The sequence below is a fragment of the Talpa europaea genome (assembly GCF_964194135.1).
Source record: "Talpa europaea genome assembly, chromosome: 6".
NCBI lineage: Eukaryota > Metazoa > Chordata > Mammalia > Eulipotyphla > Talpidae > Talpa > Talpa europaea.
Window position 1 is genome coordinate 27,942,175 of NC_140072.1, and position 144,179 is coordinate 28,086,353.

Here is a 144,179-nt window from a genome sequence, read left to right on the forward strand (position 1 = left end):
CGTGAATTTCGCAATCCAGGGAGGTGGGGCCTGATGGTAATCTTGACAGATGTGTGAAGTGTGAGCTTCTCCCGCGCGGCTCAGCTCCGGGTCCTGTGCCATTTTGTATGCGAATCGTCTCAAGAAACTTGGGCGCGGGGAGAAAGCTATTTCAACACACCCGGCTGTGGTGTTAGACGCCTGGCGCAGAGATAGAGGAGAGGCGGCCTGAAAGAGACCAGGGGGAGATGTTGCATAATCAGACTCCGAGTCAGTCCCAAGCGCGGCTGCTTTCAGAACCACGGCGGGGTTGCGGGTGAAACGCCTAGGAGGCACCTGCGGGTGCTGTGCCCTGAGCGGGTATCTGCCTTCTGTGAGGTGCCTTGAGTTTTGTACCCCTGACTGACAAGGTAAACAGCTTGTCCCTCTCCATCCAGAGCCCCATGAGGGGTTGTCCAATTCCTGTTGGACTAATTGTTTTAAGACGTTTGCTTTTTGTGCCTAATTCTGCTGACTGCAGGCTCCTTTTGGCACCAAGGGTGGCCAAAATATGTGAAGCAATGCATGGAAAGTTGGTGTGTCCTGTAAGTGATTGTCTTTAGCTTCTGTAAAGTGCCTCACAAGTGCAGTGAGATGCCTGCCAAGAGAGATCTCAGGTGAGGATTTTGTGCACCAGTTCTTTAAAAAAAATTGTTACTTCCGATTCAGAGAACACTTTTCCAAATTCAAGATGTACTGAGCATTTGCCATGTTCCTTCTAATAGCAGCCCTTCCAGAAATGGGTCAGGATTATTTTGTTCCAAAATGTTCATGTGTGGATGGATATGTTAATGTTTAATAATAAAGACTTTCCTTTCTAAACCTGGTTGGCTGCCTTGATAGGGGGTGCCTGCGTGCACTCATTCGTGGTAGGGGATATGTGAAGTGCACCAGATATGGTCTGAAACCCGCTCCACACACTTTTTTTGTACCTCTCTCTGGCGTGAAGTATGTCTCAATAACCAAAGTTCCTGATTTTGTGAAGCACTGGAAAGTGTCAGGATGATTCACCTCCTGATAAAACAATTTCTGACTTCATTCTCTTGGGGACATCTGAAAGTTTTTAGGAGCATGGCAATTGGAGAGTGGTTCAGGCAAATGGAAAAGTAGTAGGAATTATCAGGATGACTCACCTGATAAAACAATCCTGTGTCCCTCCTCTAGGAGAGAAATGAGTCTGAAAGTCCTTAAGTGCATGGAGATTGGACAGTGGATCAGGTAAATAGAAATGAAGTTCTTGGAAAATTAGGGATCAAGGTCCAGCCCCTGAGCCAGATCAGGTTAGCGTACCTTTCACATAGGCTTGCACTGCTTAGTGTGGGGCCTGTGGTGCCAGAGGAGTTAATGACATGTGGACACGAGTTTTCAAACTATCTCCTCTTCTCTGCCAGCTGGACTGAATTGTTCCTCTGCTAAAAATAAAAAGTCCATCTTTTCCAGTTCTTGGAAAAATAGTGCTGGACAGCTTTTCCTCAACTTAAGTATAGTTCCTCCATGTATTCCTTCAACATTTGACACCTGATTCCAAGAACACAGGGACGATCTACAACTGATGTAACATAGTATAGTTCAGGTACTTAACATTCAACTCATACTGTTTTCATGAGTTCAAAAGACTGCTGTGGATACTACAGGTGTTTTCGATGTCACTGATGGCAAGTTTAGAATTATTTTATAAGGGAGAGTAGAAATCCTCTCTCTTTCTGGATGAGAAAACCAAGGCCCTGAAAAGTTAAGTGCCTTCTACCAGTCACAAGTGCTGATAGGAATCGGAACCCAGATTCATTACGACTAGCCTTGAAATACCTCTAGACAGAGAGGACAATTTCCAAATGATTAGTGCGCCACCCCCAAACCACTGAACCTTGTATAACGGAGATTTGCCTTTCTAGACAATTATAAAAGACTCCAGGCTACAGCTTGAGTGATTGTTGGCTTTTTGCAAAAAAAAAAAAAGGAAGCAGAGTTGGGCTGGTTCCGGTATCTGAAAACTCTGGCAAGTATGAATTCATTGTTGTACTGTTCTCCCTTTATTTCACTTAGAAAAAAATTCACTTGTATGTGGACCTCATTAAATAAAACCAGCGCAAGGACTGTTCCCTGGTAGAGTAGAGTGCTTTGTGGATAATTCCCTGTCAGCCCCCATGCAGCAGTTATTAGATTGATTCCTGTCCTAAATAAGTTGGCTTTCTCACTCGGAGTGAAAACCATAAAACTAAATCTGTTTAATTCACTTAGATGATCAGTTACTCTCCCCTTACTATATGCATGCAGGATAATCCTCAACTTTCTAGGAATGTATTCTATAAAATGTTACAAATATTAGAAACCAATTGGATAATACTTAGTGTTCCAGAATATTAGCCCAATGTATTTGAAAATATTTGCTATCATTAATTATTTCAAGATTTAGGTTTTTTTTTTCATTTCTCAGGGAATCCATTTGGTAGTATTTACTTTTTATATTTTCCCAGTTCTGTTCCACATACTGTCATGAGTTTTTATTGTTGTTATTTTTAAGTCTAATGAGTCTTCCCTTTTTCTTTTATCATTGACACTTACTGATAGTTCATAATAAGTAGGATTTTTGCCAATATTGTAAAAATCAGCAGTGTTTGCTCTCAGGGTCCCTAATATCCTTTACCCCCACACTCCTCAGTATCATGCTGTCATTCTCATGATGAAAACCAGCTCTGCGGTTTGCATCATGGTATAAAGCAACAAGACAACAGTGTATATAGAACACCGACTCCTATTCTGGATAAAATGCTGAAGAGGAATTCAAGACATAAGGGATTTGGTCCTCCTCGTCTTCAAGTTGTTTAGTTTGACTGGAAGTAGGAAGGACACACAAGGAAGCTTAACTAAAGATATAAGCAGCTAGCAGCTTCCATGCAACCTTTTTGTTAGGATTAAATCTTTTGAAGTTAAAAACCTAGTAGCATTTCAGGAAGCAATTACACACACAGCACACACAATTATTTAAAAGTATTGTGTGCATTTTGGATGGGAGATATTTTCCCTGGAATCACACAGAGTTACTGTTGCCATCAGCATGAAGACTGACTCTGAGCGAAGGTCAAATGGGGGTTAGGCTGGGCTTCAGGAGAGCAAGGACAAATGGAGGGTTCAAGAATATTCCCTGTCATGTACTTAGAACATAACAGACCCCCAACATTGGATGTTTACTGTTCTTACACACTTGGCTTTGGGTGAAGACACACAAAGGCATCTAATAGGGCTGCAGGAGCAATAAGAGTATATATAGGTCCTGATCACACTGAGGACAGCAGTGAAGACAGCTGTGACCTCGGGAAGGCCTGAAAGGCACAGAACTTCTTCCCCTGGGCTTTGTGAGTGGCCTTTCTGGGGTGACCTTTGAAGCTCTAAATTGGGTGCAAGGTACTATGTGTATAAGCACTCTCTTTCCTGAGGGAAGTCTCTGCAACTCTCAATAGCTTTTCAAAGTTTCTGTGATCTGGAAAAAGAATAGGTGCTCTTAGATGTCTGATTGGGGGACTGCCTCACATTTCTGCATCTGTCTGTTCAGGTCCTAGGCACTTCTCCCATGTCAGTGCCAGTGTCTCTTCCTGCCTTGCAGATGGGGGAGAAAGTTAGTATGTGCATCTAGTAAATGTTCTGTGGTTGACTTATCTGTACCTGTGCCCAGCTGCCCTGTCTGTGTACCCACATGTCTGCCCTGAGTAATGGAAGGAAGGGGAGCTGAGAGCCTGGCACAGGGATCTTCATTGTGTTCATACTTCGAAAAACAGCCATGCAAATGGATGACCACATTTTCCACTGGAGGTCCTTTCATGTACTAGGAAGTTGTGTGTCCTGAGTAGAAATCACACATGCAGTAGAACTAAACAAAAACCCTGAGTACTTCGTCGTTTATGTCAGCACTGTCCTCAGAACTTTATGTTGATTAACTCTTAATCCTCATAAAAACTCTGTGATCTAAACCCTGTTATTAAACAAGCTTTGCTGATGGGAGAGCTGAAATGTGGAAAGGTTAACTGCCAAAGGTCAAATAGGCAGTAAGGGTGGAGCTGGGATTGGAACAGGGCAAAGTGTCTCCAGAGTCCGTCCTCTAAGCAGTGGCCCATACCGCCTTCCCTTACCCAAGACGTAAAGTATTTAATACCATGCCTGACTTGTGGTAAGTGCTCTATAAATGATAACTGCTTTTGTTACTATATTTATAATTATTATAATTACTTTTTTGTGACTCATCGCTGGTATTGAATCTCACACTCAGACAGGGCTTGAAGATCTGAAGGGTGGACTTGGAAGTCCTGGAAATCCTTATTTTTCGGGCTTTTCTCAACTCTAACAGGAGGCAGTTCTCTACTGCCCCCCAAAGTTCAAAGCTTTCTACCTCCCACCCTTAATTGGTGGCAAGACTTCAATAATTACTTTAGCCTTCAGACTCCATTGTGCAGAAGTAGCTGTTAGAAGCCCTTCCTCTGTGGCTTCTGAGAACCATCTCCAAATCAAGATGCACAAGACTTCCTCTGGCCCTTTTGATGTTTTGAAATTGCAAGCACAGGAAGGAAAGAATGGATGGGAGAATAAAGAATAGCTGTGATCGCTGCAGTAATAACATGTTGCATTTTTATAGAGCCCTTTCTCTGGTAAGCCCCAAACTTTCACAGCCGTCATGCCACTGGCCTCTGCACTGTGGGTCTAGAACGGCTTCTTGAATTTCTTTGGTGCTCTAATCCATAATACACGGGCACATGTAGCAGAGAAAGAAACAAGCCGTGCTCACAACTACTGCCTGTTTGCTATCGACACATGAGCACCTGCCCCTCACAGCGTCTGCAACTCGCAAGGGGAGGTTGGGTGTAGTTCATTGTCTGATCTCACTGTTAAAAGCCGCAGGACTGATCTGGAAGCGTGAGGTCAAGTCCAGTGGCAGAGCCCTGGGAGCTCTCTGGCATCAAGGACACAGGTGCAGAATGAACAGGAATGTCATCTACTTCTAAGTGACCTTTTTTTTTTTTCTGATTTCTCAAAAAATATAAGTTTACTTGACTGCCTTTGATCGTTTCCAGGGGCCACTTGTACATCAACAAAACTCCTGGAGCATGAATACCAAAAACTTCATGAGTTCCCAGGATGCACATTTTTTTTCTCTTACTTGAAAAAATTCTTCAGCTTTGAAATAACTTTTTTCAGTATCAGTCTTTTAGTAACTTCTATGCAAGATAACGATACTGGGAAACAATTCCTTTTCTCTCTTGGAAAGGTCGTTCAGAAAGGGTGGCTTGTCAGTAAGGAAAATGACCCTATTTAAAAGATGCTTGTATTTGCCATGCTCCCATCTGACATTTTCCCAATTGTACAAAGTCATGCAAGTAGATAATTAGAACTCTCTTCTGTTTCTCTGGTGACTTCTTGCATCCCCTTTTGGAACACTCACCCCCTGCCCAGATTTAAAAAAAAAAAAAATCAAACCTGAAAGGCTAGTGCTGGCATCATAGCAGAAGAGAGATTTTAGGGAGTAAGGCTGGGACATAAAACAGCATACACTGACTCCACAGTGCTGCCCTCGCAGTTGTGATTCTGGGGGCTAACCCCTGCAGCTGTGTTGACAGCCCACAAATGCTGGGGTACAGCCACTATTACACTCCTTTTAGAAATTGTCAGCTCTGTAACAACTTGAGTTGATGTTTCTGGTCTCATTTTCTGTGGGAGTTGCTCTGCTCACGACTGATGTCTACAGGGTGTCACTAATTTGCTATGTCCCCCTTAAGTGGACATCTGAGCTCACCTTGAGTTCAAAAGCATTTTCTAAACCTTTTAAAGCACATCAATTAAAGTATATGATTATTTTTTTGGTAATCACTTAAATGACTGTGCTGTGTCTCTTACTCTTGATGTTGGATTTGTATTAGCAAATACATGTATTTTACTCTTGGTAAAATTTTTCACTTTTTTAAAAGTTGTCACCACTTTGTAAAAGATTTGTCCTGACTTCCACTGGGCAGGGGATGGGGAAGGAAGGGCAAGACACTCTTTTAATTTTATATTTAGGGGCTCCAACTGTTGAAGGAAACAAACAACACTATCTACAATGAAATAGAACAGGACTCAGGGGTCTGTGGGGACACCAGGTCCCTAGGTATCCCCTCAGGATACCTTTCAAGGTAATGAGCCCAGAGCACAAAGGGGGTGACTCAAACTCCAATACCTACTATTCTTATTACTAATGAGTAATTACAGCAAATATTTACAGGCCTCCTTCCTACCTTTATGACTTCCTGTTGCTGAAGCACTTTGGAGTATTGAGAAAGATTGTCCTGGAAAAATACGTCATACACAGTTGCAGGAAAGAGTGGCTTTAAGCACACACACACACAAAATCCATTGCTTGACTCGGTATGAATTCCATTTGGAAAGAACGGAAAATTATGCTTGTGAGAAACTGTTCAAGCTCCATTCTTTGGAGCTTAGAAATAAAGAAAAAAATCAAGTCTAGAGTATATGGGGAAATGGGATACATGCTGTTTTATAGGGTGTTCTAGAACTAAAAGAACTGTGCAAGTTAGTAAAATTTTAGTTAAATCACATTGTTAGGGGGAAAAGGATGTCCCAAAGCAAATTCCACATAGGCTTTGTGGACTCCACCCCCACCCCAGGCCAAAGCCAAAGACACTGGGAACTCCAAATCCCATCACCACCAAAGGGAAGATGGCTGGGACCTGAGGGTGGGGTTAAGCAGCCAGGTGGATACAAAAGGCAGACACGTGGGCTTTGGGGGCTCTCGGCCAGCTGGCAGCGTCCGGCCAGCTCTGAGAGTGACTTTGGGTTTCCAGGTCGTCAGATCGGGTAGGACGCATTAAAGACTTTATTTCCCTATTTTCTCCCTGAGTTGTATATTTTCCTTATTTCTTTTTCTCTTGTAAATAAACCTTTTATTAACCCTTTTGCATGTCTGTAGTAAAGTATTCATAAGTCCCTTTAAAGCGCGCGGGTGAGGACCCACAGCCAGGAACCCGTTTAATATTGGGGTTGCTCTGTAACAACAGGACATTTGATGGACACTTTTGAATGAACATGACATCTAGAATATTTTTCTAAATGGAAACAATCGTGCTTAATGGACTAAATCAGGGCCTATAAAATAAACCAAATGGGAGATTCAGGGAATCAAAGTTCACTTTAGAACTATAAAGATTCCCAAATGAATCCTGATAATATTTATTTCCTATGTATTTGGCTTAAAGAGCACTCCAGTGAAATTGCTTTCTTTGGTGTCTACAAGCCATTATTCCCTTGTATTTCTCTCCTGTGCTCCCCAGAGTTCTGGGGTGCTATTTTAGAATGGCAGCTTTCACTCCACCTCTGCTGAGGTTGATGAAGCTAATTTTGGTGCCCGGGGTGAAGGGAGAGAGAAGCCATCTGCAGAGCCAAAAGGGCTCACTGGTGCCTGGGTCTGGAGCAGTGTGGTGTTACTGGACACACCACATTTCACCTTTAGAACCTTTATTTGTGTGCTTGCACAACAAATGTTTACCCAGATATTAAGATAAGAAAAGTATGAAGGTCACATTTTGCTGGTGACAAGGGAGCTTCTATAAATGTAACCATATCACCATGCAGCAGGAATTTGTCTTTTATTCTATACCAGGGACTTGGGGAATTAATGGAGGGTGGGGCATGGGAGCCAGAGGCCTCTCTCTTTTCTCACTTCCTTGAGTAAGTCTGCTTGTCTGGCTCAGCTGTTGTGCCCCTCCTGTCTGGTGAGACTCTTTGAGATGATCAAGAAGTCAGGAAGAAGCCCTCCCCCCCCCCCCCTTGAGTCTGTTGGCATTTTAGGGGAATTAGTGCCCATGCATCTCCTCCTATCTCAGGGCTGGGAAGCAGCCTGCCTGCTAATGTAGCTTTCCTAGACTCTTAGCAGAGGTTTACATGGTGCTGATATTACCTTATTTTCAGCCTGTTTCAGGCAGGTTTGTCATGTCCTCAGAATGTCTTCAGGGTGGGAAAGGAGTTTCTTTTGTGGATTTGAGAATGTTTCTTCTAAAGATCACCAAGGATTAACTCGACACACTCAGAGCCTGAATGAAGACTTGGATCATTGACCTCATTTTCTTTCCCAGGGCAGTCTACATGGCAGTGGGAATTCCTCTCACTAAGGATGAGGAACCCTCCTCCAGCCATCTCACGCCATTCACCATCACCCAGCATGAGCTCCCAATACACAAACTGTAAGGGTAGGAATGGACACAGGGCAGGTTTTCTGATCCCATGCAGACCGGGTAAAGGAGGAGTCAGAGTCCTCAGTGGCTTTTGCAGGTCTTTTATTGGGATTTACCATGTACATGGCAGGTAGGGGGACCGGGGGGCAGGGAGGCTGGCAGGCCTCCCAGCCCCCAGCAAGTCTTCACTCTATCTGGGCTCTCTGGCCTTCTCTGCTTCTCTCTCTGCTTCTACTCATTCTTGGCTTCTTCTGGCATCCCCGTGACGCCACCCTGAAAAGCCCAGTCTCTCAGCCCAGGTGTACCCCCTTCAGGTGCCCGCCATCAGGCATGCATTCAGGACCACAGGGTTCCCTCATTTATCCTGATGGCGGGAGGCAGAAAAGCCTGATACCTTTTCCTTACCCTACACAAACCTCCCTTCTCCCTCCTCCACAAAAGCTTACATATCCCACATCACAGGACTCCTTCCTGCCCCTGTCCCCAACAGAGTCCCACCACCTTAGATGGCCTCCTCTCTTTCTGCTCAAATGTCTCCCACCTTCTAGAGGAGCCCAGGCTTCCCAACTCCTAAAGAACCTCTGCAGTAATTCTCAAACAGCACCTCCCTTTCCCACTCCTTTCAAGCAATTCCTTGTGTTTGCCAAAAGAGCCCACTGGATTGTATTCCTTGTTATGCAATGAAACCTGTTTTCTTTCCAACAACATTGCATATTGCCCCAGGGCAAGGGTGTTGATTTATCTTTTGTGCACTATAATGCCTGGCCTGTTGGGGTCCCTAAAATCATACTTAGTTAAAAAAAAAAAATCATAGAATTGCTTTGTTGCTGTTCCTTAAATCCCTTGGAAAGCCAAGAGATCCTTGGCCAGAGATCCTTTTGGGTTTGGCATTTCTCATGTATTTTTTCATGAAAATTTTCATGTAGATTTGAGTCCTTTACTCAGTTTCCTTAAAAAAGGAAAAGGAAAAATTAGGGGATCACAGGCAGGTTTGATTGATAATGTGATTTTACATCAAATGCAAACATCAGGCTAGTATTACGTTAATGTTCCACTTAACAATGTCCTAAATCAGGCAAGGCAAGGGCTAGCAAAAGAGTTAATCTCAAAGTTGAAAAAGCCAGGTGGAAAGTGTGTGCAAGGGATTATCAGCTCTCAGCTCTGAAATCATCTTCCCTGGGGGAACCTTCCATTAATAGCACATTGGGCACCTCTGCGTCGATATGGTCTTCAGACTGTGTTTTATTATTTGTATGGTGTTTTTGCAACTTGACTTTTGAGTGTCTGCGTATGTATCTGTCTCTGATCACCACCCTGATCTCTGTATTGAGCCCAAGAACGAGGAACCTGTCCTCTTTTTCTGTTCTTGCTCCCCACAGCACTGGAAACACGCTCATGTGGGTACCTAGTAATTGTTTGTTGACCCAGTGATTCTATTAGGAACTTGGGGAGTTTAGTGCAGAGTTAGTGGCACTGGCAGAAATGTTTGTTCCCATCAGCTTTTCATCCTCATTGTTTCATCCACCATGCATGGAGTGAGGTTTGTGGAAAATATCATCACTTTCAGTAAACCTTCCTAGGTTATCTACCAAAATCTCAGTGAGGCTACAAAGAGAAAATTAGATGGGCCCCTCTACTCAGTGGGTCTGTGATCTAGTGGAGGATCAAGGAATTCTTAAAACAATTAGCTTAAAACAATACGGAGTGACTATATTAATGGGTGTCTTAGCCCCATCTTTAAAATAGGACTCTCTTGTCAGGAAGTCAAAAGTAGCTCAGATAAAACATTGAGCAAACAGTGGAAGATTGATAGTAATTGTGAGTGAATGAAGGTCAATAGATCTTGTGTGTTGTGAGCAGCTATAAAGGGAGGTAATCAGTAGATTAGAGGGATACTTAATGAAGAAGCATTAAGAACAGGTCTTGGAGATTAGGTAGAATTTGGATAGGCTGAGGGGTTTGGCACATTCCAGTTGTAGGGAGGAGCTCCAGTCAGTGAGGAGGAGAAATAAACAGGATGTATAGGCCAGGGTTGGTGAGCCCCTCCTTCCAGAGTTGAACCTGGAGGTCTGTTGATGGGTGGGAGATAAGAACCTAGTTTGGGCTGGTGTTGAGAAGTTTTGGGACAGTTCCTCCCTGAGTTGTCTTATGATGTAATCATTGGGCTGCCTGGGAACCACAGGGCAGTGCATACCTCTCTTGGGAATTGGTGGGATAGGAAGGGCACCTCCATTATCTTCCACCCAGAACCCTGGCTCAAATATGAGCACCAAGGGGCTGGTTAGAGGAAGCCATGGTTGTCCTCCATTATGATGACTTTAAAGGCTGTAGATGACAAATGTCCCCACATACAGCCCTAAGGAAATCAGTCATCTGCAAATATGCTCAAATTGCTCTGGGTCACACACACACACACTCACACGCCTCCTACTGTGCAGAGTAAGACCTTTTACTGTATTCTAAAATAGCTTTAAAATAACTTACTTCAGGCTTGGGGGAGGCTACAGGGACCCTCATTCCTAAATTCTTATTTTAATGGTAAAATCTTTGTCTCCTTGATAATTTGATAAGGACTTTCCTTCTATCCCTTCTTCTCCTTTTTCATTCCAGATTCTAGGAGTTTTAATCTCATCATTGTGGAAATGCAGGGCAGTCCCATCAACACTCTAGAAACCACCTCATGGGAGTCAGACCACCCCCTTGTTGGTCTTTCAACCACTGGTAATCGCTCTCTGTATGTGGAGCACCACTGGCCCACCCAGCCATTCATGGGCCTTGTCCTTTCCTGTTCAGGGACTACAGTGTTCCCTAAAGCCAGAGCACTGACATTCTAGGCAAGATGCTGCCAAAAGACCAAAAAAAAAAAAAAAAGGGAACCATTTTTCTGGAGTCACCTGAGGAGGGCAGCTGGGACCTTCCCCTCCCGCAGCAGGTGTAACCTTCCCCCTAGAGGTATTTAGAAGCACTTAAGGTCATGGCTGGACACTGTGAGCAGGGCCTTGGCCAGAGATCCTGAGTCACTGGAGTCAGCCCCACACCAGGGACCAGCAAAAGCCAAGCAAGTGACTTTGGCTTGTCCTATCCAATGGTACTTCGAGGGAGACTGGAGCTCCTGAAAGCTCTGGGCTTGGAATTTAATCTCATGGTGACAACTGTGTGTCTCATCTATTCCTTTTGCATCCCCTCGGTAGCAAGTAAGTGGTTGTAGAACTGGGAGATTGCTGGTCAGCCCAAGCAGGATCGGTTTGTTCAGCAGTCATTAAACGCCTACTCTATGAGGCTACTGGACATTGGGCCTGAGCCCAGGGGGGCACCCTCTGAGGCCAGGTGGGGCACCCTCTGAGGCCAGGTGGAGGGAGCCTTCCTCTCATGGGCCAGCAGGTGGCAGACCTTCTGCGCCCCTGCAACCCAGGCTGACATATGGGGCTGTGGGGGAACTTGGACTATTCCTGGGAATCTGCCTCAAAGATAACCCAAGAAACCTCATAGACTAGAAAGTGGTGTTTACTCAAATCTAGCAAGAACTAGAAAGTTGAGTCTAGCATCTACCTTCCACAGCTCCACGTAGGCCTCAGGAAGGATACGTGTCCTCCCCAAGCTATTCTGTGAATGGATCTTGAGGTCTGGAGCCTGTGATCTTGCCATGTCTATTCCCTTGTGTTTTTTTTTTTTTTCCCCTTTTCCTTTCCAGTGTAAAAGTTCCTTTTGAAAAATTCTATCTTTGGGCCTCCGCGGTTGTGCAGTGGTTTGAGCACGGTGCTGTGAAGCTGTCCGCAGCCTCTGCAGCATGGGTTCGATTCCCAGCCGGCCAGGGAGAAACCCTCATGGCACGGCAGACCTCTCCTGCCTCGCCCGCTGCTCCCCTCAGCAGTGTCTTTGGTCTGTCTGCCTGTTCTGCTCCCCACTCTGGCTCTGGTGAATTCTTTCAGCCTCCCACGCCCCTGACTATACCCCAGTTCTTGTATAAATAAATAAATCTTAAAAAAAAAGAAAAATTCCATCTTTGCCTCTGCTGAGCTCCTAGCAAACTGCTCCCCACCTAGGTTAGTGGGGTGCTGAGACCTGGGAGCACTTAGTAGTGGGATAGTGACTACAGCTATTAGCTTGCTTCAGACCTTGGGAGATCCTGATGCCAGAGGACCCAGGTAGAAAGGAGTCTGAGCTGACTTGTACACAGATTCCATCTTTCCTCATTGATTTGAGAACATTTAAAATCATGTTCCATCTTGAGTTTAGTATAAACTGCATGATCTGGGCCACCTGTAGCTTCTTGCAGGGATCCAAATATTACAAAGGTAAAGATGGCAGCCGAATTCTCCTTGGGTTTGATGTTCTGGGCTAAGGCAGAGTACATGTTTATTCTGGAAAAGGACAAACTTTTACCCACTTGAATTCCTTTGCCTCCAAAATTAGTGTCGGGATGACCTCCAGAATTCCACATTTCTCAGCCTTTGTCTTGCCAGAACAGGTTGCAAATACTGTCAGGGGCCCTCTACTTCTTTTGTGTGACTGGCAAAGCCTTCCTCCATGTGAAGTTCAGAGGGGCTCTCAGGTCTTCAGGAGTCTGAAGACTTTCTAGGTCCTTTGCTGACTGTGACCTAGAATGGGTCATTGAATCTTTCTGTATGTGTCCTATTTCTAAATATGGGGTAGACATCATAACTTTTTTTGAAGACTAATATGAGGGTGACATAAATGAGAGTTTTAATAAAAGCACGCATTTTTAAAGCATATCACACTTAATCATTTTTGCAGCCATTATCTCAATAGAAAGTATAAAGTGCAGACCTTTAAGGCATCTTTATTAACAAGTATAGCAATATAATTATTCATCATTACCAGTTGAAGTGATTTAACTGCAGCTGGAAGACTTTCAGGAGAATATAAAAGGAGACACTTGCTTGCAGGCTTTTAAATCCCCTTCCCCACTGCCCCAGCTGTGCTTGTCAAGGTTATGGACTCTTGCCAATGGTGACTTCAGGGTATGAGTTATACTTTTCCCATTCTTTGAGATGTTAGAAAATCTGGTAACACCAAGGCATCAAGGTGTTCACTTTTGCCTGCTCTGTTCTCCTTTCTTGTGTAGAGAAGAGAAGGGTCCATGCCAGTCGCCATCCTGTCATGTTTTGAATTTGCATTTAATTTAGCACCCCAAATTTCTAGACCTAAATGGCTATATCTGCACCACATCTGCCAGGCCCCATTTGCTTGGTGTGTTATGAGCAAGACCTAATTGTGAGCTCCAGAAGGGCTTAAGTAAGTGAGACAAGGTCTTTGAAAAGTCAGACAATTTATTGGGAAGTCCAGAAACCAGGGGCATACTGACGCCGAGAGGCTACCATGGCCTCCTGAGAAGAGGCTTTAGGTGTCAGGGGCCTGGCTCTGCCACACACTGACCATGAGACTTGGCGAGTCACTCCACCCTGGCCTCAGATCCGTCGCCCACAGCATCCCTGACACCTCTTGTGCTTGACCTTGCCCTTCCCTCAGCCCCACCCGAAACTAGCCAGCTAACTTGGGCCTCAGAGCTCAGCTTAAATATCACCACCTCAGGAAAGCTTTTCCCAACCTCCCTCAGTTAATGTCCATCCCCCCACCCTGTTCTCCTGTTTTGGTTTGTTTTTTTTAACACCTCTTCCTACATGCTGTAATTTATTTGTCTGTTTATTATCTGTAGCCCCCTCTAGTCATACCTTCCTCAAGGGCAGGGACTGTGTTGATTTACATACCAAGATATCCTTAGTGTTTAGGGCAGTGCCAGGCCCTAAAATGTTCCTTTAAATATTTGTTAAGGGAAATATTTAATGCAGGGTGGCTGGGTCTTTGTCTTCAACCCTGCATTATAATTCATATATTTGTTCAGTATTTAATTTATGTAGATTATAGTAGTTGTCATTCTCCTCACATAGATGAAACAATTAAGACACAAAATGTGATCTCAAAGCCAGAGACTTGGAGGGCACATTAACAGACCCCGGCCCCAGCCTCTGTCTACTGACCAGCGTTCTCTCTGGGTACCTTATTTTTATGTTCTGGTGATGTTATTGTTTGTCTTATTTGGCAATGTTTACACCGGAGGAGTAGGGTCCATTGTGTGTTGGGTCTGGAAATACACAGCAAAGTCCCAGGAGAATGCCGCTGTCGGTCCTGACCACAATTAGCAATTGTCAGGCCAGGGGCAGTGATTGGGTGGGTGTCATTCCCTACGTGGCTGATTCTGTGTGTTGAAACACCACTGCTCCACCTGACAGAGGCAACGGGGAGGAGGGGGTCCCGAGGACTACAGCCCCACTTCTGCCTGGTCCAGTCTAACACATCACTCACGTTGAGGCCCTTTTTCTCAGGAAATGTATACTCTATTTGTGTCTAATTGAATCCCCGTGATGTGGAGGAAAGTTTTTCCATCTTTAAAATAGGCCACTAGGTGGGAACCAGGCAATACAGACTCAAAATCCCTTCTGAGATTTCAATGCCATTGTTAAATGAAGTCTAGGTGGAGCCTGGTCCTGATTCCTGTTTCCAGGTGCTTCTGTAGGGAGGTAAGATGGACAATTAAAGGTGATCAGTGGATATTTAGAGGAAATCCCTCCAATTACCCTCTAATTTATACACCTCTCCCCAAAGATCAACTTCTCTGAAAATGGAGAGGGACAGACTTGGGCATGGCCTGATGCCAGAGAGAAGGGCCTGGATCCACTTCTACCTCAGCAATGGGACCAACCTTAATTAAGAAGGATGTGGGTTGAAGTGTGTGGCCCAGTGGTTTCTAGAAAAACCAACTGTTGTGTTATCAGGAGGGTCAGTCTCACCTCCTAATACCAAGGAAGGAGGAGGTGGGCTGCTGGGGTGAATGAAATCACTCTTAACAAGGAGACCTCCTCCCAGTGTGGGTACCATTACACTACATCTCATTTGGGACACTTGCTAAGCCTCAGTTTCCACATCCGTCAGATGGCTGCTGTAACTGCTGCCCTGCCAATCGAATTGGGGCTTGGAAATGCTAAACTGCAAAAAAGGGGGTGGTTATTACTGTGGTTCATATATGTACCTGTATGTATTCTTATATATGTATGTAAATGAACATATCTGGGATTTTCAGGGTTAATAGGATTTTCACCTTAATGGGATTTTCACGTTAATGATAACGTGAAGTGATTGATAACAATTCCTGTGTCCTTCAAGCACAAACTTCAGGGAGGACTAAGATAGAAAGTTGGTGGCTTTGAGAGGTACAGGCTTGAAAATTACTGAATGGAGTCATGTTTATTGGGGGCGGTGCACTGTGGGGCAAAGGTGAGTCATGGTGCCTGAGTGTTGGGGAGTCACCTTGAACTTGGGCCAAAAAGGTAGAAAAATTGGGACTTGAGTTTATCTGCCTTACATCAGGTACATCAAGTTCTGGATGGCCGCCCACTGGCCAGAGACCTGAAGTGGACGGTTCTCCCTTGCTGCCCTGGGAAGGCTTTCCCTGGCCTCGGCCCCGCTGAGCAAAGTCCGCTTGTTCACTGGAGTTCACACAGACTCCTTGCCAGGCCTGCCCAGAATCCTGTCTCCTCTGACTTCCTGTGCTCTTGCATAATATTTCCTTGCTTCTTGAATGGCTGCCCCCAGCGTGGGGGCAGCTCTCTGACGCTGCTGGACAGAGTGCAGGATGTGGAGGGAGGACAGAGATGTGCGATCGTCAGTTGGGGTGCTCTGGGTCTTGAGGTCAAGGGCAGGAGGGGCAGGGTTCCCCAGATTGCTTGGCTGGAGATTTTAGCATAAGGGTAGTTATGCGCACAGACCCACATACCACACACCCCTGTGCACATAAGATTTCTAAAGTGGCTAAGTTGTTTCCTTCTGATTATAAATATTATACATATTCCCTTGGAAGGCATTGAGATAAAAATAAAAATCACCCAAATTCCACCCTCTTGAGATAACCACTGTTAACACTTTGGTGAACATACTTTCTTCTATAGAATAAATATTGCTATGTAATTAATGAATATATTATACACTGTTGCAAAACATGCGTTTTCTGTATAGCAATATATCAGAATTATCTCTTGCAATCATGGACCATGGATTTAATGTAGCTGTATTAAGTTTCGCTCATAGATGTGTCACAGTGCAACCCCTATTCCTGGCATGTCCAAGCTCAGAAAACAAGCTATAACCAGCCCAAACATTATTCTTAAACCTGAAAAGCAGCATCTCTCCTATATTCCTAACCTATGTTAGCTCTACTGTCCCAGAAATAACTACAAATTAAAAGGTTTTTTGCCAGTGTAGGCCTTTCTCTGGGCTTAAAATAATTCACTTGGTTATAGAGAAGAGGCTGTGACACTAAGGCTCTTAAGACTGGGCTGGGTCACACTTTGGGTAAGATAATGTCCCCATGTGGCCCTACTGTTCGCCTTGAGCAGGGAACTACTAGCTGGCAGAACAAGTTTTTCTTCAAAGATTACAAATAAGCTGCATTTCAAATTTTAATTGGTTACTGCCTTCCTGAAATTTTGTGACATGATCCATATCTTTCAAAAGGTGCTCTCTTCTTTACACAACAGTGTTTTCATGATATTGAAAACAAACACATATAAAGTATTGCTCAGATTTGTTAGTTAGAAGATTAAAATAATTTTTTAGCAGAAGTAGATGTTGTTAATACAGTGTTTCTATCTCATCCCTGAAAGCTGTACATTTGTGAGGAACGTCAGTAGCTTTTTGTCTTCCACTGCTGACGGTAGTTGAGAGTGGCATAGATTTACAGTAAGCTTCAACATAAAGATGACTCCTATTCATTTGTGTGCCAGGTGTCTACAGCATTTGCTTGTTTTCTTTGAATCATTTTAAAACTGGATTGAATATGTCTTTGATTTAATCATGAGTTTTAGTATGAGACTGGGGATAATTGCTCGCTTTGCGGTTGAAAATTGCTTGTTAGGTTTACTTTTGAGTCAAGACAAATTGTTTCCTAGAACTCTCTATTTCAGACTTTATTTTTTCTAAATCAAAAAGTATGATAATACTAGGCAGGTTAAGCATATTTATTTAAAAGCTCTCTGGGGTCCTTTAAAACAAAAATTTGCAACAGAATTTGGCACCAATAAAGATCCAAGTATTTTACCCCATTTTATTTATAGTTGCTTTCCAAAGCAAATGGTCTCTTATAACAACTTGTATAATTCTAGTCTCTCTTTCAATTTATTTGCCTACGACGTCTTTTTCTAGAATTAACTGGCCAGACTGTTCTTTGACTGTCCTGCAGAATTAGGATGGTGATAAGAGTTAGAGGCGACAATACAATCTTTACCTGCTTTGCAAAGTTGTTGGTTTGTGGAAATTGAACAGGTTGACTTTCTATTTGCTCCCTTTCTTGCTTGTTACCTGATTTTTGGTGGGGTCCTTGCCATGTGTGCACATTTGGGAAGTAAAAAGGGAGGGACAACAAGATTGAATTGGTCTTCCGAATTATGAAACAGGACTTTGTAAAATTGATAGTTCCGTACAATGAACATGGAACAGCTGTTGGCATGGCAACCCCTACGTGGAAAAGCGCACGCTGCTTACAGATGACTTTTGCAGTGCTCAGTGTTAATCTGATAAATGGCTTTTTTAATAGTAGTTTGTGGGCTAATGGAAAGGTCGAAGCAAGCCTTCATTAATGGGAAGAAGGACGGGATTTTGCAGCCACTGAATACACACAGGAGAGCCACAGCCAAATCTATTTCTGAGTTCTCTCTTTTTCACATCAGATTTGCTTGGACGTGGCAAGCCAAAGTAAATTGGGAATCTGTTTGTCTTGAAAGGGTGTAGGTACTATTATTTTAGATTTCAAGCATGGAGAGATTTTGCAGTCCTTTTTATTCAAGACGTTTACTTTGTGAGAAAGTTTGGGAGTCCATAGAGGGCCTGCATTTAGGTGTCTTTTCCTTTGGTGGTCTTGATGAGGTGAAGACAGTTCCCTTTTTTTATTGTGGTAAAATATATAACATAACATTTACCATTTTAATCATTTGAAGTTACAACTCAGTGGCATTAAGTACATTCACATTATTGTGCAGCCACTTCCAACTGACACCTCTATCCAAGAACTTTTTCATCATCTCGAATTGAAAAGACTGTCCATTAAACAGCAACCCCCCAAGTCCCTGGTGCCCACTTTTCTACTTTCTCTGTGAATCTGCCTGAGGTACTCATGTAAGTGGAAGTGTGAATCATTGCCCCTTCATGTCTGCTTTCTTTCACTTAGCATAATATTTTCAAGTTGCATCAATGTGTAACCTGTGTCAGAATTCAGTTACTTTTCAATGATGAATAATATTTCATTGTGTGTAGAGACCACCTTTTGTTTATCCATTCTTCTGCCGGTGAACTTCAAGGTTGTATCCACCTTGTCTATTACGCTGTAATGAACATGGGAATACAAATATCTGTTTTGAGTTCCTACTTTCAATTCTTTTGTGTATATACCTAGAAGAGGAATTGCTGGATCATATCATAATTTTTTGTTTAAATATTTTTGAGACAACTCCATACTGTCTTCCACAGCAGCTGCACCATTTTATACTCACCGACAATGCAATAGGGTTGCATTTCTCTACATCGTCACTGCCACTTTATTTTCTGTTTTATTTATTTATTATTTTGGTTTCTGTTTTTGATAAAGGTCTTCCTAATGGGTGGGAAGTAGCAATTTATTGTGCTTCTAATTTGCATTCCTTCATGATTAGTAGTTTGTCTTTGTATGCATGCTGCCACGCACAGATATCCTGTGTGGCAATGGAAATCTCGGTGTCGGTGTTTGTACCTATCAGGCCGATGAGCTTGTCAGTGTGATGACATTGGTTGGGAATGGAAGGTAGAATGGAGGGAGACACCATGTGATTATTTCATATAAGTCAGGCACCTTAGGAGAACTGTTTTGTACTGTGGAGCAAGTGATGCCATTTTAAAACAGAGGCCCTTGGTACTTAATTAACAGCACCTCTTTGGATGAGATTTAACTAACGCAAGCCTGCTGTGGTCTGAGCTTTCCCTGTATAATCCTTCCCACTTTAGCATGATGTGGAGGTATAAGTGTCCCCCTTCCCTGGAACATCATTGTTGTCATCGGCTACAGAAGCCTGAGCCCATTCTCTTTCCTCTCCTGGCAGAGAAACCCCCTAGACATCTTGCCAAGGATCTGCTCAGGCCTTTGAACCACTCCACTGTCTAATTTCTCCACCTGAAACAATGTACACACCCCTTCTCTTTCCCACCCCCAAGGTTCTTGTGGTGGCCACTTTTTCTTTTTTTTTACATTTTTACAAGCAAGGGAAAGAACTTAGAATTTATTGAGCACCCACAGTAAGCCCAGTAGCAGAAGAAAAGCATGACTTCTGTCTTCAGAGTAAGTACTCTAGGACTTACACTTGTGGCTTTTTACAATAGGGACTCCAGACCTTATCCTGCATCAGAACCACCCAGAAGGCTTATCAAAACTCAAATTGCTGGGCCTCACCTCCAGAGTTGCTTACTCTGCTGTTCTGGTATGGAACCTGAGGATTCTCCGGGTGATATTGATGCTGCTGATCCAAGACCTGCTTTGACAACCACTGATTGACATCAGCTCTGTGAAGTAGATGTCACAAGCTAGCATGTGTCACTTTATTTCACTTTGCAGATATTGCATTTTTTACAATTAGGTATATACCTAGAAGAGGAATTTCTGGATCATACATATAGTAATTCTTTGTCTATTTTTTTATTTGAGGCACCTCCATACTATCTTCCATAGCAGCTGCACCATTTTATACTCACCAGCACTGCACTAGGCCTGCATTTCTCCACATCCTCACTGCTACTTTTTGTCTGATTGATTGATTGATTGATTTCTGTTTTTGGTGATGACAGCCATAGAAGATGTGTGTTAGAGGTGGGGAAAAATAACCCTGAGAACAGACTAATCCAAGGTTGTCTCTGGACATACCAGGATGTAGTTACAGGGAGCATTTATGTTTATCACCTTGAAGGGCTTCCTAGGTTTTGCCTTGTGGATTATTTTTATGGAAAGCTCAATGTTCCCTGCACATACCTAACACCTATATTTTTATATGGGCATGCTTGTAGTGATGCTGTTTTGTTGTTAAAAAGACCTGTGTAGCCTAACTGGCAAAAGGCGGATGCAAAGCTCATTGAACTTGTCTGGAGAAAAGAAAGCTTTCCAAGATGCTGCTTGAGTCATGGGGACTGAATATTTCATGCAGACACAGTTGGCCATTCAAAACCATTGATTGTGAGCGGGCAAGGCAAATGAAATAGATCAATACGGACAAGTTATTTCATGGTTATACACATGACCCTAGGGCCTCTGAAGAAAATAGGATTACTTTACGATGTCCCCTGTTCTGCTGACTGGTTATATGCTTTGAGAACCAGTGTGGGAATAAGCTTGAAGGTGTTGTGCGCAACATCTTGGGATCACAAGAAAAGGAATGATATCGCCTCTTTGGCTATGATGATGCCCCGTGGTGGGCAGGACTGAGTCTGGTTAGGATGAAAATTGGGCAACTTCTGGATGCCAGGGTTTTTCCACCGTGAGTTTTAAAGTCATGTATTAAAAGCAGTTATGTAAGTGGGAAACTGTACCTTATAAAAGACTTATGAAAACTGGAGAGGCAGAGTCCTGGCCTGTTTGGTTAAATGTCAAATGAAGGGAATTCCAAAACCAGTTAATGTTTCTTCTGTGTACTACAAACGGATTTGTCTGGAGCTTGTTGTAGACGGCCAGAGTGTTATCTCTGTGCAGACATCAGCTGCAGTGCTGATTGGCAAGTTCCCCACTGACAGAGAGGTTGTTTCATATTTAGGTATGTTCTGTAGCTTAATGTTGAGAGAGAATAAAAGGAGTTGAGCTTGTACTTAGAGTGGACTGGACCTTCCAGCCTGTCCCTAAGGAGAAGCTCCCAGGAAGAGCTCATTTCCCTAATAGACACACAGAGAAGACTCTTGGACTTGTCTGACCCATTGTTCTCCAGTGATCAGTTCTGAATATTCCTGGTCAGAATCTTAAAAATTATTATTGTGTATTAGAACATTAATAACCTTTGAAATTTTCGGGTAGTATAGGGTTGGGGGTATTTTGCCCATCCATTGAAAATGAGGAAAGAGTATAAAGAAAAATCGCTGATGTGGGTGTTTCCTTGGGGCTGAAGGACTGGGAAGCCACAGAGGGTCTGTTTCCTTCATGGTGAAAGTCCTAATAGTCTCAGTGTAAGAATGTCCTATAAGCAAGTGCAGGCTGACAGGATTCATTGTGGCGGTGACCACCGTGTGGGTAGTTCGGAGCAGTGGATAGTAACTTTAGGGTAGCCCGCTAGCCTTTCTACTGCTCAGTGGGGGGATTCTAGCCCGTGGGCCAATGGTATCAGGCAGGAGTTGGAGGAGGAATTCCAGAACCAGTTTCTGTCTTCTTGCTACTGGTTACAGCAAAACACCATTGGAAGTGCACCTTCAATATCAGTGTGATTCGTTTACATCTATCAGTGACTGCTACATGGACGAAAAATTGGTAAAAAAAAAAAAAAACCCAGAACTTGAAGTTATGTTTCAGAATTCATCTTTGCTTTATGATTTTAAAATAAGGGTGCAAAATATAGAAAAGGGCTAAATATGAGATTAGTGAAAATCCCTTATCTCTAACCCATTTAAATCTGAGCTATAGTGATTACTTTCTGCAAAGAAAACTGTGATTATGTGTCCTGGCTAGTTATCATAAGAGGCAACCTGGAATAGCATGGATACTATTTTGAGTATTTGAGAAAATAGTGCCATTCAGCATAAAATGGGAAGTATTCTGCACTGTTGGAATTGGGGTGGTTCCTTCCAGGAGATAGCCCAGTTTCCTCACCGGGAGCTTTGGGGAATCCTCGCCTCCAGTAGACTTTGCTGACTCTCCCCCAAACCAGGGGATCAACATAAGTTCCTGGAAGAAGCTGGAGAAGTGGGGAATCTGCCTTTCTTTTTTTTCCTCTTTAATTTCTAATTCCAGTTGCCTAACATTAAGGAAAATGTGGCTTCTTGACTTGGTAAATTTGAGTGCCAGGCTGAAGCCTTCTGTTGAGAGTGAAAGAATAAGGGAATAAAATCCATGAATAGGCTGCAGAAAGGAGGGGCTGGGTTACCTGCCTATGGGATGAATCTCCTATGTGATTTCATGGTTGTGCAAGAGTTGGGCAACATTTGGCCAACGAGAAGAGGCCTTGGCAAACGCATTTGCACTCCTAATAGATTCCTATCTCCTCCATGGGGAAAGCAAGCATTAAAAGTTCTGCACAGCATTTTGGGAAGAAGGAACCAACGGCCTTATCTAGTCCTAGCATGCTGTATTTCGTTTTTCTTGGTGTTTTATTCAAGATCTGCCCAGTGCCTTTCCTATGGTGGGTATGAGACCCTGGAAGATTAAAGGAAAAAGACATCTTTGTTCCTACACATAAGAGCTACTGTTTAGTTGAGGCTGGGGGAAGACAAGCATACAGGTGACCACAGTCAAGGCAGGTGATGTTGAATACCATGAGAGGAAAATGGTGGAAGTGGTTACAAGGATTTCAAAGAGGAGAAACCAGATACAGTGATGGTAAGCGTGTAGGCTATCAGTCTCCAGATAGCCTGCATTCAAGTTCTAGTCTGTGCCTTATTAGCTGTGTCATCTTGGATAAGTTACATAAACACTCTGTACCTATTTTCTCAACTGCAAAATGGCAGTCATTATAGTACCTAGGTCAGAGAATCTTTCTTAATGCTCATAAAGTTCAATTTTAGCTCCAAGATCAGAGAGGAAGAACTATGCTACCCTTGAATTAGTGACCATTGATCTTCAGGCCTCAGTTTCACCACATCTTTACATTAACAGGGTTGAGCTAGATAAAGGATAACATTTATGCTAAAATGTTATAATTCTGGGATTATTTAAGAACTCCCAGCTGTGTGCCCAGTATGTGCTGGACATGTTAGATAATGTGTGATCTCTGCTCTCAAGGAGCTACAATATAAGGAGAGGGCATTGATGTTTAGAAGAATATTAGAGAACACCAGAAACTTGGTGGTATGGCTAGTAAGAAAATACAAGTAGAGCATGAACATGGGCTAGGGCAGATGGTAGAATTGATAGCAGTCATAAAACCAAACTATATAACCACAGGACTGCAGATAGGCACTCAGACTTATTCATCAAATCCAAGAATTCTAAAGCTGTGAACATGACATTAGTATTTAAGGTAAACTTGAATTGCAGAAAAATGACACTGTTTAGAATGTAGGTGGGAAGGTCTTTAAAACTCCTTGCCCAAAGCAAAAGTATGGACTGAAGCTATATAAAGAGGCACTCATTGGTTTTCCATATATTCTTGGATGATCATTCCAATAAACAGTATCTGGCACAAAGCAGCAAAAAAGCTCAGAGCTCAGTACTAGCCCTATCTCTAGTGGGCAGCACATAGAGACGGTGCTATGAAGCCCTCTAGCTACAATTTGGTTAGAGCCTAGTATTTTTTCCCCCTCACGTTTTATTGATTTAGCAGTCATTTACATAGGTAATTTGGCAACTACTACTTCACACCTCTGTAATTATTGTCTCACATCTACTGAGCTCTCCTTATGGAAAATGAGTTCTGATCCCTAAAGCTTCCCCACCCCCCAGGGCTACAGGTCCTTATCTCCCAGCAGCCTTTGAACTTATATTTTGAGAAAGCTTCATAACACCCTCAAATTTCTCCTGCATCTTATCTATCCCATGTTTCCTCAAAGGAGATATGCAGGTCGGGCCACGCATGGCCCTGGCCTATACCAGTGACTACTTGGCAGAGATTGCTACGTGCCCTGAGTGGTGTAGACAGTAGGTGAGGTCTCCCTGCCCAAGGCATTGGGGGCTCATCCTGGAAGGATGAGTGGCCTTGAAGATGAATAGAAGCCAGGTGAGCAGATAACATGAGTGGAGACATCAAGTACTTCCATTATCCCCTACCAATGCCCCTAAAATACTCCTCACAAACACAGCAAATGGCTGGTATCAGGCCAGGTAGAGCTGGCACTGCACCCAGCAGGAAGGAAATGAGATGGAAATGACAGATGAGGTGCAAGCATGTACTCCCTCCCCTCAACCAGTCGCTGAAAATTCCCGTTCCTCACCCAAGCAGTCAGCGATGGCCTGGCTTGATAGGTCAGTTTGTGACATCCGGGTTAATGATGAGCAGACCACAAACCTCACAGAGCACTCTGCTGAATTTCCTTCATTGCAAAGGACCCAGAAATCCTGGTAATACATGAGACCCATCTCATTTATACAGCACGTGCTATAAAGGCATTCAGACTTACCATACTTGCCAACGAAGCATACCTTCACACAAACACCCACAAAGTAGGGAGGACAGATGGGGTCACAGAGGTTCAGGAGGGTGAAAAGTGTGGTGACTGTGATAACTCTATCGAGAAAATCTGAAATGCAAAGTGTCCGGAAGTCCAGTCTGCTTTCCAGGCCAAGGTTCTAAGCACCTTTCATCTTTTCCACATTTTACCCTCATCTCATGCCCCCTCCTTTCCTTTCATAAAAAAGTTATTGGAATCAGATTTTGCAACCTCCAAATGTACGAAATAAACATTATTCCTAATGAGACTCTGGGAAAATGCTCACCTTTGAACTTGGCCAAGGATTATGGAGAAAAGAAAAAGTCTTAAGAACTTGATAGAATGTTAGAGCTTCCTGGATTTTTAAAGTCCAGTTGCATATTACATTTCTTTTCCTTAATAAGGGTAGTTCCAGAAATCCTTCCTGGGTGATTAGACCATGTCCAAAAACGAGGCCTATCGTTGGTTACTGACACGGGTTTGGGGATAGTCTTCCTAATGCTATAGAACAACAGTGCAGAGAGCATCATTTCGAGAGTGCTCCTTCTGTCCTAGGAGAAGCAAGTAGGCTATCCTAGTTTGAGGTAAAGGGAGACCTGGGAAATAACAGGAAGATGCTGAAGGGAAGCTGGCAGCTGAAAGTTAAGAGGATGGTGGAGACCTCTAAGACCACCTTTGGTTCTGCAGGCCTTGCCTGTTCATTGACCTTTGCTCACCTCTATTCAAAATAATAATAATAATAATAATATTTCTACTTACAAAAAATTTTCTACAGATAAAACACCACTGGCTGGCTGTGAAGCCTCTGCCTGTTCCTTGTAGAATATTATATGCATTCTAATGCCTGTCCCCTCACAGTCAACAAGTTCAGCTATAGGCATCAAGATGAATCAATTAAAGAATGACTTAAGTCCAACCAAGAATGTGTAACTGCTGAACATACTCTGATTGAGGTCCCAGAACATTTGTGCTGCCCGATGTTTGTTGTAACGCGCAGAAGAATCAGCAATATTCTGTTTTCCTTTTCTTGCCACTGTTCTGCTAAGTTTCCATCTTGATGCTATTCACAACAGAGTCAGACAATCTCTGTGCTCCCCCACCCTTGTGATGGCACCAGGCACTCCCCTCCCCCCAGAAACCACAGATAGAAGGCTTTCCAGAGCCCAGCGATGTGACTGACTGCTTCTGAACTGTTACCACTTCATCCCTGCACACAAGCTAGGCGCACTAGGGTGTATTGTACACAGCCCTGAATTGAAACTGCCCCATACACAGCCTCTCTCCTGTCCCATATTGGTTTCCTGCAGCTTATCTTTTAAGATAAGGCATCCTGTAAAAAGCAGGTTCCTCGGTGGCCTTGGGGTTCCACTTGGGTTCCCTGGAATTGGCAACTTAACTGTGACCTCAGAATCTTGGCTCTGGCAAGGCAAGATCTTTGCACTAAAACAGGCTCAGTGCCCATGGAGATAATCACCTCTTGTAATATCCACACAATCATCTCATTGTCAAAGCACAAGAAATGCAAAACTAGAAGAAAGGCCACAGCAGGGTTCCCCATGGCTCAGCTAACCCGGGATTCTGCTTCTGGCTGAGGGCACCTTGGGACACCTCAGGCGGGACAGTCCGAGCATTGGTTCTGGGGGTTAGCTCCAGTTGGGGGAGGCCTGTGATTCTTCATCAGGCCTCACCGTACTCCATCTTCTGAGACCCCATTCACCACCACTTTGCCCAAGCTATGTCCTAAACTCTCTGAGAAAATACTCTAAAGACCCTTTCTCCTCGGCTTGGGTTCTGGCATCCTCTGTGCTCCCAGAACACTCATTAGCACCGTCTTCTGCAGCAGTAGCTTCAACTGCGCCCAGTGCCTAATGTGTGTTAGGCCCTGTTCTGAGCATGCTATATGTGTGTGCCAGCTATTCCTCATGAGCGCTCCAGGAGGCAGAGACTTTGGGAGCAACTGTTTTTCAAGACACAAGTTTAGAAAAACTTAAGTCACTTGCCTGGGTCTCAGAGGGAGTGCCTGAGCCCCCGAACCCAGCTAGTCCCTCTGGCACCATGCCCTGATCTGCTTCCCTCACTAGATTGTCAGCTTTTCGAGGGCAGTAATTGTCTTTCCTCTGTCTCCTCAGAGCCTGGCACAGGCTAAACACCCAGTAAATGCTGAATTTCCAGAAGGAAAAGCTCACCAAACATAAATACTACATGGGAATTAATTCAAAAAGGCCACACTTCTTGCAAAAAAAGCTGAAATGGAAAAGGGTTGCTTGCTCTTACTGAACTCTGGTTGCTTCAAAACGTTCTTCTAGGGACCATAGAGGTGGGGTATGGCAGACTGTTCTAGGGGTAAGCCCACAAATGGGTTTGTCAAAGTCTGGAGGGCAATCAGAAGGGCCTCCGATGAACCCGAAGCTACAAGTGGCATTTTAAAAATCATTAAGAGAAACCGTTAAGCAGGAAAACAGAAAAGAGCACATCTTAGCTGATTCTGAAGAAACGAACCTTTTCCTTGTTCACACTCCAGACACAACTGAAAGACAACTCTTGAGAGCCACTGGCGTTACACAGTCACCCTCCCGCTCAGGCCTCCCCACACGCGGACTAATATTCTAAATCGTTTAATCAAACACAGGGCAGGCTCTGAGGCTTCAGGGACTTTGGGGCTGTTTTTACCCTGAGCTTAAAGTCTTTCTCTGCTGCTGACTCACATGTTAATTATTGCTTTCTTCAAAGTAGAATTAACATTGCCACTGCACTCGCCTGCCCTCGCGTTATACAACTGTTTTATCTCCCCAAGTAGAACTGAGCGTGCCCAATGCCACTGTGTAACCAGCAGTCCCTTCTGGAGCAGTTGGGGCTCACTGGGAACACAGAAACCCGCCTTTGTTTTAAAGCCTCTGGGGAAAGGCTGATCGCCCAGGAAGCAGGGGGTTAACTGCCCTGTCTTTTGACCAAAATCTCTTAAAAAGAGCAGCCAAAGAGTTTCAGTTCCCTGTCACCTGTCAGCGTTAATGGGCAGAACTGGTGTTTCACAGAAGAAATATCAACTTGTTTGCTTTTGGACTGCTGGGCTGGATAATGAAGTAAAAATGACATTACCGCTAATAAAAGTGATTTGCAGAAATCACTGATAGAATCTCAGTAGCAGAGATTTGCCATTAGCAGGTTAGCCAGATAAAGGAGCAGCTGGATTGTATTAACCCCTTCCTGGTCCGGTTGGTGTGTTTTAGGGATGGGGATTGAGGTTTCTGGGAACTGGACTTTTAGACGCTGAAGTCTGGGCTAATGGAGAGTGTTATTCTTGAGCCTTACCGGCTGACTTTTAGGATTGTCATTGGAGTTTCCTGTGTTTCTATTTTTGCCGCTTAGGATTTTTTGTTTAGCAGCTTTTTTTTTTTTTTTTTGGCTTGGCCAGTTTTCTCACCTCCATGTTACATCACTGCAGAGGTGGAAGCCTGTCCAAGCCCTGGCATCCTCCCTGCCAGAAATCTGACTCTAAGAAGGTTCACATGTGCTGTGAGGGCTTGGGGCCATAGGGGGTGTTGGCAGAGAGGGTTCTGTTGTGTCTGAGGGGGAGAAGGGGGGAGTGGGGCAAGGGGCTGTCTCTGTCCGGGCTTGCTCGCCGGTGTCAGTGCAAGCGGACAGGCGTGTGGCTCTCTGAGGCCCCTGTGATGCAGACGCAGGCAGTAACTGTATGAAAACATCCATAGGACATGGGGATCTGTTTCCCGGGACAGCGAGGAGTCACTGGATATTAGGGAACCTGGAGATGATGCAGCCACATTCACTCCTCTTGTTACCCCAGTGTCTGCTGGCAAAGCACAGAAGCATTGTAGCTCTCCGATGCTAATCCTATAGCTGGGGGATGGCAGCAGCTTTAGCCTTCACTCCGGCTGCCTATACCTTACTGGCAAAGCCAGAGGAAGCTCTTACAGTTGGGGGTGATGTTCAGTGCCATATTCTGTGAGATGCAGAAATTTTGCCTCTGCTCTAGTTATAGATTAGAAATAAGAAGATAATAAAATAAAGAAAGGGTGCTCCCATGCAGTTAAGGCGTGGTGTTCAGTGTGGGGGGAGCTCAGTGTGGTCTGGGTGGAGTGCTAGGCCTATGTTGGCTGAAAGTTTAGTGTCTGGAGGGTAGGAAAGGCTCCCATTTCGGGTGGATAAGAAGTAACTGGGTGGCAGAGAGGGGTGCTGAGTTGTGGGTTGGCAGTGCAGAATGCAGTCTGGCTGGAGCACAGAGGGTGCTGCAGGCTTGTGGGAACTAAGATTGGGAAGCAAGGTTGGGGCCAGGAGTTATAGAGTTTGGACAGTAAGGAGCCGTACCCGTCTTCCCATAGAGAGTAGCGTGCTGAAATGGCTGGAGGGACAGGGGAATGTAATTGGGATTACATTCTTCTTGATCAGTGGTAAAGTCAGTGAGAGGCGAGGGGAAACAGCTAGAAGATGGGGACACATGTCTTTGAAGATAAACAGACACTGCCGGAGTCAGAGGAGTCCTGTGTCCTGGGTGAAGTTTGCTTTTCGTCCCATGGGCAGCATTTACGAGTTTCTGGGCAGCAAGAATGCCTCGCCGAGGTCTCTGTGGGCTGAGCCCAGGCTCCAGCCTGTGGTGGCCCACGGGTCCCTGCCATATTTAGAGCTCCTAACAAGGGGACTGGTTTCCCTGGCTTCGCTGCCAAGAGTGTTCTCAAACTGCTATCACAGCGGAAGAGAGGTCCAGGCGGGGTTCCTGCATTGCCCGCTGCCTGACACCTCAACCATAGGTGGGGTGGACAGTTATCTGATCATCTGAGTCGACTAACAGGTCCTTTGGTTCTTGGAAGCCCTCCTCGGTGCTTGTAATGCTTACAATTTGTACCACTTTGTTAAACGAATGCATCCCTCTCATCCCTCTGGCCCTCTTGAGTGCTTCGCCACACCCTGCTTCTCCCTCAAATCCCACCTCAATACCGAGCTATCTTTTCCAGCCTTGCAGAATTTCTCCTCTCAAGGAAAGACCTTCGGGACTTGATTCTTCACTTCTCTGCAAGCTCCTGAGGTCAGGAGTAGTTGTCCTGTGCTTCATTCTACTGTTCACAGCCTCTGCACAGAGACGCACTCAGTGGGGAGATTGAGCCATTGCTGGAGCACAAAACATAACCCTAGTTTCCAATTGCTCAGTAGTATCACTTGAGAGCATGGCAGTCACTTAAGGGAACACTTTCTGGCATTCCCCAAAGCTTTTGATGACTTGTCTGCAAAGGAATGGAGTAGGGCTTCTTACATATGCATGGACATCTCACTTCTTGGAGTCTGCTGGAGCAGAATTTCGAGAAAGCAGGGCTTGTGCTGGGGCTGCGAATCCAGTCCACAGCTCTGGACATGTGACTGTGTGAACAGGCTGGGAATGGGGCGCTCGAAAGGATACCAAGGAGAGAAAGGGACTTTGAGACTTTCTATGGCCTCCTTCTCTTTCCCATCATCTTTCCTTTTTCTTTGCTTTCTTTTTCTTAAATGGGGTGGGGGGTAGAAAGAGGTTATGGAATAGGGGAGGAGAGTGAGGGATCCTGTACTTTTTTTCCCCCTACCCCTCCTCTTACTGTTTTGAAATATTTTCAATACCAGGCACCAGAAGTTCCGGCGTCAAATTGGGATTAGTAAGGCAGATCAGAGGGTATTGCACTCTTAACAGGTGACCCAACATCCCTCCTTATTTAAAGAATAAACCAAGATTATTTTCTTTGAAATAAAGGTATCTCAAATAAAGAAGCGAGAACTGATCTTTTTTTAAAAAAAAAAATCATAGCCCCTATTTGAAAAGAGTTCTCCATGACAACTGTCTATGCCAGTTTTGGTTTTTCAAATGTTTTCCCCCAGAATGTCTGACGACACTGCCAGGGGAGTTTCTGTCCCTTCTTCTTGAATATACCCAGCACCGGCCCCTGAGGCAGCCCGGTTCTGCTTTCTCCTGACACAGTGCTTATTTCTGGCATTGTGCATATTTCCTCTAATGGTGTTACCTTTCCCCAACTTCTGGTTGCCTTTTGAGAAACAATTGTTTTGGCAACTCCATGCAAATCAGGGGGTTAACTTTAATGCCGTGAAGAGGGTGCCGCCTCTGCAGCACCCCAGCCCCCACTGGAGTGCAAACGAAGAGGTCCTCTCTCCTCGCTCATGAAAGAGCTTGCTTTCACAAGGCTCTGTACTGGCCATTCATCCTTTCTGCCTGCAAGGCTTGAGGGGATATCTAGAGGTGACGCTGGGGGCTGCACCTCAGGGATGGCATCTTAATGACTTGACTTGGCGGGTGTTAAAACAGCCCCATTCAGAGCGAGTTCACTCCCTGTGCAGTTGGCTCGCTCAGCCTCTGTCCATAGATGTTCTCTTGTTCACACTGCATGAGGAAATGGAGATTTCCAAGTGGGAAGCAGCCTTCCCAACACATTAACTCTTCACGAAGGGAAGAGAAGCTGTAGAGAAGGAAATAAAATCTAAGCTGGCCCAGCTGCGGCTCCCAGGAGGTGGAGGCCAAGGCAGCTGTGATCACTTTTTCTTTCCTCCCTGAGAAGGCGAGGAGTAAAGGGTGCACTTGAATTGTCCTGACCAACAATTAGCAAATATTTACCCAGTTTGCGTGCCCTGGGCCAGGGTGCCATGAAGGATGCACAGACATAGATGTGTCTGTGCCACTTCTTCTCCCCCCCCCCCCCGCCAAGGCACCAGGGTACTTACAGTCCAGTTATAACAGCAGGACATTTGCTTAGAAAAGCCAGCAAGACAGGGAGGCCTTTAATGAAAGCCAGTGAGTAATGTGGGCAGGAAGCGCCTTGGAGAAGGGAGCGAGGTGACCTGGGAGGCGTCTGGGGGAAGTGGGACTTGAGCTGGCCCAAAGGGATGGAGTTTTAAGGGAAAAAAAGGGGGTGGGATGATAAAGGTGGTAAAGACAAGGAGGAGGAGAGGGCCGCCAACGCAGGGCTTAGGAAACTAAATAAAAGCATAGGGTTCTTCCTGGCAGAGGAACCATGACTTGTTAGACCTTTGGATGAGGATGGGTCAGGTGGCACCCACTGTCCAGATGTTGGCATCTCCGTCGTGCCTTTGGTCTCAAGAGCTCCTCTGTCCCTGGGTCTCTTTCTAACTCAAAGTGTGGTTACAGACCAGGAGAATCAGCTTCATCTGGGAGGCTGAAATTCCAGCTCAGACCTACTGAGTCAGAAACTGCATTGTAACAAGATCCTGGGATGGCCTGGCCTGTGTGACTCCACATAGCACCAGATCAGACCCCAGATTTGATTCAAAGAGTTAGGAGAGAGAGTCTCTATATATATCCCCGTCCCTGGCCCTCCCCGCAATGGCTCTACCCTGATGGAAACCCTTTATTCTAATTATGAATTGGATTAGATTGTTGTGAAAGACCTAGAACAGTGAGCGACTGAGGAATTCATAAGACAAAAATCATTTTCAGTGGTTTGTATCTAATGCCTACAATTTGTACCACTTTGTACTGTTTATGCTTTAGAGGATACCAGAGGAACAGGTGAGGGGATCCTTCCTTTAGAGACCACGCCATCTACATAGGGAGATAGAAGCTCCAGAAGTGAGACAGTGGACTCTCTGGCCATGGATGCACGAGGGCGTCCTGGGGAGATGGGCTCATGGGAGCTCCTGAGAGAAGAGAGCAGTTTCTACAGGCCACGTCAGTGGGAGCATTGTGCTTGCACTCCCCGAAAGACGTGGGCAAGGGGAAGACCAGGGTGGGGTCTTAGAGCCCCAGGTGGTAAGCTCAGATCAAGATGCTTGCTTCATGCTGGGGAATCCCTTTTATATATCCCGGGTCCTTTTTCTTTATCTCTGTGCTGTGCAATTCTGTGCGCTTGTTCTTAGCTGAAGGCGGTGTTGTAGGAACAGGATGACTGCACACACAGGCTGGCTTGAGCCAAACCACAGGTTTGCTGCTAGAAGATTGTGGGATCCCGAGGAAGAGGCTGCTGATGGCTAGAAGCCCTGAGGAAAAACCCTACATCAGGTCTGGTAGAAGCTTGGCTGTGGGGAAATACTCACACACCCAGAGACATGCCACCAAGGAAAGCTCTGGTGAGAGTAAAACACTTAACCTGTGGCATTATAGACTCTGCTTGCAGAGTAAGAGTTTTTTGTTTTTCTTTTTTTTTCAATTTTTTCTTATTCTTTTTCTTTTTAAAAGCAGACATTCCAAGCAGAGACAAAATATCAAAATATCCCATTGGACCTTGTTGTCAGCTAAGGGGTTGACCTAGGGCAAGAGGGGGATCAGGACGTCCTTTTGCTGCTTCCCAGATCAAGAGCTCTTCAAATTAAATATCCTCAGAGGACTTGACTCCTGACACACCCAGCTCAGCTAAACTTTTGGAATCTGCAAGAGGGACCTGCTGATAGATACTTTCGTGGTAGGTCTAGTGTGACTCCTCCTTTGGGTGCCCCAGGCATGTCACTGACATTCTAGGGTCTTTTTCCTGGGGTGTAAAGTAGGAATGATAGCAGGCTGATTGTAACAGATGGTCTCAGGATGAAACAAAGGCAGGCAGTATGATGAGAGTTCTCTGTCAACCGGCAAGTTCTTTCCTGGCTGTGTAGCCGCAGCCATCTCTCCACAGACGGTGGTGAATTCCTTCCTTAGCTGGAGTCTGCAGTGTAGGGCCAGGCAAAAGCAGGCATGAGGGCCACAGAGGGTCTCTTTTTTCCCCTATTTATAAAAGCATTGACGTTCACATTTCTATTTTATATTTTAGGCTATAGTATTATCTATACAAGTATATGCCTTAAAATCTTATTCATAAAAAAATTATATTTAAGTAGGAAACCTCCAGAGCATTTCAGAGAACACAAAAGTTTCAAGGGTCTTTATGAAATGGTTAAGGAGCCTTTGCCCTGGAGAGGGTGACTGGATGGTGGCCGACCAGCAGTGTCAGGAGCACAGGACCGGGGCAGGGCCACATGCGGGAGGTGGGCCCAACAAATTCCCCCTGAGGCTGCTTGCTCGCCACCCTTGACTTTGTGCTGATCCGCTGAGTCTTCTCTGATGGGTAAGGGGCAGAGTGCATGAAAATTATGCTTTATTTTTACATTGGGGGATGAGGTCCTCCTGACCACAAGGGTGGCCATCTTGACAACTGTAGTCTCCAGCTTCACACATCTGGTCATCTCTTTTCCAGTGCGTTAGCCTGGGCATAGCGTGACGGAGAGAAGCGGTCTGGGAGAGGCAGTGCCCAGGCAGGGAAAGCAGGCGAGACGGTGCCTGCGCACATCCTGATGCATCACCCTTATCTCCCGAAAGCTTGTTTTAAAAAGGAAATGACCTGAAACATACCAGGTTACGAGATGGTGACACATCTTGGAGGCGCCTTTCTAACCGTGTGGCGTGGCGCGTCCTGGTTGGCAGTAGGTTCTCTGTTGCTGTGCCCTGGGGAAGTCAGATCTCAAGCATTTTATTCAGCTCCACACATTCCTGTTACCTTTCTGAACTTCAGTTTTCCTCATCTTTAAAATGGGAATGATGGGGCCTCCCCGGTGGCACAGCGGTTGAGCGCTGGGCTGCGAAGCTGCCTGCAGCCTCTGCAGCGCCGGTTCGATCCCTGGCTGCCGGGCAAGGGTTCCACATGGTGCATAGACCTCTCCTGCCGCCCGCTGCTCCCCTCAGCAGTGTACTTCGGTCCTTCTGCCTGCTCTGCTCCCTGCTCTGGCTCTGGTGAATTCTCTCACCCTCCCATGCTTTTGACTATACCCAGTGCTTGTATAAATAAATAAATCTTGAAAAAAAAAAAAAGGGAATGATGGCACCTGCTTTTTCTATTAACGTTTCACCAGGGGAGAGTTATAGCTTACAGATGTCTAAAGTGCTTTGTAGATGCCATGAATCGTACAAATGTAAAGTGGTGTAAGTCACCAGTATGTTGCACAGAGAGCCCTGCTCAGCTGTGGGCTTGGAGAAGCTCAGCACAGGGACCGTTCATCACCATTGCTCCTGTGCCTACATGGCTTTTCCCAGCCGGGCTGGGGACTACACACGTCCTCAGTTTACGTAAGGAACTGAGTTATCTGGAGCCCCAGATGGGCTGTACCTCTGGGGCTGCTCAGTAATTGGATCTGCTGCTCTGTCCTGCTGCCTAGAGCAGAGAAAGCCACCAGATAAGCATCTCCAGTGCGCCCCAAGCAGCATGGACCATTAGAGGGGGCCCTGTCAAGTGGGCCCCAGACATGGCTGTCAGGTCTGAATGCAGTCCAGGACCTCTGCTTCAGGGGCACAAGCTATTCCAGCAAGTCATGGAGCTGGGGCCATGGAGAAGAGCAGATTGGGAGGTTCAGGTTGGGATACTTTCCAGGATCCTTTCTTCAGGGAAGGGGCAAGTGAAAGCATCTACTGCTGAGTGAGACACTCCAGCCCTCACATACCTCCTTCTTTATATTCCCTCTTAGGGGACATCTGACACACCAGTCTGCGGTGTCAGCCTGGCCTCGGGTTGCTCTGGTCTCTCATGGCAGAGACGGCGCCCTCAACACAGTTGTGCATCCTGAAGTGTACTGGTACCCTTCCCCTTCTCAGGCCCAGCTGATCAACTCAGGATTTGCTAATTTCACCTCTTCTAGTTTTTACTGACCCAACGTTAAAGGTTTTTCCTCTCTAAATGATTGATTCCCCTACAAACCACCACAGACTTTGGGCAGATGTCAGAGGGACCTGGGAAGTTGACCACCAGCACTCTGCCCTCTTCCAGACATTTTCGCCAGTCTTTGGGAATCACTTTGAGAGCCAAATATCATTCTTTTGAATATCTTCATTGTGGCAAGGCTTTATCTTTGAGGGCATATTCTTTGAAACAATCAAGATTCATCCACAGCCAAGTCTGGTGACTAAAGGGGGTGGGTAAACAGGATAATATTGTTTGTGGGTTAAAATGAAGTGTTTTCTATGATGTATTCTGCCTGATTTTCTTGTGTGGCTCTGAAATTAATTATAAAAAACATCCAAAATACTTAGACTAATGGCTTTTCACCAGAATAAAGTTTGTGCTGCCTTCCAGGGCGGTCAGTTTGAGAGGTGCCAGCCTTTTATATGGTATCTATTTAAATTCCTGTCTCATTATATCCATCTCCCCCTTTCTGTCAGCCCCAGCACCTGGTAGTATAACTGACAGTCACATGAAATCCTAGATAAAAACAAGTTGGTTTATGGTGGTGACTCTGGACTTGTTGGCCTTAATGCTCACGGACTCAGTGCATGGTGGAGGGAAGGTGTGTGGTCAGGTTTAACAAGTGGATCTGGGCTTCTGCCCTCCAAAGACATGTGCTCACAGGCTCACAAACTGTGGTTGAATAAGCCTTCCAGGTGATTGTGCAGTGGCCCACGTTGAGAACCACGGCTCTGCAGAAACCAGACCAATACCACTACATAATTTAAGTGAGGATCATAGACAATTGTTTATGAAATTCACCTGGCCCTGGTGCTCAAATAGCAGCTTCCTTTTCCTTCCACCAACAAAACAAAACAACTCTTTTTTTTTATTATTTCAAAGCTGTTTTCCAATGGTGATTTCCAGTCCTGGTTGTGCATAAAACTCATTAAGGAAACTTTAAGCCCCAAAGCTCAGGCTGCACCCCAGACTTATGAAATCAGAATCTCTGGGGGTAGTGGTAGATCCAGCAATCAATATTTTAAGACCTCTTCAATGAGCATCCAAGATTGAGAGGCATGTGCTTTGGTTCTGCTTTAACACAATGCATGAAGCAGTCACCCCAGATGTGGAAGCCAGGCACTCATTCCTATGTGGGTCCTGAAGCCAGTGTGCCCTAACAGCCAGCAGCCCTGCAACCTCACTGAGGGGTCACCGGAGCCCTTCCAGTTGCATTTGACCTTCATTTCCTCCACTCAGAACTTTCTACAAAATGGCAGCAGCTTAGATTTTCTCCACCAACCCATAGACTGATCCAAGCCATCTTATCGGCTTCATTTGGTCTCTCACTCCGACCTGGTGAAATCCATTGTGCCATCTAACTTTATAGGGTAACAAGAATATTGTTTTGATACCACAATGAGCCACAGGCATTAATTTTGAGAGTCCCAATCACCCTAAAGATCAGGAACCATCAAGGACTAAGTAACCAACCCCAGTAGTGCAGCTGGAGACATTTAGAGACCCCACACCAGCTGTGTCTGCCTGGAAGTCAGAAACCACACTTGTCTTGACCAAGAGCAGATAATGGCCTGATTACAGTTCTCTAAGCCAGGTTTGGAACAACAACCCAAGTTAAGGAGACATTTTTAAGATCATGAAGCTCTAAACAAAGGTTTTTCCTGGTTGGGTTATAACATCCACCTTCTGATGCTTTAGGACAGCCCACACTTTTCTTTTAGCTTTTGACTGGCTGCCTGGTCCATAAGTAAGGTAAATGGTTCAGAATTTGAGTTCCAACTTGGGGAGAATATATATAAATTTGTGTTTTTCCAAATGTCAAAAAAATTACAGAATATGCTTGCTCCCTGCCTGTGGCAGGGTTGGGCCTGCAGCTTTATGGGGTTCTATAGGGGTCACTGTGTGGGAGTCAAACCCCCAGTCCTGCAACAAGGAGCTCATCCTGCCAGGGCCTGCAGCACCGATTCCCCTTCTTCTTACTGGCACCCCATTTGAACTCAGATACTGGCTCTTAATCTAACTCCTAAGATTCCAGGTCCTTTCCCAAGGTGAGTGGGTACTCACTTAAGGACAGAGTCTCCCCCAGCCCTCTGCCCCTGAATTTTTATGTCACATTGTATCTTTTCCAAATCTTCTCCCTCCCTTTACTGTGAACAAACATCCATTTGGTGCAGAGGCACTGACACAGCTCTATGTGTGTTGGAAGTGCTAGCAATAGTTTCCTTGCTGCCAGGGACCTTTGATCTTGGACCCAGAAGAAGTAGGTTTGAGATGATTTCTTTTAGCGAGTTACTTCATCTCTGTAAAACTCCACACCTTCATCTATTAAATGGGAATATAACATTTGTATCTTTCAGAGTCATTGTGAGAAACAAATGAGATCACATTTGTGAAAAGGTGCTTTCTGAACCCCTCAAGCCCTGAAAGATACTGCTTGTGTCCTAGGATCACATCCTGGACATCCCCCTGGCCTGAGTAGCCGCCTCAGATTTGTTGAAAGCTTCTCAGAGGTCTTCCTCCACTTATACTGGGTTACATGCTGAAAAACCCATCCCAAATTGAAAATGTATTCAATTCATCTAACCTCTCAAATTCAGCTTAGTCCAGCCTACGTTAAATGTGCTCAGCACACTCACTTTAGGTTGCAGTGTAGACATGATGAGATGGGAAAACACAAAACAGCATCTAAAAACTGCTGGCAACACAGTCCTCTGTGGGTATCAGTTGTTTACCCTCTGACCGTGTGGCTGACTGTGGCTTGTAGCTGCTGCCCAGGGCAAGCAAGAGTGTCCTGTGTATGTAGCTAGCCTGGGAAAAGACTGACATCCAAAGAACTTCTGCTGAATGCGTATCACCTTCTTACCACAGGAAAAAGTTGGGGGAAAAAAATCATCATGTCAGGGACCATCTGTCTTTCTGTGGTTAATGGAGGCATTTCAAGCCGTTGGCTCTCTCCCTAGGCTGCCTACTGCTTGAGAGCTACAAATGTGCACCCTGTCCATGCTGCATTCCCTCAGGGTCCTGCACCGAGCTCAGTAAACACTTCTGGGGCACTGTGAGGCCACAGTTAACCAAGGTCAGGTCTATGTTGTGTGCTCCATTCGCCACACATGGTGCAGGCCACCCTGTGGCTTCACAAGAGCCACCAAGAAAGGTAGGAGCAGGAACTTTGTAGAAAAAGTAATTTGGAGTAAGAAAAAAATTTCTGAGCTTATATGGAAATTTTAGGATAAAATGTCTTTTTGTGGGCAACCAGAACATGGAAGAACATGGCCAGAACATGCCAGAACCTGGGACTCCCATAATTGTCATTTTAAAAAAATCTGTTCTATTGCAGTTAATTCTAGGACCCACCTACGGAGAGAAAATAAAGCTCAGAGTTTTAAGAAATGAAACTGTGTATTTCAGGAGGTTTGGCAATAGGGCACAAAGAAAAAGATCAATCTTACCGGCAAATACCACCTCCAGCCTAAGACAGTGTTGGTTCAGTGACAAAGAACAGCTGTAATGGCCAAAGTCTGAATGTGACTAATGTGTGATTAGCCAGATAATGGGGTCATTATGATCTGCTCTGATGGTTTTCACTTGTGGAGAACTTTCTAGGACTTTCAACCCTCCTACACTGTCTCATTTGATCCTGACGGAGACATGAGATTTCTCCCATTTTACAGATGAGAGTATCACGGTACAGTGAATGTATATTCTTGTCCAAAATCAGAGAGCTGTGTATTCTCACAGCTGTTCTCATACCTTCCAACCCTGCATTCTCTTTGCGAAGAGGCCCACCCTGTTACAAACTGAGCAAGCGTGGAGAGTACTTACATCGACTGTGCTAGCGGAGGGGCCCTACCTTCTGACTTCATGTTAATTATTCTTGTTCTTCAGGGTTGCTAATTAAATGATGTCAGTGTTACAGATTTTTGTCTGTTCTTCTAAGAATCAACATTAGACAGATCTCTCTGGGGTTTGTCAAGGTTAGTGAGATAATGTAATTAAAGGTAGGCTAGTCCCAGAGCAACTGTAAAAGCAGGGGAGCAGAGATGGAACTCGCGAGTTTTAAACCAAGAAGTTAGAAGATTCTTAATCTTTCTTTTCCTAAATGTTAAGATATTGCTTTACTTCTTTATTTCTTGCTACAGTTAAATGGCAAAGTCTAGGAAGAAATGGGTTCTGGCCCTCACTCTGCCACTGCTTAGTTGGATTGCCCTAGCTAGTAACTTAACCTGATTGGGCCTCGGTTTCCAGATCTGTGAAATGGGGGCAGTGGCCATGCCTATCTTTCCCACCTCACGTGCAGGTTGCAAGGATGGAACTAGAAAGGGAGCACCCATGCTTCTCAGTATGTTTCCTCACTGTACATATGCCAAGGGCTTATGCTAACATCTGCTTTGTGACCTTGGACAAGTTACATATTATGCCTGAGCCTCAGTTTCCACATGTGTAAACTATACTCATGATACCTACCATTTCGTGTGTTAGAATTATAACGGGGTCATGTATACGAGGTTCTCAGTGCCAGCTACAAAACTAGGTTCTATTTGGGCCTCCCCTGGTGGTGCAGGCAGTTGAGCGCCGCACTGTGAAGCTGTCCGCAGCCTCTGCAGCGCGGGGTTCCATCCCGGCTGGCCGGCGAGAATCCCACATGGAGAAGCAGACCTCTCCTGTCTCGCCCCCTGCTCCCCTCAGCAGTGTATTTCGTCAGTCTGCCTGTTCTGTTCCCCACTCTGTCTGGTGAATCCTCTCACCTTCCCACGCATCTGGCCTCTACCCTGCTTCTTATATAAATAAATAAATAAATCTTTTTTTTTTACATTAAAAAAAAAAAAACCAAAAGGTTCTATTTGTGTGGTTGAGGGAATACAGTAGGACCCCCAAATCTTAAATACTATCGCCAGATAGAGCAGCAGCTCCCAACTGCCTTTCCCACCTTCCTCTCCACCTCACCTGCTCTTCCACTATAACGAAGGAAAAGTGGGAAAGACAAGGGAAAGTGTGCATGCAGACATTGTCGTCCATGTTATAGTCTGTGCTGGAGATCCCTGCCACCCCAGATGGCTTCTCTGGATGCCCCTGATGAGTGGGGTAGTTGTTGATCGTTTTGTTGGGGAGCACAGCGGTTGGTACCAGAGAATGGAATTGGCTGTCCTCCTGGCCCTCATCACGTGCAGACATGGTGTGTGCAGTCGTAGTATTTTTCCTCCTTCCCAACCTCCTTTCCTGTGCCAGGGGGCTTGCAAACCTTGAACAGCCGCTTTTGTCTACCATCAGAGGTTAGGATTAAAATACGTGATACAAAGTGGTACCAAGCGTCTGGTGCAAAAGCAAAAAATCAGGTTCTGAGAGGGTGACAATGGTAGGATGCAGGGAGGGATGACAGGTCTGAAGTTGGAAGTCATGTGATGGAGAAAGGAATCATAAAAGGGAAATAGAACAAGAAAATAACTTTCCCCATCTCAGAGTCCCTGAAGAGTCTTTCTGACATCAATAGCTATTGTACAATCCAGCCTGTGCTCTGAATATCTGATAGCTAATCTTTCCAAGGAGTTGGAGGTTTTGTTTTTTAAAGTGAAGCAAGTTGTAAAGTCAAAATACTGCCTTCTACCCCAAATCTTGAGGGGTTTGAAAGACATGTTGACATTCCATGAATCCAAAAATACTGATTTTTCTGTCCAGATAATGGGTTGCAAAGCCAAACGGAAGGAGAAGTGGCTGCTGGTTTTAGAACCTCTAAAGGTAGAATAAAGCGTGAGCTGGAACTGGTTGGAGGAGGCCTTGAGAGCCAGGAAATGCATTGGACACTTTTTCAACAATAAAAAATAAGCAGGTTTATTAAATAAACAATATATGTTATTTATAGAAACTTAAGAAAATACAGATAAGCACTAAAAAAGAAAATTCCCTGTAATCTTACTGACTTGAAACTGCTAACATTTTTGAGCGTGGAGAGCACAGTCGCTGATGGCTAAGAGCCTGGATTCTGGGGCCACCTGCCTGGTGCAAAGCCCCTTTCCTTTTACCTGCTGAGGCTCGCATGAATTACTTAGCCTTTGTGGACCCTTGTTCTGTAAACTAGGGACAATAATAATAATGCCTATCCCCAGGATAGTTGTGGGTATCAAAGTAGCTCACATAATAGTGCGTAAAACACTGCCTGGGATGTAGTAAGCACTGTGTCCGTGGTAGCTGTGACAGTATTTTACTGTATTTCTAGACTTTTGCCTTCATAGTACGTGAGAAGTAGTATGTATGATATGTACATTTCTGTGAAAATGAGGATTATACTGTAATTTTTTAAAACTTTCATATTCTCAACATCTTTTTCTGGGCCAGTGTGTTGTTACTACTCTTAGCTACCCGTAGATCACTTCCCCTTGGGACAGGCCTGGTGCTAAAGATTTTGTATAAATGATCATAATACATGTTCACAATAACTATTTGGGGTAAATACTGTTACCATTTTATAGATGAGAGAACAGAGGCTAAACAGAGGCTAAACAGAGGCTAAACTTAAATAATGTTAAATGTACAAAGCTTGCAAATGGAGAAATTAGAGTGTCAATTTAGGCTTTTAAATTTACCATGAGTTTTTTTAAGGAGATCTAGGATCGCTTTAGGACTTCTGACAAGGCAGGCTTAGTATGTACCATCCTTCCTTCTGTCTATGCTGGTAGAATTTGGGAAAAAAACAGATTGTGCTCACTCCTTTCTAACCCGTGCTGGGTACACAACTTGGAGCACCAGACTGATGGGTGTCTGTCTGGCCGTTCTTGAGCTATAATGGCATTTTCAATTTTTTTTTAATTAATTAATTTATTTTTTTGCACAACAGTTATTTTATTTTATTTTTACAATTTGAAAAACTTTAATAGTTATTATTTGAAATGTGAAATTTCTAAGAAAACATTAATTTGGTGGGATTTTTTTTTAAATAAATTTTATTTTTGTATTCCCCATATGGCATTTTCAATTTTTATTGTGGAAATCACTCTCTGAAATGAAATGGTGTCTGAGGTCCGGTACTGGGCTTAATTTTTTCTGAGTGCATTTTATCCAAAAAGAGAAACTTGAAATCACTTTTCACCTGCTCTCCAGAGCCTTTGACACAGCCATCTGGTCCACGGCTCTCTAGTCCTTCACTCTCCATCCCTCGACATTCACCCCTGCCCCACCTCCCCCAGGACAGAGGCCAATGTATTATCAGTTGATTAGCTTAATCAGCATGTCTTTGCTCAAACCCCACTCACTGTTCCAAACACCAAGGGACTGCGAGAGGAGGCAGGTAGTTCAGAACACGTAAACACACGGGAAAGCCGAACTGTCCATAGGAGGCAGCCTGTGCCGGCCCCAAACTGGTGCCAGCCTGATGGTGTTCAGTGGGAAAGCTGGACTTGTACCTTGGGCAGGGGACCCTAGGGAAGTCTTGGCCAGGGATGTCATAGGATGACAGTGACATTTTAGGAAGTAACCCCTCCCCTTCTCTCTTAATGTAGGAGTAGCTCGGAGAGGAGGAAGGAGAAGTCCCGAGATGCTGCAAGGTGCCGGCGGAGCAAGGAGACGGAGGTCTTCTATGAGCTGGCTCACGAGCTGCCCCTGCCTCACAGCGTGAGCTCCCACCTGGACAAGGCCTCCATCATGCGCCTGGCCATCAGCTTCCTGCGTACACACAAGCTCCTATCCTCAGGTGAGGCCGGTGCGGCAGCCCTACCAGCATGTCCCTGCACACAGGAGGTGCCGTGCAGAGCTGGGAGGCCTTCCCACCAGGATCTCCCGCGCTGCAAAACTTGTCCCTCCACCCCACAACATGTCATCACTGTGCCTTATTCCTCTGTGCTGAGCATCTCCCTCGTCTCTTCCCTTCCCTCCCTCCCTCCCTTCTTTATTTCTAGTTGTTATTTGGACACCCCGTCAGGTGTGGCCACTGTGATGCATCCACCACCAGTTTGTCCACAGTCCAGCACCACAGTCCGTTGTGCCTTCTCCCCTCATTGTTCTTCCCCTCCCCCGCCCCCTCTTCCCTCTGGATGCTTCCGTTTTGAAGTCAGCTTTCAAGGGTTAGTTTGTAAGCTTGTCTTTATCTGACTCTTAGTTTAGTTACTTTATAGTCCACATATTAGAGACGCCATCCGGTATTTATCTTTCTCCTTCTGACTTATTTTAGTTAGTATTATTCCTTCCAGCTCTATCCATGTTGCCACAAATGGCCTGAGTTTATCTCCTCTGATCCGGAGTAGCCGTCTGTCTTGTATATGTACCATATCTTCTTGATCCACTCCTCTGTTTTGGGGCATTGAAGTTGTTTCCATATTTTGGCTATTGTAAATAGCCCCAGCAATGACCTTTTCAGTGAATACAGCCAACAGTGAAATGCAAGGACAGGAACCAGGAAGCATGTGGCCCCTGGAAGCTGAGGAGGACAGAGAGGGCCAGGGGGACCAAGGGCAGCTTTGGCTGGCTTCCTGGTTGCCTTGCCATCCGGCCGTGAGACCCATATCCCACACAGAGCGGAATCCTTATGAAGCATCTTAATGTGTGCCTTCAGCTGCCTTCTCTAGGAGGGCGGAGGTGTGCCCATAGGAGCTGGTGTGCCTGAAAGATTATTCAGTGTCTTTGCTCATTGGCCTCCCCATCAGTAAAAAGGAGTTAAAAGTAATTTTTGCAAAGGGTGTCTGAAAATTCACCAAGAAGCTGTCTGCAAGCACCTGGCCCAGCTGCACCCATTTGCACTGGGCAGTCCTGGACTGACCGCAGCCTCCCCACAGAACCAACTAATTCTCACTCTCCCTGTTATCTCTGCAAGTTTCAAGTTCGCAAACCATTTTTTTTCTCAGCATTCATATTCTTCAAAAAACCATTTCCTGTTAGTCTTGACCTGAAAGATGTGGCCTGAGGAGTTTTCCAGTGTCAGATGTTATGTGGCTGTCTCATCTAGTCTGGCAGCTTTCTTGGAAAACTGGCAGTGGGTGGTGCCCCTCCTCACCTGCTTGTGTCATTGCAGGTGCACGGTGTCCAGGTGGGGCACACGAGGGAGCACACTATGAGGAGAAGTTTCTTTTGTGATGGCTTTTCAGTTTTCCTGAGAGCGCCCGGTGCCTTGGAGCCAGGCTGATTCTGCCATCCTGTTATGGAGTGGCTATTCTGGGAAAGAAATCCTGAGCAGAGGGAATCCAGAGTGAGGCTGGGGGACAAGACCGGCAGGTGCTATTCTGGGCTCTGGACCACAGGAAGGATATGGGGGAAAGACTTCCAGAAAATAGGATGACAGCTCGGTAGGTCCAACCCACTGAGGTCTAACCTTATACTGTACGTCTAAAGAGTCTCGGGAAAGCACAGGCAGGAGGGGGAGGATGGAGAGCAGACTTGTCTATAAATACTTGGGAGGAAACAATGCAAGGCAATGTCAGGCACTCCAGAGAGAGGGAACAATGGACTGAAGTGGTAAAAAGGCCTGAAGGCGCCATCATAGGATACATATGTACCTCCTCCTTTATAGAGGCTCAGCTTCTTGGACGGGTGAGGGCAGTGCCTGGTGCTGCTGGAATCACCTGTACATATAAACAGGAGGCAGAGAGAAGGCAGCGGAGGATTTCATGTGTAGTCAACCCCCTCCCTATTTGGGCCCTGAAGTTCTGCTTTCAGACATTAATTCCTTTGGGTTAATCATTTTTTCTTTCCTCCTCCAACCCCATTCCTCACTCAACAGAGAGCCCTGGAAGAGTAGTACATTCATCCTGAGACACTTCTCTGATTTGAACTTGAAGGCCATTTCTCCTTGATTCACAGCTGATAAGAAGTGAGGCACAGAAAAGTTAAGGTGACTTGGAGTCACACAATTAGCACCTGGTGAATCTGCACTGGAATTCAAGTCCTTATGAGTCTTGGTCCATGGGAAGAACGTATGGAGGACAGGAACATCTTGCAAACCTAGTCAGGCAAAGATATTGACACAGATTGGGTGAGAGGGAGGAGAAGGGGCAGCAGGAGACCCAAGTTAAACTGCTGCCCTGGGGCCGGCCCTGGGAGTCGGATGGGGGGGAGGCCTCACACCTGCAGAGAGTCTCTTCCCTTCTTTCTCTTGGTGCAGGGCTTGTTTCCGGTGCCCTCAAACAGCCAGGCCTGGCCATCTTCTCAGTGATTCAGAGTTTGGTTCCAGGAGAACCACGGGCCAGAGACTGGGCCCTCTGAGCACGCGTGCCTGTGCATGCGCCAGTGTGACCCCCTGCATGCCACGCCCAGGGAGATAGACAGGAACAGGGTGGCCACCGTCACACACAACCTGGCCCACTCAGGAGCTGTTGCAAGTTGTGGACACAAACTGCCTGCCCTCTGGCTGATCTCAGCCCCAGACCCACCAAAGCCTCGGCAGATCTGCTCTGGAACTCTCTGTCCTGAGGAAAGAAATGATGGAAAAGGATAAAAAGTGTCTACGTTCGGCCATCTGGGGCTGCGTCCTTGAAGGAGCAGTTCTCACAAAACACGCATTGCCCAAGGGAGAGATGCTTTTCATATCCCCTTTCTCCACCCTCATTTCCAGCCTCTGCCACGCAATCCTAGACCAGTTATTGAAACTGTTTTCAGCAACAGTGGGAGACAGGGTCTTTTTTTTTTTTTTTTTTTTTTAGGTATTTTATCATAGTTTGCTTTTTCAACACAGTTAGTACAATGGAAAGGAGTCCAGGATTTGTGGGCAGACAGACCTGCACCAAGCCTCAGTGTAGCTGCTTTACTTATGGGCACAAAGGAGCTAATAGTACTTACCCTCTGTGCTGCTTGAGCATCGAGATGATGGATAGAAAAGCCCTTATGCTCTTGCCTGCCATATTTTTAGGGCCTCCATGAGCGATAGCTCAGAAATCAAGATTATGGAGAACAAAAAAAGTTGATTTATAAAAGTATGGGCTTCCGGAGAAATGATGTCAGAGAAAACCCAGCGTAAACCCTTGCCATCCTCTTACCCACCTTTTGAGCAATATCTATCAAAAGGCCGGGTTGCCAGGCTTGTCCCCATCAAGGCAAAGCTCAGCTTCATTATCGAAGCATTTCTGACGAAGGTGAGCGCCAGTGTTGGCTCAACTTTATAATAGGAAATAGCTGGTTGAATACCTCAGAGTTCAAAAGCCTAAAAAAGACCAGGTTTTGCTTTAGAAAGACTTCTTCTTTACTTAGTAACATATTTCCCTTTGATTTTCACAGTAGGCTGTTCTGTGTGGGAATGCTGGAGAGGAAACCTCAGCGTTGAGAAATTCAGGCTGGGAGTCTGGGCCGCCGATTGAGATTTGTATCACAGGAAGCAAACTAAAACAATAGCTTTATGATATTAACTTCCACGCTGGGCCGAGAACAGAACACACTCTGACGGGAACATCAGTGGAAATACCGCTTGATTGTCTTAAATCCTCTTTCAAGATGAGCCCCATAAACTGCGATCAAATCAGGGTCACCCCTGCATTTGGAGAGCATTAAACAGCAGTAAACATGCAAAACTGGCTTTCCACTGTAAAAGTGGTGTTTGGCGCCCCCACACTTAATGTGGGGGAGTCAGATTCAGCTCCACACCAGCTGGGGTCCGCGTGAAACTAGGCTTCCAAAGGAACTGTTGGATTTATCATCGGTTGGTTGGCATCTGCTTAGTGAAGGCATCAGTCTTAATATGAGACTACTGCTAGACTACTAAGGGGGAAATACTGATAGGTGGGACAAGTAATTTTCATATTCCTACCGTGACCTTTTCATGCAGGAAAAATGGGATCAAAAAGGAAAAATTGTGGAGGCAGATATGGTTTCTAAGGCCTTATGTCCTACTTTCAGATTTCTTTCCCCAGACTTTCACACCTTTTTTACTGTTCCACCCCTTGTTCTACCCACCCTGCAAACCAAGACCTTTTTCTGTCCTATTTCTGTCCTATTTGGAGAAGAGCCAATAAGCTGATTCATGCTAGGGTGTTAATGGCTGAGAACAGCTAATGTATAATCTCTTCTAAACGTACTGGCCTGTTCAGATCATTTCTTTAACTTAAAAGTCTGATCAATCAGCAGGTAATTGCTGGCCCTAGCCCTATGATATATCTCATAAAAGGTGATACAGAGAAGTAAGGTAGGTTAATAAGTATTGTAAAGAACAAAGGAATGAATCTCTAATGGTGGACCTTCAAGGACATGTGGGAGGCCGGCAAGATTTGGTAGAATAAATGCAGTGCCTTCTGCCAAGATGTGAGGGTAGCCCAAGCTTAGTACCTGCTAATGGGGTTTAAAGGCATGATGCAGTAAGTGACCCAAATATCTCCTTATTTATGGCTTGACTGGGGCTGTTTGCATTCAGCACAGCTGGAATGGGGGTGGTGATAGGTCTGTTCCCCAGGGAGAACTGGAATCAGAGAACCCTTTTGGGCAAAGCCCTTAAAAGGAAAGTCCTGTCATGTGAACAAGGGGTGACTGTCTGCCAAGCACAGCTGAACAGGCAGACTGCATCAGAATGATTTTAAGAACAACCAAAGCCGTCCTGGACCTTCTCTGAAACAGGGAGAAAAAATGACCGTGCTGGAAGCTGACCGGCAGCGCATCTTGAGGTCCTGGTCTCAGAAACCTGGGGGAGAGTACCTGCCCTGCCACCAATCTGCTCACCCCAGATGCCCAGCCCTGCTGCCCATCAGGGTCCACCCCACGTGGGTGGTGCTGCCTGAAGGAAATGAGCAGTGCTCCGGAAAAAGTGCTCCGAAACCTCAGCCCGCGCATATCCTGGCTGTGGGGAGTCATCAAAGACTGTTTACGGAGGCTATTTTTAGCATTAAAGACTCTTGCACTCCCTGGCTGGGCTGAGCACTGGTCTCAGCAGTGCCTCCAATTTGGATGCTCTGCCCCTCTTCTTCGGGGAGGGACCCTGCAGGGTCCAGGGCAGCTTGGTGTCTGACCGACCGGTTGATGGCTTCTTGTGCGCCTCACTTTGACAGGAAGGGCTTCTTGCGTGTTGTATAGCCTCAGGGCGGTGTCTCTTGGTCTTCCCCACAAGTCTGTGGGTTCCTTGAGGGAAGTGGGTTGCTCTTACATCTCCCAGGATCCTGGTTGTCCCTAGGACGGGATTAAGAACTTAGTAAGTGACCCTTGTTGCCTGATGGCCTACCTGACTTCCTGCTTTGTGTCCAGCACAGGGCAGAAGCCTGTCCTGGTAGGAGTGTGGAGACCAGGCAGGGACTGAGTGCCTCTTCCCTGTGCTAACACCGACGGGGGGGGGGGGGGGGGGGGGGGGGGGGGGGGGGGGGGGGGGTGACTGATAGATTAGGGAAGACATGACCTTCACAGGAAAGAGCAGGGAAGGGTAGAGCAGTCTCTCACAGGGAGTGCTGTGCTGAGCCCCTGCCCCCCAGTGAGGGTCTGCCTTCCAGCCTTGCAGTTTCACCCTGGGATCCAAGCTGAGTGTGAGTTGGCCGAGCTCTTTCAGAAGCCCCCAGGAGGATAAGCAGGTGCTGCTGCTAGCAAAGAGCAAATAGAAGAAAGAAACCCACCCTCACAGTCCCGGGGGCCTACTAGCTTCCGGGTTCTCCAGCCATTGTGACTTCAATTCCAAGAGGTACTGTTTCCACTCCTGCCGGAATAACCCTCTCCTCCCCCACCACCCAGGCCTGCTGGCCAGCTGTCGTAGCCAATTTCGCCACCTCCTGGAAGCAAGTGTACTGGACATGGATGGAAACTGGATTGGTTGTGTTGGAACTGTTAATAACAGGAAATTTTAAGCAGAACTATTTCCTCTGGGTCTAGTGAACCCAAATGGTGTGGTTTGGGGATTACTGCAGATTGTAAAGTCAGTGTTGTCACCGAGATCAAAGGAATTAAAGAGAAAATCTTCTCAGCAGGCCAGAAGTCCCAGGGCTGGCCTCTGCTGTCTGGAGAAGGTGGTCACCTCTCTGGTGTGATTTAAATGGTGCTGAAAACTTCTCATCACCCAGCCCCCAAATAAATCACCACCTATGAACTAGGCTGGTTTTCCCAGCATAGATGTTCACAGAGCCGTGATTTAAGACAGTGAGTCTCAGTCTGTGGGCCTCGAGACTGCAGCATTGACATCCCCTGCAAACTTATTAGAAAAGCAGATTCTCAGCTCCCACCTGAGGCCCACTGAATCTGGAACTCAGGAGGTGGGGCCCCTCTACAGCTGGCTTCCAGAGTATGGTACCTGTGCGACCCCACAGGCTCCATACTTAGAAGGGTGTGGCTTAATTTTTCAACAAAAGCTCCCACATTTTTACTTTGCACTGGGCCCCACAAATTATATAGCACACCTGGGCCCAGAAATCCTTGTTTTAATAAGTCCCCCAGAAGATTCTGGTGCATGCTCAAATTTGACAGCGCTGAATTAAGTCATCGTCTCTCCTAAAACCTGTTTAAATGTAGATGTTAACTCAGACCCTTCACACTGGTGTGGCATCACCCACACCTGGATGTTTGGCTCATTATCATCAGTTCCGCTGACTGGTTAGTTGGCAGAGACCTTAGCAGGTATTAAGTGCGCAGTGTAAGGTCTTTCCCAGATGGTCTCCCCTCTCATAGCTAGCCGCCTGAGCCAGGGTGTGAAGAGGAAAGAATTTCCCTCTTTCTGTTCCACCATTTTAGCAAAACACAGGATTCTACTATGCACAGCCCAACTCTAGGGTCTGAAGGTTGGCCTGCCAAAGGGTTTCCTGCTCTGCTCCTCTGCAGAAATAACAGCAGCTGTGACTTCAGTGCTCTTGCTGATCCCGTGTCCTGAAATTAGTTGGTTCCCAGTGGTGCCACTGAAGCCCAATAGGGTTTCGATGTGGGAACATCTCCTAATTTGGATTTGTTCTTCTTGAGGAATAAAGGAATAATGGCACATAACTGAGCTTAAATTTAGGGGCTCATGGGAGGAGAGAACCAAATTAATCTAGCGCACTTGCAGAAAGCGCTTCAACCTCAGTTCATGGCATCCACATGTCCCTGCCAAGTGACCCATAAATCTAATTGCATTTTATATTTGATAGAACGGTCAAGTTTAAAAGATTCCTTTTAGCTATGTGAATATTAACTTTTATAAATGACAAATTACTCCCTAATCCCCTTAGTCTATAAATTAAACATGATACACTTGGCTTAATGTTTGTATGAGATGAAAACAATTTTTTTTTAAGATTTATTTATTTATACAAGAACTGGGGTATAGTCAGGCATGGTAGGGTGAGAGATTTCACCAGAGACAGAGTGGGGACAGAACAGGCAGAAGGACCGAAGACACCGCTGAGGGGAGCAGCAGGCAAGACAGGAGAGGTCTGCCGCTCCATGTGGGACTCTCCCCGGCCGGCCGGGAATCGAACCTGCATTGCAGAGGCTGCTGACAGCTTCACAGTGCTGCGCTCAACCAGCTCTGCCACCAGGGAGGCCCAAAACAATTTTTTTTTTTTTAAGTAAATGCATGTTTGGAGTTAAATGAGCTGGCAGAAAGCATGACTGAAATCATGTCTGTAGTCTCAGGATATAGCCAGATCTAGAGCTTTGCTTGTCTGGAACGGAAGTTGAGTCTTTAGATCTCATAGATTGAAGAGGTGGCTATGATAGCTCAGAGCTACCCCAAGTGGTTGGATGGCGGTAGGTGCTTTTCCAGGTTGCCCCTAGCAACCACTTTGTAGTATCTGCAGTACCATAATCTCACAGGGTTTCACACCTGGGGTCTTCACTCTCTCCAGCCATTCCTCGTACCATTGCCAGACGACTCTCCACAAAGAAATGCTGAGATGCCGCTCCTCCAGGACACTGGACCCACTCATCACTGCCATCACTGAGACTGGGAAATAGACTCTCCTCTTTAGCCATGTGCTTCTTATTACTCCCCAGGAGGGAGCTTGCTCTTGCCTCTCCCACCTCCATGTTTTCCAGTGTCTTCCCAGAAAACTCTTTTGTTCTACAGAGCGAGGTCCCTATATCCCCGAGACTCCTCAGCTTCCCTTCTTTGCAACACTTGTCTCTGCTGTCCCGAAGTGACCTCTTCCTCTGAACCCTTAGTACTCACCATCTGCATGCCTCCTTGGGTCCCAGCTCTGTGACCCTGGCATTTTTACTTAGATTTGCATCTCTGTATGCTCCACAGTCCCCAGCTAGACTGAACGATTTGCAGGAGTGACGGTGTCCTTAAGGGAGCAGAAAGGGGAAAGGAATTCATAATGACCTGTAATGTTTAAGGCATTTTTCAGACTTATTTAATCCTTATATAATCCAACTCAAAGAGATGGACATTATCATCACCATTTCACTGATGAAGACTGATATTTAAAGAGGGTGTTACCCAAAATCATAGCCAAGTAGAAGACTGATCTTGGAATAGAATCTGGATTCAATTGTGTGGGTTCACTAGCTCCAACCTGAATAACCTCAAATGACTTATCCTCTCTAAGCCTCACCTGGGACATGAGGCAATAGTCCTACCTCGTAGGTGCTGTAAAGATTACATCAAGTGCTTAGTGCAGTACCTGGTATCTGGTCATTGCTCAGTTCACTCGCCAGTGGAAACAGGGCTTCTGTTACTGCTGTGACACAGGATGTCTATGCCACCATTCCCAGAAGTGCTGCCGCCACAGCGGTGCTGTCTGCCAAGCCTCTGTTGGGTGTCCTTGTCAAATGTCTGCTGCTTGGGAATCTTAGCAGATACCTAGATGGTTGGCAGAGGTGTTTCCAGAAAAGTCCACTTGATGCATTTGAGCTATACCCGGTAGACATCCATTCATGCCAGTCATATCTGCTTGAATACCACATTCATACATGCTGTCTGACCCCTTCTCTTTCCAGTTTGTTCTGAAAATGAGTCTGAAGCTGAGGCTGACCAGCAGATGGACAGCTTGTACCTGAAAGCCTTGGAGGGCTTTATTGCTGTGGTGACCCAAGATGGAGACATGATCTTTCTGTCAGAAAACATCAGCAAGTTTATGGGACTCACCCAGGTGAGACCCCCCCCCCCCCACGTTGGCTCTTTCATGAAGGGAAAACACTTCCATTGGGAACAGAAATGAGTGGGAGGTGTGGGTCACATCCCCCCTGACCTCATATGCCCATGCTGCCCTTCTCTGGTCTGGCGCTGCAAGCCTCAGGAACACACCCCTCCCTGCGCCCAGGCTCATTTAGCATTGGCGGTGGCCATCCTGGTGGACGGTCATCTCCTGGCTAGATTAACCTCCATCTTTCTGTGAACCTAACTCTGGGCTGGGAAAAGAAAGACCTGATTCAGTCTCCTCAGAATCTCCAAATCATGGAAGGTGATTCAGCTTCCTCTGGGAATCTTCTCCTTCGATGTTAGAAATAAAGAAATGCCTCCTTGTGTTGGAAACAGGTGGAGCTAACAGGACACAGTATCTTTGACTTCACTCATCCCTGTGACCATGAGGAGATCCGTGAGAACCTGAGTCTCAAAAATGGTATGGTGTTCTCCACTGAGTTCTGTCCTTCCTGCCGGGCTTGGGAAGGGAGGTGCATTTGCTCTGTGTGATGGTAGGAGAGACACATCCAGATCCAGGAAAAAGCTGACAACCATAAAAAAAATGCAGCAGATTCTGTGTACAGGGAGCTTGAGGACACCGACAGGAACTAGTACCCAGAATTATCTCCTGCTAGCCCTGCACGGTGCCTGGTATCACACTCTTAGGGTGCTCCTTTGGGTCTCTGGGACATTTCACCCCTGGAGAGTCCCACAGCTCTGCCAAATGACACCACCCAAACCGATCTCTGTGTCAGTGTTCATGGGAACTCCTGCAATTACCCCTTGCTGTGTAGCAAACCAAAAACATAGAGGCTTAAACAATCACTTTATTGTTATTCTGTGGCTTGGGTGGGCAATTTTTTTGCTCCAGGCAAAATCAGCTGAGCTGCTATTGTCTGGAGGCAGGAGTGGGGTGATGACCAAGGTGCCTCACTCTGGATGTCATGGCCACGGGCTTGAGGCTGGGACTCCACAGACATGCTTGCACTGCTGAACCTCTGTCTCACTCCAGGCTATCTCAGAGCCTTTCCCTGTCCACATGGTGTCTCCACAGGGGTCAGACTTCTTACCTGGCAGCTCAGAGCTTCCAGAAGCACAAAAATGAGAGCTGTCAGGCCTTCCAAAGACAGTCCTGAAGTTTTCATTCTTCACTCCGTGTGTTTGTTTGTTAGAGCTAGTTACAGGTCAGCCCCAAACTACCCAAGGCCATGAATAGAGGAGGTGGGGCTCATTGAAGCACCTTTGGGGGTTAACTACCTTGGGAGCCTAGAAATGAATGTGGTCCCCTGGCCATGAGCCTTAGGTAGGTTTTGATGGAGAAGAGATGAAAAGGTCTAGTGCACTGCACCCTATCTGTGGGGGCATCCAGCAGATGCCAGCGAATGGAAGGCCCATATAAGAGGCAAGCACTTTGCAATGACAACTGGAGTTGCTGCTTTGTTTCCTGTACCTGTGATGTTTAAACAAAGGCATGAATGGGAATGGCATCAAGAAGATGGAAGCCTTGGGCAAAAATGGGACTCGATGACTTTCAAGGTTCCTTCTGAGCCTGAGATTCAATCACTGTCTGGGCAGATTCTGCCCATGTCTAAACATTCCCTTTAACATCTTTTACCTTCATTGCCATGGCACGTAGGCCTGTTGAAGCTGAATAACAAAGGCAGAGATACCAAGGTTTGGTATTGTTACCACACATGCAGCCAGAGCAGACGCATCATTGGCCCACCTCCATCTTGTTACAGGCTGAGCCTGCAGTCTGTGCCTGTAGAGTACAGAATTACAGCTACCTCTCACCTCTTCTCACCGAGCTCCTCTGCTCTCCTACCTGAAGGTGTCGGCCACCAGACTCCTAGAGAACGTGGTCTGGAGAGCACTTTTTGGCACTTTGAGTATCTGCTGAGAAAATCCTGTTCAGTTCTATGGGGAAGGGGCTTCTAGACTTTCTGAATCCCTCTCTAAAGTACATGATTAAAGCCTGCGAAAATCAAAGTGTCTTATTTCTCTCCTCTATTTGACCCTTGGGTGCTCTGTCTTATTTCAACCACTGATTTTAGTCTCAGTGAATCTGTGTTCCCCTAACCAAGTCACTTCATTGCTCTATCCCTTGGTTTCTTCCTTTTCAAATGGACAGTATTAGACCAGGCAAAGTCTAGGACCTTCTGGCTCTCAAGAGCCATGATTCACAGCCAAGGAAGCTGTATTTACCTGAATGGAACTTGAGATCTCTTGGTCCATGTATTGAGGACATGGGATCAGTCAAATTCCGTGAATCAGCAAATCCTCATTGAAGGTGCTGGCCTTTGAGTGGACTCACAATCTGGAAGCAAAAGGTTAGTGTGAGGTCCAAGAGGAAGATAAGACCATGAGGCAGATTGTGGAAAGCTTTGAAGGCCAGGTGGAGGGCCTTGAACTTTATCCTGTAGACAGAGAGGATCTATTGAAGGTTCTTGAACAGGGGTGGGGGGAATCTGATTAAAGCCATGTTTAGAAAGATTAGTGAAATCAAAGAATGGAGAGAATCCAGAGGTTAATAGGTTAGAAGGCCACAGCAGTAACTAAGCCAATAGCCAAAGAAGGATGCCTGAGGCCTGCTCATCCCCAACACCTGCTGACCTCAAGATAGAGATATCCCATGATACTCAGATTCCATCTTTGAAAATTAAAATTGTAAGAAACATAATTAGGTATGGGAAAGATGGCTTTATAATTATGATAGAAGAATATTCTCTCCTTAAAAAACAAGAGTCATCATTTGGTCTCTTAGTGGGTTACCAGGGATGTTTAACATAGATTCAAAGATGCCACAATTCATTTGACATGTTGCTCTTTGGGGAATCAAATAAGTCATGCCCTCTGAAGGTTTTGGTGCAGAGGCTAGTAAAAAGGATTCTGGAATTTTTCTGTGATGCTGGGCAGGGATACCTGGGAAGGTGCAGTATGGAGATGGTATGGTAGACAGAATAGAGACATAGGTAAGGGGACTCAGCTGGCATTTGTTGTATTCATTATTTTGTTTTTAAAAGTGGGGAGAATCTAAATGAGCAGGTTATTTGAAGATACCCTCTATCACACTAGAAGGAAGTGATGTTGTTTGTCTTGGTGATCTCTTTAATTCTGGCTGAGAAAGGATTGTGACCCATGTTGAGTTAAACCCCAAAGTGGACTTATTTGCCAAATCCTAGGATGTTTGGGACCAGAGGTCTCTCTTGAGCCTAAAGTAATAGGGAGAAAGCTGATGGTTCTTTATCCTGAATGCAACCATAGTAGGTTGAAAGTGGGGTCCAGGGATATTCAAATTTCTATGGGGCAGAAATGAAAGACTGGAGTATCTGAGGGACATTTCTGATCTTGAAGGCTTATTCCCTGGGAGTAACTATCCCTTGGAATTCCTCTTAGGGAGCCTGCAGGAAGGTTGGCTGAGATTAGGGCTAATAGTCACTCATTGTCTTGTTACTCCAAAGTTTGCTGGGAGCAATGCCAAAGAAAATGGGGGAGCAGCCTCCACCCCTTAAGAGCTTACCCTCCAGTTGGGAAGAGCTGGACATGAGAAAATCTCATCCATAGGCCAAGATGGTACTGAGCATTCATGGCAGGTTTTGGGTGCCAAGAGGCCAGATCCTTGGGAAATGCAAACAATAGCTTACCCAAAATATGGCAACTGGGCCCCCCATCTTCTGAGTCTAAACATGCAACTAAATTCAACTGGTTCCCTCCACCCTTCCCCATTTAGGCTCTGGTTTTGGGAAAAAAAGCAAAGACCTGTCCACAGAGAGAGACTTCTTCATGAGGATGAAGTGCACAGTCACCAACAGAGGCCGAACCGTCAACCTCAAGTCAGCCACCTGGAAGGTAGGGTGACCTTGGGCCTGGGCTGGAGTCCCAGGTGTGCCCACCCCATCCCCACCCCCATTCCCCTGCCCAGTGCTCTTGGCACAACATCTGACCCTCCCGGGCTGGTCTCCAGGTCTTGCACTGCACTGGCCAGGTGAAGGTGTACAGCAGCTGCCCGCCTCACAGTAGCCTCTGCGGCTACAAGGAGCCCTTGCTCTCCTGTCTCATCATCATGTGTGAACCCATCCAGCACCCATCCCACATGGACATCCCCCTGGACAGCAAGACCTTCCTGAGCCGCCACAGCATGGACATGAAGTTTACCTACTGCGATGACAGGTGGGAACCTGCAACATGTGTGAGTGAGTGTGTGTGTGTGTGTGTGTGTGTGTTCACACCTGTGCCCAAAGTAAAGGCTTGGGTCTGCAGCATAGACGTGTTGCTGGGTGCAAGTCTGTAGGCCTGTGTCATTGTTTCATTCCATCAGTGCAGCTGAGGGGCTCCTAACACCCAATTTAATGGTGTCAGTCCTCCAGGGACGCAGCACAGCAAGGCCTGTCTGCAGAGATGTTTTCGTGTGTGATGTGGTTGTCATTGTTGATTGCTGTGGTGTGTGCCTGCTCCCTCATGTACGCATGAGTCTTCTGCAGGAGACAAGGATCTAGAGATTTCCACCAGCCTTGCTATTCCTAAGACCTGCTGTGAGCTTCAGGTTCTGCCTGGAGACCTGCCCCGTGGCTGCATGGCTTGTTTGTTCTCTGCTGTTATTGAATGCTTCCCTCAGCCTGAACTCCTCCTCTGTCCACTCCGTTCTGGCCACTGTCCAGCTGAGTGTTGAAGGTTTTGTGATAAATGGTGCTAAGCCAGATGCTAACCCTCAAAGGCAGGCCCAGCTAGAATCCTCTTATAGGACGATGTAGCGGTTAAGAGCGTCAACTCTGGGGTGAGACAGCCCAGGTTCATATCTGATGGTTCCATGTTTGCTATTATCCTCACCCTGACGGTTTCTCTATTAACACTATTGAGGAGCACGTAAGACCGCACTTGTAAGTCACGTCATCTCTAATTCTTAGCTTGGGGTGAAGACCAAAGCAGGTGGGGAAGAGGCTTAGGTTGCTATGGGAGGGGGCATTAAACCCCACCACAGCTCTGACTGCCTCACCTGCCTTGCTTGTGTGCTGTGGCATTGAGAAGGCTGGCTGATCTGGAGGTAGGGGGAAGGTGATGAACAGCATCAAGGAGGGAAGGGAAGCCAGGACGAGGATCCATGACTCAAGTAAATGCCCCTGTGGCTTGTGGACTGTCGTGTCCCTGGAGGCACCCTGCAGGACAGGCCTCTCCTAGCCTGACCTCAGCTTTCTGCACATCCACAGTCACCATCACCCCTCTCCACCCCCAGTCACAGTTCTTGTGTCAACTCTGCCACTCCAACCACTCCCCCTCACCTTCTAGGGTTTCTCCTCAGGAAACCCTGAGACCTCAGCTTCCCCTTCCCTAAAATGGAGGTGATTTCTTTCTCAACCTGTTTCGCAGGATTGTTGTAAAGTGAGATAATGCCTATGAAGGCACTGTGGTTGCTCATGTGAGACTTTTTGTTACTGTTTATTTGTCTTACTACCTCTTCATGCCCTCTCCCAAAGCGTATCTCCCCACCAAACTCAAGGGGCCAGACTCACTTTTGTAGTGGGTGGAGCCCTGGAGCAGCAGAGGCCATCAGCAGAAACTGCCTGTCTTCCCAGAGCAGGAAGCCACCAGGCCCCAGGAGGAGAAAGCCTGCTCAGCCTTCCCCAGGCCCACCCACCTTTCTCTCATCCCACATCCCACGGGACCTGGCTTTCTTCCTGGGTGGGATGCTATTTTTCAGGCGAGGCTGACTTTCTGTCCCCTTGTTCTAGACTGACCTAGTGTGGGATGGTGGCCTTCACTCCAAGCACAATTTAAGAACTTTTGTGACTGCATCCTTGGGTCATTCCTGTTCCCCAGTTCTGACCAGCGTAGCGTCTGCACTCAAGGATCTTGGAGGTAGCGGGTCATTTATGTAGCGGGTTATTTATGTAATAAAGGAAGTGCTCTAACCTCATGGGGAGAAAATGTCACAGAAAAAGACTTTTGTCCTGGAACTGACAGCACTTCTTAGAGTTGTCAGCATTGTTATTGTTGTGACAATGACAATGATGGTGATGATTAGCAGCGAAGGCAGCCCAATAGCAATCTGTGTTGTGGTTAAGGTTATTTATCACATGCAGTTTGGTACTCAAAAGAACATTGCTGGCAGAAAACACAATTCTGTCATGTGTTTCTTCTCTGTAATCTTCCAAGATGTCATGGGACATCCTGAGGCCCGCACACCTCTGGCTTCACAGAGCGGTGATCCTAAGGCCTGCGCCACAGGCCTGGGAGCTGCTGTGTACATGGATGACAGGATGGACCACATCCAGAAATGACCCCAAAAGCACTGGGAAAACCCTACTGCCTAGAAGATGACCTGTCTTCCCCAGAATAGTAGAAAAGAGGGGATTTTTATAAAAGTTTTGCCTTGGGTCAAAAATCCTTCGGAAAGGGTAATTTGAAGTTATGCTTCCTTTGTTATCTTGTCTTGAATGCATTTCAGTTCATTTCCTAAAAGCACCTAACCTCTGGATGAAAGAGAAGAGGGGGGAAGCCTGAGGAACTGGCTGCCGAAAGTAGCTGTAGACGCACAGAGAAGTGCAAGAGCCGGTGCTGAGTCCGGCCTGCCTCAGCGTGGGTAGGCAGTCCACACTGGGCGCAGGGGCCTGTCATTTAGGGCTTTGTGACTCAGTGTGGAGGGAGATATTGCTGTAAGTTCTGCTGGACACACTGCATTTTCAGCAAAACCTTGTCTTTCAAGAAACCTAATTACATGGCCAAACTCTGAATTCAGTGGTGCTGGAGAGATGGTGCAGAGGCCTTAAAGACAGGGAGCGCTGAAGTTGTGTGGATTAGTTAACAAGGGCACAGGCCTGGCTGAGGCAGTTTATAAAGTGACTCTTTCAAATCCTTAATCCCTACGTGATTTTCCTCTATTGTTTTCATGAGGACTGGGATCTTTGGTTTGGATAGCTTGTTTTGTTTTTACTCTTGGGGTGGGGAAAGGCATGTTCTCATTCTTCTCCCATTCTCTTCTCCCCTCTCCAATTTCTCCTAATACCCGTCTGAAATAAATGCTTCAAAACCCAACACTTACATATAATTGAGAGAACACTTTCCATTTTATTCAGGCAATTCACTAGATTTCATGACACCTGACACACACAAGAGGGGCCGGGGTTTCCCACAAAGGGGATTATTTTCCTGTATGGAGAATTAGAAAGATCTGATGAATGTGTAAAATCCACAAAGTCACTTTTGAGGCCGTTTGGTATGCTTTTTTTTTTTTTTTTAATGTCCTAGGATCACAGACATAATCAAATAAAAAAGAAAAGAGTCATGGAGAAAAAGAGAAGGAGAACAGAAAAGGGGAGAGAAAGAAAACATAAAGGAAAGAGACAAGAGAACTCCAAACTTGCCTTTAACTCTCAGGTTTCCAAAATAAATTGAAACTGAAACAAACTATTTTGAAACATCTGAAATTGAGTAAGGAAATGCAGGTAGTTCAAAATGCCTTTATCCTGCTCCTCTTATAAAGGGTCACAGGACCATATTAAGTCTGAAGCATAGTAAGTGTTTTTCAAAGAAAATCCTGTAACACTTTATATGTCAGTCACACCTGTGTATAAAAGAGAGTAGTGAGCTTAAAGGATGGCCTGATTATCAGCACAGCTGATGGTCTTGTCTTCATTTTGACTCTTTATGACTCAGAAGCATGATTCTCTCTTTCCTAAAATCTGAGTGACCCACTAAACTATAATTGACTCGGGAACTGATATATTCTTAACCCTGATATATTCTTATCAAAGAAATGAGACAATTTCTAATATTCAAGAGATTAGAGTTTGAGACACAATCAACTTAATGAAACCACAGTGAGTGCAATGAAACGTACCATTACATTCACCCAAAATAAAGACCGGTTGTCCCCAAGTAGTTTAAATTTAAAATGGATTGGTTCTTAAATTCACGTGGTGCTGCCATCTAGTGGTAGAAACAAGTAACTGAAAGGAACCAAGGCAAGGAGTGTGGAGCGAAGTCTGCAATTCACATAATCCCATTTGATTTTTGTCAGTTTTGTGAGTCCATCTGTATCTTACAAGTTTTAAAATCAGTTATGTGAACAGGAGCAGTCTCACTGGAGGTGAAGGAAGGTATCTAAATTACAGTACAAATTTCAAATTAACAGAGAGGACCATACAATCTCACAAATTTCAATTCTGTGGATCAAATTTATGTTGAATTTTTTTTATATTAATTTGGAAATAGTAAGCATGAGAAAAGTAAGGGGGTAGTTGAAGGTCATAAAGAGAATGTCAATAAAGAAAATTATAAAGAGCCACAAGTTATAAATCATGCAATCAAAATGCCTGAAAATCAGTAGTAATGAAGTCAGAGAAGAAAATGAACTGATCTTTGGACAAATTAATAAGATTATATTTTGTTATTGCATGTTGAGATCTATTTAATAAATTTTTTAACTTTTAGAGAATAGATGGCATCTTTAAATCCAAGGTGTACTTTCAGATTAAGCCATTAAATGTAGTTTTTAGTTTTATATTCAGTCTAGATTACCTTTGCAGCCATACACATTAGCCCTTCTCTACACATATTACTTAAATCCCTGACTCAGAAGAAAATTTTTAAGTGCTCTACTTATGCATCATTGTCTTCTATAAATGAAAATGCTCTGAAATCAATACTAATAGAATTTGTACCTATACATGAGAAGTGTTTATCATCCTATCTAATCTTGTCCACTTGAAATACTCCCTAGGAGAGTCAAATTCTAGGAATTTGCAAGTTGTCTGGAATTTACTTCAACACAAGGTAGGCCTCACAATTCAAAAATTATTCCTTCTACACCACCTGTTCTCTTGCAAATTTTTTTCTATATTTTTTTACATCATTTTTCATTTTTGCACAATGTATGCATTTTCATCTTGGTTATATTCCCCATACAATTCCTACCACCCCTTTTTTTGACCCTAATCCCGCCTCCCCCTTGCCGCCATAGTGTGTCTCTGGTGTATAGTTGCTTGTTGATTTTGATTTTTACTTTATTATAATTAGTCTTTTTCCTGGTCCCTTATTTAGGTTTTCTAAATTCCTGCTATGAGTGAGACCATCCGGTATTTTTCTTTTTCTTCTTAATGCTTGTGGGTTTCAAGGTGTGACAGGCAGCTGTGGCATTTGGTAGCTCTCAGAGCAGGGTTGGTCCAGAACTGAGCCAGCGCTACCTTCCTATGTATAAATGAATCCCGGCTGTAACATATCATACCAAGGATTGAAATAGATTACCTTTTAACCACAGAGCGGGGTGTGCCGATGTCACATAACCATGCAATATTTGAGGAAAATGGAAGGCAAAAGTATTATTTAACGCAAACAAAATCTGGATTAAAAAAAAAAATTAAAACAGAAAGCATTGAAATATGAGTGAATAATCTGGAAATTATAAAGAAATTTATAATTATATAGAAATTCAACTTCAAAGTTTCTAATCACATATAGAAACCAAAATGAGGTGAATCAGGTATTTCCTAGGAGAGTGCTGAAGGGTGGGTGGGGGGCAGAAAAGCAGACTTCAATATATTGGTTTATTAGCAAATGCGTTCTTTGGAAAACAAGTAGGTGGTAAGGAAGTACTTAAAAAAAAAAAAAACCCTTATCTTCTTAAATACTTTAAATGCTCTCTAGCCATCTTGTTTACATGATTAATTTACTTAGCAAATCCTTTCTTTGTGTAGGCACAGACAAGGGGTAAAAACTACAGCCAGACCTCATTTGACTGCAGGCCAAGGTGTCTGAAATCAGGGAGCTTGCTGCTGGGTCCCATGCAGATGACTGCTTGGTGGCTTCCCTGGGATCAGGCGTGAGCCGTCATAGGCATCCCTGGAATTCTGCCTTTTGAGGCCAGGGCACTAGCACTGAAGCCAAGAAAACTATTTTCTTCCTAGCACTCAACCGCAAACTATGTAGAAAGAGCCTCTGAACATCTTTAAGGGTAAAGCCCTGTTGATGAGCAATGAATAACTGTCATCGCACACGGTGAAGGCATATCTAAAACCTGAAATCTAAAGCCAGGGGTCTGGCCCACATCTTTACTTGGGGTAACACAAACTCCAAATTTTACCTTTCTTTCTTATTTTTCTTTCTTCCTTCATTCTCCCTCGGCCTCCCACAATGCCTGTCTTTATCTCCATCTTTCGCGCTTCACCTCATCTTTGATCTGTTTTTTTCTCTATTATTAAAGAATCACCCCTATTCTTCTCATTTCTAAAATCTGGTGAATGAAATCATTTTTTCACTTCCCTCTTCTTTAAAAACAGGACAGCCCTACTGAGTTGACTATTAAATTTATAGTTGACCTCAAGCTGATTTTCCCCCCAGTGAGTCAGGGGCCCTTAATTAGAAAAAAAGAAAGAGTTGTCCTACCCCGGCTGGGGAGAGCAGATGAAATTGTGTTATCACAGCCCAGCTTCAGAGGCTTCTGTGGGACCTAGAGAACTAGCAGGGAAGGCCCTTCTGGGCTGCAGCAGCCGACCCTATAAACAAGTCAGTTCATTCACCTCCCCACTGGCGTCTACGTGCCTGCAATTGAAGGCGAATGACCATGAGCTTCAAGTTGGGGCTTCCTGCTTTGTTAAGTTTGACAACACGAATGTTCTTCAATTGTGTTTGCAGTATGTGTGTTTTCCAGTTTTTATAGTAGTCTGTTTAAAGGAATGAAGGAGGAGACATTAAATATTTATTTTAGTTGACAAGATAAATGAAAGCTGCTACTGGGAAGATAGCTGGCCATTCTGAAATCTAGGTCTGTTTGTCCACTTCAAAACATGCCCATTGTGCGCCTTTGAATGGATGGTACATTAATTAGATGAAAAATATTGTGAGGTTGATTAGAGTAAATATTTACTTTGAACATTTTGAAGATTCTAATCTTGAAGGAAAATTTAATTTCTTTAGGGAGTAGAATTGGATCTTTCCCAGAATCACCCTCGCCCAGTAGAAAATTCTGGACCTCTTTGCAGCTTATCTGGCTAACCAACAGACCTGTAAATGGCCAGCCCATTGTCAGCAGAGCCCTCCGGTACAATTCTGATTCTCAGGCTAAACTTGAAAAGCATTAGACTCAACTAAAAAGCTCTTCATTACGGGAAAGGAAATAGGCTCCGGCTGCTTCCTTGTTCTGTCCTAATCTCCACCTCAGCTAAGGTACTGTGGGCTCTGGTCCCATGGCCAAGTTGCCAGGGCTCATGAATTCAGATACCTCTCTGCTTCAGGGCAGGTTCTTCTGGTTGGAGACCAGCCATCTGGTACAAGTGAGATGCTGGAGTTTCACTGGAAAAATCTCCCTGGGCCAAATCACCTGAGGCCTGTGCTCCTTAACCCTGTTGTACTGGCCCTTGTTTGACAAAGGCTTTAACAACCCCCAAGTCTCACCCAGGCAGTCTGTCTCAGAATGAAGAAGAAGGATTGATACCATGAGGGGTCTGCTGAGGGCTGTATGTGAGCACCAGCCCACACCGAGGTCCTGCATAGTTCCAAAAGTAAAGTAGCTCGTGGTGCCCAGGTTCCTTAGCACTACTGGGATAGCCAGGGCTCTGGTTGTGCCTTAGGCCCAAAGAGAAAATCAACCCACTGATCAGTCAACTACTCAAGTATTTACTGGGCACCCCTAGTAGGGCAGGTCAAAGGAGAAAGCCATCCTGAGTCCAGGGGTTGACAGCCCCCGATGTGGAGAGATGAACAGTCCTCTGTGACATCCTGGATGCCCATTGACTTCAGGAGAAGGAAGAATTGGAGAGAACCCACAGTAAAGGCGAGGCCCTAGTCAAGGTGTGGAGAAGCATGGAGAAGGGATGCTGCAAGGCCAGTAGCAAGAATGACTCTACAGTTGTGGGGTCTGTGAGGAGAGGGGTTTGCCCTGCCAGAGGGAACTCAACATGCTAAAGGTTCATTGAACATCAAACTGCTTGGAAGGTGGAGACTAGATGCTGGGGGGACTTGGAAGTTAGGAAGGGTTTAGTTACCCTGGATGTGGCTAGCAATAGGGAAAGCTAATATAGGGAGCAACAGGATAGAAACGACGTAGGATGATTTAGTCTGAAGAAACTGCAAGACCCACTTGGAAGGGAGAGAGAGTAGACAGGAAACCAAGGTTTCACTGTTCCTGCTTTCTGCTTCTGCTTCCCTCTCTGTGATGTTAACCTCCAACATGGACAGATGACGGGGTCACACCCAGAAGTCCTGCATTCTGAAGTAGAGCTGGTAGTGATGAGAATACAGCATTACTCTAACTTGTGATAAGCCAAGTGAATAACACAATGAGCCCATTAGAAAAACATGTGAGATAAAAAAGACAAGACAAGAAATCCTATTTAGGTATGACATGGGAGAGTGGCTGGTCTGGTGGTTCTAGGACAGGGCTTTGTTGATTTAATGATTCCAGTGGAGAGCAGAAGGTCATTCTTCATGGTTCTCCACATTTGCCTTTGCTGGGTCCTCTTCCCATCAAAACCGGATACCTGACAGGGTGAAGAAAAGGACATCTGGGACAGCCAAGCCCTATCGTTGCAGAGCTGCCCACCGTCAGAGACTGTAATAGGGAGGCACATTGCTGCGACTATGATTCTGTATTTCTTCCTCTCGGCACCTCTTGCCTTCCACTTTATTGGCATGGGCAGGGGCCAGTGGGAGAATCCACAGCAGGCTAGCCTGATGCCCCACAGGCATCTGAGGTGCTAGGGTAAAGCACCAGGGGAATGAACACTTAATGCAGACGGGGTTCTCCCTACACAGGGTTCCTCCTCATTCTGTGGTTAACACATAGACGAAGGCTGCCTATGTGCTTTTTCCCCCTTGGGGCCACATAATTTTCACTTTTCATGTTTATCGTCTTCTACTAGAGTAACAAACCACCTGCCTTCCTTGAATCTCTTCCCTTATGTGCAAAAAGTTTCTGGTGATTGGGGCCACGTGGGGTGGGGCAGGGATAGCCTTTTCCAGCCATTCTTGGGGAACAGTCCTGCAAGTATAGAGGATCGAGGGAGCAGGGAGTCCCCTGAACTGATGCTTTTCCTTCCTCCCTAAATGTGTTTTCAGGAAGGGGGGAAGAGCAGAGCTAGAGGGGGACCCATAGTCACAGGTTTTTCTGCTTGAGTGAGTGGTGCCACCAGGAAGTCTGCAGTGCGTTCATCTGAATGTGTTTGACTTACCTTCTGGATTTGGCTCCTTGGGTCCCTAACCACTTTCATATGGTTCTTTTCCCCATGGGTTGTTGTTTTTTTTTTTTTCTTTAAAATTCAGAATCACAGAACTGGTTGGTTACCATCCTGAAGAGCTACTTGGCCGCTCAGCGTACGAGTTCTACCATGCCCTGGACTCAGAGAACATGACTAAAAGTCATCAGAATTGTAAGTTCCAGGAGAGCCCCATGTGGCTTCCTTGTGTCCATGGAATCCGGCCTCGAGTGGGGTGTCCCTGGGGGAGAGATCCAGTCACTTCCCTCACAGAGCCAACATCAGCACAACAGACAAGACTCTTGAGATGGTCAGAGCAGGTTGCCCCCAGCAGCTTCATGCAGTTAGGGGAGGGCGCTTTTCTCCAGGGGTGTACAGAGTGGAGGGTGGAAAGTGGGCAGAATCTCAGTCTCCACATACCACCTTCACTGAACACCACAGCGCAGTCAACAGTCTGCCACCCCTGTGGAATGGACCTGGAGACATTACTACGGGACAACTTGGGGAATGTGCCAGAGAAGCAGGTACTTCCATTTGCAGAAGACTGGGAGGGTTCAGAAAGGAAATAATGGGCACTTTGAGTTGAACCTTGAAAGATGGGGAGGACTGTGCTTAAGAAAGGGGAAGGTAGGGCCTCCCTGGTGGCGTAGCGGTTGAGCACTGGGCTGTGAAGCTGCCCGCAGCCTCTGCAGCACCGGTTCAATTCCCAGCCGCTGGTGAGGGTCCCACATGGCATGCAGATCTCTCCTGCCATGCCCGCTGCTCCCCTCAGCAGTGTACTTCGGTCCTTCTGCCTGCTCTGCTCCCCACTCTGGCTCTGGTGAATTCTCTCACCCTCCTGCGCTTCTGACTGTACCCAGTGCTTGGATAAATAAATAAATCTTTAAAAAAAGGGGGGGGAGGTATTATGGCACCAACTTACTAGATACTTGAGGTTGGTTGTGGTTCTGTAGGGTTTACTTGCTACATCAAGAGGACTCAGCTGGAGGAGGCTGTGCAGGCAACCCACTGGCCGTGCACTGGAAACTGCTTTGTAGCTTGAAAGAAAACCTGAGTTAGAAAGGATTGTAGAACAGGGCTGGTTGATAGATGTTTCTTCATGGAAATGTTCTGCATACACACAGTCTAGTGGCTAGCATGTAGATGGAGCGGTTCTAAGCATTCCCTTGGCCATCTTCCTAATTAAGGGTTCCCATTTGTAGGTGATAGAAGGCAATTTTCTTGAGTCTTTAGAGCCCATGCAAGAACCCTGGGTCTATAATCCCATAGTTGACCCACTAAGGGACACAGAAATTTATAGGATTGGTCTGTCCCAAGGGATCTTTCATTTCTGACAGAGGAGGGTTGTGGGATCTGTGGAGCAGGCTGACTCATATCTTTAGCCCCAGTATCTAGCACAGTGTTTGGTAAAGTACAGGCACTAAATAAATGATAAACTCAAGGCATAAAACATTTGGAAAAGAATGGTTCTAAATAAGTACCCACAGTGGTGTAGCTGGAGGGGCTGTGGACGTTACAGAAAGATTGATAATAGGTAAGGTTGCCCTGCTGGTCTTGGGCTCCCAGCAGTGGCAGTGAAAATGGAAGTGCAGCTACCTGTCCATTGCTCCCAAATCTTTAGGACAGTAGAAGTTCTGAATAGCTGGCTGTAACTTACCTGCAACACCATGAGCTGTGGGAGAACAGAGTTAATAGTCTCTTAAGGAGCAAGAGCTCATTGTTCTAATTGGTTCCTCTGCCTCCTTCTCATAGCTTTTGGTTTTAATCTGACAGCACACAGGGCCTCTTATCGTATCCCACAGGAGCTTCTCACTGTGCTTTCCGGGGAAAAACAAACATGAACAATCTAGGGCACTCAACCCTGTTTGGGGAGTCAGGGATGGTGGAAGTACTCTTTGTGCCCAGGAGGCCACACATCCCGAGGCTGCCCAAACTTTTTGAAATTGTAGGATGTGATTTCAGCCTTCACTCTGGGATTCCCCACACTTTTCTGGTCCCTGAGGGGTTCTGTTCCCAACATCCGCCTGACACGGGAACTCACAGACCTGGACTCACACCCAGCCGACCCTATGATTCCCAGTCTCCTCCAGATGTAAAAGTGGGGGAAAGCCCAGCCTTTTCAGTAAAGGGGGACAGTAGTAAAGAGTTCTGGAAATTCTTGGAGGACAGTATTGTACTTTAATAATTGGAGTGGGAAAGCAGGGGAAAATACTGTCAAAAGGAATAAAATGGATCAGGATTTTTTCCCCTTCTTAGAAAATCTTTGATCCATGAAAAAAGAAGAGGAATGAAAATTTGTACTACCAGTTTTCTGCTGACTTCAGCGAAAATAATGGTGCCTTTTAATGAATCTGTGTTTTTAAGCATTAGTTACACTTAAAGGTCATTCACAACCAAATAGAAATCACAGTTTCCCTTCCTCCCTTCATGGAGCCAAGGAAAACTGCTTTGAGCTCCGTGTACCAAGTGAGCCAGCCCAGATCAGCACCGGGAAAGCTGTATGGGTTGAGAAGTGGGTTAATACCAGTTAAAATGGAAGCATCTATTTCTCTGTCTCTCTCAACTCTCTTATTCATATTCTTTTCTCATTCATAGTCTCTTCTCATTTCATTGTGTTTGTGCAAATAAATTTGCATCACAGACTCACACTCAGGCTGTGGAGTAACTGGAGGCCCAAGTTTGAGACTGGTCCAGGTTTATACACCAGCTTCCCAAACTTAGGCACAATTGTGTTTCTGAGTCTGTGAAGGTTTACGGTTGAAATTACTGTCCTCAAACCAGATTTAGATAATTGAAAGCCATCATTTCCAAATGGATTGGTAATTTATACATTGTTACTCTCCTGGAGTGGCGGTTGAGGAGGGGAATTGGCTTTTCTTTGTTGTGTGAGGACATTATGTGCTCTTAAGAAAACAAGATTAAAGGCCATAAAAAGCCTATCTACCAAGGAGCAGGCTCCTCACCAAGGCTGGCATTAATGAACAGATTAGAAAAGCAGGCATAATTATATTCTATATAGAGCAGGCCCTTACCAGCAATTGCTAGAAATGCAGTTAAAACCTCTCCTCACTGAGCTGTTTAATCAAAGAAGAATAAGAAACCTGAATTTTGTCTGCATTAAGAACCATCTAAATAAGTTAACTCCAGGTACTTGAAATTGTGCAAGAATCATTTCACTGCAGCAAGGGGGCCTCTATAGGATAGACAGAAGGGGGTCAGGGAGAACAGCTGCCTCTCTGAGTGCGGCATCCTTGATGGTCTAGGACAGCAGCAAAAAGCAAATGTAGTCTTAGTGAATTACGGCTCTAGATATTGTAGGAGGAGAGTGTTATACTAGGAACCCCAACATTGTCATCTAGCCCAGACTGTGTTATGTGTCCTGTGATGTTAAGTTACAATTCCTGTGGCTTTCATTTTCCTCAAGTTAAAAGAAGATGTATGGCTTCTTTTCACTCAGCATTCCAGATTCCTATGTCACAGGATTTTGCTTAAAAGATTAGATTAAGGATGGTATAACCACTTGTACACAAAGGTCCACTTGTGTACAAGTGTACACAAGTAGGTCCACTTGTACACAAAGACTTGTACATAAACGTTTGTAGCAACTTTGTAATACCCCAAAACTAAAAGCAATACAAATATCCATTGACAGATAAATGGATAAACTCATTGTAGTACATCCATGAATGAAAATGAACAAATCTTGGATACTTTAAACAACATGAGGGATCTGGAAGGCATGCTGAGTGAAAAGCCAGACCCCAAAGAGTACATACTCTTGTGTCATTCCATTTACATAGAAATGCAGAAAGGGTGTGGGGGGGCAGAGAATGAAGAACATATCATTTCTATATATAGGCAACAGCAAGCAGATCAGTTGTTGCCCAGGACCAGGGGTGAAAATGGCAACTGACTGTCAGGAGGCATAAGGAATTTGGGGTTAAGGAATGATGGGAAAGTTCTCGACTTTTTGACTGTGGTGACAGTTACATGGCTGTATATATTTGTCAAAACTCACTGAACTATATGCTTAAAATGGTGCATTTCTATTGAAGGTAAATTAAACCTCAACAAAGTTGATTTTTAAAAGTGAAAACCAAACAAAGCTTAGACTAGAAGTCTTTATTTTTGACTCTACCCTATCATTTCCACTCAGGGAATTTTTCAGCAGCTCAATAATTCTTCCCTGGTTTCTTCAGATGTCAAGGGGGAATTATATTCGTGGTGGTAGTATGTTGTGTGATGATGACACTAATCCTGATGATTTGTGTGCCTGACATTGTTTTGATTGCTTAGCAAAAACAAATTTATGAGACAGTTTTGAATACTGCAAAGCACGATAGATGTAAGATACAGGATTTCCTGTGCCTCAGATGTACTTGTTAAGAGGGTTAAAAGTACCAAGAAAAATATGAATGTAAAGATTTCAAGCAGCATTAGTATGAACCAAACTGCATTCTTCAACCACACAGGGCCCACAAGGTGGTGAATGGGAGGTGGCCCACTAGCCAATCAGGAGAAATGAGAAGCTGTGCTTGCAGAGAATCTGGATTTCTCCCACAGGCCCCTCACAATGTTATCTAAGACGTGTACTATAGATCTGACAGGGTCTGGGCATTTTGGGAAAGAGATGACTTTTTCTATGTAGCACTGTCAGTGCCATTCAGTCAGCATTTCTATAACCAACAAGCTGGTCAAGCAGACTCAGTCCTCAGCATAAAGAGCTGTGGTATACTGGGTAGGTAATAATTATCATCATTAATATTATTGTTAGCAACACTCCATTTTGCAGGTGAGGAAACCAAAACCAAGAGGGAGTCCCCAAGCTAGCAGGATTTCCTAATCCTTCCGCCATGCCTTGCTAATTCTCTGTGGTTTGGGGGTTTCTGAGTTGGGATTCTGAAGAGTAAATTCCCAAGGAAAAAAAGTATATGGGCAGTTCAGAAAAACACCAGAAATTCCAACATTAGTAGACTAATTGAAAAGATTTGTTACTGATTTAATGGTAGCAGAGGGAGCATTCAAGACTGAGGATGAAGACAGTCCCCAATATTTCTGTACAGTGAACACAGATGTTAAGCAGTTCAGGAGCGAAGTCATAAGCCGCAGCCTAACTGGGAGGACATCTGCAAGGAGGAGGAGCAGGGAGGACTCATCACGGCTTCTGCAGAGGCTGGGTGGGGATGCTGGGGGCCGGCCCTTCTTCAGCCCCATCTGAGGGTAGGCAGAGGTGGCTTGGCTTTGCCATGGGTCACAAATCTTCTGTGGCCCTCAAAGTGGCAGGCCTGACAGATGACCTGAAACAAAAGATTTTTTCAAAAACTTTTATGAGAAGCAGGACCCTGGTGGTAGATCTGCTCTAAAGCACGGCCCTGAGGACTTCCTCCATGATGCTTGTCAGGATCCCGTCAGCTGGAGGGTTTGACAAGAGGTGCTCCTTGCCTTACCCAGATGCCCCTTTGAAGCTGGCTGGCACCCAGAGGAGGTCTTTGCCTCACTGAACCCTGGGGAGAAAGGAGGGCAGGCGGTGCTCTTGTTTCTGTTGCCAACCGGCCAGTGAGCTGATTTGTCAGGGGATTGGCCTTGGGTCTCTCCCCGGCCAGACAGCTCGGGGCATCATTGAACCCCTCAGAACCTTCTTTTTGCCTGTTTAAGATGAATCACGGTGTGAGGTGACCTCTGAGCTCACTTTGCCCACCCTCACTTTCCAGGTACCAAGTCTTGTCATTTTCCTGAAGACTGTGGGGTCTGGCTCCCCTGCCCCACTGACCTCACACCACATTTCTCCTCCTAGTGTGCACCAAGGGTCAGGTGGTGAGCAGCCAGTACCGGATGCTTGCGAAACACGGGGGCTACGTGTGGCTGGAGACCCAGGGGACAGTCATCTACAACCCTCGCAACCTGCAGCCCCAGTGCATCATGTGTGTGAACTACGTTCTGAGGTGAGCGTGTGGGAGCCAATAGGGGGGCCGGGGATTGGGGCATCCAGGGATCATCAAGTCTCTCAGAACCCGGGTGCCACACCCTCAAGCTCTTGACAATGCTAATCCTTATGACCCAGTGGACCTAGGTGGGTGTCTCAGGAAAGGGGAGACACTTGGGATTTCCCCTTCACAGTGTTTTGTCGTCCTCGCCCCGTCCGTCATCTGTGCTATGCCTCTGCCCCAAGTGAGGAGGCAGGACCCTTAAGTTGGTATTTTCTGAGTGGGGTAAAGGAATAGGGAATTGCGCCCTTTGTCTGGGAGATGTAACACCCCCACTGTAGACCCTGGGCAGAAAGCTGGAGAAAGCCCTCAATAGAGTGAAGCAGACCAAAGAGACAGCCTTCAAGCCTGATGCACGCTGTCAGCCCACTACAGACGCACAGCATCCAGACAGCACGTTCAGGCGGCACTGCCCCCTCACCACTCCAGTCTTCTGGCGTGAGGGTCTGTACAGCATGCTCAGAGACCACACCCACGTTTTTGGCTGAGAGACTTAGCCGCCAGGGTTCCCATGTGTCTGGGGGAGCAAAGGATTTTTCTAGGAGTAGAAGTTCTGAAGTTGTCTTGTCCCATCAGTGAGATTGAGAAGAACGATGTGGTGTTCTCCATGGACCAGACTGAGTCACTGTTCAAGCCCCACCTGATGGCCATGAACAGCATCTTTGAGGACAGCGGTGACTTGTCTGTGTCAGAAAAGAGTAACTTCCTGTTTACCAAGCTGAAGGAGGAGCCAGAGGAGCTGGCCCAGCTGGCCCCCACTCCGGGAGATGCCATCATTTCTCTGGATTTCGGTGGGTGCCGATGGAAGCCACTTGGGTTGGAAGGAGGTTCTCACGGTACCAGGCCTCCTTGGCTACAGCTTTCCCTTAACCAGAGCCCACCCACCCACCACCAGTGCCTTCCCTGAGCCTTGCTAATCATCTGATAGGGGCCAGACTGCTGGGCACAACTACCTGCCCCTGAGTAAGACTGTCCTACTTGAGCTCTTAAGTGCTAAACCAGGTGGGCTAGAGGACATGCTCCTGAAGGCCTGAGTCTCTGCTGCAGGCAGTGGGTTTCTGAGATAGGTAGGGAACAGCAAGGCATGTTTTTACAGAGGAGGGGAAACCTGGCCTTGAAGGACTGAATGTTTAGGTAGAAGGTTAGGCAGAAATAATGTTAGGAAAAGTAATTCCAGTAACAAGCTCAGGCCCAGACTAAGTCCTCATATGTGCCACTACTTTAAAAGGCCCACCTTTTCTGTGGGGATGAGAATGCTTGTGGCCACGGCAGTGTGCTCAGCCCCTCACCCACTGCCAGGCTGAAAGCAGCCTTACTCGGCACTGGGAAAACCCTCTCTCCCCAGCATGGCTCTACTTCCTGTGCTTGCTCTGAAATGTCTCAGCCCCTGGAAATGTGTTCTTGAGATGGTGTGTGAGAATCTCATCTTCAGAGATTCACAAAAGACAGCAGGGCCTTGGACAAGGAGTCTTTTGGCAAAACTGAGGCAAATTGCCTGATTCTCCCCTCATAACCACTGCATCTACATGGCAGATTGCTCTTCAAGGAAGAGAGACTCCTAAGAAGTTTAGTCTCAGAAAATTAAATGTTCCCAATGGGTGGTTGGTCATTGGATCATAGCCCTAGTTAAAGCCCCTTTGTGCCAACTAAGCCTCAGGGCACCGAGGGCCCAGTCCCCGACATGCTTCCAGACCCTCTTAGGCCCTTCTGTGAAGTCTTTGGGCTTCTTCTGCCCTGGGGGTGAGTGTGGTGGTTGTGGGTGTTAACCATGCCAGGCTCTTGTCTCCACAGGAAACCAGAACTTTGAGGAATCCTCCACCTATGGCAAGACCATCCTGCCCTCAAGTCAGCCATGGGCTGGAGAGTTGAGGAGTCAAGGTGCCCAGAGCGAGACTGGGAGCTTGCCAGCTTTCACTGTGCCCCAGGCAGCCACCCCAGGGAGCACCACCCCTAGTGCCACCAGCAGCAGCAGCTGCTCTACGGTGAGCCCCCAACCCCTTTGGTGAGGCCATGGAGAGGGTGGGCTCCTCCTACTGGCTGCTGCCAGATGACTGAGTAGACAGACATAACTGCCTCCCCACTCTCAACTTATCCTGGAGCCCCCTAAAGTGGCCATGACACTTCTCTGCCAGGTATTTGTGCCGTTTGCTTCTTGCTAGTGTCCATCCCGACTAAATAAGTTCCAAAAAGATGAGGACTGGGTGCAGATAGCTTTGAGCCCCCGCCTTAGTCCCTGTGCAGGGCAGTAATCATCCTTCTGGGGCACAGAGCTGTCCTTTCCAGAGCCCTGCCTTTCACCCCTCAAGACAAGCACATTTATGAGATTCAAAGAGGTTGAGGAGTTGTCCTAACTCACAGCTCATAGGGAGTGGCCTCCCTACAAATATTTGTTGGGTGGTGAAACAGGTTAAGTCCGAGGGTCCAGGAATGCATTTCTCCTTCCACCTTAAACTGGTTGGTCACTCTTCTTCCTGGCCCGCAGCCCAGCAGCCCTGGAGATTATTACACATCTCTGGATGATGAGCTGAAGATTGAAGTGATTGAGAAGCTCTTTGCCATGGACACAGAGGCAAAGGACCAGTGCAGCACGCAGGTAAGTGGCCATGGAGAGTGGGCTGGCATGTGCGCTGGAGGCTGGTGAGGGTGCAGGGAAATGGGGCCTGTAGTCATCCTCTCTCCCCTTCTACCCACAGCTTTTCCCATGTCCCGTCCAGCTGTTCTTTTTCAACTCTACCTCCTAATTACTGGGATAACTGTGCACATCAAACCAAAACTCTCTTTAAGTTAGTTTTCACAACACACTCATCTTAAGAGTCTTTGAAATAGCTATTTTATTATAGACATGTTTACATGGATCCTTTCAGGAACACATTATGTAAGGCCAGGTTTTACAGAAATCCCCCATTCATCTTAGTCTGGGTTATTCATTCAGACGTCTGCATTGCTCCTCAGCATCCATCTTTATCTTTCCTGGCACTAGTTCTAGCCATTCTGCAAACTTCCCTTATTCCAACCCTCCCTTTTCTCACCTCTGAACCCCTCTATCACTCACCATGATGATCCGCGTCTGCTCTGTACACACTGTAGGCATTAATAAGCAGCATGCCCCCAGGGTGGGGGGTCAGTCCCTGATGGTAGAATCTTTTTTTCTGTTTCTGCTTGTGAATGTTCCTTATGGTGCCCACCGGGATCCTGGGAAGCTAAGGGGAGATCCCCTCGACCCCTGGACTCCAGGGGTTACTCTAGAAGCAGCCACAGATCCTTCCTGGGCACTTACTGCATGTGCAAGCATGCACTGGGGCATAGGAGGGAGGTGAGGGTAAAGCTGACCATGGCTTCCACAGAGGCACTGTGCACCACGGTGGTTTTATGCATGAGGTGGGGCTTGCCCCAGCTGAGAGAGAGAAGATGGGGTTCGGACAGTACGCTGGAGAGAGGAGAGAATTTCAGGTTGGTGTTTGGAGGGGAGGAGGGTGCCACAGGTGTGGTGCATAGATATTTGCACCACATAGATATTTGTGGTATAGGCTGAAGAGCTGGAATGATGGAAAGGCTAATCATGCAGGCTGGAAGCCCCTGCACAGCAGGCAGCTGAGTCTGACCTCTGGTGGCCATAGGGAGCCAAAAGAGGTGTGAGAGCGTCCCTGAGAGAAATGATTCAGCAGAAAGGGTACCCATGAGGCAGCACCACCACTCAGCTATTTTTGCCTTTTCACTCTCCTCAGACGGATTTTAATGAGCTCGACTTGGAGACACTGGCCCCCTACATCCCCATGGACGGGGAAGATTTCCAGCTCAGTCCCATCTGCCCTGAAGAGAGGCTCGTGCCCGAGAATCCCCAGTCCAACCCCCAGCACTGCTTCAGCACCATGACCAACATCTTCCAGCCACTGGCCCCTGTGGCTCCTCACAGCCCCTTCCTCCTGGACAAGTACCAGCAGCAGCAGCTGGAAAGCAAGAAGACAGAGCCTGAGCACCGGCCCATGTCCTCCATCTTCTTCGATGGAGGGAGCAAGGCCACCCTGCCCCCGTGCTGTGGCCAGGCCAGCACCCCTCTTTCTTCTATGGGGGGCAGATCCAACATACAGTGGCCTCCTGATCCACCATTACATTTTGGACCCACGAAGTGGCCTGCTGGGGAGCAACACACTGAGTCCTTGGGGGCCTCACAGCTGGGGCCGCCCATCACCCCACCCCATCTCTCCATGTTCAAGAAGAGGTAAGTGAGAGACCCTTGGCTGCTTCAGCAAAGGCTATGCTGGACAGGGAGGGGCAGACAGGGCCCACTGTGGGGGTGGGGGGGGGCTGCTGGACCCATCACCACCTCCTCTTTCCTTCTCTGAACTATGAGAACTTAGCTTTGGGGGAGCTGCCCTTAGGTGAGGAGGCCCGAGCAGGACAATTTCTACCTATATCAGGTCTTGAGGAGACCAGGAGGGGACTAAGGACAGGAAAAGGGAGAGAAGTGGCTTGTCCAGAGCCTTGACACCAATGTCTCTCCCTTCAGCCCCCTCCTTACAGCACCTTTCTTCACCAGCCGAGCCACAGAACACAAAAAATCTAGTGACTGTTCAGTTCTCTCAAGGAACCCTGGTGTGGAGGACATGCTATGTCCTTTTCATAAAGGTGAACAGGACATGCTCTGTCCCTGCTCAGGGACCCCCCACCCAGCCTCTCCACGTGGTGCCCAGGACCAGCATTGCCTTCCCTTGTCCCGCCTTCTCCTGGCTCCTTTAAATCTCCCACCGAGTCCCATCTCACCAGCCGGAGCTGGCTGCCCTGAGGCGGTGTTGGGTGGATTATTTCTAGCTGAGCCACTAGCCAGTCTAAGCGCACACAGGTAGATGGGCACAGGTAAGCCATCCCCAGTAGGGAGAAGTTCAGGCGAGACAGGTGACTTGAACCATCTACATCTCACCAGGCAGAACCACAGCTCAGGCCCAGCACCCTGCCACTGCCCTTGGGTCTCAGAGCCACTCTGCCATCAGCATTAGTTCTGGAAGGGTCTTCTGAGGCCCAGTGGAAGCACTGGGTAGTATGGGGCTCTGGACTCCCTCACAGTCCACTCTCTTGGGCTTGACAGGTCTGCAAAAGACTTTGGGGCTCGGGGCCCGGACCTGATGAGCCCAGCCATGATAGCGCTCTCCAACAAGCTGAAGCTGAAGAGGCAGCTGGAGTTTGAGGAGCAAGCCTTCCAAGACATGAATGTGGTGAGCCGCCTCCCGACTGACACCACCTTGGGTTCCCTCCACAGCCCTGGGGCAGACCTGGGAGCAGAGATCCAGGGTGCCTGCTGGGGCCAGCGGGAAGGGAGCTGTGGCTTTTCACCCCAGGCACAGCTCTGTGTCTGCCCTACCCAACTCAGTTTGGGGATCTGATTTTCTGGCCCTGTCCCTTCCCACACTCAGGGGGACCCACCGGGCAGCAGTGCTTCACACTTGATGTGGAAAAGGATGAAGAGCCTCAGAGGCGGGGGGAACTGCCCTTTGATGCCCAGTAAACCACTGAAGGCAAACGTCCCCAATGGTGAGCCTCCTGGAGCTCTGGGGGAGGGCTTTTGTGGATGGAGGGGCTGCCTTCCCTGTCTCTGTGAGTGAGCGTTGTCAGATGGGTTGGTGGTCTCTGTAACCCCTTTCCACACTGGCTCAGATGGTGCTGGCTCTTATTCTGGTGACTCTAAGCACATTTGTGAAGGAAAGGGGGTGCTGGGGGCTTCATAGTCCCTCCCCTTCCTTGGGCCAGGCGCTGCCCTCACTCTCCCACATTTGCTCTTTCAGATGAATTCACCCAAAATCCAATGAGAGGCCTGGGCCAGCCCCTCAGACACCTGCCACCACCACAGCCACCATCTACCATGAACCCTGGGGATAACACCAAGACCGGGTTCCCCCCGCAGTGTTACACCCCCCAGTACCAGGACTACAATCTGCCATCAGCTCGCAAGGCATCAGGTAGGTGTGTTCAGCCACTTGACCCCTATGCCAGGTGCAGTGTGTGGGAGGGGCGCGGACAGGCGACGGGCATCCTGAGGTGGCAGGGCTCCTGTCTCAGCTCGGTGCCGTGGAAAGGCGGCTGGAGGGGTGTGCCCTCCTGCCCGGACAGCACTGCAGCAGGACTGAAGGCCGCTGTCCACGGGCCTTTTAAAGGAACCCTCCCAGCGTCAGGTGACGTGCGGAGCTCTCTGCCGCCGTATTGCTGGGGCTGCACTGACGTGCCGCTCTGCTTCAAGAGCTTGGCGGGAGCCGTGCACAGGCAGGGAAAATGGGCCTGGGAGGGAGGCTGGCAGAGCTGTGGAGCGTGAGCCCACCTGTGGCCTGTCTTCTACCCTTGGCTGCCTCATGCTGCTGCCACCTTCTGAGACATGCGATTGTGACGTGGTTGCTCTATGGCATGAAGAGGCCACACCTGCTTTGATGGCTTTGGGGAAACACTCCGGACTTCTGTTTGGGGCAAACTGCTTCAGAGTCCAGGCTTTAGAGCCACCAGACAGCCCTGGGCTTGCATGCCAGTGCTGCTGTATACCAGCTGGACACCGAGCATGTCCCCACATGGAAACACTAAGGATTGAGTTTGGGTGTGCATCCGGGTCCAGCATGCCATGCCCGCTGGAGCACACGAGGTTCCTTAAATATGATTTTCCCCATGACTTCTACAGTTCAACTCAGGTCATTTGTGACCTTGAGCTAAAAAAAAATGGGGTATAGAACAAAAAACTGGTGAGCTTGTGTCCATTGCAGAGGTGTGGGACTCACCAAACACAAGGCAGCATGTTAGGGAAGCAGGTGTGGCCCCTAGTAAAGGGCTGAGGTGCTGCACAAAGCAGCAACTCATCTCGAGGGGTTCTGGGCTGTTCCCTTCTAGGATTGGCCAGTTTGGTGCTGGAGTTTTTCTGGCACCCACCTACCCTTCTCTGCCTTCTCACGGGGAGAATGGCCCAGAAGGAAGGGCTGCTGAGGGGTGGTGAGCCTCACCTCTCAAACAACCATGTGTGTGCACACATGTGGGCAGGTACCAGGTGGTGGACTCCCATGCACGGCTGTACCCTCCACCTCCCCTGAACCCACCTCTGCTGCTGCCTGCACCACATACACCTCTCTTCCTCGGGTGCAAGCACCCCATCTAGTGAGGTGGGTCAGGAGGAAGCCATCTCTCTGTCGGGCCCATCTTCTGAGCAGAGGATGACCCTCAGAATGGTGACAGGGAAGAAACAGTGAAACGAGAGTTGCTCTACCCATACCTCCAAGTCAGGAAAACGAAATGCTCGTGGGCCCCACATTCTCCTTCCCCCTCTCTGCTGCCCAAAGGGAAGAGAGTCTTCCAACTGTTTGATTTCTGGTTTCTAAAATGTGGCACCAACCTCTATTCCAGGCATGGCAAGCCGTCTGCTCGGGTCTTCATTTGAGCCATACCTGCTGCCCGAATTGACCAGATATGACTGTGAGGTGAATGTTCCTGTGCCAGGCAGTTCCACGCTCCTGCAGGGAAGGGACCTCCTCAGGGCCCTGGACCAGGCCACCTGAGCCAGGGCCCCCGCCGGGCAGGCACCCCGCCATGCCGGCCCACCAGCTTCACTCTCTACATCTACTTTTGCAACTAGGTATTTCTAACATCACACTTTTTACAAGATGTACTTACCTGGTCAACTTGCCCAGGTCACCGAATAGTGGCCTTTTTCTGAAGATGCTCACTTTATCCACATTTTTAAAATATACAATTGTTTTTACCTGCTAAGTTTTGCTGTTAATGAAAATATTTTTAAATTTTGTAAGATTTTTCTGTCCCCAGCTTCAATTACCTCTAATTTATATTATTCATAGGTCTCTCTCGCGCACACAATACCCCTATTAACAAGTTTGGTATATCTTTGTTCTCCTGCAAGGAAAACTTTGGCTTCATTTAACTCAAAAGATTTTGTTGTCGTTGCCAAAGAGAAAAATAACTTGGCTTTCCGAGCTTGTTTGTGGCCGCCTCTTCTCAGAGCCTTCTCCTTTCTTTTTTACAACGAATCACCATATTGTAAATTTGTCTTTTTTTTTTAAGCTGACTCTGCTCTCATTTTGATATTACTTTGGAAAAAGAAATGTGAAGGGAGAACTCCAGTGTATGTGGTTTTCTGTGAGAGTTGCACAGTGTGGCTTTTCCTAAACTGTTTGCTGTCCCCCTAGCCCTGCCCCCCACTCGGAGGATTTTTTTTTTTTTATCATCATCCAAAAACATAAGTTTTTTAAAAAGAAAATTTATATCTGGGTTAAGTGTTTATCATATCTATGGGTACTTTGTAATATCTAAAAACTTAGAAACGGAAGTGGCATCCTGCTCACGAAATCACTTTAAGACCTTTCGGAAGCTGTTCGTTTTCTCCTTCCCGGTGTGGCTGACACTGAGGTATTGTACGGTCTCTCCCCGGGCCTGTACTAACTCCTCAAGGTTTCTCTCTGTTGGCTCTTTGGGGATATGCCTTAGGCGAGACAATCCAAGAAGTTGGAATCCTGAAGTGGAAGCATGGCGAGCTGTCTCCTCCTCGTGGTCTATATGTATTATGTATGTATGTATGTATTATTATTGCTGCCAAGAGGGTCTGATGGCATGTCGGGGGAGGGGGGTGGGGGGAGAATGCTAGGGGAGGGAACTGCTTTAACTTTTCTTCAGGTTTTGTTGCTAGCCCTTCAAGTGCACTGAGCTATGTGACTCTATTGGTTCTTTTCACGTGGCACACTTGGGTATTTCCAGAATTACCATGAGATGGTTTCGATGGGAAGCCGTGGAAGAAAGAAGGGTTCAGAAATGGTGAGGTAACCCAGACCTCATCCTCCTGGCTAGCCACCTTGGAGCTGGACTGAGAGAGGGTGCAGAAAAGAGGGAGGGAGCTGGTTAGGCTCAGCCTTGTCCCCAGACCCTTTATATTGGGCCTGCCATCAGGTGGCCCTGCAAGGTCAGGGTGCTGTGCCCCCACACTGGTGAACAGCAGGCAGACCTCTGGGATGACTCCTAACCTCAGGCCCTCCCCAAAGTCTTTCACTTGAAGTGACTTGTATAGGTAGGAAGCACTGAAAATAGTGTTCTCAGAGCACTTTGTCACTCACTCGGTAAGAGGGACAATACCTATCACAGGGAACTTTTTTGTCATGGGTACATTGAAGAAGTTTCTAGAAACACACACAACACACAGCAGGCCAAAAAATTGGACTGATTGCCAAAATCAAAACTAATTTCTAGAGAAATCTAAGTTATATGAGAAAAAGCGGTCACTGTGTTGCCCGAATCGTACTAGCACCACAGCTTTGCCCCACACGTGGTGGCAGAACTTGAAGGGTTACTGACGTGTAAACCACTGGTGTTTGATTTTGTGTGTGTGTTGCCTCAGCATTAAGGGCATTTTACCATTGCAGTTTTACTAAAACACTCTGAAAAATATTCCAAGCTTCATATTAACCTTACCTGTCAACGTAACGATTTCATGAACATTATTGTTGAATTCCTACTGACAACATTATAACTATATGGGAGCTTAACTTTATAAGGAAATGTATTTTGACACTGATATCTTATTAAAGTATTCTGATCCTACTACTGCTGGTGTCTCTTGTTTCCTGTAGCTATAATTCTAAGCTATATCAACCTAAAGTGAAGTACAGTGGTTCCCAACTGAGGATGGAGCAAAAGTGATCCACACTCAGTGGAAACCACATAGTCCGATGCCATCCAGGTCCAATGGGAGTTCAGAAGAGGCCAGGAGAGTCAGTCTGGGCCTCAGGAGTGGAGAAACTCTACCAGGACTGGAAGGAAGAGGGCTGGAGAGAGCAGGTAATTATAGTGGGGAGAGAGCAGCGAGGTCATTCTAGAAGAACTAGACCAGGGGAACAGGCATGAGGCCAGGAGGACAGCACAGGCGGGAGGCAGTATAGGAAGCTGGGTGGCGGGAAAGCCTGGCTGCTCACAGTTCAGGCCCAGGAGAATGCAGACAGACCTGCATTCAAATCCTACTTCTATTGCTTTGAGCTGTGTGAACTTGAGCAAGCTCCTTAACTGTCTGAGAGCCTGAGTCTTCTTTGCTCTGAAAGGAACATAATAGTCCCTGCCTCAACCTTTAGGCTGGAAATACAAATTCATGAATCAACAGTAGGTAAGTTGTACTTTAATTCATGAGATTAGATGAAATATACCTGTGAGATAAGAGCCTAGACAAAGAATATGGGCCCTAAGTTAGAGCCCCAGGCCATGGAATTGCTGGTAGAAGTCAGAGCAGAGAGGCTGAACAGGACCAGCCATGAGTAGGAGGGAAAACCCAGGTGTGTGGTATCCCAGAAGCCAAGAGAAGGTGTTTTAGGAAGTATGAAGAGAGACGGAGTCGCATACCAGACTGAAAAGCCAGGTAAGGAGAAAAAATATTTAACTCTGGGATTTGATAACATGGAGCTCATCCTTGACAAGAGTAGAGCTGGGTTGGAGGAGACTGAGATATAAGTTGGCTAGGGTGGGGGATAGAGACACCACAGCAATAAACAGCTCTTTTAAAAGCTTCCCTATGAAGGGAAGTGGTGAAATGGAGTGGAACTAGAGGATCAGGTGAAGGTCTTAACATTTAAAAACTTATTTTTAAATAATTTAATATATATAGAAAGTTTATAAAAATACAGAGTTCCCTGCATCCAGGACTCTCTAACATTACTGTGGTTCATGTCACAACCAATGAAGCAATAATGGTACATTTTTATTATCTAAAGTCTGTACCATATGCTCATATTTCCTTAGTTTTTACCTAGTATCTTTCTTTCTGTTCCAGGATTCCAGCCAAGGTACCAGATTACATGTAATCATCCTGTTTCATTAGCCTCTCTAAACTGGCAATTTCTTTGACTTTTCATGGTTTTGATGACCTTGACAGTTTTGAGGAGTATTGGTCAGATAGTCTTGTAGAACATCCTTTGGTTTGAATTAGACTGATGTTTTTCTCATGATTAGAGGTTATAGGCTTGGGGTTGGAAGACCACAGAGATAAAGTGCTATTCTCCACATCATACCAAGGGTGCATACCAACATCACTTTAGTGCTATGCTAGTAATCATCATCTGGCTGAGGTAGGATCTATCAGGTTTCTCTACTCTGAAGGTACTGATGATTGTAGAGGGAGTTATTTTTGAAGTTGGGCTATAATAAGGAATGTTTTATGCTGATGGCATAGGGAGTTGAGGAAGTCAGGAAAGAAGAGAGAATTGCAAGAGTAATATCATTGGAAAAGGTGGGGTAGGCATGGATGGGGTTCAGTGCTCTGTGGTGAGGTTGACCATGGGTAGAGAAGAGGGAAGACTTGGGTCTTCCCCAAGAAGGACAGTGAGGAAGGACAGTGTGTCCGGTGGAAATGGTGATGGGAAGATGATGAGCAACTGCCAATCTAATCACCTCTGCTTCCTCACTGATGTTTGAGGCTATACCACAAGCTGAGAGAAATGTGGAATGGTCATTTCAGTAGGTCAGAGAGCTAGTATTGGATGCACAAATGTGATTTATGGTCACAAACTGACCCATGGCTATAATCATGTATAGATCTCCAACTATATATATATTTTTTTAACGTTAGTGAAACAAAATGGGTAGAGTTGCATTTATAGCTCAGGGTTAAGCTAGGAAGAAATGTTAGAAGGAATTTGTATCATTGACTCTTATGAAAATAAGAGAGCATGGAAAATAAGCTGTGTGGTATGGAAAGATGAAGAGGTGGATAGCTAATGAGAAATTGGTAAGGGCAGTGAATCATAGGTCAAAGAGTAGTCAGAGTGAAGCATCAGAAAAAGGGAACTGTACAGGTACAGAGGAGAGGAAACCTAACACTGAGATTTTGCACATACGAACATGTGACCCAGCAGTACCCCTTCTAGGTATTTATCTACAAGAAGTTTTAAATTCACACAGAATCTGTGCACAAATGTTTACAGCATTACTCAATCACCAAGAACAGGAAACAACCCAAATATCCTTCATCAGTAGTCTGTGATAAAACGAATACCACTCAGCAAAGTCAACATGGGACTCCAGGTGCAATAAGGATGAACTGCAAAGGTATTATGTTGAGCGAAAGAAGCCTGCAACAAAAGGTACATCCTGATCATTCTATCTATACATTGCAGAAAATATAAGAAATACAGAAACAAAACAGGCCATTGGTGAGGGTGGCGCAGTGCAGGGTGGGCCCTTGGAGTGCGATGACCACTGTCCAGTACTCGGTCTGGCTCTGGCCCAGATCCTGTCATGGTAGTCATGAGGATCTATATACATGTACAAAAACCAAAACCATAGAACTGTACATCAAAAAAAAAAAAAAAAAAGAATTTTACTCTATGTAAATGTAAAACTTTTAAAGTAGATTTTGAGATGCTGCAATAAAATGGAGAAGAAGGTCTGAGGAAGTGAGAAAGGCTGTTAGTGTCGGGCAGGTGGATGTTAAGGCACCAAGTGCTGGGGGAGAGGAGACGCGGGCTGGGAACTGAAATCATTGGAGAGGGAGCAACTGTGGGCCTGAGAGAAAGTTGTGAAGAGAAATAAGAGTCCGATGATGGGAGGGGGGAGAGGAAGGGAGAAGTGGTTTGGAAGCAGCTTAGTGAACCTAGGAAGACCCCCTCCCCCTCAGGCCCTGCTGCTACCTGCCTGTAGAGTTGAGAGGATTATCTCCTGCCCTCCCCTCAGGGCTGTGGGCAGTGGGCCCTCCACAGCCAACTGGCTCCTTCAGAGAAGGAGTAGCCTAAGAGGTGGCTGATATCAAAGTTCCAGAGAATAGGGTAGAAGAATATGGAGGGTAGGGGTAGCAGATGGGAGAGAATGAATGGATGTGCCGTTTCCTCTGGGCACAAGAGAGGGACAGATGGTTGTGATTCCTACTGGTGACGGAGGTAAAGAATTAGAGAATTAGGAGAGGTGATATATCATCCTGAGGATCTCTCAGAGGTTGGAGCTCAGAGGTGGGGGATGGTGAGTGAGGGACTGATGTGACAGGGAAGTATAAATACTTTCTGAACATGACTGTGGAACTTTCTAGATGGGGTTACTGCTTTCTAAGGCAGGTGAGAGGGTGGCCAGGGGCAATTTCCTCCCCCTCTGCCTGTCTAACTTGCAAGAACAAAGGAAGGCAGCTGCAGTTGGAGGACCCAGTGGCCTGAAACCAAGGAATGTTTTCAATCCTCATTAGCTGACTTGAGGCAAGGAGAGCTGAGCATGAACTTTGACACCATTTTGGGGACCAAAGCAAGGCTCCGACTAAAGCTTCCAACATGAATGAGAGATGACTCAGACTGGGGTAGGTTGGTCCAGACAGGTGTGGGAACCCAGAGGATGTGTATCCGCTCCTCCTGATCATTAAAACTTGGGGCAGCACAAAACTAGATGACTGGATCAAGAAGATGTGGTACATATACACCATGGAATATTACTCAGCAATCAAAAAAGATAAACACAGGCAATTTGCAGCAACATGGATGGCGCTGGAAGGGATCATGCTCAGCGAAATAAGCCAGAAAGAAAAAGAAAAATACCGGATGGTCTCACTCATAGCAGGAATCTAGAAAACTTAAATAAGGGACCAGAAAAAAGAATAACTATAAGAAAGTGAAAATCAAAACAAACAACTATGAACCAGAGACACTCTTTGGGGGGTGGGAGGCGGGGAAAGGAGGGATGGGGTCAAAATAAGGGGGTTTCAATTGTATGGGGAATATAAAAAATAAAATTTAAAAAAAAAAAACCTTGGGGCAGCAGCTGCCCTGGAAGGGGTGGGGGCCTTTGCCCTGAGGAGTGGTTATGTCCACCACCCCTCATACCTAGGACCCACAGGTTGGGCATGTCTTGAATCATGCTGGGCTGTGCTCAGGCCCTGGGACGGCAGTGCTTGGCCCACTCACATTCTGATTGGAGAAAACTGACCCCTGAGCGCCTCCTTTCCTTCCCTTTCAGGCCTTTCGCTGGCCACTCGGGCCTCACAGGGAACATCTAAGACTGGGAGACCTGGTCCCGGCTCCGGGCTTTGTTAGCCAACTGTGGGTCCAGCCGCTGCTGCTCCCCACGCCTGGGATGGGGGGCTCAGGGGCAATAGCAGGAAAGGATGATGTTTCAATTCCTGTGGTCTAACAATGAGTCCCCGTGGATGAACTACAGAATCCAGGCACCTAATCTATTAGACTAGTGGAGGGCATATTTCTAAACAAAAGGCAGAGGAGGGGTCTCCTTGGTGTTCATCCAATCCTGCAAGGTAGATCCAACCCCTCCCATCAGCCTGTTTTTTGTATCCCTAAAGCAAGCTGTGTATGACACCAAGTAGGGTTGGGGTGGCAAATGGAGGTCAGAATACTCGTAGGATCTGCTATCACAGACAGAGTACCGCTGACATTGAGTATTTGCTGTACCAGATTGTCACATCTATTCCTCACAATAATCCTATGTGCTCAGGATCCCAAGTATCACCATTTGGAAATGATGAAAAGAGGATGCACAGAGAGAGGGACGCAAGGCTTCCAGGGAAAGAAGTGCCTCCTACAGAGTTTGAAGATTCTGAAAACATCTTGAAGGCTACTACTCATTTATGTCAAGGAAGAACACTAATAATAATGTGGCCCTAAGCTACATTAATAGAGGAACAATGCCTAGAAAAAAGGAACTACTAGTTCCACGATACCATTAACCAGGCAACCGTCCCAATGTATGAAGTCCCTCTCTAGCATCACACTTTGCTAGAGATGTCGATGAGCAGAAACATGTTTAAAAAATCATGCTAGACTACTATTATGCCTATTTTACCAGGAAACTGAGGCAATGGTATTAATTGAGTTTACCAAGACCAGACAGTTGGTCTGCAGAGGGGCCCGGATTCAAACAATCTATCGGCAAAGAACAGATGCTCTTAGACATTAAACTTCTTGATGCCTTTAAGACTGTTAAACATTCTGTAAAAAAAAGGAGTTTGGCCACACTATAATAATAATAATAATAATAATAATATAAAAGCACCAACCCAACAATAAATATACCAGCTATCGCAAGTAAAATTGACTGCTTATTAGGATTTAAAATTTATGCCACACATTTGTTGTAAAAAAAAAAAAAATCATGCTGGAACTCACAACCGTGTCACAGTGGACTAGAAAACCGGATGGAGCTCTAAGCCCGCCTTCTGGTGTCTGGAGAAGTGGAGTATGTGGTGCTGTTCTGGGCAGCCCCATAGAGGAGCCCTCAGCTCCTGGGGAGTGGGTCCCACGCCTCCCCTGTGTCAGGGTCCACTGGCTCAGAACCACAAGGAAGTCGTCTTTACTCTCATTGCCACAGAAAGCTATGGAGAAAGGGATGCCTCATCTAAGGCTATCTAGCAAAGTTCAACTAGAACTGTCGGATGAACAGGGCCCAGGGGCTGCCCCTGAAGTGTTCTCTCCTATCTGAGAGGAAGAAACTATGCAAACTATGTTGAATTTAGATTTTTTTAATATTTTTCTTCCTTAATACAGATGAATACTGTATGATCTCTCAGAACCACTGTTTCTCATCTAAAATCAGCGTGAAGCAAAACCGCTTGAGTCCAAATTCCCCTTGACAACCCCTAGGGAAGGTGTGACCATGCTAGAGGCCAACACCCCACTCTCAGCCCAGCACAGCCAGTTTTTCCTCCAGCCTTGGAACAACTGTGGTTTATTTGGATGAGCACCAGGTGCAATAGCTGGCTTCCATCTAGACACTCGCAAAGAAAAGTCACAACCCTACTCAGCAGGGCAGGATGTCACAGCCTGAGAGGGTGTGGTGAGTGACTCCCTGAGGAAACATCCAACCCACAACTCCTTCCTCACCCATTCTCAGGGAAATGTGCTCATTTCCTGGAGTGGCCGTTGAGCACAGTTCCCCCCACACTCTGGCTCAGGGATAGATTCAGATTTTGAGGGGACTGTTAATTGTATTCCCCTTAACATGAAGTGACAAAAATGATTCTTTACTTTTGTGATTCCCCCCCTCCCAAACCTCTAACATCAGTCTAATCATAGGAAACACCAGCCAGATCCCCACTGAAGGGCAGTCTACAAAATACCTCATCAGAGTTGCTCAAAACTGTCAAGATCATCAAAACAAGTAAATTTGAGAAACTGTCACAGCCAAGAGGAGCCTAAAGGGACATGATGATTAAATATAATGTGGTTCCTTGGATGGAAAACACACACATTAGGTAAAGGGCCTCCCTGGTGGCACAAGGAGTTAAAGTCTCAGCATTATCAAGCTATATATAGCCAGCCACTGCAGCATGAGTTGTAGATCTGCCTGTTCTGTTCCCCAATCTGTCTCTGGTGAATCCTCTCAACCCCTGCACCTCTGGCCTGCACCCCAGTTCTTACATGCATAAATAAATCTTTTTTAAAAATAGGTAAAAATTAAGGAAATTTGAATAAAATGTGTATTTAGTGAATAATGATGTATCAATATTGGTTCATTATTATTAGAAATAGACTATATAGTATAAGATGTTAATAGGGGAAACAGGGTGCAGTATAAATTTTCTGTAATAGCTGTGTAATTTTTTGTAAGCCTAAAACTATTCTAAAAAATTAAATTAAAAAAAGATGTCAGGCAAAAACAAAGAAATATAGGAGGAACTGAAGAGCAAAGGAAAAGTTGATAAATGAAGAAAGCTAAGTATTACTGTTAAAATAATAAATTGTCTGACTTAAATGTGATATTAATGTGCATGAAAACAACATACAAAAGTTAAGAAGGGGCAAATGAAAGTAACACCTTAGTCTCTACATTGTCTAGGAAGTGGTAAATGTATCAATTTACATTAGCCTTCACTAAATCAAGATGCATAGATTAGTGATCTATTTTAGGTAGATCACTAAAATAATTGTAAATAATGTGTAACTTACTAATAGAGCAAGGAAATAGAATCTTTAAAAAAATGGATGATTATTTTAAAAGAAGACAAAAGAGGAAAAATGAGCACAAGTGGTACAAAGAGAAATAAGATGATGTTAGGTTTAAAACTAAAAATGAATAATTACATAAAATGTAAGTGGGTTAACTATTTCAACTAAATGAAAAATGTCAGGTTTAGTTAAAAAGAATACAGACAAGAAAAATAGGATCAAAAATAATCTGCTATAGCGTGCTAATGTCAAATAGGTAGATTTTTAAGGAAAAGGCATTGCTAAAAAGGAACATTTCATAGTATTAAAAAGTAGCAATGCAATAGGAAGATATTATAATTCTATATGTGTATGTGTCTAACAAACCTCAGAAATTGATACTCTTGTAAGGAAAAATAGAAAATCTGTAACCAGATTTTTAACACAACCAGAAATTTGAACACATCTCTCTCAGGGACTCAGAACAAGCAGGACAAAGTAAATAAGAAACTGTGAAAAGAGCCACAAAATAGAAAATATTTGCAAATCACATGTGTGGTAAAGGACTCATATCTTGAATTGATAAAAGACCCTTGCAACTCAACAGTTGAAAGGAAAATGACCCAATTTAAAAGAGCAAAAATTTAAGCCATTTCTCCAAAGACATAATAACCCATAGCATTAAAAAGGAGGCTCACTGTATTTAGTCGTTAGGGAAACTCAAATCAAAACTACAAGGAAATACCACCTTATACTCCATTAAGATGGCTAAATTCTAAAAGATAAATAGTAGCAACTCTTGGTGAGGGTGTGGAGAAATTGTAATCCTCATACATTTCTGTGGGGAATATAAAATGGTACTACTGCCTTTGGAAAACAGTCTGGCAGTTCCTTGAAAAGTTAGGCACAGATTTGCTGTATGATCCTGCAATTCTTCTCCAAGTCATATACTCAAGAGAATTGAAAACACATTTATACAAAAACTTATACAAAAATGTTTTTAGCAGTGTTATTCACAATAGGCAAAAAGTGGAAGCAACCTCAATGCCCACCAAATGATTAATGCATAAGCAAGATGTGAACTATCTTTACCATGCAGTGAAGGACACCAGACACAAAAGGTCACCTATAATTCCACTTCCATGAAATATTCAGAATACTTAAATCAATAGATTAAGTAAACTTGTGGTTGCCAAGGGCTGGAGGAAGGGAAAAGAAGGTGATGAAATATTCCAGAATTAGATAAAAGTGATGGTTGCACAACTTTGTTAATATACCAAAACCACTCAACTATATACTTTACAGGGGTATTATGATATGTGAATATCTCAATAAGGGTATAAAAATTGAAATACGTAATTAAGAAACAAGACCCAGTTGGCATATATAAAAACTGTGCCCAACAACCATGAAGCAGACATTCTTTTAGGTGCACAAAAGGAAGTTACTAAAACTGCCTGGGTATTAAGCCATAGTATTAGTGGTAAGCAAGTCTGAGCACATTTCGAAGGTTTAAATGACTCAGAGCATATTCCCTGACCACAGTGAAATTAAAGTAGGAATCAGTAACCAAATGCAAGTTTAAGATTCACAGAGGGTTGGATTTAAGCAATAAACTTCAAATTACCCATGGGGCAAAAAGATCACATTGGAAATTAAAGCTTATTTTCCATATTAATGAAAATAGAGTTTCAAAGCTTCTGGGAGCCATTCCAAGCAATGCTTAAAAGGAAAGTGATAACACAATGGGATATTCTGGAAAGGAAGGAGTTAAAAAGCAAACAGTAAATTAAAACTAATAGAAAAAACAAATAAGAAAAGAACAAATCTGAATGGAAACCTTAATGAAATAGAAAAAAAAAAGTAAAATGAAGAACAACAAAGGTAAAGTTAGTTCTTTGAAAAGACTATTGAAAATTGATAAACATCTAGCATGATTTATCAAAAAAGAGAAAGTAGCCCAAAAATAGATGACTGGATCAAGAAGATGTGGTATATATACACAATGGAATATTATTCAGCATTCAAAAAAGATAAACTCATGCCATTCCAGCAATGTGGATGGAGCTAGAAGGAATTATGCTCAGTGAAATAAGCCAGAAAGAAAAAGAAAAATATTGGATGGTTTCACTTACAGCAGGAATATAGGGGAACCAAATAAGACATCAGTGTAAAAAAATAGTAACAGTACAAAACACAACAAAGCAAAAACAGACAATTATAAACCAGAGACATACTGCAGGGGAGGAGGAGGGAGAGGGATCAGAGGGAGTGAGGGAGAAGCACAGGGGACTGAGGTGATGGTGCACAGGTGCATTGGGGAAGGAAACTCTATGGGGACTCAACCTGAGGGGGTGGGGGAAGCAAATATTGTTTAAAAATATTAAAAAAATTTAAAAAAAGAGAAAGTAGGCACAAATAATATCAGAAATTAAAATAAAGGATTATAAAAGAATATTAGAGATAAATTTATGCCAAACACTAGGTAAAATAGACTCTTTGAAAAACCAAACTTATTTTCTATTTTTTCTTGCATCAGTCTTAATAAGAATATTTTCATGTTAACGAAATCCTTTAAAAAAAAATGTTCCCAATAAGAAAACCTAAGTCCCAGATGGCTTTACCAATTTTTCCAATCATTTACGGAAAATCACTCTTTCTCAAATAAATGGAAATAGATGGAACACTCTGAACTCATTTATGAGGCTAACACACCCTTGACACCAAAGACTGACAAGCAGTACACAAAATAATTTACAAGAGGGTCAATCTCTCTCATAAACATCAATTCAACTATATCAACAAAATATCACCCAGTCAAACCCACTAACATATGAACAGGAAAATACACCACAAACAAGAAGCATTTATTGCAGGAACACAAAGCTAATTTAACACAGATCAATGTAATTTACCATATTAACAGAGTAAAGAAAAAGTTCAATTAGATGCAGAAAAGATATTTCATAAAATCTGTAATGCATTATAAGAAAACCTCATAGAACATAGAGAATTACTTCTCTGATAACGTTTATTAAAATCTTACAGTAAACAACATTCTTAATGGTGAAATTGATACTAACATTCATAATAATGGTAAAAGTTTCCCCCTCAGAGAAACAAGATAAAGATACCAACTATCACCACTTCTACTCAACATACATATTAGAGGATCTAACCAGTACAATAAAACAAGAAAATAAAAGGTATGGGTAGAAAGCAAAAAAAAAAAAAAAAAAGTCATTGCTTCTAGTCTAACATTCCATATATGAAAAATGCAAAAGATTCTTCAGATAACCCAATATGGGTTATTAGTGAATTTAGCAAATTATTGAATTCAAAGATAACAAAAACTCAACTGCATTTTTAAATCAACAAATAACTAAAAACTTAGATTTGAAAGAAATATGTGCTAAATTAATAAAAATTATTTATCCAAGAATAGATCTAAAAGATGTGTAAGAGTACTAAAAATAAAAGTCAAAGAAATAGAGAAAAATAAAAATTAAGTAAATGAAGTACTGTCCTATGCTCATTGGTTGGAAAAGGCACTACATCTAAGATGGCAACTCTCAAGAGTGGCTATATATTAAAGGCAACACCAACCAGAATACTAGAGTTCAGTGCATGTATGTGTGCTTGTAGTCTGAAAAAATACTCTAAAATATATGTGGAAATGCTAAGCCAAGAGCACACAAAACAATATTAAAAAGTTGGAGTTATACTGCTGGATAACAAACTTTTTTTTAGTCACAAAGGGTCTGATGGTGTAGTATTATACAAGGATAAACAAATAAAACGGTAAAATAGAAAAGCCTATCTAGTAATTGACCTGCTCATTTGTGGACCCTCACTCTACGGCCAAGGTAACACTGGAGATCAGTGAGGAAAGGATGGTCTTTTCCATAAATATACAGAATCTAGCCACGTGGTAAAAAGTTAACTCCTGCACACCAAATAACATTTCCAGGAGGACAAGAGAGTTCAATATGAAAGAAAGCTCCTGGAAGATAACAGAATATCTTCATGACCTCAAAGTAGGCAGACTTTTGACTGTGAAAAGGTAATCCATAGAATGGGAGATGATATTTGCAGCTTTTACATCTGGCAAGAAACTCATGTCCAAAATACATAAAGAACTCAAATAAATTTTTAAAAATAGAAAAAGAAGAAAAGACTTGAGACACTTCCCAAATGTTTTTATAGCCAATAAAAATAGAAAATGGAGCTCAAAGTCCGTGTCACCTGGAGAACAAAAATTCAAACTATGATGAGAAACCACTTGCACACCCACCAGAATTACTGAAGTCGAAAATCACTGTCAACATGAGTCCTGGAGAGGACATGGAGCAGCTGGGGTTCTCGTACAGTTCTAAAGAAAGTGTAAATTGGTGCAACCAGCTTAGGGGAGCCAAACATAATCATATCCCTCTTTCCTGGCTATTCAACTCAAATAGACCCAAGAGAAATGCATGCATTTGTTCTTTAAGACAGGTATAAGAATACACATCATTTCCGTTGCTCCTAAACTAAAAGTAACCCAAATACCCATCACCAGTAGCATGGACAAATAAACTGTGGTATATCAAAAAACAGAATGTGCTACAACAATGAAAATGAAAGAATTTTTTGAAAATGAATGAACGATTGCCGCTTGCAGGAACACAAATGAATTCCATAAATGATGAGTGTTAGAAGCCAAAACAACAGATTGCAAACTATAGAATTCCCTGCAATCGGTCAGTGCAGACAAAACTAACCTATGGTTTGCAGCCTTTCTCAGTTAGTATAGCTATATCAGTCTAATTTTCTGAACATAGTATGTACTTGGTGGGTTAGCACATGTAGGGGCACCATAATTATTCAACCTTTTTCTTATTGGTGGACATTTAGGTTACAGACTATTGAATAAGTTACAGAATATCTTAATTTCTTTACACACACATATACTTACACTTTGATAGGTATGTTAAGACATAAATATGCAATCCATCCCTGCCAACTCCCTCCCAATAATCCCTTCCCACGTCTAAGTAGGGTTTTAATTTGTTTTCTCAGATCAAGAATCTTTTAATGACATTTAGAGATAACAGGTGGACCTTCTAACTTAGAGAAAGGCAAAACAAAAAACATGAAAGAGGGAATATAAAATTGTTTAAAGAGGAATTCTAGTAAATTTAGGCATTTGTGTGTTTACCTGAATATTACTCCCATTCTCTGGTCAAGAGGTTTTAATAAAAGTGTCAGTTGTGTGGATGGTAACTGGACATGGGATGGACACCCCCCCATGTGATACATACATGTGCTGAGGGGAGACACTCTACACCTGAAACCTATACAGTGTTATAAAGTATTGTTACCTCAATAAAAAAAGATACTGACCACCTTTGGGCAGAACAGTGAGAAGTGACAAAGTACAGTGGGGGCTTCTGGGACATGGGGATACCGATGTCTTTTTCTTCAGGAAAATTAATAGTTGAGAAAATTCGTGTTCCATGCATTTGATTTGTGTGCATTCTAGATGTATTTTATACCCTAACAACATGTTATCAAAATATTATCAACTGGGGGAAAGCCTTGCATAAATATATACAGATATGTGGAGAGATGGGCACTCTACATTGTGGTGGGGCTAAACAGAGTAATCATCTTTGAAAGGCAATTCTGTCCTTTCTGCATAAATTGAAATGCCAACGGTATCTTTGAACCAGCGATTCTCCTTCTAGGATGTTGATGCTTTTACTTCTACATGTGTATAACAATACAGATACAGTTCTTCACTGCAGCATTATTTTTAAGCTTCATTGTCAGGAATTGGGGGGTATTTGAATACATTATGGATATGTAAACAATAGCATACCAGCGTTAAAAATGAATGGATGTTGACCCGTCTAGCCCAGCTCCTCAAGCCTCATTCTAGGTCTGTGTCCCTGTGCTGGAATGTCCCTGGGACATGAGGAGTCCACAGTAGTGTGATTTCTCTGAGTGGGCTCTGGCAGACAGAACTACATGGAGAGCAGCAAGTTGCCCTGCTGCATCTCTGTACCATGTCAGGTTAACTCATTCATCCAAACAGAATTGGATTAATGGTCCTTACAGTGGCATCCAGAAGTGACAGTGCCATAGGATGCCAGAGAAGGGCAGGGTTTCAGAGGCCATCAACCCCTCATTATGTAGATGAAGAGACTGAGGCACCCACAGTCCACATTCTTGCAGAATGGAAAACACACCATCTGGAGGTACACACACCCAGCCACCATCACACTCCACCTGAGCGCAGATGAAGCTGTGAGATAGCGCCACGGCCCCAGGAAACATGTACAGGAAAAGCAGGTTTTCTGGGGAAGGGCACAGGCACCCAGCAAGGAGAGGAGGCAGCCCCAAGGGCCCCTGCATGGTGCCCTGGGCAAACAGAGGTAGGGGAACGCAAAGTAGGCTGATGCAGAAGAGTTACCAGAGTTAACTGGTTACCAGTCCAGCTGCTTCTCTTAACTGAGTCTTAGTTCTGACATCCATCCCTCCACTCACCCATCTGATCACTCTTTCCACATGCTAACTAGGCAGCAGGCTCTGGGCTAGGCAGGAGGAACAGACCCATAAATGAGATCCTGTAGGGCTGCGTGGTCACAGCACTTGCTGGCCCTGCTCACAGTGCTGATGAGCTATTCTTCTATGAAGATGACTATTCAAAGCGTGTTCTATTGTAGTTTAACAAAATGTGAGTGTAGCATGAAAACTTCTTTTTATCCTTTGTGCTCATTTGAAATATGTCTTTCATTTTCTCCCCAAATTTAATGTGGGGTGATTTAAGTACAACAAACTGCACGTATTTAAAGTTTACAAATTGAGCCATTTGGCATATACCTAAGACCCCATAATCAAAATGGCAAACATTCCCATCACCCCCAGAAGTCTCCCCTTGCCCTTTATGACTCCACCCGCATACTATCCCCATTCCTAGGCAACCACTGTTCTAGAGAAAGTCTTTGGAAATAATTATTACTATTATTATTATTAAATATTTGATATTATTAAATATTATTAATTGAATATTATTGGATATTATTAAATATTTGATATTATTAAATAATTGAATGTTATTATTAAATAATATTTAATATTAAAAATATTACTTTGCTATGTTTACAAGTCAATCCTTTTAGGAAAGGGGTGAGGGGGATGAAGAAATATCAAAAAATGTGGGTGAGTGTAGAGATCAGCCAAAGGAATTATGAGAATTGAAGGGCAAATAGCTGTAACAATGCAGTATTTGACACTTGCAGCAAACTAAGAGAAAAGCATCATCTCCCATTTATGAAAGCAGATATGAGCCACAGCAAGGCTAAGGAGCTGGGCCAAGGTCACCAAGGTTATAAGTGGCAAAGATGTTGCTCAATGGACCTGGGTTCAAAGCCCACACACATTAGGCTAAGTGCTTTCCCCACAGGCCCTGGACCCCGAGCTGCATGGACTGAACTCATTGAGGTGGGTGCTAACCCTGCTCTGTGTCCTGTTGGGTTCTCAGCACCCCTTTCACCATGCAGAAGGGAGCCAGCAGGGTTAAGAACACTGATTTCCCAGCCAATTTATAGCTCTACCCCATCTAAGTCTGTGATCAGAGAGCCCCACCTGCTGCCTAGGCACCTCCTAGGGGAAGCCCCAAGTTTCAACACTCTGGAAGGGGGCATGTTGAGGACATTTTAACACCACTTACAACTACCATACCCCCCCACACACTAAACATTTACTTTTGAAAATGTACAAAGGAATGTGCAAATTCTTATTCTCCGCCTGCTTCCACCTGATCATATGAATGTCAAGCATCATCTGAGGGATGGTGAGGAAGTCAGAGGCGGGGTGGGTAGGGGTGGGGAGAGGGTTATATAAGGTAGGATGACATGACTGAGGGAGAGTTGGGACATATTATTTGACTCGAAAAAGAAAAAAATAACCAATCATTCTCTGTTTAGATGGGGTCATATTGCCACATCCACACAAAAATGACTATCCAGGTATCTGAGAGAATGTTCCAAGCACCCTCTGAGGTTCAGCTTTCATAGGATCTGGGATAGAGGCTACAGGAAACACCTAGAACAAAATATGTTTAAAGAGTGGGGGCTTCCCAGAGGAAAGGCCCACACTGCCTAGCCTCACAGACCTGGGTTCCTTCAGAACGTGGAGCACAGAGACTGCACATCACACACGCTGGGACTTGAAACTGAAGGGAGACATGTGTCCCAAACCTTGAGTGACAGGTATTAGGGCTACCAGACATCCTCAGGGACAAACCAATTCCTGACTCGGTTTCCTGCTCTGACAACGAGCATGATGCCCCAGCTCACAGAGTTTCAGCTGGTGCCCAGCTCAGCGCCTGGCACGTGGGAGGAGCTTGTGCAGTTGGGGGCCTGTGGTCCCCATGCCACACCTGGAACACAGTCTGCTAGACAAAAGCAAGCCCCGTGGGTGCTGTGGGAACTGTGCCTCGACCTCAAGGTGCCCTGTCTGACCTCTGACTCACAGTTTCTGTTTCGGAATGAGTACTTTTCGAGAAAGACATTTCCTTTATTCTGCATATGGATTCCTTGATTACAGCCGTGTGGAGGCAGGATGGCCCCTAGTTCTGCATTTGGGCTGCTTGTTGCTCTTCAGTCACCTGAACTGGGGAAGGCGCGCTGTAGCGGCCTGTCTGCTGCCCTCGGCCCCACACCCTTCTCTGCCCTTCTGCTGGCTGAGATCTGACCCAAGTCCAGCCAGTCTCCTCTCCCAAAGCAAGAAGAACCAGAGTTTTTCCCTCATCTGCAGGTTCCATGTGGCTCTTCTGCCATCAGCCAACTTGACCTGGAGCTGAGCACACACATGCTTCCTGCAAGGGAGAGGACATGTCAAGCAAAAGAAGAGAATGGGGGTGGGGAGGTTTCATGGAGGTGGCAAGTGCCAGATACATCTGGAAATGGAGGGTCAAAGGTTGGTGGGAACAAGAGGGCATCCTATCAAAGTCCTACAGATGACCCTACCTGTGTTGTTTTTATTTAATAGATATGGATGAGGCACCCCAAGAGCCAGCCACTGTGCACAGTGGGAATGTGGAGATCAGCAGTGTGGTGCTTGCCCTCCAGAGGCTCATGAGACAAATCAACAGTCATCATCAGCGCAGAAGGGGTAGCACTGACCAGGCCTGGAGGGGCTGGGGGCTTCTGTGGGAGAGCAATACCCCCTAGGATCTAGAAGTATGGCATAGTGGTTGGGTGCAGGTCTAGAGTTTGTTGCATGGGTTTGCACCCAGGTTCTGTCAATCAGTCAACAGATCACCCTCTGTGCCTCAGTTTCCTCCTTCTGTAAATAGTACCTATTTCATAAGTTTGTGGAAAAGAGTAAATGGATTAATACATATAAGGCATATTTAGTGCTGACTACTAGGTTGTGTAAACATATTTGCTAGTATTATCATCTTGCAAAAAAGCAGGCATTCGGCCAGAGGAAAGGTCTCTATAGCGAAGGTGTTCCCCAAAGCGGGAACCATAGCAGCAAAGGCAGGGAGGTGGGAGTATGGGCCGTGGCCAGGCAAGGCTGCTGAATGGGGAGTATGTAGTGAAAAGAAGCCAGAAAGGTAGGCAAAGGCCAGATGTCACCAGGCTGCAGGCCCCATGGACTTGGTTCTGTAGTTGGCAGAGAGCAATGGGAGGCCTTTTTGTAACAATCAGGTTTGATGGTTTTTACATGAGGCAGCTGGACCAAAACAAGTGAGAAAAGTGTCCAGCTTCGAGCCTGATGCAGTGGGGGAGAGAGAGAATGAGAGAGGTGTGAGGCAAACACCGTGGCAACAGGAATGGAGAAGAGGTGAGCACAGTGCAGGAGGGAGAACTGGCAGAGTCAAGGCTGACTTGTGTCACCACTGAGCCATTAAACAGGACGAGGAAGACTGGAGCGGGAGGCTTGGAGAGGGGAAGGCGAAAAATAATAATTTCAAAAATAGATGCTGGACACCTGAGAGCTTTATCTGACATTTCATGTAAAGCTCTCACCAAGCCTTTGAAAAGGTGCTATTATAATCTCCAATTACAGCTGAGAGAACCAAGGCCCAGAGTGATTGGGAACGTGATCAGAGCTATGAGGTGGTTTCCAGAGTTTCTGCTCCATGTGGACCTTGAGACACTGACCGTGTGTCTACTGATCAGCAGAGAGGCCTGGACTAGTATCGAGGTGTAGTTAGAACTGTGGGTGGAGGAGATTCTCCAAGAGTGTATGAGTTGAGAAAGGAGAAGAGCCAGGGCTGTGTGTGGAAAGAGGGGGCTCTGGCACTTGGGATCCCTGGGTGAAGCGGATCAATCTGGAAGCTCCCCGGAAGGGGGAGAGGGAGCAGGCTAACTCCTCTACCCACTCTCCAGCCTGCAGAGAGAGTCTAGCCCTAGGACTAGGCCCCTTGCCCTGCCAGTCCTCCAAGCAGCCAAGAAAGAACACAGCAGGCCTAGCCCTCTTCTGGTGCCTGGAGCTAGTTGCATAACCTCACTGAGCCTGGTGAGGCAAGGATAGCATTACCTTTCTCCCCTGGAGAAATGAGGGCTAAAAGGATTAGCATCAGCTTTTGGAGACAAAACTAAGTACTCTAAGCGGAAGTCTTCCAATCCTCGTTGGGCTATTGTGAGGTCCAATTATATCTCCCAGTCCACAAGCAAATAGGGCTTAGGTTCTGTTGACAAGTGTCTTGAAGAGTTTACCTTGCCCCAACATCCCCCCTCTGGCCCAGGTGTTTGGGTGTGTCTCAGGTGAGGGGACACACACACACACCCTGTCTTCTCTAGGAGCCAACTCCCTGACTCACCCCAATCCTAGCCAAATTCACCTGGAGCACCTGGCATTTCTCTCGACACCCTAACAGATTATCTAGCCAAGAGCTGTCATCAAGAAGAGCCTAGCCTGGTTCAATAATTCACATAATGAGCTTCATAAATTACTGGGGAGTGTTCCAGGTTCTGAGATTTCTATGGCACTTTCACCTTGGAGAAAGAGGAAGGAGAATGAGAGTGAAAAGAAGGGAGAAATTATCCCCCCACCATTTCCCCATCCCCCCAATCACATAGAGCACCAACATCTGTCCCCCAAATGGTGACAGACAAGAGAAAAAACACAGAAGTGGGAACACCACAGAACATAGAAGGGACCTTATATATAGATCACTCATTAGCCCAAACCTCTCATTTACTGATGAGGAAACTACTTGTCCAAAGACAAGCTGGGGACAAAATTCAGGGCCTTCCAGGTCCACTCAGAGCTCTTATCCCCACATCACACAGACTTCAGAAAAGAAGGGACTGAAAGGTCCAGGTGCCCATGAATTTAACCCTTAGTCTGTTCCTTTAAAAAGCCCAGAGCCCATGCCCCACCTCATCCTCGGGGCTCTCCCCTCGTCTCCTAGTGTTAGGGTAACTGCCAACCATCCACGGCCAGCATCTGCCACCAGAGAACTAGAAAGATGAGGCCAGACGAGCAGGACAATGACAACTGACTCCTGTCCCCTGCAGGTGCTCCGGACCACCCTTCAATGTTCTCAGAGCACCTGCTTTGTGTCCAGTCCAGGTAGTACAAGATTTCACACATTTGGGAAGTTAATTTCTGCAACTTCCTTTTTCTCTCACATTCAGAAATGAAGAGCCCAAAAAGGGCAGGAAGAAATAGTCAAAATTTTTCATGCTTCGCATTTAAAACATAAAAATAAAATAAATATGCCCACTGTGCATATAACAAAAAAACTAACCCTATTCCCCAGTCAAATAGATATTTTCTTTCAGTTTGGAGCTAAAAATCCATGTTTAGGTAGGGAGAGACTTCTGGTCAAGCTGCTCCAAGTCATATACAGCCATTAAAATGATGATTTTCCAACAAAAATTACAGATTTAGAGTGATCTTCTGAACCCAAAATTTACGTTGACATTTCATAAATAAATCATTAGACCAACACATCACTTTGATATGTGTCCAAAACAGTTTTACTATTTTAGCATATTTTTATTTTATAATTAATTCATTACTATGTAACTTATGTATAACATAATTAACTAAATAATATTTATCAATTATTATTTGTCTCTGTATTTAGAATTTTTGAACAGCTAGTAGAAGTGGGAAGAATGGACCAGTTATAGGCATGGATATGACAGCCAATATGTAAGGAATATTCTTGGAATTCTCCTTAACCGATGTTTATTGGATTCAACTCCCAAGAAAGCTTCGCAAGGAAGCTTGTGGTCTTAATCAGGGAGAATAAGCAAAACAAAAGATAATACAGGAGATAACCCACAGCTTTAAAGTTGTCAACTTAATTCAGATGGCATCTTTCTTCAATCATAGCCAGATGCTCGACCCAATACTATAATCGATTCCTCTCCAGAATCAAATGCCAAAGACCCCATTTTTTAATATTCTTGACCTGTTGTACCCCAAGATGCAGCAATGGTGGAAGGGCTGTGTCTAGAGTCTGCTTGCGCCTCTTGTAAGACATTATTGGACCAATAAGCTCCAGCTTATAATTCACTGCACAAAACTAGAACAGCAACAGTCAGCTCACATGGATGAGCTGAAGGGGTGGAAGTTGAAATTTCAAAATGCTACATTGTAACTCACCCAATAGGACTGTCTATAGGGATGATAAAAGTGATGTGACATATTTACTAGCAAGAAAATAAAGGTCAATTTAAAGAATGGTCTGAATGCCGGCTAGGCCAGATTCTGGAACAGATAGAATTTGAATCTCAGCTCTACACCCTTCTAACTGTGCCACTGTGGGCATATAATTTACCTCTCTTTTTCTTATAAAGTGGGCATGACATAGTTTCTACCACATGGAGTGTTTTTAAGATAGAAAAAACTTATACATGTAAAGTGCCTAGACAGATCCTGGCACATAGTAATCATTCAAAAAATGTTAGCTATTCATGGTCAAATCAATCTTTCACAAGAATGTAAATTCCAAAATGATAAGAATTCTCATATGATTTGGTCACTATTGCATTTTTAATAACTAGAATAGGGCGTACTGCATAGTAGGCAATCATTCAACATTCAATGATCAAATGGCATATGAATTTATATAAACAATGAGAATTTTAAGATAAGTTTTTAGCCTGGATTACACTATGCTGTTCAAGGTATTGGGCAAACTTTGGGACATTTCATTTTAGGAAGTAAAAGACAATGTCTGTTGAGTTCAAAGGGAAGTGGTTAGTGTTTGGGAGGCCTGAAAATCTGGTTAAGTGTCTGTTTCTGGCCAAGATACAAACTAGATTTACTCTCCCAACTTTAACAACATCAAAAACTGGGGAGAAAAAAAAGAAAACAAAGTTTTAGGACAGTGGATAACGGGCAATGCCAGACAGGGATCCTTGAGAGATGGGAAACAAAGTGAACCTTACTACTGCCCCAGCTTGATGCCTACAGAACACTTCTGGGTACAGTGCAGGTAGGGAGGCAGATAGAGCCTGGCAGTCTCTCCAAATTGAGGGCACAGAGCAGGTCTGGGGACTCAAGACAGCTGGAGTTCAAAGAGTATGGGTCTGCCAATCCTAAGTGGCCTGTTTGGCGACCATTTTTTGTTACCTGCAGTTCTACATTCTTATACAAGATCAGAACCTCCAGGTCAATCAGTCATAGGAGCCAAACCTTACAAGATGCCTTTCAAATCAACCAAGAGCTTAGAGCTTCACCACTCTGGGAAGGTTATGCATCACGAAGTATGACAGGGAACAGCCAGGGGCTGATGACCGATGCACAAAATAAACTCGTGACTTGTGACGAGGTATAATGGAGGAACACCCGAGGGCCAAGGACCAATGCATGACAAGGGACCCCAGAAACCTTTCATTGGAAAGCCTTGTTGATAAGACTGAATCCATGCCTGGGTATCTAGAACTTATTTCAATTACAATATCAAGGGCCTCCCTGGTGGCGCAGCGGTTGAGCACTGGGTTGTGAAGCTGCCCGCAGCCTCTGCAGCACTGGTTCAATCCCCAGCCAACAAGTGAGGGTCCCACATGGTGCGCAGACCTCTCCGGACCCCCCTGCACCCCTCAGCAATTTACTTTGTCAGTCTGCCTGCTCTGCTCTCCACTCTGACTTTGGTGAATTCTCTCACCCTCCCGCGCTTCTGACTATACCCAGTGCTTGTATAAATAAATAATTATATCTTTAAAAAAAAAAAGACAATTACAATATCAAGTTCTCAAGCAGATGAGAGGTTCCTAGGGGGCAAACTCAAGACCCCTGATACTACAGATGACAGATCACATTTTCTAGTCTCACCTCTCCCTTTTCTTTTTGTCCTCCTTCCCTTCACAACTGATGCTTTATAATTATTCTATCAATAAAAAGGCCAGGATCTTGCTCTTCGGCAGCATCCTGCATCCTACAGCTTGCTCCACGACTCCCAATTGTCAATGTGGTGTTGTCAACACTACAGAGCACATTAGCGGAGGAGACAGCTGCAAAAGGATGGAGGGAGGATCCAAAGATCTGCAGAGTCCTTTGAGTCCTCAGCTGGGAACTGTGATTTGTGAGAGGAAATTACCTGACGTTGAGGAAAAGGCCATTCAAAAAGACAGCAACAAAAAAAATCACAGGAGCTCATTCAGCACCAGGAGTAGTTTGTATCCCCATAGTCAGGACAAGAAATCCCCCAATTCTGATTCACCAGGGAGAAGATTCAGAGGGGCATTGTCTCAATAGTGTAGAGAAATCTAGTCATAGACTAAAGATTTTGATGTTCCCACCTAACTTAAGAACAATCTGCAAGAGTATCAAACTATTTTGGTTTGCAAACTATTATGTTTGCAAATAACTTAATAGCTTTCCAGAAAGAAATTCAAGAATATTTTTTGGAATACAAGAATATCCACTACCCTAAGAGATAAAATTTATGATGTTCGGTATCAAATAAACAGGTCATAAGCATGTAAGGAAATAAAAAAGTATGACTATGGGAAAGGGAAAAATCAATCAGTAGAAACATAAAAATTATATAAATAATAAATTTAGTAAAAAAGCCATTAGTATATAACTAATATAAATAATCGTATTCCATGTGTTCTAGAGGAAAGATTGACTATGTTAAATGAGACATAGAAAATAGAAACAGAACTCAAATCAAACTCTGAAAATGAAAACTTGAATGTCTGAAATAAAACACTGCATAGTATTAACAAGAAATTAGACACTGCCAAAGAAAAAGAGTTATGAATTTGAAAACATGGTAATAGAAATTATTCAAAATGAAATAGAAAAATTGAGAGGGGGAAACAACATCAGTGAACTGAGTAAATAAAATATATGCAACTGTAGAGGGAGTACAGAAATACTATTGGAAGAAGTAATGGTCAAAATGTCCCCAAAATGATTCAAACCTTAAGCCCAGAGATACAAATCACTCAGTAAATCCCAAGCAAAAGGAACATGAACACTGCACCAATGAACTAAATTGGTATACACCTAAATTATTTAAAACCAGTAAAAAAGAGAAAAATCATAAAATCAAACACAGAAAAAAAATGCTCTATAAAATACAAGGAAAAAAGTGCATTAAAAATTTTCATTGGAAACAATGCTAATGAGAAATTAGTGGAGTAAAATTTTTTAAATACTAAAGAAAAAGCCAAAAACCTAGTAACTTAGGGACAATGAAAGTATCTTTCAAAAACACAAGATAGACTTTTTCTATCAGAAAGAAATTACTGAAGGGCCTCCCTGGTGGCGCAGCGATTGAGCGCTGGGTTGCGAAGCTGCCCGCAGCCTCTGCGGCGCCGGTTTGATCCCCGGCTGCTCCCCGGCCACCGGAGGAGGGTCCCACATGGCGCGCAGACCTCTCCTGCCGCCCGCTGCTCCCCTCAGCAGTGTACTTCGGTCCTTCTGCCTGCTCTGCTCCCCGCTCTGGCTCTGGTGAATTCTCTCACCCTCCCGCGCTTCTGACTGTACCCAGTGCATGTATAAACAAAACAAACAAACAAACCAGCAAACAAATAAATAAAGCATGCCTCTATAAAAAAAAAAATAAATAAATAAATAAATAAATAAAAAAAAAAAAGGAAGTGGGGCCTCCCCGGTGGCGCAGCGGTTGAGCGCTGGGTTGCGAAGCTGCCCGCGGCCTCTGCGGTGCCGGTTCGATCCCCGGCTGCTCCCCGGCCACCGGAGGAGGGTCCCACATGGCGCGCAGACCTCTCCTGCCGCCCGCTGCTCCCCTCAGCAGTGTACTTCGGTCCTTCTGCCTGCTCTGCTCCCCGCTCTGGCTCTGGTGAATTCTCTCACCCTCCCGCGCTTCTGACTGTACCCAGTGCATGTATAAACAAAACAAACCAGCAAACAAATAAATAAAGCATGCCTCTATTAAAAAAAAAAAAAAAAAAAAAAGGAAGTGAACCCCCCCAAAAAAATATTGACATACAGTAAAAACAATGCTTTTAGAGAAATTCACAGTATTGAAGTATTTTTATTCTAGAGAAAAGGAAATGTCTCAACTCAAAGATCTTAGCATCCATCTTAAAAATTAGAAAATTAAACCAAAGTATGTAGACTGAAAGAAATAAGAGCAGAAAATCATTGAAATAAGAAATAAGGAAAACAATAGCATAAAGATTAACAAAACCAAGAGTTGGCTCTTAGGGTAGATCAATAAAATTGATAACTTTTAGATGAAACAAGAAAGAAAAAAAAGATGGGTTGCCAATATCAGGAATAAGAGAGGTGACATCATTATAGATTCTATAGATATTAATGGGATAAGTGTATATTATAATAATTTTATGCAAGTCAGTTCAGAAACTTAAATGGAAAAATTCCTTGAAAAGACATGAAATACCAAATCTCATTTAAGAAATAACCTGAATAGTTTTATATATTTTAAAAGTTTCATATATTTAAAATTCCAGGTTCCAATGGCTACATTGATGAATTCTCCAACTATTTAAAAAACATATCAATTCTACACAAACTCTTCCCAAAAATTCAAGACAAGGAAACATTTCCCAATTCATTATTTGAATCCAGCATTACCTTCATACCAAAGCCAGACACTCAAGTAAACAAAATCATAGATCAGTATCCCTCATAAACATAGGTGCAAAAACTTTTTAAAACTATCAACAAATTGAATAGTGTAAAGGATAATACATAATGACTAAGTAGTGTTTATCTTAATATAAGATTCTTTTTTAGCAATGTAATTAATCATTCTATCACAATAAAAAAGGAAAAACATACAATCATATCAATAGACACATAAAAAAGCATTTGGTAAAATTAAACTACCATTCCTAATTTTTTTTAAAAAAGATGTATGCAAACTGTAATAGAATTTTCTTAAATTAATGAAGGGGATCTACACAAAACCCACAGCTAACATCTTACTTAATAGCAAAAGATTGAATGTTTTTCCCTTAGACTGAAAATGATGCAACAATGACTGCTCTCACCACCTTTAATCAACATTGTACTAGAGGTCTTAGCCATTGTGAAAAGAAAACACAAAGAAATTAAAGACATGCAGATTGCAAAGGAGGAAGTAAAGCTATCTTTACTCTGAGATGACACAATTATCTATGTAGAAAATCTTACATGGTCTATAAAAGCTACCAGTACTAATAAATGCATTTTTCAAGATTGTAAGATACAAGGTCAACATAGGGGAAAAAATCAGTTGTAGTTTTATATACTAGCCATGAAAAATAAACATGTTTAAATATCACTTTAATACATCAAAAACATGAAATACTTAGGAAGATATTTGACAAAAGGTGTTCATAACCTACACATTAAAGCCTAATTAATGTGCTGACGTGGTAAAAAAAAAAAAACCTAAAACCTAAAAAAAGGGAACTATTGTATTCATATTGGTTAAATACGAACACTTCTTTAGCGTGCAAGGAAGATTTAAGTAACAAATGCATTGTAGGTAAAAGAAAAGATCAATTCTTCCAAATTGATCTGTAGATTCAATGTAGATTCAATGCAATCCTAAAGAAAATTTCAACTTGCTTTCTTTTAAAAATGGACAAGTTCATTCTAAAATTCAAATGGTACTGCAAACAAACCTGAAAACCAGGAACAAAGTTGGAATACTTATACAACCTGATTTCAAGAACTGTTAAACTACAGTAATAAAGACATTGTAAGAAAAATATTACTAATAAAAACTAGAAATAGAAAAATATGTCAATGGAACACAATGGAGTCCATAAATGGACCCACAAATACAGTAATTTTTTTTTACAAGAATGCAAAGGTAATTCTATGGATAAAAGCATAGTCTTCTCAACAAATAGTGCTGGAACTATTAGCTATTCATAAGCAGAAAAAATATCGCCTTCTATACTTTGTAACTATCCAAACACACACACACAAACACACACAAGAACATTGAGCAACTCTGTCACCTAGAATCTGACATCAACATAATCCATAATCTAAATTTCCACTGGCATAATTAACTCCATTCAGATTCCCAGAGGAACTCTTCCACCCATAAGATGACCTGGAAGATGGAAAAGCTTTTGCCACTCTCAAGGGCAGAGAGTAACACTTCTTTAGAGGGCAGGGAGCATTTAAGCAACAAAAGCAGATAGGTAAATGAAAAATTAATCAACTTGTAAAATCCTAACTCCCAACATGAAATAAGTAGACTCAAATGAATAAAAAAAATTTTTCAGTATTGCTCAGTATCCATTTTCTTGCTTTTATATTCCAATTAGTTGTGCTGGTGGAAGTACATGAATTACTACAGATTTAACAATAGTTGTTCATAATGGCTGAAGAACATTTGGCAATACTAAGCCATGCATATTATTCTTAAATGTGTATATAAGTGGGGCTAGATGTAATATGCATGAAACATAATTATGATTCTTCATCTGGGCAACTACATAGATATTAAGTTGTAGAACTGTGAAGTTTTTTAAATAAAATATTTAAAATAGTAAAAATATATAAATAGTAAAAAGTATATAAATACTCATTTAAATACTTTATTTAAAATGTGAATCAATACATTTTGCTTTGTATTTTTTTTTTAAGATTTATTTATTTATACAAGCACTGGGTACAGTCAGAAGCTCGGGAGGGTGAGAGAATTCACCAGAGCCAGAGCAGGGAACAGAACAGACAGACCGACGAAATATACCGCTGAGGGGAGCAGCGGGCGGCAGGTGCGGTGGCCAGGGATCAAACTGGTGCTGCAGAGGCCGCGGGCAGCTTCGCAGCCCAGCGCTCAACTGCTGCGCCACCAGGGGAGGCCCTTGCTTTGTATTTTTAATAACTAATTTAGCATGGTTTAGAAGAAATAACTGAAACATAAATGTAAAATAATTTTAATGTTTAATTTTTTATATTAACTTTTGTGAAAATATGTCCAAATTTTATATATTTTAACACTTACATTTCAAATACATTTTAATTTTTAATACTTTAAAATTCCTGCAAACATTCAAAACTAAATATTATGCTAGAAATAAAATAGTAAAGTAGAACTTGGTAAAGAAAACAGTTGAAAAGAAATAAGCAAGGGAAAGAAAATGGAGCACTCCACCTATAAAAACAAGAAGACAGAAAGAAAAGGTGGGTGTGAATACAAGTTGGTTTGTAGATTTGGTAAAGCAAGTTAAGAGAGTGCCCAATGGGTAACTTTGATGTTCTTAGCAACGTGGGGATGTTCATGAGTGAAATGGAAGTTTGTGAAAGCAAAGAGAGTTATCCTTGAGGAATGTGAGAAAATGAGTTGAAGAGAGAAGCATGGTTCAGTTGCTGACCAGTCCCAAGAGTCTATTTGAGGTTTGAAAGCACAAATACACAGAAAGCTGGCACTAAGTGTGGTGCAGGGATGGGGTTTTAGGATATTGGCAAGAGTGATCCTAAGGCAAGAGATGACAGCTTCTACACTGGGGCAGCAGGGACTCGGGAGTGGAGCATTGGAAGATGGAGACAGGGTCCAGGAAAAGCACATCCCATGGAAAACCAAGTCTTCTCTTTTCTCTCTCCCTTTCTCTCACACCCCCTCCATTATTTTTTATAATATTTTATATAATTCTTACATCATTTTTCATTTTTGCACAATGTATGCATTTTCATTTTGGTTACATTCCCCATACAATTGCACTCCCCCCTTATTTTGACCCTAATCCTTCCTCTCTCCGTCCCCTCCCCCATAGTGTGTCTCTGGTTTATAGTTGCTTGTTGATTTTGACTTTTACTTTGTATTAATTAGTCTTTTTCCTGGTCCCTTACCTTTCTATAGCTCTTCTCACTCAGAGGCCACAGGGATCTGAACTGAAATGATGAAATCTTCCAGAGACACTGCCTGGAGGGGAAATGTCACCTCAGTAGCACTAGCCCTATCAGTTGGGGTATCATCAAGCTACAAACAACAGGAAATCTTCACTAAAAATGCCCTAAGATAAGAGACCCAAACATAGAAGGGCAGGTCTGGCTTATTCAGAGATCTAGCAATGCCACTGAGGACCTGCATCCTTTCTGTGTCTCCTGCTTCTTCTTCTCCCCTCATGGTAGGGTCAACTCTGAAGTGATTTGGTCAACTTTGAAGTCACAATGCCTGACATACAGAAAGTTCTCCCACTACCCTTGTAGAATGATTGAATTAATTGATTGATTTCCTCTTATTTCAGAGTCCTAGAATAGAAGCACAAGCAGCCTGAGAAAGTCTCAGGCTCTTGATTTACAGACAGCGCATATCCTCAAGGAAGCCCTGCAGGATAGGAAGACCAGCCCCTCTGAGAACTGTCTGAATCTGAGCAAAACACCATGCCTGTGCTCCAGGTCATAGTGAAGCTTGCAAAGATGCCAAATTTGTTCTTTTAGTAAATCTCTTCCGTTGCTTAAGGTCAAGCCTTCTGCCTCTTAAGAGTCAACCTTTGGGGGCCTCCCTGGTGGCGCAAGGGGTTAAGATGCAACCTATGAAGCTGTCCACAGCCACTGCAGCATGAGTTTGATCCCCGAGCCAGCCAGGGAGCAGCCCACACGTCACAGCAGACCTCTCCTGTCTCGCCCGCTGCTCCCCTCAGCAGTGTACTTTGGTCAATCTGCCTGTTCTGTTCCCCACTCTGTCTCTGGTGAATCCTCTCACCCCCCACACCTCTGGCTGTACCCCAGCTCTTGTATGCATAAATAAATCTTAAAAAAAAAAAAAGAGTCCACCTTTGGCACCAGCCCCAGGCCCCCAGGCCCTGGGATCACCCCTTGTCTCATGTCCTGGAGTATATATCAGTATATTGTTTATGTTCTGAGTTGTTCATGACTTATCTGCCTGCCTATCTTGTAGGTGTCCTGAGCTCAGGGGCTGTAGCCTGTAAACCACTTCATATTTTACACAATGTATTAACCTCTGCTTCTGAGTTTGAGTTCAGAGATCGTTTCCCAGGGGAACGTCCACAAAGCTACTGTAGTCTTTCATGCTCAAGTCTCCTTACTAGAACATGTTCCCTACAGTCCTGTCTAGCTCTCACAACTCTGGTCATTTGGAATAGTTTTTGTGGCTCTCAGGAAAGATAAAATGAGAAACATAATGTATGATTGCCAAACAGCGTAGTATTAATTGTTGATGGGGGTTGGGGGAAGTACTAACTAGAGGAAAGCAAAAAGTTAAGAACAAAGATGGACTAATGGTGAGGAGGGAGGAAGACCGGTCAGGATGCTACAGGTCTCTGGCCTGGCAACTTAGTGGGATGTTGTCTGCAGCCACAGCAAACCTGTGAGGGTCACCAAACCCTGCTGGAACTGAAGCTCTGAGTGGGGGGCTGGAGGGAGGGCACCACTGACAACGATGTCCTTGCAACCCCTTGGCTGCCCACTGGAAATGTAATGCAGCCCATATGAATTTTAATTTTTCTAAATAATCAGATCATAAAAAGTGAAAACAAACCAGTGAGATTAATTTTTTAAATGTTTTAGCTAACCCAGTGTATCAAAAAAATATTACCTTTTCACCTAAATTTTTAAGCTACTAACCAAACTTAATTTTTATACAAAATATTTTATTTTGATGTGAAATTACACTTAGAGCACATCTCCACTAGGACCAGCCGTATTGCAAGTGATCCATTGCTAAGCACACAGCTTAGATCTAAAGGATGTGGAAACTAGAATGCAAGGGTTGAGTCATATTTTAAATGCCAGACACTGTTCTAGGCTCTGGGAATAAAGTGTGAATAAAGCAAGCAAGGTCTCTTCCCCAGGGATTGAATTCTTATATGAGACATAGGACATGAGGGCATTTCTTTTTAACTTCAGATAATGACAAGCACCATGAAAGGGGAAAAGAGGGTGACTTGATAGCAAGCAACTGAGGAGAAATGGTGGCAACAACTTTAGAGAAAATAGTCAGAGGATCAGAAAGATTCTCTGAGAAGGTGAACTTTGGGCACAGATCTGAAAAATGAGGAGTCCATCAAGTGAAGAGATGAGGGTGAGGTTTTCCAGGCAAAGAGAAGTTAGTGCAAAGCCCCTGTGATCAGGATGGTTGGCCTGGGATCAGGAACACAAAGACAACCAATGTGCAGGAGTGTGGGAGCAAAAGGGACCCTGAAAAGGAAAGTTCAGAGAGGCAGGCAGCTAACAGCCCATGAAGGGAAGTAGCTCTCAACCCTGGCTGCAGTATACAATCAGCTGTGCAACTTCTAGAAAACACTGTGTTGAGGGCCTCCCCGGTGGCGAAGCGGTTGAGCGCTGGGTTGCGAAGCTGCCCGCGGCCTCTGCGGCGCCGGTTCAATCCCCGGCTGCTCCCCGGCCACCGGAGGAGGGTCCCACATGGCGCGCAGACCTCTCCTGCCGCCCGCTGCTCCCCTCAGCAGTGTCCTTCGGTCCTTCTGCCTGCTCTGCTCCCCGCTCTGGCTCTGGTGAATTCTCTCACCCTCTCGCGCTTCTGACTGTACCCAGTGCATGTATAAACAAAAACAAAACAAACAAACCAGCAAACAAATAAATAAAGCATGCCTCTATTAAAAAAAAAAAAAAAAAAAAAAAAACTTTGAAAAAAAAAAAAAAAACACTGTGTTGAGCTCCCCACCTCCTCACCCTAAGATTGACACAATTCATCTGTGGGAAACCCAGGACCCAGACAGCAGTATTTTTAAAAAGCATCCCAGGTGATTCTAAAGTGTAGACATTTAAAAGTCAGTGAGGCAAGGCGTTGAAGACCCTTGTAGAGAGCTTTCTTAATTCAAAATACAGTGGGAAGGCACTGAGGGGTTTAGGGAAAGGTGTGACAGGATCTGATCTATCTTTTAAGGGTCAGTGCTCTGTGGAACAAGTATCCAATTTTCTGAAGGAGGGGATAGCAGATAGAACACTAGTTAGGAGCCTGTGGAGGAGAGAGAATAAAGGGTACCAGAATGTAGGTTGGCATAGCGCTGTCCAGACTTGTTAATGGAGGATGTGCTGGGAACAAAGGTCAGAGATGAATCCTTGGATTCCAGGAATCATTAGGCGTACCAGGCATGTACCCAGCACCTACTGTGTGCAGAACTGGTGCCATTAACAGCAGGAATCAAGCCACTTCCACAAATCTGACTCTCTGGGGAAGGATCACTTGTCCTAACAACTGGGAGAGGGGAGGGTGCTCCTTAGAAGGTGACATTATTAAATGTATTGCTCATACATTTAATATTCATATTAAACTTACAAGGTGGACTTATTTTGAAGAGCTCTTTTTATTCTCCCTTGGAATGGGCCCTGGAGTTGACCTCAACCCAGCATTGCCAGCTCCATCTGCCATCCCATCCCCTGATGGTTTTATGACCCTATCCCCATGGCATTTGAATGATACAGAGGTGAGCCGTTGATCCTCGCTGGGCCAGGAGTGTCATGCTATCACAGAGACAGAGCTGGCGAGGCCACCATGCTAAGGGCACTTGATGCTCTCTTGCTATATTTCCTGCATGAGGAGTGAAAGCACAACAAAGACACACAGAAAACAAGAGAAGGAAGACTCCTGCCTTTGAATCTCTGCTTTACAGCTGTTTTGGAGGACCACCCATATGCCTGTTCTTCCTCAATGAGGTGAAATTCACACAATATAAAATTTACCACTTCAAAGGATACAATTATTAACGAAGAAAAGTCTTAAATGAAGTATTAGATCAGATGGATTGACTGGACATATACAGTTTCCCATCCTAAAGCAATGAATACACTTGTCAAGTGCTCATAGAACATTTTCAATAATAGATTATATACTAGGACATAAAGCAAATCTCAAAAAATATATGAAAACAGAAATTATATCAAGTATCTTCACAGATACAATGCTATAAAACTAGAGATTAACCACAAAGGAATCCTACAATAAACCAAATATGTAGCGATTGAACAAAATGTTTTTGAACTCTTGGGTCAATGAAGAAATCAAAGAAGAGATTTTTGAAAATCTAGAGACTAATGAAAATGAACAGATATGCTTTAAAAGCAGTACTGCACTGGAAGTTCATAGCAATACAGGCCTCATTAAAAAAAAAAAAACAAGAAAGATCTCAATTTAACAATCTAACTCTGTAGTTGAAGAGAACAAAAACATCCCAAAACTAGAAGGCAAGAAATAATAAAAACTAGAACAAAAATAAATGTAATGTAATAGAATACAAAAAGATGGTCCAAAAGATCTGTTAAACCAAGAGCTGGGTCTTTGAAAATATTAACAAAATTGACAAGCCATTAGCTATGCTCACAAAGAAAAGGAAAAAACCTCAATAGAATCAGAAATGAAAGAGATGAAATTACAACCAATGCTGCAGAAATACACACATAGAATCATAAGAACCTATTATTAAAGTCTCTATGCAAGCAAACTGACAACCTAGAAGAAATGAACCAGGACAAAATAGACAGCTTAAACCATCCAATCACAGGTGATGATATTGAAAGAGTAATAAAAAGCCTCTCCAAGAATAAAAGCCCAGGGCCAGATAGCTTCACCAGTGAGTTCTACCAAACCTATAAAGAAGATACAATACCAACAAGAACAGACACACAGACCAATGGAATCGAATAGAAAATCCAGAAATAAACCCACAGATTTATGGTCAACTAATATTTGACAAAGGAGCAAAGAATATGCATTGGAGCAAAGAAAGTTTGTTCAATAAATGGTGCTGGAAAAACTGGGTCGCTACATGCAAAAGAATGAAGATTGACCACTACCTCACACCATGCACAAAAACCAACTCAAAATGAATTACAGAACTAGACACAAGACCTGAAACCATAAAATACATAGAAGAAAATATAAGCGAAACACTACATGACATGCACCTCAAAGACATCTTTACAGACACATCACCCAAAGCAGTGATAGTGAAGGCAAAGATAAATAGCTGGGACAACATCAAATTAAAGAGCTTCTGCACAGCAAAAGAGACAACAACCAAAACAAAGAGAAACCCCACCGACTGGGAGAACATTTTTGCAGACAACACTAATGATAAAGGACTGATCACAAAAAATCTACAAAGAGCTGATTGATGAGACTCAACAAAAACAAAGAAAATAATCCAGTTAAAAAATGGGCAGAAGAGCTAAAAAGAAACTTCTCTGAAGAAATGCAAATGCCCACCAGGCATATGAAAAAATGTTCAACATCACTTGTAATCAGGGAAATGCAAATCAAAACTACAATGAGATTCCATCTCACACCAGTGAGAATGGCACATATTAAAAAAAAAAAACTAGCAACAACAAATGTTGGTGAGGTTGTGGAGAAAAAGGAACTCTCCTGCACTGCTGGTGGGAGTGCAAACTGGTCCAACCACTATGGAGAGCTGTGTGGAGATTTCTTGAACTACTAAACATAGAGCTTCCATATGATCCAGCAATTCCACTCCTAAGTATTTACCCAAATGACACAGAAACAGTAATTCCAAAGGGCACCTGCACCCCTATGTTTATAGCAGTACTATTTACAATAGCTAAGCTATGGAAGCAACCCAAATGCCCCAAAATAGATGACTGGATCAAGAAGATGTGGTACATATACACAATGGAATATTACTCAGCAATCAAAAAAGATAAACACATGCAGTTTGCAGCAACATGGATGAAGCTAGAAGGGATCATGCTCAGCGAAATAAGTCAGAAAGAAAAAGAAAAATACTGGATGGTCTCACTCATAGCAGGAATTTAGAAAACCTAAATAAGAGACCAGGAAAAAGACTAATCAATAAAAAGTAAAAATTAAAATCAACAAGCAACTATAAACCAGAGACACACTATGTGGGGGGGAGAAGGAGGTAAAGAAAGAACTAGAGTCAAAATAAGGGGGGGGTGCAATTGTATGGGGGAAATAATCAAAATGAAATGCATACATTGTGCAAAGATGAAAAAAAGATGTAAGAATTATATAAAATATTTAAATAAAAAAAGAAGATCCAATACCTATCCCACTCACTTCTTTAAATTAATTAATAAAGATCAAAGAATGAGGAAATCTCCCCTGTTACATTCTATGGAGCCAATATTACCCAGGTCCCAACACCAAACAATGATAGCACAAAAAAAAAAAATTACAGACCAATATCTCTGGTGAAATTGTAGATGCAAAATATAAATACAGCAATATATCAAGAGAATCATCCACCAAGATCAAGTAGACTTCAACCCAGGGATGCAAGGCTGGTTCATATATATCGGTCAATGTCATCCATCAGATCAACAAAAAGGAAGACAAAAACCACAATATTATCTCAATAGATAGTGAAAAAGCATTCAACAAAGTCCAATATCCATTTATCATTACAAAAAAACCCTCAAAAATAGTAATAAGTTGAACCTACTTAAATATTATAAAAGCCATATATGGCAAACTCACAGTCAATATCATGTTCAACAGTGAAAAGCTGAAAGCATTTCCACTAACATCAGGAACAAGACAAGGAAGCCCACAATCACCACTTTTATTCAAGGTAGTCCTGGAAGTCCTAGCTGAAACATTTGGGCAAGAAAAAGATATGAAAGAGGTCCAGATTGGAAAAGAAGGGAAAGTGTCACTCTTTGCAGATGACATACTAATATACTTAGAGAAACCAAAAGATTCTACAAAATAACTTCTAGAAACAATAAATGAATACAGAAAGGTGACAGGATTCAAAAATCAATACCCAAAAATCAGTGGCATTTCTATACACAATGTCTCAGAAGAAATAAGGAATATAGTTCCATTTACAATGATGCTAAAAAGGGAAATACCTAGGAATAAACTTAATGAAGGAGATGAAGGACCTTCAATGAAAGCTATAAAGTTCTATTAAAGAAAATAGAACACAAATATAATCATGGATGGAAAGAATTAGCATCATTAAAGTGAACACACTACCCAAGCAGTTTACAGATTTAATGCAATACCTATCAATGACTCTTTTTTAAGGAAATAGATCAAATTTATAGAGAACCACAAAAGGCCCCAAATAGCCAAGACAAGAAAATGATGAGAGAAAAGAAGGAAAACACAGGCAGCACACTTCCTGACTTCAAATAATAATAAACAACAATAGTAATCAAAACAGTATGGTACTGGAACAAAAACAGAAACTCAGACCAATGGAACAGATTGAAAGCCTAGAGATCAATTCATATAAATTTGCACAGCTAATTTTTGAAAGAGAAATGAAGGCCATGCAGTGGACAAAGTATAGCCTTTTTAATAATAATGGTGCTGGGAAACATGAATAGTCACATGCAAAATAAATAAACAAACAGGCAAATAAACAAATAAATAAATCAAGACCCACATTTAACACCATACACAAAAATTCACTCAAAATCAGTTAAAGATTTGGACATCAGAACTGAAATCATACGGTACTTGAAAGAAAATATAGGGGACACACTACAAGACATCTACTATAAAGTGTATTTGGGACTAAACCCCAGAAACAAGGGGGTGTAAAGCAAAAATAAACAAGTGGGACTATATCAAAGTTTTTGCACCTCAGAAGAAACCCTCATAGAATGGTAAAAAATATTTGCATGCCATACATCTGATAAGAGATTAATCTCTAAAATTTACAAAGTACACAATCCAACAACAAAGAAACAGATGATTCAACTAAAAAATGGGCAAGCACCTCAATAGACACTTCTCTAAAGAAGTCATTCAGATGGCCTGCAGACATATTTTAAAAAGTCCATCACTTACTGTAAGAGAAATACAAATTAAAACCACACTGAGGGCCTCCCCGGTGGCACAGCGGTTGAGCGCTGGGTTGCGAAGCTGCCCGCAGCCTCTGCGGCTCTGGTTCGATCCCCGGCTGCTCCCCGGCCACCGGAGGAGGGTCCCACATGGCGCGCAGACCTCTCCTGCTGCCCGCTGCTCCCCTCAGCAGTGTACTTTGGTCCTTCTGCCTGCTCTGCTCCCTGCTCTGGCTCTGGTGAATTCTCTCACCCTCCCGCGCTTCTGACTGTACCCAGTGCTTGTATAAACAAACAAACAAACAAACAAATAAATAAATAAATAAATAAAAACATACTGAGATATCACGTCACTCCTGTGAGAACAGCTCACATAAGAAATAATGCAATGGGGCCTCCCCGGTGGCGCAGCGGTTGAGCGCTGGGTTGCGAAGCTGCCCACGGCCTCTGCGGCGCCGGTTCGATCCCCGGCTGCTCCCGGCCACCAGAGGAGGGTCCCACATGGCGCGCAGACCTCTCCTGCCGCCCGCTGCTCCCCTCAGCAGTGTACTTCAGTCCTTCTGCCTGCTCTGCTCCCCGCTCTGGCTCTGGTGAATTCTCTCACCCTCCCGCGATTCTGACTGTACCCAGTGCATGTACAAACAAAAAAAACGAACAAACGAATAAATAAATAAAACATGCCTCTATTAAAAAAAAAAATAGAAAAAAAAAAGAAATAATGCAATGAACAAATGCTGGCAAGGTTGTGCTGAAAAGGAACTCTCATCCACTATTGGTGGAAATGCCAGGTATGGCCCTGTGAGATATGGTATGAAGATGTCTCAAGGAAATAAAAATAGAGGGCCTCCCCTGGTGGCGCAGCGGTTGAGCGCTGGGCTGCGAGGCTGCCCGCAGCCTCTGCAGTGCCGGTTCGTTCCCCGCCGCTGGCTAGGGTCCCACAAAAGAAAGAAAAGAAAAATAGAAATTCCACTGTACCCAGCAATACCGCTATTAGACATTTATCCAACATGAAAAATTTAATACGAAAAAAATCTACATCTATGTACACAAATCATAGTACTGTTTCCAATTGCTAAATCATGGAGCCAATCCAAGTGCCCTTGAACAGATGAATGGCTAGGGAAACTGTGGAGCAGATAGTCAATGGCATGTAGCACAGCTGTGAAGAAAGATGAATAGTGGCATTTGGGACATAATGATGGCCCTTGACGCAATTATGTTGAATGAAATCAGTCTAAAAGTGAAAGACAGATTCTGGCTGGTTTCACAAATCTGCAGAAGTACCCAAAAAGCAATTACACGCAAACTATAGAAGAAATAAAAATTTGGACTAGGCAAAAAAAGATGACGGTTACCAGTGGGAATGGGGGGAAGGGAGGACGGGGTGTGGGAGGTAGATGGGGTATGGGCACAGGTGGTTTGGTGGAGGCTAAAAAAAAGGTCATAATTTACTCTCACGAAATTCTTGGGCATGTGCTATTTGCTTTGTTTTGTGTGATCCAGCAAGAATAAAACCAACACCCCTGTGTACATAAAAAAATGAAGTGTACAATAAAAAATAAAGTGTACAATTTAGTGGCTTTAGCACAGTCACAATGTTGTACAAGCACCAGCCCTAACAAATTCCAAATCACTTTCCTTATCCTGAAAGAAACCCCCATATCCCTTAGGCAGTCACTCCCTCCTCTTCTCACTAATCCCAAATACCCACTAATCTACTTTCCATTTCTATGGATTTACCCCTCCTGGACATTTTATAGAAATGAAATCATGGAACGCATGACTTGCCTCTGGTTTCCTTCACTCAGCATGTCTTCAAGACTCTTCCATGTAGCATGCATCAGAATTTCTTTCATTTTTGTGACAGAATAGCAGTATGCCACTATATGGACACAGTCATATTTAACGTTTCAGTCATAATGGGCCCCTGGTAGGACAGTGGTCCCAGCAGGCTATACCACATAGCCCAGGTGGGCAGGGAATGGTCCTGGTGTGTGGAGTTACACCCTATGACATTTGCACAATGAAATTGCCTAACAATGGACTTCTCAGAAAACATCCCCATCACTATGTGCTGCATGACTACACTGTATGTCTCACTTTGTCCATTTGTTCCCTGATGGAGATTTTCATGGTTTCCACCTTTTGGCTATTGTGAGTAATGCTGTTATGATCATAAAAGTAACAAGTTTTTATCTGAGCCTCCATGTCCATTCCTTTGAGATATGGGGAATGGAATAGCTAGAATTGTTTTTTGAGGATTCACAAATCATAGCATTTTCTTTCAGCTTAAGTTACATCCATTGGATTTCTTCCATTTCATCAAGAAGAGCCTTGTCATTACGGGCTCAAATCAGTTTATCGGTTCATTCAACAATCCAATTTCTTTCTGAAGATCAGGACAAAACTCCCCAACAGGAGCAGCAGGACTACAGGCAGAGCCTGCCCTTCACCTTGTCCTGACTCCACTGGTTTCCTTCACCCCTCCCTCTGGCTCCCCTAGGGCTCCTTCAGGTGCCTCACTCTTTATGGCTTTTCCCTATTCCCGCTATCTGACACATGCGGTTACCAGACCTCATCACCCCCTCCCTATGAGACAGTGCTTACCTGTGAGCATCCCAAATCCCCACAAAACCTCTATTCCTAGCCCCACAGCCCCCAGTACTCCCATTCTCTCAGGCACTCCCACAGCCCTTATTAAAGGTTTCCACCTAGTTCAGCCCTTAGCTTTCTTGGTTCAGCCTATTGCTCCTGTAATTTCAAGTGTCAGACGATAATCTCTGCCAGCTCTTTCTCCGAAGGCCCCCTCTGGCCTCCAGTTGGACAGGCACTGGTGCAGCCCATACAAATGGACCAGATGAAGCAACAAAATGCTGATGCAATCAACCTCTCCCTCGTTGGGATCACAGTATCCTGTGTGGTTAGAGCAAATTCCTTCCCGCTCCAGCGTTTATAAAAAAGAATTGACATTTTCTAATACCTACCTCACAAGCAGAGGTATTTTGAGTACCCAAGGTTAGTACTGAATAATGACAACAGCTGTTTTGGGCTCAGCAGTCCTACAACATAGGAATTGTTGTTCCAAGTTTACAAATGAGGACAATGGCACTGAGAGATTAGGAAACTCCCTGAGGTCAGCGTGCATCAGTACTAATGCTGGGTTTTGATCCAGATCAGTCCAACTCCAAATTCTAGATTCCTTTCACCACATGAAGCTAAATTGCATCAAAATTGCAGCACTTCAGACCACATGTACCTCACGCTGAAGGTTGCCAGAAGTCCTTTGAAAAGCAACTTGGCAATAAGTATCAAACCCTAAAAGTGTTCTGACCACTTGACCTTGGTGAATTCTCAGAAAATCAATTTTATGATATAAAAAGGTCCACGTATAAGGGATTCATTTCTGCAGGAAACTGAGGCTGATGTAAATGACCAAATATAGGCGACTGGTTAAGAAAACTATGTCGTCAAGTCAAAGGGATGTTATACAGCAATAGCGCTCAACTAGGGACATTCATCCCCAAGGGAAAACTGGCACCTTTTCAGTTATCTGCAGGGTGGGGGTGTTCCATTTGTATCTAGCAGGGAAAGGCCAGAGATGCTGCTAAACATTTTACAATGTGCAAGACAGGCCCCAAAATGTCAACGGTGCTGAGGCTGAGAAACCCTGTTATACAGAAGTGAAATATTATTAATAATTAATAAAGAGAATTCTAAATTTCGGGCACACCATGTCAAACTGTCTTGCATACAAAAGAACACTAGATGAAAACAAGAAAGAAAAAGTACCTTTCTGGAAATAGAGATTAAGCTTATTCTTTGAAAAGTTTTCTTTAACACTGTTAAAGAAATTGTGGGAAAATTAAAGTATAGTTTGCCACAGATGTGGACAGCAATTGTTATTGTGCAAATCTAACATTATGCATGGCCCATATGTGTGTGTACATGTGTGTGGATGTGTGTTAGAAGGAAGGAAGGAAAGAAGGAATGTAATATTTATATGTATTTTTTTTCTTTTACAAAAATTATGTGAACAGATTTGGATCCAAAGTGGAATGTTTAGAAAACCATCTACATGTCATATCCATTGTGTGTCGATCAGGGCTCCTCTGATGCAAGGGACCAGAAATCAAACTGAAACCAGCTTACAAAGAAAATGACCATGGATCATGTGACTTGGAAATGGGTAGTTCTGGCATCGGGTCAGATGGAGCCAAGAGCTCTGACCATGCTGTCTTCAGCCTGGCATGCTCTGTGCTCTCTCTTTCCTTTGCTCGCAAATGCTGCCACGTAGCCATAGTGAGAGTACAGCCCTCATTCTCTGCTGCACAGGCCTCCTCATGCATATGGGGACAAAAGGCACTGGGCTAACCTCATTTCGAGTATCCAGCTGCGAGTCCAGAGAAAGAGAAAACTCTATCTCAACTTCCTTACAGAAAATCTCAAGGCAGGCCCCTGATGGGCTGTGTTAGGGTCACACATTTATACTTTGGTCCAAGTGCTATGGCTGAATGTGGCTCACAGAAAGGAGAAGAATTAGCAGGAAAGAGTGCTAGGAAAAAATGTCCACTATCCTCATGACTGGAAAACAGAGTATTTGAAAACATCCAGAGACAAGATACACAAGTAAGGTGAGAGGACAGAGTCTAAGGATGCAAAATATTTGGGAGCTTCATGCTATCCAGATGATAATGAGATATTTCAGGAGATTGCTTTTTTCCTACAACAAAAGAGATAGGATCATAGAATCATAGGGCTGAGAGTCCCTAAAGAATATCTTCAGTGATCATTTTGCTTTCATAGACAGACGGTAACATAGCACATGCTTCTTTTTTGGGAAACCTACTGCAAGCTGAGACCTAGGTCAGGCCCTGGATGCCTGAAGTGAGGGTGAGGGAAGCTACAAAGATGTACTTCGTATTCAAGGCTATTCAGGAGGGGTGGGCCCAGTGAATACATTAAAGGAAGTATTTAGAGGAATGGTTTCCAAAATATTTGTGACAAAAACTAAACACATTCTACATTACAATTCTGTATACATACAACTGAGACATAAGTTTGACGAAACAGTACTTTAACTACATGTAATGCAGACTGAATTTTTTAATTATATTTTATTTCAGTTTTTAAAATATATTTTTGATGACCCATTAAGTTGATTTCAAATCAAGGTCCACGAATGGCTTGAGACCAGCAATTTGAAACATTTATTAAGAGAGCTTCAGGTATATTATGGACAAGGCTATCTCGGTTCTGCATGTAGGCAAACACCTTAAAGATAACAAAAGATAACAAATGATCTTAACCCCTTGCCTCCCTGGTAGGCAAGGGGTTAGGTCTCAGCACTATGAAACTACCCACAACTTCTGCAGCACCAATTTGATCCCCAGCCATGGAGCTAACTCACAATGCACAGCAGACCTCTCCCTGCCTCACCTGCTGCTCCCCTCAGCAGTGTATTTCAGTCAGTCTGCCTGTTCTGCTCCCCACTCTGTCTCTGGTGAATCCTCTCACCCTCCACATCTCTGGCCTGTACCCCAGTTCTTATATATATAAATCTTTAAAAAAAATTGATAACAAATGATCTATTCTGACCCATTGAGTGTTCTTCTGAGGATCACTTGGAAAAATGTAGAGTTGTACCAGGAACACAGCCTGGAGGAGGAAAATGTTGATGGGGGCTTGGCATTAGCAGTTAGTTGGTCAAGAAACTAAAAGAAATGCAGACATTCTTTCATTCAAAAACTGCTCAAATTGTTTTTGTTTCTGTTTCCTTGTTGTGAAACAGAAGTGAAGTATCTAGATGCTATGAAGTTGCTGTTGCTGGAAATAAACATACATCACCTGTGACAACCCAGCAGATGCACCTAGCAGGAGTCTGAGGTAAAATGTGTCATTGTTCCACCCTGCTCTTGTCAGGCTCAGCCATGTTACCAATGAGATCTAAATGGAAAAGACAGAGAAAAAGCTTTGGGGACAACATGAGGCCCGGCTCGTCTCACCCTTGCGTTCAGCCATGGTTTGTCTGAACTCGGGTTTTCCCTTCGGCACAGGTTCCAAAGGAGAAGACCTGGGGAGCAGAACCACAGCTGACCCAGACTCTTCACAACAGAGATCTAGGTTTGCTAAGCCACAAGGGCTTGAGGGTTAAATGTTACAGCAACAAAGCTGATTAATACAGAAGAAGCAGGAGGAACAGGAAGACCACAATGCAGAACAAAAGGAGAAGAGGAGAAATTGAGTACCTCTTGGTACTCAGAATTGTGTTACTATCTATGAGAACAGGCAGGTCTAGGTTAGGCTATGCACTGCCCTCTAGGAGTTTACAATCTAGTTGGAGTGGTGCCATGGACAAGTGGAGCCAGGGACAGCAGAATTTAAGGGACAGGTTTGCTCCAGATGTGAGGCCACAGTAATTCCAGGTGTGGAGGGATAACTGCTGGTCAGGTAGCAAGGACTTGAGCGCTCAAGAGAGCTGTGAAGGGTGCACAGCAGAGGGCACAGAGCACAGGGATATCCCATATCTATGGTGGGGGAGGCATGCCCAAGAAGGGCATTATCAGCTCAGAGTCCATGACTGCTATGGGGCATTATCACAACTGGGCAGCTCTCGAAGGTCCCCAAGCCTGTCTTTTTGTTGGGTGAATGAAAGGTCATCAAAGACCCACAAATGTGCACAAAGGCACAGAGATGCATGGAATTCTGGAAGCTCTGTCACACGGGGTGCTTGGCTGATCAGAGCAGCTGCTGCCCAAGCCCCCCTCCCAGGTAAGGCAGACTAAGTTTGGGGGAGGGGAGTTTCACTAAGGGCTGTTTGACTTTGGTTATGACCTTAATCATTCATCCAGGGTGACTAGATTTCTGGTCAACCAGTCCAGACTTTCACTTCTGGAACTTCTCCATGATTTCCTAAGAAAGCTGAAGCTCGTGGCCTTAGTGTGCTGCACGCAACCATAAGTGGAGAGAGTCTTGCAGAACTGAGATGCAAAGAGTTGCTGACCTTTGTTCTCTAAGGCGAATACCTCCCCTTTGCTCTTTCCTCCGGAATTTTCCACAAGCCATGCTGACCTTCATCAAGGGAAATAGCTTTTACATATTTAGACCTGGCCTGACCTGCTCATAAAGGGATTTGTGCCAGTTACAGATATTCATACAGTACCATTAAAGTTTTGTTTCGATGAGTCAATTAGGCAGAAGAAAAAATAAGATGAACATCAGATACTATACTAGACAGAGAGAACCACAGATTTGGCAGTATGTTTCTAGGGTAAGTACACACGGGGTAATATCAGTTACAAGATTCATGATATTGAAGAGGTAAAAATAGGTGCTGGTACTGAAGCCAGGGAGAATTTTCTCCTGCCCCAATGCAGTGGGTTGGAATGAATTCCACCTTCAGTATTAACCCACAAAGAATCCAACAGCAGGCTTCAAGAGGCTATTCTTCAATGGCACAGGTCAAAGTTGAATTTGTCTAAGGTAATTCCTTGAAAGGCTAAGACAATGAGTTCAAGCCTGCAGCTGTCTTGTGGTCTCCTTTGATCCAAGGATAATATTTAGGATAGAGAGAAACAGATACACGTCTCATCCTTCAAGTAGTCCTCCATGAACATTATTTCTTAAAAATGAGCTCGTGATATGAATGGAGCTGCGGTTTGAAATTATACTATCGGAAAAAAGTTTGAGATTCAGATATCTTATTGTCCCTATTAAGAGAAGACTGGATATTCTTTGGCCATAAGGCAAGCAGAGGATGAGGGCCCTGTCCTCATTTGCCAAGTTAAGGAGCCTAATAAGGACCAGAGCCTGCATGAAAATTCACTGAACCTCCACCCAGAAGCAGACTAAGAAGAGCAGCAAAATTTCCCTCAGGAATTAGTTTAGCACCTATTCCAACCTGTGGCAAAATCCCAAATGTGGTATGTCCAACAGCTCAGTCACTACCATGTTGGCCTAGAAAACGCTCAAAGCAACAATCACTATCTGCCCATCAAGAACATAAAACATTTTATAAAATGCCCAGGACATTCAGAATCTTAATACTGGTTCAGAGATTAAAACAACATAACACTGCATAGTCTAGCCATAATGAACTACACACAGTTATCTTTACAAGTCATAAAATGAGAATGCTAGCGTGAGAAAGAAGGGGGAAGCGTGCACCAATGTTTAAATAATTAAAAAAAAGGTTTGGATATCACTATGAAGTATTATTGTATTTGAAAATAGATACTTGTCCCCACAAAGTCTACTGCTGACATGAAAAGAAAGTTCGAAGGAATTCTCAATTGTTTTTCCCCCTCTTGCCCCAGTGTCCACAGCTCACTCAGCTCGCCCAATAAACCCTGAGTGTCTGTTTCACTTTTTCCTTCCCACACAACCATCACACTGAAATCTGTCCTTTCCAAACCACCACTGACAACTTCACTGGACTGATCGTATGTCAATTAATCTATGACATTATCCCCATCAGAAATCACAACCCAGACCTGCCAAGCTGGTCTTGTCCCATAGACAAGTGAAAAAACTATTCTCATTCATCTGGAGCAATGAATCTGAGACCCAATTCAAATTAACATTAAGAGGGAAGGATTAGTTTACACACTTTTGATTTCCTAGGATACCTGGTTGAGTGTTGCGTACTCTGTAGGAGTTCATAATTGCTATCATTTGGTATATAGTTAAATACACACTTTATTCTAGGTACTATTGAAACTTTATTATTATTTCATGCATGCATTTTGTCATTCATTCTAACAATTCTCCTAAAAAGGTATTATTATTCCCATTCAGAGATAAGCAGAGACTGGCAAATCCAGTCTGGATTTGCAGCTAGCAAGTACAGAGTATACAGCGACCCAAAACACTCAATACTGAAGTTAAATAGTCTGCTCCACCATACCATCTTCCCAGGGATGACCAATGACAGGAGTCATAGGTGGACAAACCTTGGCTCAATATCTTATAAGCCTTCTAAAAGTCCAGTGAGCAAACAGATCACAAGGTAGTGAGTGCTTCATCACAGAAACAGTTTTCTGTCTGAGATATTACAGAGGGCATCACTATTCTGACTGAAAACCTGGACTAAATTATCTCAGTATCTGAAATCTAAAAACAAAGACTAAAAGTCAGATTGTAAGAAATGAAGCCAAAGTAGAATTCCAGGTTCTTTTCATAAACATCACATGTATGAGACGCTGTATTGCAGAAGATATGGAGATTAAAAAGACACAATTCCCAATATAAAGAAAGGATAGAATTTGAGGTGGGCATGAAGAGTAATAGAATTTCATAAAATGAGAGTAGAAAAGAGTTGAACATTATTTCTACTGCCACATGAAGGGTACAGGTTATTCAAACACAAGATGATGAGAACACATAGAAAATGTTTTAGGGAAGTAAAGCTTGTATCACAGAAAGTAGTGGTTAGAAAAGCACAGGAAGGTAATAGGAGGCCAGAATATATAGGGCTTTAAATGACTGGATATAAAGGGATCTAGATTTTAGTTTATCATACTGGGAGCCATTAAGGCCCCTAAACAAGGGAGTGAGTTATTCATGACTGAAGCTTCAATAGATCAGCCTGAATCCTTCATAGAATATTCACAAAGAGAATATGATATATAATTATATATCATGACCTAGTAGAATTTATTCCAGGAATGCAAAGGCGGTTCAAAATTAAAATATCAAACAATGTAATCTACCACATCAATAGGATACAGAAGACAAAATATATGATAAATGATATTTATTTGGAAAAAGTAGTTGACAAAGTCCAACACCCAATCATGGTTAAAAATACACACACAGGGCCTCGCCGGTGGCGCAGCGGTTGAGCACTGGGTTGCGAAGCTGCCCACAGCCTCTGCAGCGCTGGTTTGATCCCCAGCCGCCAGGCGAGGGTCCCACATGGCACGCAGACCTCTTCTGCCGCCCGCTGCTCCCCTCAGCAGTGCACTTCGTCAGTCTGCCTGCTCTGCTCCCCGCTCTGGCTCTGGTGAATTCTCTCACCCTCCTGTGCTTCTGACTGTACCCCAGTGCTTGTATAAACAAATAAATATTTTTTAAAAAATACACACACATACCAAACAAGGAACAGAGAAGAATCTCACCAACTTGACAAACACATCTTTAAACATCTAGAGAGAGCATCATATTTAATGGGGAGAAACTCGTGGGTTTCCCCCTAAGTTCAAGAACAAGGCGACACTGTCTGCTCTCAGTGTGCTCTTCATAATCACACTGGAAGTCCTAGTTACTGCAGAAAGATGACAAGGACTCAAAAGGTAAATAGATGGAAAAGGAAGACTGGAAACTACCTTTACTCACACAGGACACCATTGCCCACATAAACAGATTAACCTGGCACCCGGTGTAGAAGAGACCCTTAGCAATTTGTTAGCACAATTTTGAATGAAGAAAGTGGAACTAATTCCTTGAGCTCATGCTAGAGACCTGCCAGAGCCCACTTATAAAAAGAAAAACAAACCAAGAGGTAAACAAAGCCAATCAATTTCACTAAATCAGAATTTCACTGTTCAGTTTCTGCCAACTCAGTAGCACTCTCCTCCTTCCTCTCCCCCCAGAAGTCAATCTCTGCTCTAGAGGGGATAGCATCACGTGAAAGCTGTGTGCTGGTAAGCTGTTTTACCATGGCAATGCATTTATTTCATCATCTTCCTCATCTTCTGCCAGACTCAGTCTAGCAATTAAACTAACACTAGAAACAAAAATAGCCACAATACAGTTCAACACATCCTTTTATAAACTATCAAACTAGGGCTGAAATGTTCACAACAATGCAATCAGTGAGAACTAGTACTGACAAGGTGTAAGACTCGATAGAGAATAAAAGGAAGTTTAAGACAGTGTGGTGAAAGATAAAAAGTAGATTTAGAGTTAGAGGGTCTGAGCTGGGTTCAGTTTTGCACCATTACCTACAGACACGTGACAAGCCATTTTCTCAATCCCTCTGAGCCCTCAACTTTCTCACTTTTGCAAAGAGAATGATAATACCCACAGATTGTTGTGAAAATACACAGGCACTTGTTTGACTGCAAATGACTAAACAAATGTTGAGAGCATTTATCCAGTTGGAAAGGAGAAGCCTCCCCAGGAGAACACTAAGTGTCCAAAGGAGATGAGGGTTGCAGGGAGAAGAGCAGAGGGCGGATTCTGTGGAGGGGGGTCGACAATGAAGGCATGCCAGCCACATGGGATCCCAGTGGAATCTTAAAAGATTCATAGTAGAATTCAGATAGGGTAGGGAAGAGGAGGAAGATCCTGGCATGAATGTGGCACTCAAATATAATTATTGAAAGAGTAAATGAATGAAAAGCATAGTCACAAAAGAACAAATTGGAATATCCAAGATACATTCTAGAGGCAGTGTGTAGGTCAGAGATTATAAAGATGGCCCTGGACTCTGCAGAAATTTCGTTTAAATAAGTTTTCTCCCTCTTGGTGCCCATGTGAATACTTGGGTATTTTTCAAGAGATTTTCTAGAGATGGGCATTTCTGTTCACCTGCCCTTAAGGAAGCCACGTGCCTGTGGAAACCGCACTGTGGCTGGTGTGACCCCTGGTACTGTGCTATCTCTCTGACCTATCTGTGACCTGCATATTTGGGTGAATACATTTCCTGTAGCCCCAGTGGGACAAGACAGCTCTTGCACCTGCTGACATATTTAGACATATACATGATCTCAACGGCCACTGTTCTCTCTTGATAACCACCACGTCACCTAGATTGCTAAAGTCAGCTTCCTTCACAAACCACAGTGCAAAAGATTCTCATGGGAAAAAAAAAAGGTGCCATGGCATCTTTCGACATCGGTACTTATGTTTTCAAAATGAAGCTTTCAGGTATGAATGATGGTTGGAGGGGCAAAGAGGATAAGGGTGGGAGTATAAAGGTATACTCTGGAGAAACAGAAATTAGTGGAAAACCCTAGAGATTTGGGCTCTGGTTTAGGGCTTGACCTTAAAGTTCTCTATGGTCTTAGGAAGGTACTTATCCTCCTTTGGCATCAGGTTTATCATATGAACATCAGGAGATTAACAAAAGTGACCTCTGAGAATCTTGCAGGTCTTATACTCTAAGATTGCAAGGGTAATTTTCCATGCTAGAAAGCAGCAGGTCAACCCAATTCTCCTTCCATTTTCCCCCACATCCTCTTACGATTCAGAGAAGTAACTGGCCCCATCATCAGGGTGTGAATGAAGAGCTGAAGCTGAGTGGAATTAGTAGGTCTATTTTTTCTGTTCATTACTCTCACTCTCCCACAAAGAAGAAAAAGTCACTACATAGAGCTTTATTCTACCCACTGAGATTTTAAGTAGCTCCTGCTTTCATATATGTCACTACAGACACTGTACTTTTAGCTAGACATGAACAGACTCACCTTTGCCCAGAGGAGACTGACCAGAATGAAGGAATGTCTGTAGACATGAGGGAATGAGCCAGGACAGGAGCAGGGAATGAGCCAGGAATGAGAGGAACATGAAATGGCCACAGGCAGCTGAAGGATGGACAGAGGAAATGTCTGTTTGGTGTTATCACCAGGGGAAGTTCCAGGGAGGCAGATGACATTAATGCTGGCCGAAGAGGTTGCTCGTAATTAGAGCATCTAAGGTTATTACCTCATCGGGTAGTGACCTCCCCACCAGAGCATATACGCTCACCAGGGTAAGCGGTCAAGGGTCCTTTCTTTCCAGGTGAGATTCTATGATTCCACCACAGAGTTGGCTCTGAAGCTCAGTAAATGTTCACCTTACTTTGTTGTTGCAAACAGTCCTGTGATAGGATTGTGTTTCTGTTTTTCCCATCATTCTTCCAGGGCAGGGACTCCAAGGCTTTGGGTTCAAAGTCCCCCTAATTTCCACTACTTTCCCCCATTCTGAAGTTCTACCAATATGATCAGTAATAAAACCTTTCAGATGCAATAGAGCTCCTCGGCTAAAGCTAATTCTTTCTTTGAAAAGTGAAAAATGTTGCCTGTTTGGATTTTTCTGATCAGGCTTGCTATACAGAGAAGAATAAAATACAGTAACTTTTACACAGCAGCCCAGGGGCCCTCAAGAGGGCAGCAGCGGGGATCCAGAACAAACTCCTCAGCAGCCAGAAGGACAACTGACTACGGCCCCTTCTGAACTCGATTCAAGATTTCTGAGCACCTTTGAAGTCCATGACTTAGCTTTCCTTTCTTCATGTGCCCCTAATTGGCACCCAAAACAATGCTCTTCAAATATCATTCAATTTGACACAGCAATAACTGCTCACAAACAGAAACCAGCTAGCTCTTCAATGGACGAGGAACATTTCCTTAAACTGTAGAGCTGCTGGTGCATTGTAGTGTTCAGCAGCCCAAGGTAAGAACCAATGAAAGTCCAGTAATCAGTGCATGGAGAGGCCAAGGCAAAGTGGGAGTCGGGGGGCGGGCGGACGTATTATAGAGTCATGACCTTACTAAATACTCATGCAAATGAACAGTGATATAAAGAGAAAAATAGTTTAAGACAAATGGTTGAAATGATCTTAGGGAAGACTTCTTTAAAGGGCAGGTTCTCCGTCTCCATCACCCCTCTCCCATCTCCCACTCCCCCAGAGTTGTTTTTAAAATTATCTGCATGGCAAGTTATAATGTTAGCAAATCACCATTTGAGCATTGCCTTTTTTTCCAGTACTACTTTGTGAAGGCAATTTCCTCCCCACTAGACACACTCACGTGTAAACTAGGGTTGGTTTGGTTAATCTAATTTTTATTTGAAGTTGCCACAGCCTGTTCACTCTGAGGCTTACATGCATGGGAGAAACCTTTTAAGAAAATGGCAATAAGCCTCATGTTTCATTTTCTTAACCAAGAAAGATTCTAAACCCCTCACAACAGGAAGAGCCTGCTAGCCAGGGCATGCAGACCAACATTAATATCCACTTCAAAATGCTGGAGCCCCACCTTCTCAGTGCTGAGCTTCGTCTTCCCTTGAGAATAGTGGGACCTTGTTTTTCATTTCAAGTTTAATACCCCTCCGGCCCTGTACCAGAAGGGGGAACCCAACTGGGCCCCTGGCCTCAGCCCCACCCTTTACTTAACTGAGTCTCCCGGCTAGGAAATCAAGTTCCCTGGACACCATCCCTAACCTGTGGTGTCCACAATTGTTACAAATGAGCACACAGCCATAGAAGAACTTCAAAATAAGACCCCCTCCTCACAATGTTCTTGAACATATACCACACTAACATTCCCCACAATCTGACAGTTGGGGAGACACCCCCCAACACCCTGAACCTTTGAGAAAAACTGGAGAACTCTTATGGTTGACTACAGTATCACAGAAGAAGGTTGAAAGGCCTTTCCCCCACCTCCCTAGAGTAAGTAGTGCCTAGAAACATGAGTGCAAGGGCCTCACGTCCCCTCTATACAACAATTCCAAAGGATCTTTACAGATGGAGAAATAGATGCCTTTCTATTCCCTTGAATCCTAAATCCCTAGACACTGATTTTTATAAATTGAGATGAATTTTAAAACATCAATTTTCACGGAGTTGTCGGACATTTCATAACATGGAGAAAGTCACCCTGTATTGAATAGACCATCCAGCCAATATCTGTCCTCCGATATCTGTTCCAGCTCCACTCAGCTTAAAAAGTGGTGCCTTCCCAAAGTCCAGGCCACGCCCACCTGCCTCTGCATGTGCTGAGTGCATTCTCCGTGGCTCAGACCTGAAGGTCTCTCTTACTCTCCTCAGCCCTATGTCTTTTGTTGGATTGGCTGCTGCTGGGAGGGCCTGGGACCACCATCGAAGGAATCCAGCCCTGGGTGGGGGCGCACAGCATGCATTCCCTGGGGACTTTAACAGAAACAGAGACATTCCCAAATATCTGAGTAGTCTTTAGTAATCCACTTAAGAAATGTCATCCTACGCTTATCTGTAACACTTGAATTAAGTAATTTGTCACATAAATTCTCCCAGGTATTAGCTTCTGGAATGTGACCGGTAGGCGTATTTCCCTTTGCCAGGTCTTCTATGAATATCTGAAGTACATGAGTCCTCTCACCACAGAGGAGTATTAAGTTTTACTGGCAGAAAATACTACGCAGCACAAGTCTGGAAACTCACTAAAGCATTATTGGCCTGCCTCTTCCCTCTCTCTTCCTTGCTGGCCTGCTTCCTTTATAACTGAGCCCACACAGTGCTAAAGGCCCACCCCACCTGAAACCCACTCATGTCTCCCCACCTCACCCAGTGTCTCCAGGTCTCTACCTCCCTAACAGTGTCCTTTGAGTCTCCCCCTTTCCAACCATGACCCTATTTTCCTATTTACACATTTCTCTGATGATAGAGGTGAAAACTCACCCCAGCCTCCCTCCAACTTGCAGCCATTGACCCTCTACAGATGAGGAAGAACATAAGATTATTTAACACTGGTTAAAATGGAATAAAGGTGTCCCAAATACAGGTTGTTCAAGATTCTGGGAAAATTGCCCTATGTACTTCTCACTAGAGCCTCATGCTCAGATCTGAAAGCCCTTCCAGGGGAAAAACAGACCCAGGAAGTGTGAGGTCTCCAAGTCATTGTGCTCACAGCCCCTCCCACATGCCTTGGAGGGTCCCTCACAGCTTGAGTTCCAGGACTTTCCACAGCTGAGGACTCACAACAGCCCCCACCCTTAATCCCTGCTAACATCCAAGAAGCACATGGTTTTAAACATAAGGAAAAACCTGATGGTCTAGGTTTTGATTTCCAATCTTTGCAAGTCTTCTTTCTGCACTTCAAAAAGACAGACCTTTTCCTTCAAGCACTTGGTATTTATGAAAAGTTCCTTTTCATGAAACTTGAAGATTATTTTAAATTACAGAAAATGTGCAAAATATCTCATGTGCATAAGCAAATGCACATGAACACAGAAACATGAACACACCCTTGAAAAACTGGAAAGAAATCCAGTCGAGTGGAAATCAGAATTAAGAAACAATTCTAACATAATTCGGGCCTATGCAAATTCAATTTAACATTCAAGTTATTCATTTCTTGAGTGAAAAAAAAATGATAGCTTGTATCAAAGTACAAATTGTAAAACTTACTAATAAAGTTATTCATAATATTCTCTATTTTCTCCACGGTGATATCACCTCTTTCACTCCTGATATTAGTCATCTATGTTTTCTTTCTTTTTCTTGATAAGTCTGACAAGGAGTTTATCATTTTTCTTGATCTTCTCACTGAACCAGTTTTTTATTATCTCCACTAATTGTGTCTTAGAATATTTTCCTTTTTTCATTGATTTGCACAATGGTCTTTATAAATTTCCTTGTTCTGCTTACATATCATGTTCTATTTTCTCTTATTCTGTTTTAAGATGAAAGTTGAGGTGATTATTGGAGACTTTTTTTAAAGATTTATTTATTTATACATATTTATGCATACAAGAACTGGGATACAGGCCAGAGGTGTAGGTGTAGGTGAGAGGATTCACCAGAGACAGAATGGGGAACAGAACAGGTGTATTGACTGAAATACACTGCTGAGGGGAGCAGCGGGCAAGTCAGGGGATGTCTGCTGCACCTTGTGGGCTGCTCCCTGGCCGGGGATCAAACTCATGCTGCAGTGGCTGCAGATAGCTTCAGAGGTTGCATCTAAACCCCTTGAGCCACCAGGGAGGCCCGAGACTTACTTTCTTAATGTAGGCATTCTAATGCTATGATTTCCCCCTAAGTACTGCTTTAGCTGCATCCCACAAATTTTTGAATGCTGAGTTTTCATTTTCATTCAGTTTAAAGTACTTTCAAAAATCTCTTTAATATCTTCAACCATTGTGCTACTTAGAAGTGTTACCTAGTTTCCAAATGTTGGGGGATTTTGCAGCTTTACAGGTTTCTAATTTAATTTCATTGTGGTCAGGCTTTATATGACTTGAATCCTCTTAAATACTCTGTAAACCAGAATATGTTCTCTCTTGGTAAATTTTCTGTGTATACTTGACAAAAATTTGACAGAAATGTGTATTCTGCTGTTAGGTAAAGTGTTCTATAATGTATCCATTAGGTCGTGTTGGTTGATAATGTTATTCCGGTTCCTATACAATCTTACTGGTTTTCTACTTTTTCTATCAATTATTGTGGACAGTATTAAAATCATCAGCTATAATTGTAAATTTTTTCTATTCCTCAGTTCTATCAATTTTTGCTTCATATATTTTGAGGTTCTGTTATTAGATGTATAAATGTTTAGGATTGTTATCTTCTTGGTCAATCAATCCCTGTCATTATGAAATGGTGCTTGATAATATTCATTGTTCTGAAATCTACTCTGTTGATGCAGCCACAATTGGTATGTTTTTTCCATCCTTTTACTTTGAATATATTTACATCCTTATAACTAAAATCTTTATATTTAAAATGGGTTTCTTATCGGCAGCACGTAGTGAAACCTTGCTTTTTTATCCAGTTTGACAAGTCTTTGAATTTGGGTACTTACACCATTTCCACTTAATGTGATTACAGTTATACTGGAGTTTAAATTTACCATCTTGGTGGACTATGGATGCTGTGGTGGTAGATATGGTATAGTAACAACACCTGAAGAGAAAAATACTACACCTCTATAACACAAGCAATGCTGTATACTGGCCAATTTTTTTTAAGTAGTCTTTTTTTTTTTTTTTTAAGATTTTATTTACACGATAGCTGGAGTACTGGCCAAAGTTGTGGGAGGGTGAGAGGATTCACCAGAGACAGAGCGGGGAGAAGAACAGGCAGACAGACCCAAAGCGCTGAGGGGAGCAGCGCATGAGACAGGAGAGGTCTGCCACGCCATGTGGGTATCTCCCTGGTTGGCCAGGAATCGAACCCATGCTACAGAGGCGGCGGACAGTTTCACAGCGCTGCGCTCAACCCACTGTGCCACCGGGGAGGCCCTACACTGGCCAATATTAGCTCAGTTTTCAAGGAAACGTCCTTCTTAGTTACTTCAACCAACATCCTTAAGTTAAGTGGTTTCCAGTCTGGCTATTGGTTCTACGCTCTATTCTCAACTATGTGTGCCTTCTGGTGAGTGTTTCCTCATCCTTTCACATGGTTCTTTCCTAAGCTTCAGGTAGTACTTCACATTCATGCCCTGATTAGTATTTAGAATACTTGAGGTGCCTCCTTGGTGGCTCAAGGGGTTAAGACTCAACCTATTAAGCTATCCGCAGCCACTGCAACACGAGTTCGATCCCTGCACAGGGAGGTGACCCACAATGGCACAGCAGACCTCTCCTGTCTTGCCCGCTGCTCCCCTCAGCAGTGTATTTCAGTAGATCTGCCTGTTCTGCTCTGGTGAATCTTCTCACCCCCACACCTCTGGCCTGTACCCCAGTTCTTGTATGCATAAATAAATCTTTAAAAAAACAGAATACTTGAAGACGATCCTCTCTAGATCTCTAATTCTCCATTTTCTATTCTGCAAAGTCTAGATATCTTGGCTTCCCAGTTATCCTAGTTTCACCTCCTTAACTCGGGGAAACTGGGAGAGTTTCTGGGTTCCCCCTATTAATCCAAAGCCTGAGGGCCTCCCTGGTGGCGCAGCGGTTGAGCGCTGGGTTGCGAAGCTGCCCGCAGCCTTTGCGGCGCCTGTTCGATCCCCAGCTGCTCCCTGGCCACCAGCGAGGGTCTCACATGGCGCGCAGACCTCTCCTGCCGCCCGCTGCTCCCCTCAGCAGTGTACTTCGGTCCTTCTGCCTGCTCTGCTCCCCGCTCTGGCTCTGGTGAATTCTCTCACCCTCCCGCGCTTCTGACTGTACCCAGTGCATGTATAAAGAAAACAAACAAACAAATAAAGAAAGAAAGAAAACATGCCTCTAAAAAAAAAAAAAAAAAAAAAAAAAACCAAAGCCTGAATTTTTTCTCCAGGCAGTAAGCCAAGACATTGTAAGACTCCCCTTGCCTTTTGTCTTTTAAAGAATACTGTCCTTTGTTGCCCAAAGTCTAAAATTTTGAAAGTCATTATTTCATTTAATTGTCTGGGGATTTTTTTTTTTTAGGTGTTTCAGGCAGGAGGGTAAATATAGTTCCTATTATATCATATCAGACAGAAGTGTAAGCCTGGACTATGAATATCACTTAAACATCTGCAACAGTGAGCCATCCCAGAATGAATAAATATGGTGAGGAGGGACAAAGGGAGTTTATTTGTTTCCAAGTCAGATGATGAAACTTAAAGACCGAATAATATTATTTTGCAAAGATATAGTGATCCAGGAGCAGAATATATTTAAATACCTCAAGTAAGTCAAAGAAATGCACACTTTAACTGGAGTGACAGAGTTTGTTGCTTAATGAAGTAATAGATTATCAAAAAATAGCCAACAAATAACTTGATATTGAATATCAAGGAATGGGTGCACAGTGTCCATTCAAGGTCAGAATCTGAGCCCAGCTCTACTGTCAGGGGTAAGAATCAAATCCTGTGGTCTGGCCAAGGTTTTCTCTGGTCAATCAGAAACTCAGAAATGGTGTCAGAAGCCCCAAGTCAGAAGCCCCAAGTTACTCAAGTTGAAATGGCACAATTGTTTTCATATTGGGTAAGTGTTGTTTTCATCGTAGAAGATTTAAACTTAAGTAGAAAAATGATTAAATAAACCAATGCTGTACTAAAGGTAGGATGTCAAATTTTGGAAACAATCTATGTAATACTGGAGGCCATATGATATTTAACATGATTTGCATGCTAGAGTATCTAACAATTTAGACTTGTGATTTTAATTTAAAGTAATTTACTTTAAGTTGAAAATTCTAAAATGCTTTTGGTTGATATAAAATGTTAGGAGTTACAATACTTTATTTTTGAAAATCACATAAAGATTTTAGAAGATACTATTGACTAATTAGACAACAGGAGCACTTAATAGAATATGCTGACATTTAAAAACATTTTAAAATTTTAGACAAAATTATTGGTTCTTTAATACGGTTCTAATTACTTGCTCTGCTGACAAACAATTATAAAATTTGCAGGTTAAATTTATAAGCTTAAGAGAAAACTACTTTTTAAAATCTAAATAGTTTATAAATTTAAAATCAAAAGTAGACCCTGAATAAGCTTTTCTGTGTCAGTGTTCCCTCCTTCCCTCAGAATACCAAAAAACTCACAGTCAGCAAACCACAGCACCCCTAAAGCACAGCATGAAGATTATCTCTGTGACCTGTGGGTAGTCACTGAAGGGTTTTCATCAGGCTAATGATAGCCACCCCATACTGAAGCTAACTCTTTACCAGGCATTGTTCCTTATAGAGTCACTCACTGAATTCTCACAATAGCCCTCTGAAGCAGTCCTACTTTTACCAACGAGGCAACTGGTTCACAGCCAGGATGTGGTAGAGCTCACGCCCAGGCCTCTTAATCCAGAACTCTCAAGCATGGTGCCATATGCAAGGTGATCCCTTTTTTTTGTTTTGCTCTGTTTACCTTTGCTTTTAAAAGGTATTCCAGAAACAATATAGAGGGTGGGTGGGGGAGAAGAGAGTCAGAGAGGCCAGCCAGGAAACAGCTACCCCCCTCACAGTGATGGGTAGCCAGGTATGAGCTAGGACTGCATTCTTGGGTTGGAGAAGAGGACAGAGTTTAGAGGGATCTGAAGAAGAGCTGTCTGGAAAGTAACTACCAGGTTAGCGAAGAGAAAAAAGTGACTCTAGGTTACAAGGAGTGGGCTGAAGACGCCAGTGAAGATAGAGGGTGACAACGTGGAGAGGAAAGAAGGACTGAATCTGGACTGTCTGCTGGGCACAAAAATAGAAGTAGAAAACATGGAAGCCTAACATCTATTAGCATGCATGGAGACCTGCAAAGAATATTGCTGATCCAATTCAACACATAACTAACTTTTGACTAGAACTATTGTTTGCTTTGGCTATTGTTTGATAATTTTTACAGATCTGTGTTCCCAAGGGCTAACATGGAATCAATGTGTGACCTAAAGCTGCCTTGCACAATCACCCCAAAGAGAAAACTCTGAGGCCAATTGTATCAAAAACCAAACCCAGCAAGTTCTCTTTATTCAAGGGAGCAAAACAGAGCATTCCCCACACCAGCTACGGGCGATGCCTGTACCCCTCGCAGGAGGCTACCGAAGAGTGTTAAACATAGCACCTGCTTTTAGGGGGCTCCCAACACCCTCTGTCCCTGCATTCAAATATCTGCTCTCTACCAGCAAGCTAAATGGGTCAGTCCAATATGTATTAATGAGTCCTGAAGTATCTTTCATAATTTAGGATCTGGCCTTGACTTGAAGTTGCCAGGTTCTAGAAACTTTGTTATTTCTTCCTTTATTCACTTGGATCAAAGGGATAAAACACATAATCATTTTTCCATTGTGGGAGCAGAACACATTACTGTTGCTGAGAAATGTAATTGAGTTTATCAAATATAATTATCTCCACTCAACCCACCTACTCTTCAGTTTGCCTTTCTCAGAAGAACGAACCCCACCTTTCACAAAGGACACTTGCATATTTGAATGGCTTCCCAGGAGTCTTTGAGTGGCATATAATTACACTTAATTTAATTTTTTTGTCATTAGTTCCCAAGACTTTGATCCAAATTCTGTATTATTCTAATGTAAGAAAAATAAAACTCCACCTCAAATTAAATATTTGTCGAAGCACAGTTTGCTGTTCATTGTATAACTGACCTGCTGTTAAGACTTTGGTTTCCAGCAGCTACTCCTGGGTTTGGCATCCTTTCCAGTTCTTTGTGTTTGCCCATCAGTTTTTGGGTTACCAGAAGCCTGAGAAAACTTGGGTTTCAGGGACCTGTCCAGATCTCAAGGTCCCAGGAGGTGACACACATGGGAATCTAACTTCTTTCATATTTTGTATGTGAGGCCAATCATCCTCAGACTTTGAATTTGGGGGAAGAGAATTCACACTGAAGATACAAACTGATGGAAAAAAATAAAGCTCTTACACATGTGCTGCAGATAATATACTCAGTGAGTTACAATCTGGTCAGCTCTGCACTGCTAGACCAACTGTAATTAAGTACTTCCAATGAGAGAGTACATTGTACCTGTCCCTAAGGGCATGACAATATGATTAAAAAAAAAAGAAATTAAATTCAGGCTGTCATAGAGATGTAAGTTATATAAGTAATAAGCAGAAGAACCTGAGAAAAAGGATCAAATTTACCAGGTTATTTCTCTTCAGCTTTTGGGTAAATTCCCTCCCTCCTTAGTGTGCCTGCCACTCCCTATCACAATTCTTTAGGGATGGCCTGATTTCTGGTAGCCCTGACTTAAATTGAGTTTACCATCGAGACCTACTCACTTCCTTTTCAACCCAATTCCTGCCATTATCTCAGAAGAATTTTGCATCCATAAAAATGATAATTAATGTCTCAGTTTTCAGGTCCTCAGCATTGTCAGTTCCAGGAACCTTCACCTCTTTCCATGTTGAGCTGCCCAGTCACCTAATGCCACCTTCTATATTATAACCACCCGGAACTTCTTTTTCATCTTTAGAGTCTCTAGAGTCAAAACTCCACTCCCAGATCACTCAGCTCTCTAGCACTCACTCAGGTCCTTCCCACTATATCTGCACTATGACCTCACCTTATCCTCTGAGCCTTGATTCTACCTGGTTCTCCATGCCCATCAGCTTCTGATTTCAGTTCCTTCCCTCTCTGAAGGACTCCAAGACTCCATGGGATTTTCACTTCATTGATCATCCTTCTAACCACTGCAGCTCTATCAGCCACTTGTCTATCACATCTCCCCAATAAACTCCTAATCCTGGATTAATCTAAATCTTCACTTTCTACACTAAGGTTACTTTTAGGACTGTAACTACAAAGAAGGGTATTCACAAATTTACAGCATCAGCTACACCCTCTTGACTCTTAACTTCTCCATGGCTTTCCCCTTTCTTCTCAAAGTCTCTTCTAAACCTTCATGTTGTTAATTTTCATACATCTTTATTGCAGTAACAAGAGTTTATAATATTATATAACTTTCAAGTGTGCAGCACTATAATCCTACATCTGTAAACACTCCATTATGGGCACCACCAGAAGTCTAGTTTCTCTCCATCACCATACATTTGATGTATAGAATTTATTAAAAACCTTTACCAATTTTATTAAAAACTTGTTCTTCCTCAAGTTCCTAACTCAACTTTCTTCTCTTTATTAATACTAATTTTTAGTTTACAGAAATATAAATAAAACATTTCTCAACTTCCTGCCCCTCCATGACCACTACCTGGAAATTTATCCACATCTGCTCTCAACCTTACCCCTTTTCAGAGGAAAATACATTCTGGATGTTCAGAGTCATCCATTATCACTGATATCCTTAAAGACATGGCTCCCTTTCTCCAGGAGAAATCAGGAATGATTTCTCTTCTAGGACCATCAATCTATGGATCCACCAGGTACTTTACTCCTTCCTATAAACAAGCTCATGCTGGTTTGGATGTATTTTTTTATTCCCTTCAGCCCCTCTGTCCTCTCCATTTTCACCATACAGTATACCTTTCTTCCACAGATAATGTAGGAAATGTAGTCCAATTTCAGTCTTTGCTCCCTGACTTCTAGTCCACTCCCCAACATTTACAGCCTGGCTTCTGTCCCTCCATGCTACTTAAAATGCCCAGTCAACATCTAAATTTGGATATCTAATGGAAAGTTCCAACTCAACATGCCCAACAAGAAATTTCTGATCTTTGATCGCAAACCTTCACCCCTATAATCCTCACCACCTCTGTTGAGGCTCAAGTCATCTGCTCAAGCTAAAGAAAATTGAAGTTATCCTTTTCTTCTTCCCTCATACCCTTAGCTCAATCCATCAGGAATTGTTGGCTCTGCCTTCAAAATACATCTAGATTTGACAATTCTGACTTCCTCCAGTGTCACAACCTGACTCAAGATGCCATCATCTTTTGCCTGGATTACAACAGCAACTATCCCTGCTGACACTCCCCTCCCCCTACACACACACACACAGTAGCCAGAATAATCTTTTTAAAGCATAAGTTAGACTATGTCATTCTTAGGCCCAAAGTGCTCCAGGGGTTCCCCAAAGTTAAAGTCCTTCCAATAGTCTATCAACCCCTAAGAGATCTACCTCCATCCTGCCCCCAAACCTCCTTGACTTTATTTCCTACTAGTCTCCCTCCCTCACCTCCAGTCACAGTGATTTCCATACCGTTTCTAGAACATGCCAGAACACCTCACCTTTGCATTCGTAATGCCTTTTCCCAGGTGTTTTTCCCCCATATATTCACATGGACAACTTGTTGCCACATTCAAGTCTTTGCTGACATGTAACTTTTTGACCTTTATATTTAAAATTGCAACCCCTCCCCAACATTCCTTGATTGACAGTTTTCCATATCTATAGCATTTACCACCTTCTAGCAAGTTAATAAATATACTCATGTGTTAAGTTTATTCTTTATTAGCCATTTCTTCCTCACCAGAATGGAATTATTTACTGATATAGCCCAAGCTCTAAGAACAGTAACTGGCATATAACAGGCATCTGCTAGAAACGAATTGAATTACCAAGGTCACCAGTGACCTTCTGCCAGATCCAAAGGAAGCTTTCCAGTCCTTACTTTTTTGAATCTCTCTGTATTTCTGGCACCATTGTTCACTGGCTTTTCACAGTCTCTCTACTGCTGATTTCAACCCTCCAGCCCACCCTCCACATTGTCTCAACGTGGTCACTTAGGTTGTTCCCTTGCCTCGAAGCCATTTACAGGGAAAAATCTAAGCTTTCCTGGGGCAGAAATGTCTGCCCTTCACACAGGCCTGACATGCTTGCCTCCCCTCAAGCCCCTGCTCCTCCTTCCAGGAATCCAGTCCTGAATTCACACTCATAGCTCCCCTAAACATGCCGTGCCTGCCCATCCTGAGCCTCATGCATGCTTTCACCTCTGCTGGTAAAGTCTTAGCCAATTTCTCCAAAGCTCAGGTACCACATCCTCGTAAAGTCTTGTTCTGTTTTCCCCAAGTAACCCAAAGCATTCCATCCACACTTTGTCTATGTCTGTTGCACATGTACATAATTGCTATGCTGGCCTCCTGGTCCTGTAACTCTAATAAGTGTTCCCTGCTGACTTCCCATGTGGTTTGTGGTTATGAGAAACTTCTCATATGGGGCATTCCACAGTGGACACTGCAATGGCAGTGTCTTAGATGGACGCATCATAGCTGATATAGAAGGAGCATCCATGCCTGGTTCTTACAGCGACTTTTGGTCAGAAGCAAGGGCATAATGTAGACATGGAGTCAGGGACCTCACTTGCCCCCATAGTTGCCATTAGATCACCTGACCCTCAGTGGGCCACTTTCAACCAGAGCTCCTCAGAAGATTGGGGTCAGAAGGTGGGGCTACTGTGAAGACTCTGGCGCCCTTTGACCTGAACAGGCAGTTTTATCTGTCTAATTTCAATTCTACATTTAAAAATTCCCTTTGAGACACAAAAACATTAATTTGAAAGGAAATTAGCACTCCTGTGTTTATTGCAGCACCATTTACAAAAGTTAAGACATGGGAACAACCTAAATAAACAAGCCCATCTTCTTGATTGGATCAAGAAGATGTGGTATGTATACACACACACACACACACACACACGCACGCACACGCATGCAAACGCGTGCGCACGAGCAGGCAAACAATAGATCTAAGGCATGGGGGAAGCAGGGAGTCAAAACAGCAGAGGGGGGGCCTCCCCCGTGGCGCAGCGGTTGAGCGCTGGGTTGCAAAGCTGCCTGCAGCCTCTGCAGCACCAGTTCGATCCTCGGCCACCGAGCGAGGGTCCCACATGGCGCGCAGACCTCTCCTGCCACCCGCTGCTCCCCTCAGCAGTGTATTTCGTCAGTTTGCCTGCTCTGTTCCCCGCTCTGGCTCTGGTGAATTCACTCACCCTCCCGCGCTTCTGACTGTACCCAGTGTTTGTATAAATAAATAAATAAATCTTAAAAAAAAAAAGAAAAACCAGCAGGGGAAAGAACACAAGGGACTATAGTGAGGTTCACAGGTGATATGGGGGTGGGAGATTTATGAGGACTACACATGAGTGGAGAAATCAAATATTGTACAAAAATAAACCATGTTAAAAAAATTAAAAAGTTTAATAAGCAAAATTCCCCTTGAAAGTCGGGTCTAATTGCTTTGCAAAATGTTTTCAAAAAGGGTTTTAACTGCATTAAAAATGATCAAAGCCCAATTTTCAAACATTTCTTCTAAAAGTTATTTCTTACAACCGGCTTTTGGTCAGAGACAAACTGGACAATGTGAGGTTTGACTCTGAACCACAGACTAGACTTCTGACCAGCTGACCAGGACTCATGCAGAAGCTTTGAGAGCCCCAAGGTCGCCAACGTGGAGGTAGCTTTTTCCAGATGGCAGAGTCTTTATTCTCCACCAATGCCCACAGAAACTTGGTCCAGGCTGGGACCCTTGCATAAAAGAAATCACAGACTATCAGGATACAAAAGGAGCTTGAAGGTGCTCCAGCTCAGTGTCCTCATTTTACAGGTGCCAAAACTGAGGTCTGAGGGAGGAAGGCACTGGTCAGCCACAGGACTGGCCCTATCCTCCCCCACCCAGCTCCTTCTCGTGGGTTCCCAGGCCTATCTTCTGCCAGGTCTATATTTGGTCAATGTCCTGCCTGCATCTCCAACTCCCTTAGGATTAAAATGCACACCTCACAATGCCAGCAGTGTTCTCTGCACGGTGCTGAGCACTTGTTAGAGATTAGCGATTCCAAGGAAACTGCAGCAAATAAATGTCTCCATCAACCAAATGAACAGCTTTCTGAAAGGACCTGAACAGGATGTGTGGAGCGTCTTTTGCCTTTTCAGAAAATGATCTACCATCTTTGTTGTTTCTCCTTCTTAGGCAGAAATCTGATGTGTATTCCCCAGATCGAGCCTGCCAAATGCAGCTAAGCTTTCTGCCTATCCAGCAAAAACAGCTGAGCTGTGACTTTGCAGGGAGAAGAACACCAGCCATGGGTGAAGGGAAACCTAGCCACCGTCGCTCTTGATTCTAGCCAGTGACCTTCCCAGCTAAGCTAAGCTCTGATTCTGCAGAGAACCTGGCCAGCAAGGCTGCTTTCTTACACTGACTGGGTGCTAGAGGCTGAGTCCAGCCCAGGCTCTGGGTGTACCAGAGCACATTGTGAAAGAGACAGAGTGGGGAGAAGAGCCTGCAGGAGTCCTATCAACCTTGGCTGCTGCTCTGCTTCCACTTGTTACTGCTTATATTTGGTAAAGTGATCCCGGTCACCTACAGTGGAATCCCTTGAAACTGAACTTTCTCCCCATTCCCAGCTTTCCTCTGTGACCTGGCCTATGTCTTCTAGGGTATCACTACCCTCGAAGTCTCTGAAATCCAAACTCAGTAAAGTCCTGTGGATTCTTCCTGCATAATGACTTTTATATCTGACCCTTGGGTGCCATCTTGGTCCCACACACCATCCCCCATGGCCCAGGACTTACAAGGGTTTCCAAAATGGGTCCTCCTTTTAGTCTCTCCAAACCTCTCAAACACAAGCAGCCACACTTCTCTTCCTCACACTACTTTGCACATGATCCTTGCTCATAAACTTGCAACGTTCCCCAAAGGAATCAATTGGGACTTCCCGTCCTCTATAACTGAACTTCATACCAAGTTTCCAGACCCATTTCCCCATTGTGGGGGGAGTGGGCGGGTGCTCACTTGTGCACACACACACAGAGCTTTTTATTAAACCAGAATGACATACCCACTGTCCCTGGGCCATGT

The 144,179-nt window shown here is 44.1% G+C and overlaps 1 protein-coding gene across 1 annotated transcript; it reads left to right on the forward strand.

Annotated features, from left to right (window-relative positions):
• Nucleotides 1-612: 612 nt before the first annotated feature.
• On the forward strand, nt 613-78,899 carry EPAS1 (endothelial PAS domain protein 1; the record flags this gene model as incomplete). Its single annotated transcript, XM_084234781.1, has 17 exons — nt 613-635; nt 1,183-1,236; nt 42,733-42,923; nt 52,028-52,179; nt 52,566-52,650; nt 55,942-56,060; nt 56,176-56,381; nt 65,463-65,569; nt 71,190-71,337; nt 71,956-72,170; nt 73,171-73,361; nt 73,862-73,972; nt 75,105-75,598; nt 76,463-76,589; nt 76,788-76,905; nt 77,157-77,330; nt 78,748-78,899. 17 exons carry the CDS (start codon nt 613-615, stop codon nt 78,897-78,899), a joined length of 2,667 nt encoding a protein of 888 aa, XP_084090907.1.
• Between the last annotated feature and the right edge of the window lie 65,280 nt (nt 78,900-144,179).